The sequence below is a fragment of the Carcharodon carcharias genome, chromosome 8, assembly GCF_017639515.1.
Source record: "Carcharodon carcharias isolate sCarCar2 chromosome 8, sCarCar2.pri, whole genome shotgun sequence".
NCBI classification, from domain to species: Eukaryota; Metazoa; Chordata; class Chondrichthyes; order Lamniformes; family Lamnidae; genus Carcharodon; species Carcharodon carcharias.
Window position 1 is genome coordinate 53,642,114 of NC_054474.1, and position 128,876 is coordinate 53,770,989.

The 128,876-nt window shown below is 42.2% G+C and overlaps 1 protein-coding gene and 1 long non-coding RNA gene across 3 annotated transcripts; one reads left to right on the forward strand and one right to left on the reverse strand.

Annotated features, from left to right (window-relative positions):
- Window positions 1-37,307: 37,307 nt before the first annotated feature.
- On the reverse strand, window positions 37,308-79,147 carry ube2d2 (ubiquitin-conjugating enzyme E2D 2 (UBC4/5 homolog, yeast)). 2 transcript variants are annotated; one of them, XM_041193094.1, is made up of 7 exons: window positions 78,935-79,147; window positions 51,136-51,199; window positions 50,998-51,051; window positions 50,824-50,901; window positions 50,632-50,737; window positions 41,676-41,769; window positions 37,308-40,888 (listed from the first exon to the last, which is right to left on the reverse strand). In XM_041193094.1, the coding sequence occupies exons 2-7, from the start codon at window positions 51,190-51,192 to the stop codon at window positions 40,843-40,845; spliced, it is 435 nt and encodes a 144-aa protein (XP_041049028.1). In that variant the 5' UTR covers window positions 51,193-51,199; window positions 78,935-79,147; the 3' UTR covers window positions 37,308-40,842. The 2 variants fall into 2 exon arrangements, with proteins under 2 accessions (XP_041049028.1, XP_041049027.1); XM_041193093.1 differs by having other exon boundaries at window positions 40,043-40,888; window positions 50,998-51,029; window positions 78,935-79,143.
- A 357-nt stretch (window positions 79,148-79,504) lies between these two features.
- LOC121280760 lies at window positions 79,505-82,402 on the forward strand. Its single transcript, XR_005943704.1, has 2 exons — window positions 79,505-79,539; window positions 81,914-82,402. It is a non-coding gene; the product is annotated as an uncharacterized LOC121280760 (long non-coding RNA).
- Window positions 82,403-128,876: the final 46,474 nt, after the last annotated feature.

The window sequence follows — 128,876 nt, forward strand, 5'->3', positions numbered from 1 at the left end:
CCTCAATGGACCATTGGCAGGTCGGCGGGTGCACAGCTGATTCTGCTAAGCCCCCGCTGACCTGAAAATTGAAATGAGGTGGGGTGATGTCGGAAGTTCCGCCTGACGTCATCCCATGTCATTTTACGTGTCACGAGCAGGCCCCGGCTTGCCAAATGGGAAATCCTGGCCAATATCCTAAAGGTAGCAATGCTAATAATAATGAACAAGACAGAGGCACACTTATGGATTTCTATGCAACACTTTTTACTGATGCTCATTAACATACTGGCAGAGAAGAGCGTTTTGTGCAATATCAGCATCACATAATTCATCACAAACAATGCAGAAGCCAAGAGCTGAATTTATATCCTCAATCTGGTGTTTGGTGCTATCTGCGGCCATGTTTATTGTTCTGTCCCTAGTGGTATTTACAGATAAAAGAACATGCCATCAATTTTTTTGAATAATTTAGTTTTTTTAAAATCACTGTATTCTGCTCTGATAATTGTCAACTGACAATTGATAACTGACAATTGTACATAATTACAATCGTTTGAACATCTTTCTTTGTTTCACAATCCCTCGAGCTGCCAAAGAACTAGCAGTAGTTGAACAAATTGATTTCAGCCATTCATCGAATGTGTTTCTAGATTTTTCAGCCTTGTTCTTCAGCTCTTCCACAGAATTCTTTCCGGCATTTCCAATAGATACTTTTCAGTAAAGATAGTGTGCCTTTTCATAAAACACCTCTCAAGATTTGACATTTTGTTGCTGGCGAATTTTTCATTGCAAATAAGACACGGTGGTGGCCAGCTGAATTTGGGATGAATAGAAATAAATCAGCCCATTCATTTTGAACTTCTTGCTTTTAATCTTTGATTTTTCTCTTCTTTGTAGCCATTTCAAACCCCCTAATTATGCCAATTCTTCTCAGATTAAATTCAAACACTAAAGTTTTACAAAATATCTGTCAACCTTAATATTCCATCTAAATATCACAAACTTCTATTTCCTTTAATCACAGAATCACAGAAAAACAGCCTCAAAACAAGGGTCACAGTTAGTTCCTTTATTGAGGTATATGGCGAGTGACTTGATCAGCAAGCAGGCAATACGCAAGCCATTAACGTGATGATACATTACATCATTTTGCTTGGCAAAACAGTGCAAATTTAACTTTTGATCCTAACAAGTTTGATAGTATTTCACATTTGTAATTAAACATCCCACAAGTTCTAACTGTTATCTTTTGAAAAGTATCTCCTTGGCAATTGCTATTTTAACATATTTGATATTCTTTTTAAATTTAAAATACATTTAGATAACTATTTTCTAAAAAAAAAATTGATAGAGAAAAAATGGTTTGATTGATTAATTTTGGAAGCTACATGTGGTTCAATAAAGACACATGTGGCTCATGAGCCCCTTGTCTACCCCTCTCCCTTTTTAAACAATAATACAATGCTAGCTCTTCTCCAACACTGCACTTGTAGCCAGAGGGGGTCTGGAAATGATGGTCAAAGGCTCCACATTTCCTCCCTTGCTTTTCAACAGCTTGGGATTCATTTCATCCAAGCCTGATCATTTATCAGCTCTCAAATATGTTAAACCCTTAATAATTCCTCTCACTACATTTATGCCATCCAATATTTCACTTTCTCAACTGCAGCATTTGCATCAACCAACCCCTCTTTTGTGAAGACAAAAGTATTCATTAAGTATCATGTCCATCTTCCATCTCCACGCAGGGGTTGCTTTTTCGGTCTCTAATGGACCCTACTCTTTCCTTTGGTTTTATCCATAAAGAGCAAGAGGATACCTATCGAGATTTTCCTTACCAATTTTTTTTTAATCCTCTTTGCTTTTTTAATTACCTTTTTAATTTCCCTGCACTTTCTATATTCCTCTAGGCTTTCTGCAGTATTGAGCTGTCAGTATCTGATATAAGCTTCCATTTTATGCCTCATCACACCCTATATGTTCAGTCACATTCAAGGGACTCTTGATTTGGAAGTTCCACCCTTTTCCTTTGTGGGAACACTTTTTTTTTTAAATGAACCCTCCTTGAATGTCTCCTACTGCTGTGACACCTAGTTACCTTCAAGTAGCTGCTTCTAGTCCACCATTTTTAAATTTGCTTAGTAAAAATGGCCTTTTCTTAATTGAGAACTTTTAATCTTGATCTATCTTTGTCCTTTTCTATAAAAAAGCTAAATCTGAATTATGATCACAACCACCAAAAAAGTCTCCCATTGATGCCTTTTTGACTTGCCCAGCTTCATTTCCTAAAGGTCTAGAGGTATAGGTTGATAGCTAGCCCCCTCATGATTTTGAATATCTCTAAGAAAAAACTGTTCCCATTGGTGGAAGGATCAAGAATAAAAGAGCACAGGCTTGGATCTGGAATGCACTGGCTGAAAGTGTGGTGGAGGCAGGTTCAATCGAGGCATTCAAGAAGGAAATGGATTATTATCTGAAAAGAAAGTATGTGCAGGGTTACAGGGACAAGGTGGAGTAATGGTACTAGGTACATTGCACTTCGGAAAGCTGGCACCGACGCGACAGGCCAAATGGCCACCTTCTGTATCGAAAAAATTCTGTGAACCACCCCAACTCTTGTTGGGCTTACTATATACTGGATAAAAAAAAATTCTCCTGAGTGCATTTTAAGACTTCTGTGTTCCCTATACCTTTTACATCAATGCTATCCCATTCAGGGTAGCAAAATCCTCTTTTGTTGCCCTATTGCTTTTGCAATTCAGAAATTTGCCCACATCTTGGTGCTCTTCCTGGGGGGTTAACCCATATGGCCTTATTTGATGATCCTTCTAGCATATCATTCTTCCATAGAAGGTAATTGTTTCTTTAATGAATATTGTGACTCTCCCTTTTTTTTTATATATAGTCCTTTTTCTCAACTGAAAAGCCTTTTGTTGAGCTGACATTTTTTAAGCCACGTTTCAGTCATAGCTGTATCAGGCTTATAAGTGTCTATCTGTGCCTGCAGCATTGCTTTATTCATTGTACTTCTTGCACCGAAGTATACATCATTAAACGCTGCCAAACTCCTTTGTCATCAACTTTCTAACCTTTGTTTCCTTTGCCTTTCACACTCGCTTGCTAACTTTCTGCATTCCATTTCCAAATTTGCTTCTCTTCTTTTTGAATCTACACTCATACTCACTACTGTTAAACGAGTGTAAACCCTCCCCCACGGTATTGGTCTTACCCCTGTTGAGGTTAACCTATCCAGCTTGCACAGGCCCCACCTCCCCCAGGACCAAATCCAATGCCCTCGGAATCTAAAGCCCTCCCTCTTTCACCATCTTTCCAGCAACACAGCTGCTCTATCCTGTTTCTACTCCTGGTGCTAAGCACAGGTATAATCTGCAGACAACTACCTTTGAAGTCCCACTCAGTAATTAATTTCCTGGTTCTCAATATCTTATCCCTCTTTCTGCTTGTCATTGGCATTGAAATGGACCATTTCTGGCTGTTCAAACTCCCACCTGAATGTTCTGCAGCCACTTAGAGACATTCTTGACCTGGCACTAGGAAAGCAATGTACCATCTTGGATTCATGTCTGTACCTACAGAAACACCCACCAAACCCCCTTTAGTTATTGCTTTTATGACATTTCTCCTCCACCTGTAAAGTTAGCCACCCAGGGTACCGAGGACTTGGCTGTATTCCCCAGAATGATCACCCTCATCAGTATTCTGGTTAGAGAGCAAGATATACTCAGGAGACTCGTCTACTACCTGCCTGGACCCCCATGTCTGGAGATCATCTTTTCCCCCTCTGCCCTGCACATTAAGTTGCAAGGTGACTGCCTCCTGAACTGTACTATCTACATAGAGCTCAGCCTTGCAAATGTACTGCAATGATGCCAGTTGCCACTAAAGCTCCAAAACCTGGAACCTGAGCTCCTTCAGCCAACGACATTCCTTGCACATGTGGTTATCCAGGACATAAGCAGCATACTGGATTTTCTATCTGGCACATTCTATGTGCATCATTGGGACTGAAGTGCCCTGCCATGTATATTTTTAGAAAAGTCTATTAAACTTGCATTGTAACTTTTTCCGCTGACTGGAAAGATGTCAGGAACAGTTGCATAGGCGCACCCAGCCCACGCTGCAGACACCAGCACATGCACAGATTTTCCCACCAAGATGGTGGGTATATTGTGTTTTTCTCCCAGGAATGTTTAATACTGCAGAAAGGCCAGTTTAACACTGCAACTTTAACCACTAAACCAGGACTTGTCCAAACTTTTCACTTGGGGGACCACATTTGCATATTTTTCTCACTCAAGAGGCCAATGAGCAAATTTCAGAAAGAAAATGTTTAGTACAACAATATACTGAATTTCAAAATAAAAGTTGCGATTTTAAGGAAAGAAACAATTGCTGAGTAAAAGTACAGAAATGTCATAGCAATAAATTAAGTTAAAAATGAGTAATTAATAAAAATGTCCAGAGTGAGAGATAGTCAGTGCGTGTGCATCTGGCTCTCTCCCTGTGGTAGAGTATCATGTACCTTTAAGAGAATGCACATGGAGTAACCATGTGACAGTACCAGTTATCTAAGTCTGGAGCTGGAGGTGGTTGTGGGAGCATACAAGCTTTTAGTGCTCTGCCTTCTGTTGCAATAAACAATCACAGTTTGTTCTTATGTCGGTCTCTCTCCATTATTGATAGTGAGCATCAACTAACAAGTCTACATGAAGGCGTGCAATTCGAGTTTACTTGACTGGTGAACTCAAACTCAAGACAAAACTCTGTCTCACTCACTCACCCTCAGTGTGTGTGTGTGTGTGTGTGTGTGTGTGTGTGTGTGTGTGTGTGTGTGTGTGTCTGTGTATGTGTGTGTGTGTGTGTAAGTGTAATTCTCACATACTCAGCATGGCAACTTCTCTTCCCCAGGCCTGATGCGACTTCAACTCCCTGGGTCTGACCCATGTTCGCCCTCTCCGGGCCCCATGTACCTGGCTCCCCATCTCCAGCCCCTCTATTGCTGGGCTCCAACCCCGCCATTGCTTGGCTCCCCGGGCTCCAGCGCCACCATATCTTCACTTCCCTTAGCCCGGCAGCCCTCAGCGCACTCATCAATGCTGGTGTTTGCTGTTCTTCCAATCAGCGACTGTCCCTCTCCCTCATTTGCTACTGCTAGGCTCAGTGAGCCTATGGAGGGAGAGAAACGGCCTGTGACTGGAGGAGCAGCTCCATGCAGAATCTTCCATTGAAACAACTGTTTGACTGGAATTTTGAGAACTGGCTCTGGGGCCGAATGGAAGGGCTTTGCGCCACGGGCTGTACGTTGGACAAGCCTGCACTAAACAATAGTTCTTTTATTTAATGGTACAAATTAAACAAGTGAAAAATTTGGAAAGCTTTGTGCAGTGAATTGCTACACAGCCCAGTTACTGAATAATAGGACTCTATATGCCAGAGTCATGGATTCAAGCCCCACAGTGGGTGATAATTTTTTTTAAAAACTTAAATATTTTATTCAAAATATGTTTTTGATTTTTTAACCAATGGTGAAACTTCATGGTTAAGAGCATATCATTTTGGTTTCCAAGGTTGGTTCTCACCCAAACTAATTGGTTGTTGGGGTGAAAAAAAAAATCTATATTTATCATTAGAATAAGTTGATTGTTAAAATAGTTGTTCTGAGTAGTTGCAATTTTTCTTTCCCACATAACTGTCTCCTTTACAACAAAATCAGTTAAAGACATCAGCTTACAAAAAGAGCAAAATTCGAGGCAGAAAGCAAAGCTGCAGTTAAAAGCGTCTCAGTTTAAACAGCCTGACACTGTGCACACGCAAGAAGTATTCCCCTAGTGTTGTGGCACAAATAAATCAAACTTATTGGAAATAAATAAACCCAAACAAAAAAAAACCTCCCTAGTCACCCTGCTCCATTGCATCTGGGTTCTACAATCGAGGCTTACTCTCAAGACCTCGCTACTTAGAACTCTTGTGTCACATTGCTGCTCTTGCCTTCAGGCTCTCTGATTGAAGACTGCTTGTGTTAAAGGAATAAATGACTTGTGTTTATTCATCCTCATAGTTCTTCCTCCTTACTTGCTGTGATCACTATCAGAACTCTGAAAATGTTCTGTTGTTTGTGTTAGACTATGGGCAGAACTTTATGTTCCGTGTGCTGGCGCGCCCCCGACCTGAATGGGTGTAAAATCGCGTAAGATGACATTGGGTGAGCATCCTGATGTCATCACACACTCGAGGTATTTCACTCTATAGGCGCAATTGCCTGCAATTTTTCGTGGCCCTTCCAACATTACGGCTGGTGGACGGGCAAATCGGCCAAGCGGCATCTACATTTTTGATGAAACCTCTTCCAGGGGCAGGGTGAAATCTCCATTAGGAAATAAAATAAAGCGAAATGTCTGGGGGCAACATTTTTATGAAGTATACTTTCAGCTATTAGACCGTGATGCATGGACATTTTTTCTGTGCTTTGTTTTATTATTTGCAGGTCTGCAGCTCCCTGAGGCAGCTGTCTGTCTTCAGGGAGCTCTCTCAAAGAGCTCACCTGCACCCACGTCATCGGCCGCCCCCACCTCAGCAGCAGAGCTTTTCAGTGTGCGTTTTACGCTGGCTGCCAGTTAACAGTCAGCTAGCATGAAATCGTGGTCGGGTGCCGATTGCAGTTGGGGGCCCGTTTCCCAACTGCTCCGGGGCCTACCAATCATGTGCACCCAACAAGGGAACAATTCAGGCCTATGCCTCCCTGGCTGCTCTGTTCTTATTAGTGATTCTCAGTCCTGCTCCTATTTAGATACAGTCGATTCTTCCCTCTTTGCGCCACGTCGACTGATTTAAAGAGGTGGCACAAAGGGCAAGCAAGCAATCTGTTTCCTGGAGGTGGTTTGACCAATATTTTAATGAAGCTGTTAGCCTAAGATTGGTTAAACAGTGGCCGGCTGAGTTTCCCAGGCTTCGAGAAACCTTGCTGAAGGGAGGCAAGGACAACTTAAGGGAGAAGGCTTTTATAGCACTGCTTGTGGATGAGGAGGAGTTTTTCTCTTTCCCCAGCCTCCACCAAGCTCCTTCCCATCAGATACCCCTACCCCATACAAATCTGCTCCAGAATCCTCATTTGACTGGAAGCCAAACCTGTCAAATAGACTGAATTCTGGGCATGAGACCAGTCAAGAAGCCACATGTTGTGGAATTAAAACTCTATAGCATGCAGGGACCCATCCAAAATTCCACCCCACACAAACTTTGTGAAGTTTCAAGAACAGCCTCTGGTTGCATCACCTTTATTGGCATGCATTATCGGCTCTCTATCATCATCCAGGGGCGTAAATATCACACTTTGCTGTTGATTTGTCTGAAGATCATGGTGAACATACTGCCAACATAAAAGTGGGATTTTTTTTACAATTGGTTTTTGCTCTTTTGCCTCTCTGAAAATGTCTGTTTCAACCAAAGTGAATTGTGCACATATTTTTCACATCATTGGATGTGACTAATCTGGCTCGATTAGCTTATCAAACTAGTTTGAAAGACAATAACAAAGTAGTATCAACCTAGATAAACTAGCATGTGTGACATTTTAAATGTTACTTTACCATATTTTAACCACAATAGGGGAAGATTCTGTCTTGTGCGAGGTATAGCAAAACCACTAACTATGGAGGTTGGATTTGGGATTCTGCTGCACCTGGCACAGAGGAATCTATTGCCCAATATTTTAAAGTTTTCTACACAAGGAATACTTGCAGATCTTTTCTTGACAAAGATTGGAACACACCATGTCTGCTGTATCACTATGATTTCATTATTTAGACTTCTCTAAATGACAATAAGGATGCTGTGAATGGTACAGAATATAATTTGCGCCACAAGATGGCCTCAGACTACTTAGCAAAATAAAACACTGCAGTACATATTCTATACTTAGTGCTAATCTGGGATGATTTCGCACTAAGCGTGGTAGCGGACAGAAGAAATGATGTTTTACCCACTGGCTGCCTTGGCGGCTTCTCATGCCATATCGTCCCAATCCTGCCTCATTAATCATGCATTCCCTGGAGACATACCGTTTCGATGGCAGGCAGACTGTCATTCGCCTGCCATGCCATCACCTTGCTGCTTCATCACGCCGGGTGCCATATTTAAAAGTGTAGCCGCATGCACACCTATCAGTGCTTCCAGCCCAGGACTGCTGCACAGAGGACATGGTCCCAAAAGGCAAGAAGACAGCAGACCACAATTCAGTGAAGCGTTCCTCAAGCACCTTTTAGACACTATTTAGATGTCCTCTACTCCAGCTCTGGCCGCAAGAGGGCCAGCAACATCACCGATCCGGCTTGGGAAGCGGTGACAGTGGAGGTCAGTGTCAACACCGTGTAAAAGAGGACAACCACACTGTGCCGCAAGATGAAGAATGATTTTCACCAGGGTGAGTCACTTTTCTCATCACTTCCAACTCTCAATCACAAACCCATCACATATCCACAGGGATCTCACTCACTGCCAGTTCAAAGGACATCACCATTTAACCTGTCACACACCTTCATTGCCCTCATCCCATCCTTGGGACCACTCACCACCCATATATACCAGGCATCCTTATCATCTGGACTGGCAGGCATCCCACTTACATTCTCTCCATTTCTATTTGTGCAGGACAAGCTGGCACACAAGACCGGTGGAGGAATGCCTGAAATCAAGGTCCACAAGGGTTTTGAAAATAGAGTCATCCAGCTGGCTGGCGAGGGTCTGGACTGGTCCTCCTGACAGTGAGGTCAGCGGTGCTCCACCAAGTGAGGATCCAGCAGTGCAACATCCATTAAACAACCATGCTGTGAGTCACTTCCTCTGTCCCACAGTCCTGTGCCATGCACTAATTATCTCCCCTTGCTTCTGCAGGCTCATCTGGGAACAGCCGGCGGAGTCCGCGACCCAGGGCCTCCAATCAAGCCCCAAAGAAATCTCTGAAGTGGAAACTGAAGGAACCTTCACTGAAGGCCCATCACATCCTCTACCAGCACAGTGACACACACCTCAGTGGGAGCTAGCGTTACAGTAGCCTCAGGATCACATCGCACTGTCTGATACACAACGGGTGGTTTCAAGGATTTCCCAGGTCCCCGGCACCTGGACCACTGCTGGACACCAGAAATCTGCTGAGTCTGAGTCAGATGATGAGCCTCTGGACTTGGTCATACCTCATTTGCGAGAGCTGCAGAGGCAAGCCCGGGAACATCAAGAAGAGATGTCCGCTGCGCTCTTCAGATTGCAAGGCACGATGGAGGAGTCCATCCGCCTTCAGGGTGAGGTAATAGCGCTGGCATGCCAATGCATCGAGGTCAGCACTTATAGGGTGGCAGCCGCCATAGAGACCTTGGTCCAGGACGTCAGTCCAGCATTGCTGTGCAGGCTAAATTCATTGCTGACGCCATAGTTGGCCCCCAGTGTTTACACGAGAGGGGTGCAGGACAGTTCGATCTCACTCCACCTTCCCTTTCTCCTCGAGTCAGCCAGGGGCCGTCAAGCACCCACAGGGAGTAGCAGCAGCAGCTCGATACCCTGGGACCATCCAGTTCACTCCAGGAGTGTCCGGCCCATCTGAATCCCCTCTTCCTGTTACCCCAGCAACTCTGGCTCCACAGGCCAAGGAGGGTGCCACTGCCACATAGCAGGACCCCGAAAGCAGGCCGGGTCTCGGCCCTCCAGAGGATTCCCACCAAGGTCATCGCAGACAGGGCGTAGCAGTCAACAGGCTGCCTCCAGCTCTGCTGTAGATGTTGGGGGAGCACCAAGACATACCAACAGGGTAAGGAAAATTATGATGTAGCTCTTTTAAAGCCAACCTAATAAACTAAATTAACAAAATGAGGGATAAAATAAACAGCCCCTAAGTTAGGTTAGCTGTAAAACCAAAGACAAAGTTTAAAGAAAACTTACAAACATCAAATCAAAATGTGATTAAGAGGGTCGATAAAGCACCCCAGACCCTGTGGTGCCCACCGGGCACTGAAGGCCTCGACAGTGCCAGCAGACACCGCGTGCTCCATCTCCAGGGACACCTGCTGCGAACATAGCCGTGGAAGAGGGGCAGTTAGGTGGGATAACCCCCTCGATCACCCGCTGCCTGGACCTGTTAATGGCCAACTTGGCCAAGCCCAGGAGCAGGTTCATGAGGAGGTCCTCTGCCTTCCCAACCCCCTCCTCACCGGGCACCCATAGATCAGGAGCATGGGACTGAAGTGCAAACAAAACAGCAATAAAAAGGTTTTTTAAATAACCAAAAAGGGAGTGCAGCCTACAACAATTAACTTAGACATGGTCCACGGACTCCACAAGACCACAAAAAGGACAGGTACCTTGGGAGTCCGTGAACCGACACATTCTACGATTGTAGGGGACTGCTGCGTGCAACACCCTCCACCCCAGGTCCCCGATGGAAAGTGGGAGGACACCTCCACAGAGGGCTCCCAATGGGGACCTCTGCCGCTGGATGGCAACAAGGCTTACCAGGGCGTGTCTGGGTAGCAGGCGAGGGCAAGGAAGGATGTGCCGCAGCAGTCTGTACAGGAAATCCCTCTGCGCCGTGTTAAAGGACAGAGGGCAATTCTGAGAGGCTGCTCATATTTTTGCGGGACACTGGCTCCCAAGGGGACGATGTAACTCTTTTGGAGTTAAAACAATTAAACTAACAAAATAAGGGATAAATCAAGCACAGCCCCTAAGTTAGATCAGCTGTAAAACTAAGTACAAAGTTTAAAGGAAACTTACAAAAATTAAACCAAAATGTGATTAAAGGGGTCAATAAAACACCCCAGTCCCCACGGTGCCCACCGAGCATGGAAGGCCTCGAGAGTGCCAGCAGACTCCGCGTGCTCCCTCTCCAGGGACAGCCGGCCGCGAATGTAGCCGGGGAAGAGGGACAAACAATCAGGCGGGACTCCCCCCTCGATCGCCCGCTGCCTGGACCTGTTAATGGCCAACTTGGCCAGGCCCAGGAGCAGATTCACGAGGAGGTCCTCCTCCTTCCTGACCCCCTTCCACACCGGGTGTCCGTAGATCAGGAGCGTCGGGCTGAAGTGCAAACAAAACATTAATGAAAGGTTTTTTAAATAACTGAAAAGGGAGTGCAGCATACCACACGCTATATAAGCATGGTCCATGGACTCCACAAGATCACAAAAAGGGCAGGTGTCCTGGGAGTCCGCGAACCTACACATTCTACGATTGTAGGGGACTGCTGCATGCAACACCCTCCACCCCAGGTCCCCGATGGAAAGTGGGAGGACACCTCCGCAGAGGGCCTCCCATCAGGGACCTCTGCCGCCGTATGGCAACAAGGCTCACCAGGGCGTGTCCGGGTGGCGGGCGAGGGCAAGGAAGTGAAGGGTGTGCAGCAGCAGTCTGTACAGGAAATCCCTCCGCGCCGTGCTAAAGGACAGAGGGCAATTCTGTGAGGCGGCTCATATTTTTGCGGGGCACCGGCTCCCAAGGGGATGATGTAACTCTTTTTGGAGTTGCTCAGCCTGGGCAAGGGTGTTAATCACTTGTACATAATGTTCACTATTGTAAATAAACTCCCAAGAACGGTCTCCCTGCCTATGGCTCCTTGTTCTGATGAGCATTTGTGTCATTCAGATGTGAAACCTTGGTTCCTACAGAAGATAAAGGCAGGTGTCTCAGTCCAAGGCCTCTTCCCTGTGCTTTATGCAACCTTCAGACCAAAGTGATGGTCCGGACTGTCACTCACTGGACACATAACTGATGCCTGCAATTCGATGGTGCTCATCATTGCTTTTAGGATGTCGTGGGCAGGCATCACAGAGTTCCGTCATTCTCTGTGTGCTCTCAGCCCTTTTAAGGTGGGGCTGGCCCTCATCTCATCAGCATCTGTGACCAGTGATGCTGCGCTCCTGAAGGGGTCAGGTGCTGAAAGCTGAGAAAGGATCAGGTGCTTTTTAAAGTTTCATGGCTGCGTCTCAACGATATGACCCTGATCAGAAAGCACAAACGAGCTGCCCTTAGCCAAATGAGAGTCAGGCATTTAGAGGCTATGTGGCGATCTATGGAGTGTCCCTCACTATGTCATCATCAACCTCCTGGAATCAAGTGACCATTAGGGCCTCCACTGCATCTCCATGAAAGGAGCCTTATCGCAGAGAGTATGTGCGTTGTTGTCAGCCAGACTGGAGTCAAACATTCACAGATGCAATGTGAGGATCTATGGTTTTTCCTCACTGCATGTTGTCATCATCCACCACAAATCTAGCAACTATGAGGGCTTCCCAAGTACAGCTGCCTCGTTTGGCCAGTGTGATAGCCTCCTCGTCTTCATCGTTGCCTTCGAGGACCTCCTCACCCTCATCCCTGTTGACCTCATTAGAAATGTCCAGCTCCTCTATCGCCTCCTCAGCCAGCTCCTCTCCCGGTTGCAACACTAGGTCATAAACAGTATAGGTGATGGCGGTGTGCGACACCCTCTGCGAACTATATTGCAGGGCTTCACCAGACTGGACCAGGCACCAGAACCTCATTTTCAGCATCCTGATGGTTTATTCCACCAAGTTGCCATTTGCAGCATGAGCCTCATTATACCTGCACTTGGCTGGTGTCTGCGGCCACCTCATGTGCGTCGTCAGCCATATCCTCTGCAGGTAGCCCTTGTTCCCAAAGAGCCAACCCTGTAGCCTCTGTGGACCCTGGTAAATCTCAGGGATCAGAGATCTGCTAAGGATATAGGAGTTATGGACATTCCTGGGAACCATGTGCACACCTGCAGGGGGTGTTTGTGTTTGTCGCACACCAGCTGAACATTCAGCAAGGGGAGTCCTTGATTGACACAGTTGACCGCTTGTTGCAACAGAGATTTGAGTACCACGTGAGTGCAGTTGATCGCATCCTGCACCTGTGGAAAGCTTGAGATCAGGGCAAATCCAAATCGCTCGTGTCCTGGCTTTCCTGGTCCTGGGTGAAATACACAAAAGTTGTGTGCCTTTGCAAAGATGGCATCCGTGACCTCATGAATGCATTTGTGGGTGGAGGTTTGCAATATCCCACAGGTCACGTATGGAGCACTGAAAAGAGCCACTGTAGTGAAAATTGAGCACCATGGTCACTTTCACAGCCACTGGTAGTGGATGCTCTCCAGGTCCCCAGGGCGCCAAATCCTGCAGCAGCTGGCAGATGTGACAGTCGAGTTTCCTAGACATGCAGAGTCTTTGGCAACACGGGTTGTCGGCCATCTGCAGGAATGAATGGCGGCATCTATAGATCCTGGGTCTAGTTGGGCGCTGACCAACAACAGCTCACTGTGGCTCTTCTGCACACACTGGAGCCCCAGCTACCCCTTCTTCCTGAGAGTGTTGCTCCTCCCTCTGCCCAGCCAGGCGCCTCCATCACTCTCTTCTCCTTCGTCTCTGCTTTCAATGCCACGAGGCATACAGCTAGGTCACCAGGCTCCATGCTCTGATGTACTCCTGCAGAATGAAAGGGAGGGTTATCATGTGTGGGTTAGCATGGATGCACTAAGAACTTCTCTTGGTTAAGTCTGAAGACCCCTTAACGCATGCCAGAGAGCTGTGGCCACCACTCGGATGGCCAGAGTTTAGTGCACTGCATGGCTGCCGAAAACCCCACCCACATCCGCCCCACTCCACTTGACCAACTGGTGACAGCTTCGCCCACTGGACTGCATGCTGTGCTCTCAGTTCAGGCATCCTCCTAACCCGCACTGCAAGGCTACACTCTTCACTTGAACCAAGGCAGAGACTGGTCCAAACCTGAATGGTGACATTGCAAGGGCCTGTGAATACCTCCACTAGTGACTGCTCCACTACCAGCTTTAGCAAGGAGATTGTACAATGTGCCCAGTCATCCAACTGTCCTGCAGTCCACTAAAAGGCTCATTATTTTGTGGTCTGTGCACACAGGGTGAAAAGTTCAGGAGCATTTGTTGGCACTTACATGCCTCTCCGTTGCTTAAGCCAGACCCGACTCCAAGCATGTCAATGTGGTTGCATCTGAACTGTCTCAGCTGTGGAGGAAAGGTCACTTTATACAAGCTTTCCCTAACGTGTGGCCTCTTCCCTCTCCGCCACCCAGCATGTGCTTGTGCACTATCAACTGCAGCGCTGCCCTTGACCCCACCCCCCAACTTGCCTCAACCACAGTGCAGCCCTTGCCCCCCCATCTCACCTCATGTCTCGACTGGAGTGCAGCCCTTAACGCCCCCTCCCAAGTCTCCTCAACCTTGAACTCCAACAGGCGACCCTGACAAGTGCTGTGCAACCTTACTGTGCACTCACATCTGAGTTCCCCTCGAAGTGCACACCTTATATATGCTGTCCTATCCCCAATTTCTGCAGTTGCATGGCTGATCTGTGACTTAACTTCATATAAACACCTTTGCCTCGTATCACTTAATACTTTTGGATAACAAAAATCAAACTCACATTTAAAATTTATAGCTCATCTAGCATTAATTACCAGTTGTGGAATAGTTCCAAACTTCTACCATCCTTTGTGCGTAGATTTTTTTTTAAGTCCCTAGTCCTAGGCTCCCAAACTAGCAGAAAGTTTCTATCCATCTGTTCCCTTAATAGCCTAGATTTTCCTCTCAGCAGCAAAGTGCTACTGTCTGCACAAAAAAAATACTACTAATCTTGTCCTTAGGCTGCTGTGGCAACTTGCTCTCCAGGCTGCATCACGGTTCCAGCATCGAACTCATGTCTGAGGTCTAGTTGCATAGAGTATTCTCGGTAAGCCCCACCACCCTAAATAATGTCATTCAGGTGCACCGCAACTTCTGGTATTTCAGCATAAGTAAGCTCGCCAGAAGTTGCAGTGCCATAGCGTCCCTCCATATCAGTGAGCTTCTTATCATTTACCGCTATTGAGAAAGGAAGATCCAGGCAATTAACTTCAAATTACCCCTTGACTTTCTAAATCCCATGGAAAACAGCCCGACTGTGTATAATCTCTCCTGGTCATTTTACCCTTGGAACACAGGTATAATTTTGGTAAATCTATGCTGCACTCCCTCCAAGGCCAATTTCCCTGTGCTGTAGTGCCCAAAACTGCTCAGGGTAATCCAGGTGTGTCTAATAGAGTTTTGTATAGCTGAAGAATGACTTCTACACCTTGCCCTTTGTATCCAGAGGACTAGAAGACAACGATCTATTAGCCTTTTTGATTATTTTCCGAGCCTAGTTATGCCATTTTAATATAACTGGACCCTCAAGTCTCTTTGGGCTTCCAGTTTCTAAATTTACGCAATTTAGAAAGTACCCTGATCTAAGCTTTTTAGGTTCAAAGTAGATGACCTCCCATTTGCTTACATTCAAGTACATATGTCAATTCACAATCTATAACTTATTCTTTGTAAGTGTTGCTCTTCCATCTACATTGCTCATATTGCCGTCTATCTGTGTTATTGGCAAATTTTGCTATGTCGCTTTTTATCCCCATCATCTAAATTAATAAATCTGGTGAGTAGTAGAGACCTGAACACAGCTTCTAGGACACCACACCCTGCCATCCTTCATTAAAAACTTCTCCACAATCATTCTCCTAAGATGCTCCATAAAACCCACCCATTAAAATCAAGCTTTTGATTACGTTACACATTGGACTCTACACCCATTTTTATCCAATTACACCTTTGGAAAATTCCTTTGGTTTTCTACCTTAAGGAACACAAGGCGACAAGAAATACGAGCAGGAATAGATCACATAGCTCATCGAGCCTGTTCTGCCATTCAATACAATTATGGCTGATCTTGGGCTTCAGCTCCGCTTTCCTGTCTATTCCCCATAGCCCTTGATTCCCTGAGGCAGCAAAATCTGTCTATCCAAGATTTAAATGTATTCAACGATGGAGCATCCACAATGCTCTGAGGTAGAGAATTTCAAAGATTCACAACTTTTTGAAGGAAGAAATTTCTCATCTCAATCCTGAAGGATTGGCTCCTTATCCTGAGATTATGCCCATGTTTTAGATTCCCCTACCAGCGGAAACAATCTCTCAGTGTCCACCCTATCAAGCCCCTTCAGAATTTTGTAGGTTTCAATGAGATTGCCTCTCATTCTAACTCCAGAGAATAAAAGCCCAATTTCCTCAGCCTCAATCATAGGACAACCCCCTCATCCCAGAGATCAATTTAGTGAAACTTCACTGTACTGCCTCCAGTGGAAGGATATTGCTTCTTAAATGTGGAGATCAAAACTGCACACAGTATTCCAAATGTGGTCTCACCAAAGCCAGGTACAATTGTAGGACTTCTTTATTCTAGTACTCCAATGCCCTTTCTCTAAAGGCCAACATGTCATTTGCCTTCCTAATTGCTTGCTGCACCTGCATGCTAACTTTGAATTCCTTATAAGAGCACACCCAAGTATCTTTGAATAACATTATAACATTTACATGTTTCACATCTTTTAAAAATATTCGGCTTTTAAATTCTTACAACGAAAGTGAACCTACATTATATTACTTCTGCCATCTTGTTGCCCACTCACTTAACCTGTCTGTATCTCTTTGCCATCTTGGTGTCCTCTTCACGGATTAAGTTTCCAATCACCTTGGTATCATCAGCTTAGATGCATTGCTCTCTGTCTCTTCATCTGTCGTTAATACAGATTGTAAGCAGCTAATGTCCCAGCACTGATCCTTGCAGCACTCCACTATTCATTGCCTGCAGTCTTGAAAAAGCCCCATTTATGACCACTCTTTCTACCCATGAATTAATGCTCTAATCATGCTAAAATATAACCTCCAACTCCATGAGCCCTTGGGCAGGATTTTCCACATCCACCCGTTGCTGGCATCTTCCAGTCCTGCCACAAATCAATGGACTTCTGGCTGGGGCGACACATCGCCCTTGACGGGTCCTGCTCACGATGGGTCCGGAAAATCCTGGCCTTTATCTTACCCGTTAACCTTTTGTGGGGCACCTTATCGAATGCCTTTTGGAAATCCAGGTATACATCATTTACTGGCTCCCTTTTTATCTACCTGACTAGTTTCATCCTTGAAAACTCTAATAAATTGGTCAAACAGAATTTCCTTTTAGTAAAACCAAGTTGAATTGTTCTAATCATACTATGCTTTAAGTGCATTGTTAAGATTTCCATGATAGCTTCACATCAGTTGTTGGGAAAATACTGGAATCTAACTGTCCTGTGGTTCCTTATTTTCTCTTTCCTCCTTTCTTGAAAAGCAGTGTAATGTTTGCCAACTTCCAACCTGATGGGATAATTCCTGAATATATGGAATTTTGGAAAATCATAACTAGCACATCCATTATCTTTGCAGCTATCCCCTTTAGAATCCTAGGTTATAGGCCACCAGGTCCTGAGGATTTGTCGCATTTTAGTCCCATAAGTTTCTCCAATACTTTTTCTCTGCTGATATTAACTTCCTCACTCTTTTTAGCCCTAACTTACCATCTTCTTCTGGTAAGAAACTAGGATCTTCTACTGTGAAGAAAGACAAAATATTTGCTTAATGCCTTTGCCACTTCTTTATCCCCCATGATCATTTTGCCTGTATCTGTTTCTGAAGGACCAATGTTTACTTTAGCAACTCTTAACCTTTTTAATATGCTTAAAAAGCTCTTACAATTGTCATGAAGAGATTGTCAATAATATTATTGGAAATAATTCTCTTAAAATGGTGTCTAGTCGTGTGTCTGTGCGTCTTAATTGAATTAATGCCAGCTAGTCTAGGTGCTTTGATGTATAGTTTTGGGATGTTAATTAGGTAAACAGTAAGGAAGTAAAAAGGTTAAGTGTGCATTTGTTGAATAAAACATTCAAGAGTGGGAGTAAAATTTTGCACCTAGCAGGGAGATCCCAAGCATTACATTACTAATAAAATTAGTGGGATGAAAATGTCACTGTTAGAAGATGTGACGTTAAAAACCCAGTGATACAATGGAAAATTTACATTCAAAGGAAAAGCTAGGTATAAGCAAAGGAGTTTGTGTGTGTAAGATAGAGACATTTAAGGTCTAATATCAGCCTGTACGCCTGCAACTGTGCCTGCAAGGAACCTCATTTTGAATTCTTACGGTCAAATGTGCTTGGCCTGGAGTCTTTTTAAATCTATGAGTTTTGCTGTTGCCTTAATGGGGGTGTAACTGAGTCAGATTAATTACGGGATTTTTGTAGTTATTATAGTACTAATTTTATAGACACATGGATGTGCTTACAATTTTTCTTGTATTAATGAATGTTTTAATTTAGTTTTATAAAAAACCTCTGACTTGGTGGTCTTATTACTGCAGATCTCAATCCATTTTTGCAATTTGTATGTTTCATGACAGTTGTTTCAAGTTTCCCTCTGGGATTTGAACAACTCAGCCCTTACCTTCAGCTGTGTCATAATACAACTTGTTTACATTTCTGGCTAGTTTATTCTCATTCTTTTTTTCCCCTTTTATCAGCTTTTTAGTTGCCCTTTGAAGCTGTTTTAGCCAATACATACGATATTTCACACAAACAGTTAAGTGTGGGAAAATGGTCATATGGAAATCAGCAGGGAAGTTGGAGATTTAGAAAACCTAGTGATTAGTAATAAGGATCAAGCTGAAGGATACCAGTCTATTAAAGATAGAAAGGTGGAAAGTAGAGTTGAAGGAAGGAAACTGATATGTTACCATTGTAATAAAGCTGGACACCGGGGATCAAGTTGTTGGATGTCAAATGGGAAACCAATTGTGGTAATTGGAATTCACAAAAGTTCTGGAAATAAGAGTACTGTAGGCTCTGAGATCCAGAGGCAAGAAATCCAGTGGTTTTTGTACAGGTGGAGCAGGAAGAATCAGTGCTAGCTAGAGAAGTGGGAAGGTGTTTACATCTTAATCAAGGGAGTTCTGGAGGGCAAAGGTCTTTAAAAATTTTATATGCAAAGGAAAAATATATCCATGTGTACGGGGAAAAGCAGGAAAATAGGTTAAAATTTTAAGGGATACTGGGGCTAGTCAGTCTTTAATGTTATGGGATAGTGCTCCGTTGTCCAGAGGGTAATTGTAAGATAAAGTATTAATTAAATGGAATCCATGGTGAAGTCAAACCAATTTTATTGTGTAAGGTAAATTTAAAAAGTGATTTGAAAACAGGAGGGGTCATCCTTGGGGTAGTAGAGAAATGCCCATTGCAGGGGTTCAGTTTATTCTTGGGAATGATATAGTTGGATCACAGATATAGACAATGCCTACTGTAGTAGAGCAGCCTGTTGAGACATAAGCAACAGAGGTGTTACAGAAAGAGCATGCTGGATTGCTTCCAGATTGTGTGGTAACAAGATCACAAACACACAAGTTTAATCAGGAAGAGGAAGAAGCTAAGACAGGGGGAGGATACTGAAATTCAGTTGGCCGAATCAATCTTTGAAAAGATTATTCAGAAGTGTAAAGAGGATGAAGTTGAGGCGTTTAGTTTAGTGAAGTTACAGCAGCAGGATTTAGATTTAAAGAAATTATATCAGACAGCTTATTCTGAAACAGAATGCATTCCAGAGCGTTACTACATTAAGAACAATGTGTTAATGAGGAAATGGAGAGCACCTCGTATTTTGGCAGGTGAGAAGTGGGCAGTTGTGCACCAAGTAGTGATACCATCTGGGTATCGGAATGAAATTTTGAGGGTGGCTTATGAAATTCCAATGGCTGGACATTTGGTAATTAGGAAAACTCAAGCTAAGATACAAAAACATAGTCCATGGCTTGGACTACATAAAGATTCTGTCAAACACGTTACACATGCCAGGTAATAAGAAAACCTCTGGCAGTGATTAAGTCTCCACCTTGAATTCCAATTCCAGCATTTGAGGAACCTTTGAACAGGCCCTGCCTAAGACCAAAAGCAGAAATCAGTTCTTACTGACAATTATGGATGTGTGCACAAAATTTCCAGAAGCAATGCCTTTAAGAAAAATTACAGCAAAGGTGATTGTAAAGGAGTTAACCAAATTCTTCACAAGGTATTGATTATGACCAAGATATACGGCTGGATCAGGATCGAATTTCATGTCACAGCTATTGAAAGTAGTAAATGAACAGCCTAGGAATAAAGCAATTTATGTTGTCAGCCTATCATCTTGAATCACAAGATGCCTTAGAAAGGTGGCATCAGACTTTAAAGACTATGATTAGGGCATATAGTCAAGACTATCCACATGATTGGGATCGAGCAATTCCATTCTTCTTGTTTGCTATTAGGGACGCCTTCATGAGCCAACAGGGTTCAGTCCTTTTGAGTTAATTTATGGTCACGAAATGAGGGGATCATTCAAACTGATTGAGAAATTAGTGAATCAAAGTTCTGAAACAGTTCTTCAGGAATTTGTGACGGAATTCAGAGAGAGATTAAGTAAGGCATGCGAATTAGCTAGAAAACATTTAAAGATATCTCAACAGGTGATGAAGGAAAAAGCAGACAAGAGGGCAAAGGCTTAATAGGTTTGTGGCTGGGGGAAAAGTGTTAACACTGTTGCCAGTGTCAGGCTAACCGTTGAAAGTGTTGTGGGGAATTTTCAGTCAGGGAACATGGTTCCTTGGCTGTGTGGTGGTCCCCCCCGACATAAGCTAGACGAAAAGGTATGTAGGGACAACTCAACTCCTTGGTGCCAGTGTTCGGACCCCTGCTGCTCATGAGCCAACCTGGGTCAGATGAGTTCAAAGGTAATAGGCTGAGCTAGTTAATAATGTAAATCTGTGTAAGATAGGGACTGACGTTGATGTGGGTAGTATGTGTATTTTGTGTTTGAAATAATCAGAATCGTCTGGACATTGTGAACACCCATAACCTTGTTACGGGACAGCAGTTAAAGAGAGATGGATGTCTGTAAGTGGACAATAACTATCAATATTCATCGGAGTTCACCTCCAATCGTTAACAGGCTATCAATGCTTATCAGAGTTTACCTCCCGCTGCATTGTAACATGCACTTGACTGTACAATTGTTAATATGAAATGGGAAGCAATCTCCACGCATTGTTTACTATCTCTGCTATATTGTTAGCCATAGCAATGAATGAAACTGTTCTACCATAAAAACTGGATACATGCTTGTACTCGTTAGATGTGAATCTGGTGTAGTCCACATCTCTCGTTGCAACGATAATAAAATCAACTGTGTCGTCACCTCCAGCCGGGGTCTCGTGGCTTGCTCATTTTCTCTAGGCCACACTAATTCAACAGGAATCCCTCAGCAAATTAATATACCCCAAGAAGTGTAATTGAGAAATCCCCCAACAAAGGCAAGGTTTAGCGGACCTTACTAGATTGAAAAGAGACTGAGTGAAGTAAACTACATAGTAAGTGCCCCAGAAAGAAGGAAGAGTCAGCAAGTGTGTCATGTAAATATGCTCAAAAAGTACTTCAACTGAGAGAATAGGTGGTGGTGCTGGTATTTGTAGGCAAAGAAAGAGGTAAGAATTATGAATTCTGAAACTGATCTTCTCTGATTAAATTGGACAACGAGGGGGTGCTTAAGAATCTAGATGGGTTACCTTCCAGAAAAGTATTGGAGTGATTTAAAAGAGCTATTGCAGTAACACAGAGCAATTTATAAATATTTCCAATTTGTGGAAACAAACCGGGAAAAACAGTTTTAGCTGTACATGTTGATGTGGGGAATTCACAGTCATTAAGGCAACACCCATATAGATCAAATCCAGTAAAATTAGCTCAAAGTGCAAAAAATAAATTGAATTTATGCTTCAAAATGACACCATTGAGCACAGTCACAGTAATTGGAGTTCACCCATTGTAATGGTGCCAAAACCAGATGGATCACAAAGACTTTGCATTGATTACCAAAACGTGAATGCAGAAACAAAAGCAGATTCATACAATCCTCCAATCGTGGAGTAGGGTATCAAGAAAGTGGGACAATTAATGTTTATCACAAAAATCAACCTGTGAGGATATTGACAATTACCCTTATCAGAAAGGGCAAAAGCGATATCAGCTTTTGCAAAACTAGATGGTCTATATCAATGCAAAGTAATGCCTTTTGGTATGAAAACACACCAGCAATATTTCAGAGACCAATAAACAAAGTGACTGAGCGACTGAACAAATGTGCTGTTTATATTGATGGCTTAATAGTATTCAGTCAAGTGTGGGAAGAACAGTTACAACATTTAAAAATGAACTATTTGATTGACTGCAGGAAGTCAATTTGGTTGTGAATGTGGCTAAAAATGAATTTGCGAAGGTGCAAGTTACATATTTAGGCCACACTGTTGGACATAGTCAGGTGGCCTCATGAGATGCAAAAGTAAAAGCTATTGTGGAATTCCCAGTACTTGAAACAAAATGGGAAGTTTTGAGGTTTCTAAGCAGGAGTAGATTTTATCAGAAATTCATGCCAAACTTCAGTAGTGCAGTTGGTCCACTGTCTTAATTACTTAAAAACAGAAAATTCCAATGGACACAGGAATGACAGAATGCATTTGACAGCTTGCAAGCTGTACTAACAACTACACCTGTTCTATCAGCACCAGATTATACAAAGCAGTTTAAGTTGGCTATTGACGCCAGTGATGTTGGCATTGGTGCTGGATTACAACAAGATGACGACCTAGGAATTGAGAGGCCGGTAGGATATTACTCTTGAAAGTTGAATGTACACCAGAAAAAATATTCAACGATAGAAAAAGAGGTCCTAAGTTTGGTGTTAGCTTTGCAGCATTTTGAAGTGTATGTTGCAAACAACCCTTCATAGACAAGTCATATATACTAACTACAAATCATTTGAAGTTTCTGGAAAAGTTGCGGAACAGAAATGCAAGATTGTTTTGGTAGAGCTTATTGCAACCATTCAAGTTTACAAATTATACATGTGGCTGGATGACAAAATTTGATTGCAGATGCGTTGTCAAGAGTTTAAAATTCATAAGAACTGGGATATTGGCAAATGGAAAATGAACTCTATTTTAACAAAAGATTTGTGCATATATTGTCATGGTTAATGCATGTACACTATAGTGTAATAGTTTTGTTTGTATAGTTAGATGTAGTAAGGAATAAGAAATGAGCTAAAGTAAAACCATCTTTTTAGAATTATGATGGATTTTTGTTAAGGAGGGAGATGTGAGAATGGATGTTTTTTTGAATATTTTGGGGAATATTGTGTTCTTCTGTGAGGAAAGCTGGGTATCTGTGCCTGTGTGCTTTAATTAAGATGTGCAGACTTTGATAGGAGTCAGGTTGTCTGAGAGTTTGGAAACATGAAAAATGATAGAGGTGTTAAGTTGAGGTACAAGTAAATAGGTTAGATCTAAAATTTGCATTTTAAGTAAGTTGAGAGTTTGTTTGAATATCAAAGGGGAGTCAGGTGACAAGGAAAATGTTTGCATCTTGCAGGGATTCATAGGTAAAGAAATAGTGGGGATGATATTTTATTGGCCCAAAAGCAAAGACAAGATAGCAACATGAAAGATCTTATATTTGGAAGGGTTTGAATTTCAAAAGGGGTATGAGAATAGGGATGAGATGAAAGGGTAAAAGGTATATTAGAATTAATATACCACCAGTTGTGGATAGCTGGTTTTAGCTGTTGAGCTGGAGGGAGAGCTAGAGATGGCTGGAGCTGTTGAGATAGCTGGAGCACTGGACTGGAGGGAGGAAGATGCAGTTTGAATCACCCATCCAGTCAAGCCAGAAAAGTCCTGGGCTTCAGCAAACAGTTTTATTCTGAAATGAATTCCATTGCAGAGTGGAAGAGAGTGATGGTCATGTGGTACACCTTTATTGAAACTACAGCAGTTTGCCTTGTGTAATATTCATGGCTAACTTCTATAAAGGAAGTGTTGCCTGGAAGGTGTTTACTGACAAACTGACAACCAGTTTGGGTTCTGCCAGGGCCACTCAGCTCCTAACCTCATTACAGCCTTGGTTCAAACATGAACAAAAGAGCTGAACTCCCGAGGTGAGGCGAGAGTGACTGCCCTCAACATCAAGGCCGCATTTGACCGAGTGTGGCATCAAGAAGCCTTAGCAAAACTGGAGTCATTGGGAATCAGGGGGAAAACTCTCCACTGGTTGAAGTCATATCTAGCACAAAGGAAGATGGTTGTGGCTGTTGGACATCAATCATCTCAGCTCCAGGACAACACTGCAGGGATTCCTCAGGGTAGTTTCCTCAGCCCAACCATCTTCAGCTGCTTCATCAATGACCTTCCTTCCATCACAAGATCAGAAGTGAGGATGTTCACTGATGATTGCACAATGTTCAGAACCATTTGCGGCTCCTCAGATACTGATGCAGTCCATGGACAATATCCAGGTTGGGGCTGACAAGTGGCAAGTAACATTCGTGCCACACAAGTATCAGGCAATGACCATCTTCAACAAAAGAGAATCTAACCATCACTCCGATGTTCAATGGCATTACCATCACTGACTCCCTCACTAACAACATCCAAGGGGTTACCATTGACCAGAAACCAAACTGGACTAGCCGTATCAATATTGTGGCTACAAAAGCAGGTCAGAGGCTAGGAATCCTGCAACGGGTAAAGCACCTCCTGACTCCCCAAAGCCTGTACACTGTCTACAAAGGCACAAGTCAGGAGTGTGATGGAATACTCCTCACTTGCCTGGAAGAGTGCAGCTCCTACAACACTGAAGCAGCTTGACACAATCTAGGACAAAGCAGCCCACCTGAATGTCACCACATCCACAAAAACATTCACTCCCTCCACCACCGATGCACAGGAGCAGCAGTGTACACCATCTACAAGATGCACTGCAGGAATTCACCAAGACTGCTACGAAAGCACCTTCTAAACCCACGACAACTACCATCTAGAAGTTCAAGGGCAGCAGATGGATGGGAACACCACCACCTGGCAGTTCCCCTCCAAATCACTCAGCATCCTGACTTGGAAATATATCACTGTTCCTTCACTGTAACTAGGTCAAAATCCTGGAACTCCCTTCCTAACAGCACTGTGAGTGTACCTACACCACATGGACTGCAGCTTTTCAAGGTGGCAGCTCACCACCACCATCTCCAGGGATCGGCAACAAATGCTCACCCAGCCAGCAAAGCCCACATCCTATGAATGAATTTTAAAGAATGCCTTGGTGGAATGTTTTGTAAGACTAACCTTAGTTGTGTAATTGTAATCTTGTATGCTTATGTTTTCTTTTATTTTTTGTTAATAAAACTTTTAATTTTTAAAATCCTAAGTGTTACTGGACCTCTTACTGCTGAGACTGGTATGCTGCCTTCTCAGTTTCAGAATACAACAAAAAAAGGTAGTGGCCCATAACCCAAGTTTCCCACCTCATGAGTGAGCCACGGATGGGACATTCTTGCTGAGTTTTTGTTTTTTTTTTAAATGGGATGCATTTTTGCTGAACCTTTTGAATTGTTTCTTTCAATGTTTCTCTATTCATTTACCTCCATACCTTTTAGTCTATTTACCCAATTAACCTTAGCCACTTATCTGCAAAGAGATACAGACAGGTTAAAAGTGAGTGGGCAACAAGATGGCAGATGGAGTATAATGTAGGTTCACTTTCATTATAAGAATTTAAAAGCCGAACATTTTTAAAAGATGTGAAACTTGTAAATGTTGATATTCAAAGATTCTTGGGTGTGCTCTTATAAGGAATTCAAAATTAGCATGCAGGTGCAGCAAGCAATTAGGAAGACAGATGGCATGTTGGTCTTTAGAGAAATGAGACTGGAGTACTAGCATATAGAAGTCCTGCTACAATTGTGCAGAATTTTGGTGTGACCACATCTGGAATAGTGTGTGCAATTTTGGTCTCCACATTTAAGAAACAATATACTTGCATTAGAGGCAGTACAGTGAAGGTTCACTAAATTGATCCCTGGGATTAGGGAGTTATCTTATGCTAAGAAGCTGAGTAAACTGGGCTTTTATTCTCTGGGAGTTAGAAGAATGAGAGGCGATCTCATTGAAACCTGTAAAATTCTGAAGGGGCTTGATAGCGTAGATGCTAATTGTTTCCACTGGTAGGGGAATCTAAGACACAGGGGCATAATCTCAGGATAAGGGACAGATCATTTAAGATTGAGATGAGGATAAATTTCTGTTCATACCTACGTAATTGGCTTTTAAGTTTGAGATTCTTGCTTGTGACGGGAATATCTCACTTTCAAACTTAACATGGAATTCAGTGGTATTACTATCACTATGTCCCCGTGGAATTTTTACTATGACTTTAGTAAGGAACCCTGCCTCATTACACAATACTAGATCTTGAGTGTTGCTGAAGAAAGAAACATGTCAAAGTTTTTCATCTTGCACTCATCAGGACACTTCATAAGAATACCAATATAAAAGGGAAAACCACAATTTATGCTGTATGTGAAGAGTGCACTGATTGGTTGGTGAGTGGTCTGATTGGTAGCGGCATTGCCATGGAAAAGGCACCAGTGATGGTGACTGACAGTTAACTGCCAAGCATTGTTTGAAATTTAAACTAGGCAGCTTGACCCTGACTGATCAAGGCATTGCCCTTAGTGAGTGTTAGCGAATGGCTGTAACTTATTTTGTTTAGCTGAATGAAGTGCAATGTGCATACATGTTCTGTCTGCAAAGAACAGGGCTCTGTGTATTAACATATGTAGCTTCCAGTACACACAAACGCATCACACTATGAGCCCGACTGAATATTATATTGAGTTTCAGCATAATTCTTAGCACACTTGAGGATTACTTAGCAAATGTTGTCCAATCAAAGGCAATGCCTTGACCAGAGTCAACCTGCCTGGTTTAAATTTGAAACAATGCTTGGCAGTTAACTGTCAGTCATCATCACTGGTGCATTTGGTGTGGCAACGCCTCTGCCAATCAATCAGCCCTTTCTTCACACACAGTATAAATTGCTGTTTTCCCCTTATATTGGTATTCTTGCAAAGTGTCCTGAGTGCAAGATGAAAAACTTTGACATGTATCCTTTTTCAGCAATATTCAAGTTCTACCAAACGACTATTTTAATATTAGATCTAATATAGCTTTACCCCTAGTTGGATCCACAATGTATTGTTCCAAGAAACTGTCCACTGGAACATTCTATATACTCATCTTTTAGACCACTCTTGTCAATTCGATGGTCTTCATATAGATTGGGACAATTGTTACATTAAATTATAAGCACCAATAATTTGTTTAATGCTTTGTCCAACTGTATAACTACTACTGTTAGGGGCCTGTAATCTACTCCCATGTTTTCTGACTCTTGCTATTCCTAACTTCCACACATTCTGATTCAACTTCCATGATCTTCTGAGGTCAGATCCTTTCTCACTATCAGGACCACCCTTCCTCCTTTGCAATTGTCTATCTTTCCAAAATATTGTATACGCTGGAATATTTATTGCCCAACCTTGACCACCTTGTAACTCTGTCACGGTAATTCAATCTGAATCATTTACCTCTATATGTGCCACTAATTCATCTATCTTATTGCAGATGCTTTATCTTAATGCATGAAGCATCTTTAATTACATTTTGTAATTTCTATTCCCTACAACGACCTTATTCGCTGATATACAAATTGTTAAAACTTTCTCCCTTCTGTCCCACTCTGCTTACCTTTACCAACATCGCTATAATGTTCCGAAGCCTCAAGTGTGTTCTTTGGATTTCTAAACCTCCCTCCACCCAAACCCTCCCCCACTTTCTCCACCACCAACCCCCCCATCCTTTAGTTTAAAGCCCTGTCCACAGCCAGAGTTATACAATTGGCCAGGACACTGACTGTTCTTAAAGCTGTTGCTTATTTGATGAGTTAACCTTATTTGAGACATGGGTTTTCATTTGTGCTGTCTTTGCACTAGCTGCAAGCTGCTGCTTCTCCTGTTCACTTTATTCTGTGCACTGCTCATGCAGTTGAGACAACCCAAGGCCCTACTGGTGTGTAGACGCTAAAGAGTGCGTTCCCCCTTAGGGATGAGATACTTTTGTTTTTCTTAAGAGTTTCCAATAATTCCCATTACACATCAGCACCCTTACCAACTCTTAGCAAAATAAAATTTTTCTGACTGAGAAATCCAGGTTTGGTGCACATAAAAACAATAGTGTTGTCTCAAAGTGTAAAAACAATCAATTTGCAGGCAAAGAAACACCAACCTTCAAGTCGGCCACTTCGACATGGGTTCACAGCAGCATTTAATGTACCAATATAGGGATGATTATTTGGTGTGGAAGTGAGAAAAAGAGAGTTGATAGGTTAGTCATGCCCCTTTGACTTTAATACATTAGAATAAGGTACAAAAAATAGTGAAGGGTATTAAACAGAACTGCCAGCTTTGGGAGGAGAGTAGAGGTGTAGTTTTTCTGTGTCAGCAACTTTTAAGAATGATTTTTTCCCCCCTCCCACAATTTATCACCACAAAAATTGGAGAATCCAGGCCTAGGTTTTCTGTTACCCCTGCTTCAAATTGTGTTTCCATTTGCAGCATTGGGCCCTGTTTAAGTCCTGAATTTTGATTATAAGTACTCTTAAATAGGGGATAAGTGCATATTTTAAAAGCACAAGTTATTTGATTAAAAGCAATTTTGCACAAATAAATATTTTGAAGAGCAAATTATGTTTAGAAGATTATTAGAGAACAAAAGCTCTAAAAAGGCTAGGTAAGACTCATGTCATCTCATCTTAATGTACTCTCTTGAAGAATTACAATAACTTTACACTTAGCAATTATCTAAAGGGAGATGTCACCATGCTCGCAACTAAACAAGTGTTTTGCATTTTGGGTGACTGTATACACTGGGTGAGATGATCTTGCAGCATCTAAAAAGCACAGCTAATGCCCAACAGCCAGTGAAATAGCAAAATGAAATAGCAAAGATTAAAAATATATAGGCTAGCTGGGTGACAAAATGTGTGTATGGCTGAATAAAAAAGTGATACAGGAGTTTGTCTATTAGAGAAACAGCTGACAAAAAGAAACTGAAATTAGCAAGGAAAAGAGAGCACTAGAGAAACTTACTTCTTACTAGATAAGATGTGGCAAAAATACTTCAGCAACATTTGTTTGATCTGAATGCAAGACAATGTTTTTTAAAAAAATGACAGAAATGTTCATAAAATACATACCAGTTTGCGGCGTGAAGTGGACCTGGAGTATAAGCCTACTCCATTTTTTGGTGCCGAAAATCATGATTAGACCTCTACTCAGCCTTATGAAATCTGTACTCACCTCATTGAGAACGGAAGTTAGGAACTTCAACTACTAACAAACCTCCGAGCTTTTGCGCATTTGCAGACCGGGAGTAGGCTGCACTTGCGCAGTTCTTCAATTTTGACATTTAGTCGTTTGGTAGTACAGCACTTGAATATTGCTGAAGAGACGTTTCGAAGCTTCTCAAAGGAGTAATACCTTTGCCCCATAGGCCCTCAGCATGGAAACACCAGTCTTCAGCAGCCTTCTTGGATCTTCAGGACTTCTTCTGAGCCTTCAAGTAAAGTCTGCTACCCACAGCCTTTTTTCCTGTTTGGAGCCTGTTTCTCTGCTTCTCTCCTAACTGAAGTGAGACCTTTTCCTGTCTCAGTTCCCTCTGAGATTCTTCTTTTGGGACCTCTCCCTGTCCCCTGCCTGGTACACCTGCTAGAAATGGCACTCTGCTCCCAGTCACCTTACTCCGGTTTTTGCACCATTTTTCTTCTTGCATAGGTGTGCTGGGCCCAAAGAATGTAAAAACTGAGTATTGCTGAAAAGAAAAAAAAAGACACATGTCGAAGCTTTTAATTTTGCACTCGCCAGAACACTTCGCAAGAATATCATTATAAGGGGAAAACAACAATTTACACTGTTATGTGTGCGTTGATTGGTTGCCAAATGGACTCCAGAGAACGCACCGATGATGGTGACTGACAGTTAATTGCCAAGCATTGTTTGAAATTTAACCCAGGGAGCTTGACCCTGATTGGTTAAGGCAATGCCCTGAGGAAGAGTCAGCGAATGGCTGTCAGTTATTGCGCCTGTTTCAGCTAAACAAAATGTGTACACTTTCTTTCTTCCTGCAAAGAACAGGGCCATGTGTATTCATATATGTAGCTTCCAGCATTTACAAATGTGCCACACTGCTAGCGCTACTGGATCTTAAGTTGGTTGTTAGTGTAATTCTTAACATGCTTAGGATTATTTAGCAAATGTTGTCCAATTGCAGAATTGCCGCTAATGTTGGATGGTGTTTTGAGCTTTGCAAGCATGGGCTGGTTGGGTACAGTCTGTATCTTGCACGTTGTAAATGGCAGCTGGGAAATGCTGTTTGATACGATAGAAGTTGTAACATTTGCTAACTTGTCAAATAACTCTGCTGCAACGAGGGAATTCAGGGTTGGAGAAAAACTGGTGAGACAACGGAAGGAGGAATCATCTGCCTGAAGCTACACAAGATCAACTGCAGCGTGTGAACAGAGACCAGCTATTGGCCTGACCTTGAAAAGCATATATCAGAATGGGTCCTTGAAAATAGTCAGAATGATTACACCATCATCAGAAATGCAATGCTTATGTATGCATTTAAGAGGGCCAAAGATTCTAGATCAACAATTACCTGATGCAGCTGCTTTATGGAACAAAAATATCTAGCAATGCGGCAGAAGACCAATATCGCTTTTGCCAAAATTACCAGTTCTCAGAAATCCATCTGACTGCAGCAAAAACACAAATACCCATTGTCAACCCAGCAACATGGATGAAACGTCCATGAATTTTGGTACACCCAGCAACCAAACTGTGGAGTGGAAAGGTTCAAAAATAGTTCTAGTGAAAAGCATAGGACATGAGAAGATGAGATTCATGGTGGTACAAGCCTGCATTGCCAACAGAACAAAAATTACCTTAGGTTTTAATTTCAAAATTAAAACCATGCTGAAAAACCAAGCTCCTCGCAGAGTTCGGGTGCATGTCTGTGACCACGCTTGGATGGATGAGGATGAAGTTGGGAATCAATAACGTATGAAATAGGCACCCCAGTGGCCTATGCAAACAGAACAGTTTTACCCAATCAAATCAAGAGGCACCTGTGAAGAAATGACACCCACAATGCAGATGTACCAAGGGGTCTAACATCTAAAGTTTGACCTTTGGATGTGTGCCTCACTAAACCAAAGTTCATAATCACGTCAAATAGAACAGCTGGTTGGCTGAGAAAAAAAAACTTTTAAAGGCTGGAAATATGCATGCTGCCCCACTTGATGTTTAGGCGGTTACCATAATCAAATTGTGGGATGCTGTTAATACATAAACCTGTCATCAAGTTGTTCAAAAGATGCGGAATATCCAATTTAATGGATGGAGAGGAAGATGATTGGTTGTGGAGAGATGATTCTGAAAGCAAAAGTGCTACACCTGCTCCCAAGTGGAAACCTTACAATGATGCCATAACCAAAATAACTCAAATTCGATGAACTATTTCCATCAAATGCCAAAGACAAATGAATTTGAGTTTTTAAAATGCTTTTGTGTGATTTAATGTATCCTTGTAAAATTCATTCAATAAAACATGTAATTAAAATTAAATGTGACATGTGCTTTATATTTTGCGCATTTCAAAAATAGTGACCACTGACATCAACATTGGTGGTCACATATTATACTTAGCATGAAAACTGGCCCCCATTTTGGAAGGATTTTGAGGTTTCAAAGGTCAACTTAGACTGCAGCGTTTATGGTAAATGCTTAAAATAGGAGAAACAGGAAAAGAAAGTAAAATGAAGAAAAAGAAATGGAGAATATTTATTGGCTCTGCAGGAACACAAGGTAAAACTACATTGTCATGAAAGTATAATAATTTTCATAATATTTTCCTGGTTTGTGAAGTAGGTTTACGGGGGTAAGCAATTGGGTCTGTCTGTGTGTGATTTAATTACATTTGGAGCCAAGTAGAATGCAAGCTTTAACTCATCAAAAGAAGCTAGGTGCTTGACATACTAATGAGCAAATATGGATGCTGGTTGAGCATTCAAGGTGTGAAGAGGATTTGCATTTTTAGATAAATTATGGAAGATTTGGATTTCAAAAGGGCTCTCAGTCTGTTTACAAATAGCCAGACAAAGCTAGGGAATATATACATTTTTCCCAAAGAGTTACTGACAATACATAGTGACAACATGAAAGTTATGTTATGAGGGATATACAGTTTCAAAGACTTACCAAACAATAGAATCTACATATTAAAAAGAAATATATATATAAAAGGGGAATGAGGCTGTGTCGAGGAAGGCATTGAGAGATCTAACAGAAGTGAGAAATAGCCTTAATGAAGCCTCCAGTATTTGTGGATAAGTCTGCTATCTACCAAAACTGAAACTGGAGAAAGCCATTTGGAATTCCACTGTCCAGGGTAGTGTGTTAGTTTGCTGGATCTGTTTAAAATCTATTTTTGGACCATTGCCTTAAAGGGGGTGTAACTGGGAGTCAGGTTAATTAGGAATTTTAGGAGTTACTATAGTAGTAATTTGTAGTCCAATGTATTTTCTTGAAATCTTTTCTTTGTTAATAAGTATTTTAATTTAGTTTTTAAAAAAATCTCAAAGTCTTGGTGGACTTATTACTTCTGAATTCAGTGCATGCATCTCAAAATAAATACAAATTGCAAAACTGTTGTGATAGCACGATCAAGTTTCCCTTGTGGATTTGGTCCACCTGAAACACATCATCTGCTACATAACAAGATGAATAAACAATAAGTTTATAGAACATAACTAGCAGGGACCATAACCAAAGAAGCAAAAGTGAGTTCAAAATATCAATATGGTTCTCTCTTTTCAATAAGTAATTGTCAACAAGGGTGACACATAATGGAGAGGATACTTGAGAAGGGCTGAAGCAAAAGACAAGCTATGATACAGGATTTGAAAACCATAGGGTATACATCAGTCCTGAGTAATAGCACAAGCCTGATTAATACAAATGCCCAAGACTTCTATATGAGAAATGAGGAGGAACGAGGGGCTAAAAGGTCACCTCTACATAAACAACCATTGAAACTGAATTTTCCATTAGAGATGACATGCGCTAAAAAATAATTTAATTTCCTAGAAAAGCAATAAACACAATGGGGCAGATTTTTCTCATTAACACCTGCTGCAGCAGAGGACCTACCTTTTAAAGGACTGCCCAATTTTAGTTCCACTCATTTAAATAGAGTTCTGCAACAGGCAGATGGCCTGTGTCATGCTACCAGCCTGGTGGTAACAAAAATCAACCTCAATCTCTGAACTTCAGGATTTGGGGTGTTACTGAAGCATTATGGTAGGTTAATTGGTAGATTTGTACAAATTGAGATGGAACCCATTTGCTATGGTTTCTTGACTGATATTTCTTCATGCAGGAACTGGACACTTGGCACCAAGCTCTACAGCAACATTTCAATGGTAATTTAGATACACAAAACCATCCCATCAGTTCAGTCTCTGTAAAAATCAGTTAATCCACAATGATATGCTTCATTTTAAGCTCAAAGACGGTCCATATTTTCGGTTTTGCTTTTGCCAAAAAGCTGAGATGCACTTCAATAAAAAATAAGGGCCCCCTTTCATCTGCAAAATTATGTGGCTGGGGCAGGGAAGCTGGGGGAAAGAGGCATATACATAGGAACAGGAGGAAGCCATTTAGCCAGATGCTGTTCAACTATAATGGTCATAAATAGCAGATCAGTAAACTAACTCAATGCCCACCTTTGCCCCATTTCCCCATATCCCATTGCTTAACTATTTTAAATCAGATTGACAAATAACATTTGATTTAACATCAATTGCCATTTCAGAAGAGAATCCCAAACTTTTACCACCTTGAGAGAGAATTATTTCTTAATTTCACTGCTGAAAGATCTGGTTCTAAGTTTTAGACTTTGCTCCCTAGTACTAGGGCGACCTAACTAGCAAAAATAGCTTCTCCCAATCTGTTTCTAATATTTTGAAAAGTTGTGATCAAATCATCCACACCCTTCTAAATTCCATGGATTCAACCCTAGTTTGCGTAATCTCTCCTGGTATCTTAAACCTTGGAGTTCAGGCATCACTCTCATAAATCTATGCTGCCACTCCAAGACCAATGTATCCTTCAAAGGTGCAGTGACCAGAACGGATTAAAGTACTTCAGGTGCAGTCTAAACCAGGGGGGCAGAGACAGAACAAACTGGATGGCTCCTGCAGCAACATGGACTCAGGTTCGGTGTGGCGATTAGCCAAGAATTAATCATGTTTGCCATCAGATCACACAAATGTGACAGGCATGAAATCCTGGTTTTCAAATATAGGACCTACAAGGTGTACTGGTTCTGCAGCCTCTTGGGAATGGTAGCTGTCCTTCATCACTCCATTAACTCCCTCAAGCTCTGAATCTTACTGTGCAATTTCTCACCCACTACCTTTTCTCTTAAAAATCTGCTACTAAATGGGAACAAGGGCAAATTATACAGGGAGATGGGACGAGAGGAATGGTGGCTGTAAGGTAATGTTTACTGTGTTACGTAGTGCTGCATACCCGTTAAGTCAAACAGCCAATGCTGAGCCTCAGTATTTTTGTATTAAATTCCATGTTTATTTTTTACCTAAAAATCCAGTAGGTTTACTATATGATCCCAAACACAAGTGCTCAATTTACTTAGCATTTTGCTTTATCAAAGGAGTCTTAAAGAGTGATATGACACCAAATTGGAAGTAGGCAGTACAAGGGACATCATCCACTAATATGGATAGGGGGACGAAAGAGAATGGGGACAAAGATTCCACACACTGACAGTAAAGAAAAATACATCACCATCAATAAACCAATGCATTGTTTTAGAAATTAGCAAAATTTCACACTTACTGTTTCCATTGTTCAAATTAGAATATTTAACACAAAGTATTTTGTTTGGTCAGCAATTTTTGCATCATTGGTAGTCAGGGGTTACAAGACAAATCCATGAATTGGCAGCTTCATGATTGTCTAATTTAACCAATATAATTTCATTTAATTCTCATGTTCATTGGTTGTACTCAGGTTTTTAAATCCAAAAAAATTAATTTCTCAAATGCTTATGGTTAGGTTTCCCCACACCAATGCAAGATGGTAGGAATTATTACAGCTAGTGCCAAGAATATGGCAATTCATTCACTAAAAAGGACCTTAGCTAAATTTAGAGCAAAAATAAAAATGTGGTGCTTGCAAGTGTTGACATGGGGATCACTCAGGAGGAACCATTGCACCAAGAGAAAAATCAAAGTCCAACCCAATAATTCAAATTCATCTTGGCGTGACATGTGAAGCACTTGTGACTTGAAAGCCTTGCAGTCATTACTATATGCTTGGAGGTTATGCAAGCAGTTAATACTTGCCCCAAATCCTTCAACAAAATGTACTACAGATCCCTTATTGCTTTCAGTTTAAAGCACAATTTATTTAGTCCTCAGGGTGGAAGGCAATAGGCAGTTTTGGCTTTAGTTTGTAGCCATCCTGATGTTTACAGTGATCTAAGGAATTGAAATTGGCAAGTTAGCACAATGCACTATGTAACAAAAAATTTGGATTGGACAAATGGATTCAACTGTGACTCCATGTTAGCTACGTAACCTACTAATACTAGAGATTAGAACTTTTTCAAAAAGGCTACTGGGAGGAGAAATATTTGATAAAAAAGTAATGCAATTTTCTTTGTTGGTAGCTCATGTTCTTACACACACCATAGGCTTGGAGCTTCACAAATTTTATCCTGGTCCATTATAAATACCATTATAAATAGTGTGCCAGTGTGCTAACCAAAAAGTCTTCAGGGCCTGAAGATTTACTCCTTAATTCTGAAACAACAGCATTCTCCCAAGTACTGTGAGTTACTCTGCTTAAGTGCATTTAAATATAGCATATTCTGTTCTGAACATAATTGGTTATTAGGTCCTCCTAAAGAGAGGAGGGACATTGCAACAGTAGACACCTTTTTATGGGTGATTCATTTCTCCAAGTCTGCTGGGTCTTGTGCCCTCTGTACATACAAATCGACACGATTGGGATTTTATATATATCTTACAGTAGTCAAGAAAAAAATTGGAGCAAGGTAGGTGTAAAGATTAGGGAGAAAGAGAGAACTAGGTGCACCAATATACAATGATTCTAAGCATAAACTGAATTTCGAATTCCAGTCTTCACAATTAACTTTTAATAATCTAAAACAAAACTCAAATACCACCCACCCCTCTCTAATGAGCAAAGATCCTTGTTCCGAAGTTGTACTGAATTTTAGCAAGATGTTGCAGAAAAGCACTTTTCACTGGACTTTGAGTCTAGCTAGTAATGGCTTTTCAGAAATGCAAAAGATTTGTAAATGCTGTAATGGGATAATTTTTGTAATAGCAAAGATTTATTGAAAACATGGCTATAATGCTTGTGCTGACAAATGTTAGAGGAGTTTCTATAAATATTTCTTTCCTCCCACTTCAAATCAGCACACCAAGACCATTTTTACATGTGAACTGAAAATCTGACTTGCATTGTAATGTTAATTTGGGTTGATATTACGCTGAGAATAATCCATGCCTGTACAGCCACCAGACAGTAGATAACTAAGTGTGCGTTGAACATAGGTTTGAGCCATGTGAATAGTTCATATTTGGAAAATTTTAATCATAGAACCATGTGAAAAAGTGCAAAACCAAGGAGATGCACAATTTGCCATCCCAATGCACCTCCAACTGGCCAGCAAACTGTCTAACTACCTCAGGCCCAATCTATACATGCTACTGCTCTTCCCCAACCATGTGAAATTTTTCACAAATATACATAATTATTACACAAGAAAGGCCTGTACACCTAGATGACTTAAAACTGCAGATGATCTGTGCTGATAGTCAAAAAACTAGGCCAAGAACAAACCTACTGTAACTTGAGTGGGAATTTTAGTGATATAAAAGATGTAGCATTTGAACTGTAAACGTCAACTAAAATACTGCAAAATCTAAACTTTTCTTCAAATAAATAAATAAATGCTAGAATAATTTGTTTCTCTTCCAGGAAACTGAAATCAAAAGTAAATTTTAATATTAAAAACAGATTTAAAGATCAAATCTCTAAATCAGCAGCCATTTTAAATACATAAATGAGAACTTTAACTTTGCCAGCCTTTAAACTCAGCCCATTTCTGGCAGAAGGATATTTGTTCAAACATTGACTTCCAACTGACTTGAAGTTGCACAGCTACTGTGGACAATTAAATCACAACTGTATGGGTTGGTGAATTGCAAAATCCAGCAGTTTAACCATGCTAAAGTGCCCTGACAATTACCAATCACCGTTTGGTTATCAGCACTCACTGTTTAGACAGGACAGGAAAATGAAAGAGCATTGACCATGTTCCTTTAATGGTTTGGATTTGATAGCAACACTCTAAAATGCCAGTATGTGTAAAAGTAACTTACAGCCTTACCTACAAGTTACATTTAAAATAAACTTGTATATTTTTGTACACATACACAAAAGGGGTTAGAGATAAACTAAATCAGCATTTGTCTATAAAAATCATAATGATTTCAGCCTGGTTATATGGCAATACCCTCCAAACAGCTGGACATCATACCATATCCTTGTAAAATCTACCATTTCAACGCATTATCCAGTTTTACTCTTAAGGGGTTTTAAATACTTGCAAAATAAACTTCTTCATAAAGCCAACTGGAAGCAAATGTTGGGGCTAGAGCAGGGACCAAAAATAACTCATGAAAAACATGAGCAACCTGGCCAGAAAAGAACTAGACCATTGAATTTTTAAAATAACTATTGAGTCTTCAATCTTGAATAGATGCGTAAGGCCATGGCAAGGCAGGATAGCCTTCTAGTTGATGCAAAATCCTTCAATGCTATAAATCAACAACAGTTAAGTCCAGTAGCTGCAGATGTACCTTCCATAAAAGGGCTCTTCTAGTTGAAAAACATGGCAAGCCTCTAAAAACTGCTTTATATTTGCAGTCACACGGTCCAGATGAGATGCATTCAGTGTAGCAGAATAAAATAAATAAAGGGTGGAGATATCAGAGGCTTTGGCCACAATCTCCCAATCCTCCTTAGAAAAAGCAGTGACGGAGGATTAGAGGATTGAAAATGTTACACTCTGGTTCAAATAAAAAGAATAAATCCAGCAACTACATGCCAATGAGCTGAATGTCTGAGACAAGGAAACTAACAAGCAGAGGGGGAAAAAAATTCTGATGAGGAAATAAAAATTGTGAACGACAGCCACCAAAGTTTGTTAAAGGCAAATTGTGGCTGCTCAACTTAATTTGAGTTTTAATGAAGTTTGTGGTTGTGCGTACAGAGTTTGATAAAGTATCATGTAAGAGACTTATTAGCAAAATTGAAGCTCATTGAATTAAAAAGGGACTCTGGGAATGCGAATATGAAATTAGCCAAGAGGCAGAAAGCAGAGAACTATGAAGAGTAGCTGCTTTTCAGACTAGGGAAAAGTATAGTGTGTGCCTGGTGTTCTCCCCAGGGTTGCTATCAGCATCTGTGTTCTTTTTGATATATTAATGACCTAGATTTGGGTGGACAGGGTGCAAAGTTTGCAGATGACACAGAACTTGGAAACTTAGTAAACAGTGAGGAGTATAGCAACAGACCTCAGGAGGGCTTTTCTACTGCTGAAATGAACGGACACAATTAAACAGAAAAGTGTGAAGTGATCATTTTGATAGGCAGAATGAGTGGCAATATGCATTGAATTTTAAAAGGTGCAAGAATAGAGACACCCAAGCCACATAAACTCAAATCTTTGATGCTGGCTGGGCAGGTTGAGGTGGTCATTAAAGTGTTGGATTCTACACTTTATCAGAACAAATATACAAATGCAAGAAGTGAAGCTGAACTATTACAAAACATTAGTTAGGGCCCAGCTGGAGTATTGTGGTCAATCCTGGGCACCACATCTTTAGGAAGGATGTCATGGCTTGGAGAATGCAGAGAATTTACTAGATTGGCACCAAGGATGTGGAGAGACGAGCAAGGTTAGGGCTATTCACCTTAGAGCAGGAAAGGTTAAAGGGAGATTTAGTAGAAATATTCACAATATTGTAGGGGGTTTTGATAGAGTAAACAAGTGGTAGATGAATTGGTAATCGAAGGACACAGATTTAAAAGATGATTGGTTAAAGATCCAGAGACAAAATTAGTTTTTTGGATAACATGCAGCAGCTTGTGATCTAGAATACACTGCCTGAAAATGATGAATAGTGTTAGCAAATTCAATAAAGGTCAAAGGAGAATGGGATAAATACCTCGAAGGGGAAGGATTTGCAGGGCAATGGTGAAAAAGGCAAAGAAATGGAACTACCTAGATAGCTCCTTCAAATGAGCTGGTACAGGCACACAGGGTTCAATGGGCTCCTATTCTGAATCTATAATATGCAAATTTTACAAAGAAAAATATTAACATTTATTAGGGTGGGTGAAGAAACAATTAAAAGTACCTAACGGCCCTCCCAAAAAAGCAGTCCTCCCTCCAAGAATAAATGGATAGAAAAAAGTTCATAGAATTCAAATTGAAACTTTATCTGGGGGACAGCAACTTCATTGCATCGCAGCTATAGCATATCTAATGCATCATAGGTGAACATGCAGGGTACATATGGCAAGAGTCAATTTCCAAATCCAGATCAAAGTTTTACATAAATCAGAATGAATATTTCATGAATTCATTGTGCAGCTGCAAGATTTATGCAATTATGCACTGTTGCTGCATTATGAAGATCTGAAATGCAACTTCATCAGGTCCAATACAATTTTCTAGGGGGAAAATAAAATGACCTAGTAGGCGAAATGCCCACAAAAAAAAACATGGTTAAGATACAAATTTTTGGCTGTCGAGATACAAATCTCCACCATGTAATTACCAGACTTGAGATAGGAGGACTCTAACAAGTTTGTCACTGGAAACAGAAGTTACCATTAAACACAATTGTGGATTAAGATCTTAGCTGCCACATGCTCATTACTTGAACTTAAGTGCTACCATTCTTAAAATTAGTTACTGAAGATGGCAGCATTCAATTTGTCTTTTATCCTGTTCAGAGAAATACTTAATGACTTTAGTAATCAGTTTATTACACAGATTAATCATTTTGAACATACAAGCTCCAGGAGAGCCTTTGGGTCATTAAATATACACAAGTTCTGTCATGAATTTTTACCCTTACATCCAGATGAGGCTTCTAAGATTAGTTAACAAAAACAAAAAAAAAATTAGAGCTATTAGCTACTCATTCACTGTAAGCCAAATATAAACCCAAAAAGGTATAGGAAAATTGAATGACTGGCTAACTAATAGCTCCAATCCATTAACTGTTGAGGGAGACAATTCAAATGGCTATTCAATTTCATAGGAAAAGTATGCTTTCAACTTTCCATTCCAACGTTTAACTAGAATGTAGATTTGCATTCTTCAGCATAAAAATTGCAAAACATTAAACAAATTAAAGTTCTTCATTCTATTATTCATAACCATTATGAGTTTAAAAGAATTCCAACATACATCTTATAAAAGGAAAAGTTCCCATCCCCGGAAGCACTTAAACCCTGAATTTTTAAACAATCTTGTCACAATGACTAGGAATGCTTTTAGTCTCACAAAAAATGTTATGATCGAAGAACTGGACATTAACACTTGCTTTGTAAGTAGTCAGAATTTCAAACAATTGAGAAAGGGGCATTTCTATCAGCTGTTCCAAATATGTACACAAAACAACGCAGCACTGCTGGATCAGGTGAACATGTGCACAGGGGAAGAGGCGTGGGCTCAAATAAAGCAGTCAAATGGAAACCAAAGAAATTTGTTTTGCAAGTTCCCCCAGCTGTATAAGAGGTTCGTCAACATTTTAATGTAATCACATTGCATACTTCTGAGTCCATTCCCGAGCTATTCTGTTGTACCTAGAAATAAAGAAATAAAAGCACTAAATACACAAAAATGGCTTCAGCAATTTTATTTGAACTTTTAATCATAGAATCACAGCACAGAAGGCAGCCATTTGCCCATCGTGACTGTTCTTTGAAAAAGCTGACCAATTAATTCCACTCCCTTGGCCTTTTCCCCATAAACCTACAAAGTTTTATTTTTCAAGTTTATATCAATTCTATTCTGTAAGTTATTATTTATTATAGTAAATAATAACAAGGGTTTAGCTTGATTTAGAACCGAGTACATTACCCAATTGTGACTAAATTTAGTTCAGTGCTCTAAATCAGAAACATTCAAGTGCAAGTTTGGTACAATAAAGCAAGTGAGATGAAAAGAGGAGTACAAAGATGTCAGAACTCAATTATACGAGTGGTTGGTTGTTGGTAGCCATGGGGGACAATTCAAAAAGAAAAAGTGAAATATTAAGGCAGGGCTTTAACCTACGATCTAAACTGTTCAAAATTTGCCCATTCATTTTTTTAAAATTATGAACTACCACTATGCATTTATCCAATATTCTAAAACGTAAGTAATAGGACATTATACATTAATAGGACAAAAGCAAATGAATAAATCAAGTGAGTTTACAGAAACTCAATGAGCAACTTTCCATTATTTACAAACAATTATATGCTTCTGGTCAGTCTCATTAGATTCCCATGATGCATCTTGCTCAGCAGGCTTTTAAAAGCAGTACTTCCTGTCCTGGACTACACAATTGGTACCTTGGAATTTAACCATGTGAAACATAATACTCACTTTTCTCTATCTGTTTTGTAGATACGTGCGATCTCAGGCACTAGGGGATCATCTGGATTTGGATCACATAACAGTGAACAGATGGACAAAAGAACTGAAAAAAAGTTAAAATTAAGTTGTGATGTGCAATTCCATTGTATGGCTTACCTATACAACTTAGTATAATTTTAAAAGCTTAAATGAATTATGAAAGTTATTGTAGAATGACATTTTAGTCCATCCTGTAAAAAAAAAATTGACTGCAACTGAAGAGGGACAATATCTCAATCTAAAGCATACGGCACCAGGATGGAATTCATTTTCATTTGTACATTATTTTCTATCACTGGAAAGGGCAGAAAGTGAATGGGTCAATGTGGCATTATAAATAAGTTTAGTCTTCATTTCTGTAACCATTGGTAAAATATCAACCCTCTATGAGGAAACCTGAAAATGTAAAAAAACTAAACTGAATGCCACTCCTAAAGATTAATTCCATAACTCAATTTGTGGAATAATAACAAGTCCAAGCGCCCACATGGTTTTGAATTTATATTTGTTACTGGCAGCACTATAAAATTCATTAGCTCCACCACCATAAATAACAGAAGTTGCAGTACAAAGGGACATTTGCTTTATTATGTCTGTGCTAGCTCAGTTGGAACCTTTTAAGTTTCCAATTCCATTTCTCCAACTGCTCATGAGCCATTTTGAAAAAGGGGCCAGTTCCTTTTAACATGTTGTATAGTCTGCCTCAAGCAAGCGTTCAGTGGTCTACTAAGACTGAAAATCCTGACTAGGCCACTTTGCCACCATGAGTAATAACATTACTCTTTACAATTTCAAAATTCTGCATAAAATTTAAAATCCTCCATTACATTTTTTGCTTTAACCTTTCATATTCCAGTTGGATAAACAAGGTAATTATAGCCCCTCATGCTGGATATAATTCTATTGAGCCTACAGTTTAGCCTTTCCATAGCTCCATCTTTCTAGAATGATATCTCTTCCTCACTCAAAGTTGTTAGCCGGTATGCATTTTATTCAATATTTTTCAGCCAATTCTGCCTCAACTGGGATAATTCACTTGTTTCAATGTTCAAAACCGCCATGTACAAAATCCAGTAAATCATTTGAGCCTTACATTTTTGGACACAATTCCTTTCATCTTCAGTGTGCCTCAAAGTCTTGGCAATCAACTGCATTCATTGCTTTCTACTCCACTAATCTTCCTGCAGTTTCTTCAATTTATTTTCCCCAGTTTACTGTTCCAAATTCTGCACAGAAGTTTAATACCATCCACCATATGCACGTCAAAATTATATAAACAAATTCTAAATTAAAAATACTTAACTGGAGCATTAATTGAATTGAGGGGGATCTAGCCTGGGTAAATTGGAGTCAAAGACAGGCAGAAATGTAATGGAGCAATGAATGGCCTTTAAAGGAGCAATTGTTTTGGATACAGTCCAGATGCATTCCCACAAGGGGGAAACGGAAGGACAACCAAAGTCTTGCTGTCTGGGTGATAGAAAGTAGGAAGAAGCAATGTAAAAGGAGTGTATGACATATCAGCTTGATAATACAAAGGAGAATCAGGCTGATTAAAAAAAAAAGTACAGGGGGCATGTGAGAAAGAAACTGGAAAGGGCCTGAGACTAGATTGGATTTCCTTTTATTTTTACTCTCAAAAGGCCTTCTTATAGGCATATGAACAGTGAAGGGGTTACAAGAGGAGCATTAGGGCTGATTAGGGACTAAAGCACAGTTGTATTCAGGAAAGCAGAAGGCACGGCAGCTTCGCACTGGTGCATGCCAAGGAAAAGGCCATCATCAAAGCTTTGGCAACCGAACAGTTGCCCCAGTGGCACTAAGACAACTGGCAGTGCTAAAAGTAGATAAGTCACATCATGTGGATAGGCCAGCAAGGTTGCAGAGAGAAGCAAGAGTAGAAATTGCAGAAATATTGGCCCAAATTTCCAATCTTCTATCGCTACAGGGAAAATGCCAAAGGACTAGAGCATTATAAACATTGCACCCTTGCTCAAAAAAGGGGTGAAGAATTAATCTGGCAATTACAGGCTAGCCAGTTTAATGTCACCAGTAGGCAAGTTTAACAAAAATTTGAAGAAAATCTAAGCCAATTGGACAAGTATGAATTAATAAAGGCGTTCCAGAGCAACTTGTGCTCAACTAACTTGATTGAGTTTCTTGATCCATAGCACTGAAGGCTGCACTGTACATGTGTGTACGGACTTTCAAAAGAATGTCCAAATATTGGACTTGTTAGCCTAATTGATACTGATGGGGCAGTAGCAGCATTGGGTACAAACTGGCTAAGTGCAGGGTGAATCGCTGTTTTTCAGACTGAAAGGGAGGCACAGAGTAACATTCCCCAACATTACATTCTTGGGCCTCTGCTGTTTTTGACATACATTAACTTGTTAGTACATGGCAATTTCAAAGTTAGCAGATGACATGAAGTTCTAGTAAACTTATTTATTTAGTGTGTGCAAAGTCACAGAACTAAGCAATAGCCTTGTCAGTGGCTAGATGAATTTCTTTAAGCCTGCCTTCAAGTTTAGTCAGTGGACACTCCTTAACAATGGAGAATCATTGTGCGGACTGCACCACAGCTGCAGCCTGGATGGTCTTCGCAACCCCAGTGATGTTGGGCTGCTGAAACGGTTTTAAAAAAGGGCCCACTGTTGCCATGGGAGATCAAAGCCAGATGGGCAAGCAGTGAGGTCAACGAGAGGGTGGTTTCTGATGGCTGTTTTCTCCTGCTGTAGGTCCTCAGCTTGGTGTGGTGGGTTTAACCAATGGGGTAGAAGAGGGAGGGGTACTGTTGGTGGGTCAAGGAGATACTTAAATAAGGGTAAACTTGGGTTGAAGTGGATTTCTCCAGCAGTTTGCTTGTTGCAATTACCCTCCAGTTTTTGGGGTGGGCAATGTCGCTTGGGAAGGTTTTGTTTTTTAAAAAATTCATTCATGGGATGTGGGCATCACTGGCTTGGCCAGCATTTACTGCCCATCCCTAATTACCCTTGTTCAGAGTGCATTTAAAAGTCAACCACATTGCTGGAATCACATGTATGCCAGACCAGGTAAGAATTGCAGATTTCCTTCCCTAAAAGATGTTAGTGAACCAGTTGGGTTTTTACGACAACCAACAATGATTTTGTGGTCATCATTAGACTTCTAATTCCAGATTTTTATTGAATTCAAATTTCACCATCTGCCATGATGGGATTCGAACCAGGGTCCCCAGAGTATTAGTACAGTTACAATACCGCAATGCCACCCCTACACTCCCCTTATGGGTGAATTACTCAAAGAATATCAGGGGAAGGTTGCATATTGTTGAGTTGAGTTGTAGATCGATAAACCTGGTATGGGCAGGTTGCGAATCAGTATGGTGCCAGTATACTGCAGTTGGGTATGTTATGGCAAGAAAAGAGGTCCTTAGAGCCTTGGCCTGTGATCCCCATGAGGTACAGTAAACTGTGAAAATGGTATAAACTTCATGAGGACAGATATGCTCACGGAATAGTCAGGCACTTGTTAGTAAAATTCAATCCAGAAATGCAAGGTAATACATTTTGGTAAGAAGAATTCGAGAGACAAAAGACGACTGAGACTTGGGAGTGCTTGCACATAAATCTTTGAAGGTGGAACAATAGGTTAACAAAGCATAAAGTATACTGACCACATTTATAAAGCTCAGTGCACAAAAACAAAGATGTTATGCTAAACCTATATAAAAACATATTGGACCCCTTTGGGAAGGATGTGCACTTTATGAAGGATTGGAAGGCTTTGGAGATGATACAGAAGAGATTTAGTATTGTTCCAGGAATGAGGGGCAACAGTTACGAGGGCAGTTTGGAGAAGATAGGGTTGATCTCCTTAGAATAGAAAAGACCAAGAAGAAATTTGATAGAGGTGTTTAAAACCATAACTGGTTTAGATCGAATAAATGGATAAGCGGTTTCCAATAGCTGAAGGGCTGATAACTAAAAGGCAGGTTTAAAGTGATTGGCAAGAAAAAAAGCCAACATAATTTTTAAAGTGCAATATGATTTGGAATGCACTGCTTGACAAAGATAGTCAATACCGATTCAATAGTAGGTCTTCAAAAGAGAACTGGATAATTACCCAAAAGAATTACCCAGACAATACAAAAATAAGGGGAACAATTCTTAAGGGAGTGCAGAAGAATCAGAGGGACCTGGGTGTATTATGTGCATAGATCATTGTAGGTGGCAGACAGTTAGAGAGAGCAGTTAATAAAGCATACAGTATCCTGGGCTTTATTAACAGGGGCTTGGAGTACAAGTGCAAGCAAGTTATGATGAGCTTATATAAAATACACTAGTTAGACCTCAGCTGGAGTACGGTGTACAGCTCTGGGCACCACACTGTAGGAAGGATGTGAACACACTGGAGTGTGCAGAGGAGGTTTACTAGAATGAAGTTTCTCACCCCTGGAACCAGTTATGAAACTAGATTGGAGAGGTTGAGACTGTTCTCCTTGGAGAGAAGGCCAAGGGGAGATTTGAGAGAGGTGTTCAAAACCTTGAGGGGGCTGGATCAAGTAAGGAAGAAAGAAACTGTTCCCACTCATAAAAGGATCAAGAACGAGTGGACGAGAGGGCACAGATTTAAAGCAATTTGTAAAAGAAGCAAATGTGATGTGAGGAAAAACATGATCATACAGCAAACAGTTTGGTCTGGAATGCATTGCCAGGAAGTGGTGGAGGCAGGTTCAATCGAGACATTCAAGAGGGCATTAGATGATTATTCGAGGAGGAACATGATGCAAGGATACAGGGAAAAGGCAGGAGAATGGCACTAAGTCATAATGCTCATTTAGAGCTGGTGCAGACATGGGCCGAATGGCCTCCTTCTACGTTGTAACAATTCTGTGATTCTAAGTTCATTTTATTCCTCAAGTGCCTGTCTTATTTCCTATATGTCTGCCCTCACTCCTCCCTTCCAGAACCATGATATGGCCTCACTCGATCTACCGAGTGCCCCAACAGATCATCTTGCACTACCTCTAGCATGCTGCCACCGCAAAACAAAAATTATGGGAAGAGATGCGAAGGAACGATTCTTTCCATGACACTGCGAACAACTTTATCATCCCAATTACCTGTTCCCTTTCCTGAGCAAGTGCAGGAGAGGAAAGACCAACCTGATTTACTCACTCTTTAGGGCCCTCAAACACTGACCAGGCAAAACAGTGGTTTACTTGTAGCTTTTCCATCTTTGTATCCTGTATTCACTGCTCATGATGCAGTCTCCTCTACAACAAGGAGATCAAATGCACTTTTTGGTGCGACTGAGCTCCTGGTCACCTGCCATTTTAGTTCTCCACATCAGTCCCTCTCACCTCTCCATCCTTGGCCTCTTGCACTATTTCACTGTATCGCAAGGAACAGCACCTCAGCTATCAATTTGGCACTTCATAATCTTTCAGGGTCAACATTAAGTTCAACAACTTTAGAACATAGCCACTTCCCTCCTCCCCATCCTGCAGCCATCACATCCAACAGCAGGTGGTTATAGTTCTGCTGTTATCACTTACAGCTCTTCTAGATCCATCCTTGTTTTTTCACTTGTCCCATTATCCTTGCACCATCAACCCTTTGGTCATTTATTCACTCTTCACAATGCTTACAACACTATCACCTAACTTCTCTTTTGTTCTTTCCTTTCATTCTTTACCTGACCCTCTTGCCTGCTGTTCCCCAGTTCTCTACACACTTATAAAACTGTAAAATCTCAATATTTTCCAGTTCTGAACGAATTGTCATCAACCTAAACCGGTAACTACGTTTCTGTTTCTACAGATACTGCTGACCAGGGTACTTTCAACATTTTCTGTTTTTATTTCAAGGCTAACTTCTTGCTTGTCCGGCAAGTGGTCAATCTAGTCAAAAGAGATTACAGGAAGAAATTGTTTGTACGTAATACCTATTATTAGATGAAAGCTGTCAACATGCCAGGGGATAGATCCAATGACTGCAGACATTTGTTCGTCAAATTCTAGATATGATTAGCATTTATGACTTTTTAACAAACATTGAATTTTTGTTCCTGATTAACTGCAAATGGAGTCAGAAAGCACAAGTCAAGAGAGGCTAGCTGCATGTTCTTCAGTGCTTCTGAGCCCAGAGATGGGACATGTAAGACTCAATGAAATCTCACATTTAGGGTTAACACCACTCCAGTTTGTCCTGGAATCTCCAGGAATTGAAAGTTAATCTTCCAGACACTGCAGCAAATAACCTGGGAGGAAATTCATTGTGGCATTAAAAATTTGCATCATTTTCTTTAATAACTTCAGTTATAAATTATTTTTAAAGTAAGTGCCTGGCCTTTGCCTTTGAAGGGGAGATATCACAATTAAACCTCCAGGAATACATCCAGATTTGGCAACCTGATGCGTTGTTTGGATGGTTCATATCTATTCCTAGGATTTATAAAGGGTCACTTTTTTATAATGAATGTGTAGGTAAAGTTTTACAAGTACTGTAAATTGCATATTAAGCAACAAGGTAACAAAGACAAAGCATTCTGCAGTACACAACCCATGTCTTGCTGTTTTTGCTAATTTCTGAATCAATTATGCTATATCCATTCAGCTAAAAAAAATGTTGCTCAACTGCTAGATAACAAATGCCAGACATTAAGCATACAGTTACATTCTGCTTTACATAGAGCAAATATTCACTTGCAATAATTATTCTGGACTCAGCATCACAATTATAAGTAAAAAGAAACATGAACATACACTACAATTAACAGAACTTAGAATTAAAGTGCATGCCTTAATAATTTGGACCATAGCTCTTAAAAAGCAAAGATTTTTCCCAATTCTTAACAACCACCCAGAATTCCAAACCACTGACTATATATGTTGCAGTTGGTGCAGCATTTGCTTCCTTTCAATTGCATATTAGTAATTAAATAACTATGCATCTTTTTATGTTGGAAGCTGTAAAGGATGTAGAATTTAATTAGCACAACTTACTATATTCAAAAAAGCCACTTTGTTTCAAAGGATATACAGAAGTAGCAAGTGATTAAGGAGTTACAGAATTATAAACAAAACGTAATTGTTAAATTACAACAAAATAGGTTCTGCAAAATAATAAAAGAAATCCTACTATGGTAGTTAAAGTGTACATCATTCCCTTCTCAGCTTGAATCACAATTGTCTATGGCAAGAAATGGTTCACCAGTTTAAAAAAAAACTTGCAAAGTACCATAAAATGTAACACTTTTAACGAATTCAGAACCTTTAAAAAGATACTTGCACCACTCCGGTTTCTCTTAGAAGGCCAGAGTGTGCCAACTTTTATGAAGAGCAATCCAGTTAGTCCAAGTTACCTACTCTTTCTCCAAGTCGCTGCATTTTTTTGTTGTTGCTAATTTCCCTTTAAAAGCCACTACTGAATCTGTGTCCACTCCAAACCAGAATCATTTGTTGCATTAAAAGTGTTTCTTAATGTTGCCTTTGGTTCTTTTGTCAATCACCTTGCTTTTACTTGACGGAAATTAAGAGGAAATACGCAGGCAGACACCACTGATATGTTATTGTCAGCAGATGGAAGGGAGGCTCTCCTTGGGCAAGACTCCTTGTTCTGTGGTACATCAGTATACTTAGCTCTGCCTGATGCCACAGAAAGGAAAAACATAGCTTCATGACTCAATGTCTCAATGTACTAAGTAAACAGGTAATCTTTGGCATGGTATTAAGCAGCATTTCAGTAAAAACTGGCTTGTGATCCCTAACACCATTAGTAACCTCAATCCCACATACTAAAATTTAATTTACTCAGTTTTTGCAAGCCTTCAGCAAGGCAACTTTCAAGTAGTCCTCTTACCTTTAAAAGATTACTAGTACTTAACTAGGTTTTAATCTTAAAACCACAGAATGCAGAGCACCAATTCTAAATTGAGAAATTGTGCAGATTTCTAGATCATAAGAATTTGGTTCCATACTGTAAAGGCAATACACTCTGGAGTACCAATTCAAGCAACTTGCCACAATTAAACCAACAAATTGACAAATTAAGCAATTCAAATGGACGGGAAAGAGTGGTGCGATATGATCCAATCTCAATAGTCTTAAACAGAATAACTGTAGATATGCTGGTTAATTATTGAGCAGGCAAAGATAAATCCTTTGAAGGTTTGTAACATGTAAATGCACCATGCTATGAAAACAACTACAAACAAAATCTGAATTTCTGGCTGACAATATGTCCATGTACTGTAATGACAATGTTCTGCAGTACCAATTCAAACATAACTTGACATCAGATTAACAACTGACCATAGCCTTTGGCTTAAAACATACCAAATTTAAATCGGCACTCTCCCAGGAAATGCAATTTCTGAACAAGAACCCAACTCTTTTTGAAAGCTAATTTGGGCAAGTAATGTCTATCGGTCAGCATTGATTAAAAAATGCAATGAGACCGATTAGGCTTATAGACTTAATTTTATACACCACAGGTTCAGTCCACAACATAGTTCTTGGTAATAAGTCTGAATTAGCTCAAGTTCAAAACATTTCTATTCTAATTCAGCCAAAGGATTGGCTTACAGCTCTAAAGATAAACAAAGATGGGCTTCATGTTACAGCATCAGTAATAAATAGGAGTATTTCTCAAGTTGCAGTTTTAGGAAGAAATTCAGAATTAAAATGTAAGGCAAAGCAATAAACTCCTTCAAATAACATTTTTATTCTATGAATCGTTTCATCAGCTCTGGGCATTTGTTGCAACAACAAATTGTGCACTTTACTGTGAAATTAATATAAGATTTGAGAGAACACTTAATATTTTACAGTATTTATAGCTAGATACAATATTAAACAGATCACTTGTGACCAGGAGGTCAGTACTTGACAAAGATTTTAAGGTTATTACCAGTTTTTAGCTAAAAAAGATCCAAATACCTTTTGAAATAGTTAATGCTGGGGACCACTGCGACCGTAGAATATCAAGACAGATGCTGCCATTACTGTTAATATTTGGATGATAAATTCTTGTTGTAAATGCAACCTAGAAAGATATATAAATATAAAAGTTACTCAACACCAAGCCAAAGTCACATTGTTAAGATACTTAATGCAAACAAGCATACTTGCCTTAGGTGGTTTAAAGGGGTAATCTGTGGGGAAGTGAATGGTCAAGAAAAATACACCACCCTGATAAGGACTGTCATTCTGTTGAAAAAGAAAAGGTTTCAGAATGAATCCAGTGATGGTTGCTTTAAGTTCTCACCTCAGTCTTTATGGTCAACAGTAGTAATATCAACTCACCGGTCCCATTATTGTGGCCTGCCAGTGGAACACTGCAGAAAGAATTTTAAAAATCTTAAGTCATATATTAGTGTTGCTGTAGAAAGAATCAAGATTTGTTTAACAATTTTTTTTGACCAACTTAGAAAATGTACTTACTGTCATCACCAACTGGACCTGCTGAACACTGTGCTGGTGGATCGCGGGCCAAATCATTCAACTCCTAAAGGAACAATTGAATAAAACTTCAATATATTCATTCCATAATTAGTGGTGCAGGAGTTCCACATATATGCTAAGGATCTATTCCTCCTGCATAGGCCTACACAATTAGACTGACATTCAAGGTTACTGATCTACAAAAAACCTAATCACATCCCCAGCACTAACCAGTTAATATTCTTCAAATACTTTTATTACAAAGCTAATAAGATACCAGGATCAAAGTATGATGATGGGATTATGAAATGTTGTAATTTCTAAATGAACTGTGAAATCTAATATAATCTAATAAAATCTAATATACACATTGTCCTTTCAACTCAACAACATGCCAGGCAATGCAGTACTCCCTCAGTCCTGCACTGAAGCATTAGCACAGATCAGGTGTTAGTGGGGCTTGAATGCACAACTTCAACTCTGGCATGAGCACAGAATCTAGGCTCAACACTCATGTAGTACTGAGGGAGAGCTGCAGAATTGGAGTTGCTACCTTTTGGATGAGATATTAAACTGAAGCTCCCACCTGCTTTCAGGTACAAGAGATTCCATAATATTATTTTGAATATGAGCAGGGGTATTGTCCCTGGTGTCCTGGCCAATAATTTATCCTCAACCAAAAAGGAAGACAGTAACATTGTTTGTGGAGCTTGATGTGTGCAAATTGGCTACAACAGTGACAACACAAGATGTCCTACAGTCATGAAAGATGCTATATAAATGCAAGTTTTTTTTCCTGAAGTCATTGTGAAATTCAGATGTATATGCAGATACAGCACTTGATATTCCAATGTTATTTCTGCACATGGAAATGCTCAATACAAACTTTTTCCCTCCTAGTTTTTTCACGAAGGCAACTGGTGTAGTACAAAAGGTAGATTCCTCTTGCTTATTTAAAGAAACATTACGATGCATCTCCATTTAAAGTTTGACTTTCCATTGCCCAGGATCAGGAGAGTAAGTGATTTGAGAAAAATGCAAGCACCAAGATGATCAAATAATCCATGATACAATAATTTCTCTGCTGCTTGAGGACAGGAGTGGGGAACTGGAATCATCTGCGAAGGGGAATCACATCAGGATTTGAATGTGAAAATGTAGGTTTCTGGAGGTTTGTCCGATTCCCCTTCATGATCAGAGGATAATATTTATACTGAAATGTAATTCAATGATTACAATAGGATTAACTGTACACAATGTGAAAGTAGCTGTTTCTTTTGGTTGAAGTCCTTTCATTTCAAAATTACACTATTTAGAAAAGGTTGCATTATAGACTTAAAGGGCTGACTTTAGGGTAAGTTTAAATATCAAATAAACAGTAAGTCATTCAAAGTAGGGAATTTTAAACATAGGTATTACATAGGAAATAGAGAACCATTGCCAAACATTTCAGCTATTACATGCACAAATTTCAATAGCTGCAGGTGTAAACCATTCTGACCTGCAATCAAAAACCATTGATTCATAAAATTTCATTTCAAAAGGCAAAGTTTTAACAAGTCAAAATAGAGTAACTGGCATAAGTGCAGTTTATCAAGTAGCTTTCTAGCATGTCTTTCCCATTTCAGTAATGTCCAATGTCCCATCTTTCCAGGGGATGGTGTTACAATTCGGTTAGGAGCCACTAACATTTGAAAAGAAATCAATACCAATAGAATAATAATTTTAACTAATAGAATAATAAACCAAAAGATTTTACTTTTTAGAAAAAACAAACTTTATGATATATAAAAAAGACAAATAAAACAAGCGCTGTTAACAATATGGTTTATAACTATGTATGTTAAGCACTCAGGTTTACTTTCTACTTTCCCCAAGAATTCTCTTATAAGACAACCTGAAAGTTATTAATCTGTTTGGGACCACCCATAAGAATGCCACAGTCCTATGAAGAATTTTCCTCAACTCCAGCTATTCTTAGGAGGTACAACTTTCATTTGCTGTCTCTTGACTGCGAAGGCCTCAGACCCTTGTTCTAGTTATATTTCTAATACTTCCAAACTAAACGGTTGATTATTTTCTTTTCAAATAAAACACTGAGGCTCACTGTAGATTTGCCCACTAGCTTCACACTAGGCAATCCTCCAGCTTCTGTTTCCCACAAAATTCAAACTAAGATTAAGCCTTGCCTGACTTCCACATGGTCAAAGAAGTAGTTAATGTTGTATTCTGCTTACAGTGCGATGGTGTAGTGGTATTGTCGCTGGACTAGTAACCCAGAGAACCAGGGTAATGCTCTGGGCACCCGGTTTCGAGTACCGCCACTGTAGATGGGGGAATTTGAATTCAATAAAAATTTGGAATTAAGAAGTCCAATGATGACCATGAAACCACATCTGGTTCAGTAATGTCCTGGCCGACATGCTGACTCTTAAGTGCTCTTAAAACAAGCCACTCAGTTGTAACAAACCGCTACGCAAAAAGACACACAAAAGAAAATGGAAACGACAATGGCAATCGTTGCCCTATCCTCCTTACTTACAGTGGCAAACTTCTAGTGCCAAAATTCGGAGAGCTGTCTCAGACTAGTCAAGCAACAGCCTGACATTTATCCTTATGGAATCGTACCTTACAGATAATATACCAGTCTCAATCGTTACCATCCCTGGGTCCCACCAGCAGGGCAGACCCAACAGAGGTAGCGGCACAGTGGTATACAGTTGCAAGGGCGTTGCCCTGGGAGTCCTCAGCATCGACTGTGGATCATGACATCAGGTCATGGGCAAGGAAACCTCTTGCTGATGACCACATACCTACCCTCCCTCAGCTGATGAATCAGTGCTCCTCCATGTTGAACATGATGAAGCACTGAGGGTGGCAAGGGCGCAGAATGTTCTCTGGGTGGGGAACTTGAATGTCCAGCACCAAGAGTGGCTCGGTAGCACCGCTACTGACCGAGTCCTAAAGTTCATAGCTGCTAGACTGGGTCTGCAGCAGGTGGTGAGGGAACCATACTTGACCTCATCCTCACCAACCTGCCTGCTGCAGATGCATCTATCGGTAGGAGTGACCACCAGAGACAATCATTGTGGAAACTAAATCCCGCCTTCACATTGGGGATACCATCCAACATGTTGTGTGGCACTACCACCGCGCTAAATGGGATAGATTTGGAACAGATCTAGCAACTCAAGACTGGGCATCCATGAGGCGCTGTGGGCCATCAGCAACAGCAGAATTGTACTCGAACACATATCCCCCACTTTAACATTACCATCAAGCCAGGGGATCAACCCTGTTTCAATGAAGGGTGCAGGAGGGCATGCCAGCAGCAGCACCAGGCATACCTGAAAATGTGTAAATCTGGTGAAGCTATAAAACAGGACTACTTGCATGCCAAACAGCTAAGCAGCAAGCGATAGAAAGAACTAAGAGATCCCTCAACCAACGAATGAGATCTAAGTTCTGCAGTCCTGCCACATCCAGTCGTGAATGGTGGTGGACAATTAAACAACTCACTGGAGGAGGTGGATCCACAAATATCCCCATCCTCAATGATGGAGGAGTCCAGCACAGCAGTGCAAAAGATAAGGCTGAAGCATTCGCAACAACCTTCAGCCATAAGTGCCAAGTGGGTGATCCACCTCGGTCTCCTCCAGAGGTCCCCACCATCTCAGATGCCAGTCTTCAGCCAATTCGATTCACTCCACGTGATATCAAGAAACAACTGAAGGCACTGAATACTGCAATGGCTATGGGTCCTCACAACATTCCAGCAGTAATACTGAAGACCTGTGCTCCAGAATTTGCAGTGCCCCTAGCCAAGCTGTTCCAGTACAGCTACAACACTGGCATCAACCCAGCTATGTGGAAAATTGCCAAGGTATGTCCGGTAGACAAAAAGGACAAATCCAACCCGACCAGTTACCGCCCCATCAGTCTACTCTCCATCATCAGTAAAGTAATGGAAGGGGTCATCAACAGTGCTATCAAGCGGCACTTGCTTAGCAACAACCTGCTCACTGATGCCCAGTTTGGTTCCGCCAGGGCCACTCAGCTCCTGACCTCGTTGCAGCCTTGGTTCAAACATGGACAAAAGAGCTGAACTCCCGAGGTGAGGTGAGAATGACTGCCCTTGATATCAAGGCAGCATTTGACTGAGTGTTGCATCAAGGAGCCCTAGCAAAACTGGAGTTAATGGGAATCGGGGGGAAAACTCTCCGCTGGTTGGAGTCTTACCTAGCACAAAAGGAAGATGGTTGTGGTTGTTGGAGGTCAGTCATCTCAGCTCCAGGACATCACTGCAAGAGTTCTTCAGGGCAGTGTCCCTAGCCTAACCATCATCAGCTGCTTCATCAATGAGTTCCGTTCCAACATAAGGTCAGAAGTGGGGATGTGCGCTAATGATTGCACAATGTCCAACACCATTCGTGACTCTTCAGATACTGAAGCAGTCCATGTCCAAATGCAGCAAGACCTTGACAATATCCAGGCTTGGGCTGAAAAGTGGCAATTAACATTCACACCACACAAGTGTCAGGCAAAGGCCATCTTCAACAAGAGAGAATCCACCCATCGCCCCTTGATGTTCAACAGCATTACCATCACTGAATCCCCCACTATCAAGATCCTGGGGGTTACCACTGACCAGAAATTGGACTGGAGTTGCCATATAAATACAAGGGCAGGTCAGAGGCTAGGAATCGTGTTGCGAGTAACTCACGTCCTGACTCCCCAAAGCCTGTCCACCATCTACAAGTCAGGAGTGGGATGGAATACTCCCCACTTGCCTGGATGTGTGCAGCTCCTACAACACAGAAGAAGCTGGACACCGTACAGGACAAGGCAGTCTGCTTGATTGGCACCACATCCACAAACATTCACTCCCTCCATCACCGACGTACAGTGGCAGTGTGTACCATTTACAAGGTGCACTGCAGGAATTCACCAAGGTTCCTCAGACAGCACCTTCCAAACCCATAACCACTAGCCACCTAGAAGGACAAGGACAGCAGATAGATGGGGACACTACCACCTGGGAGTTCCCCTCCAAGTCACTCACCATCCTGACTTCGAAATATATCACCGTTCCTTTACTGTCACTGGGTCAAAATCCTGAAACTCCCCACTGTGGGTGTACCTTTATCACATGGACTGCAGCTGTTCAAGAAGGTAGCGCACCACCGCCTTCACAAGGGCAACTAGGGATGGGCAATAAATGCTGGCCCAGCCAGTGAAGCCCACATCCCTTGAATGAATAAAAAAAACAGTGCATGACTGTCATTTATTTTGGCTAACTTCTGAGCTGCAAATCACACAAGGTCAAAACTGCAACTAAAAACCTCTACCAGCAAACACCCAGATAAATTGGAATCAGAGTACCTTCCTAAGCTCCACGCATCTCCAAGACAACAGCCTGCTCTGGGCTATCCTCAAACTGACCTTGAAGCTAATTACCCCTCATTTACAATTTCTCCAGTCAAGTAAGCTCACCTGTTGTTTTATAATTGTCTCTCTTCTACACTGACTCTATTAAAGAAACATGGGTAACCTTCTGAACAGAATTCTTTTGCATTTTCTGTCATCACTAAAGCCTAGCATCTTAAAATCACAAAAATAATCTTCCCACAGCTAAACATTACCTTAAAATGTTAACATGAACCATGAACTGGGCATTCACAACAATTGCATTTTAGTTATTTGACAATGGTTATTTGCCTATTAGTTGCCAATGGAAGGGAAAAAGGAAACAGTCTTGACACACACTTTGTAACTGCATGGATTAAAGAGAGTGAACAAACAAAAAAGGGAGTAAATTGCAATCCCTTGGACTGCTCAGCCACTTGAGGTGGTTATGGCTGCTTTTCTAACCAAGCTTAGTTTTCCTGCGCTATCCCTTGATTCCTTTAGGACCCAAGAAATCTATCAATCTCTGCCCAAAATATACTAAGCACCTGAGCCTTCTGAGGTAGAGAATTTCAAAGCTTCTTATTCCTGAGTGAAGGTGGTATCAGCTCTGAACAGTCAACCCCCTTATCTGAGACTGTTTCCTAGGATCTGGAATTTCATGCTAGGAAAAATAACCTCTTCGCACAATTATGTCAAGCCTCCCAATTTTTTAATTATTTTTTTTTTTACACATTTAACTGAGAGCTCCTCTCATTCTTCTAATCTCCAGGAGGATGGCTGTCCTCATCCCAGGGATTGAGTGAATCTTAGGTGCACCGCCTCCAAGGCAAGTATAATCTTACTTGGGTACAGAAGCCAAAATTGTACATAGTACTGCGGGAATGGTCTCACCAAAGCCCTAGTGCAGGAAGACTTCAACTTTCCTACAGAAAGCCATTGCAATAAAAGCCAACATACCATTTTCTTGTTTGAACTCATTTTAACTGTTATTTGTGTACAAAGATAACCAAATCCTTCTGAATATTTACCACTTACTTTTTAAGAGATTTAGTAAAAGGCAAAATGTGAATAAAGGATTCCACAAATTCTCATGATAAAACATTGTGTAGGCTCAAACAGCCAACCATGTATCAAATATGAGATTGACTCATCTAAACATTAAAGAAATGCTATACAGTAAAGTCTTGCCTTTCGCAACTTTGTTGTATATGTATTCACTTACCTTTGTATACCAGATCATCAATTGCGTGAGTAACTGTTCACTTATCCACGTTTTCTTCCCCCCCCCCCCCCCATTAAAGAGATTTTGTTCTAAATGAAATTTATTCCATTTTATTAATTCTGCTCTGGACAGATGTAGCCATGGGCAGTAGATGAAGTTGAAGAAACGGCAGCTATGATGGAGCAGAGACCTTGGCATGTTTTAAAACAAGGAGATGGTGTCAAAGTCTCGAAGTGGATCCCTTCCTTAAGTCCTGGCCATGGACATTTAATTATTATTATTTTTAAAAACACCTTTCAACAGGGGTGAGAAGCAGTGCTGGAATGGCTGCAGCTGAAGTGCGGCCCGAACTGAGATTAACCTGGAAATGCCCGAACCCTTTTGTCCAGAGCGGCAATAACAGCTTTGTTCAATTTTTAAATTTCACTAATTTTGTCTGTTTATGTAAATGCGCCAACATCAGATTCAATAAAACCTGGGAGGGGGATAATGCACAACAGCCAAAGAGAATGTTACTTTGCCATTTTTAAAATGAAAATATTTTGCAATTATCTGTTTTTAAGTTTTACACCTGGCTGCAAGTTTTGAGGTGATTCATGTTTTTTTTTAAAATGAAGATTCTCTCTTTTAACATCGAAGGCATGTATTGAAAATTTTAAAGACAGATGAGTCTGTAGTTGGATTATTTTGTTGCAAACATTGAGCTCAGAGGCTCACCCTGTCTGTTGCATACTACAACTTGATATACACTAACTTATCAAACCAATGCTGCCCCTCGCATTGCTGGAACCTATCTAATTAGCTCCCATTGTAAAACATGTTCGTCATTTGTGATTTCACCATTATGCAACTCCTGCAAATGGTGGAACTTCATAGTAAACAGATAGGATCTTACAACACAGAAGGAGACCATTCAGCCCATTGTACTTGTGCCAAATCTTTGAAAAAGAATTCTTATTTGTCCATCACAGCTTACACCAAACCACCCCATAATGGCGCAAATTAGCTCTCAAATACTTGTTCAATTGTCTTCTTGAAGTTCCAATGGAATCTAATTTCATCCTGGCAGATAACGCATTCCAGACCTCAACAACCCTTAAAAGAAATTCTCACCTCCTACCCACCCAACACCCCCCACCCCCCATACCCCTTACTAGCTTCTTTTGCTAATTATTTTAAATTCATTATCTCTGAACATTGATCAATTTGCCAGGTGAAAACACTTCTTCCCTGCTTGCTCAATCCAAACCCCTTGATTTTGACTACTTCTATCAGGCCTTCACTTAACTTTCTGCATTAAGAATGGAAATACCAAGTTGACAAGCTTACCCAATGAATCTATTACTGCTTTACAACTCAGTTTCACTGCTCATATTTTGTATGTCTAGTATTAAAACAAAAGCTGCAGGAGACAACAGACTAGACAACATGCAAGATAGAAGAGTAGGTGCACATTTTGAGCTTTTAACAAGGACCATAAGACATAGGAGCAGAAATTAGGCCATTCGGCCCATCGAGTCTGCTCCGCCATTCAATCATGGCTGATAAGTTTCTCAACCCCATTCTCCCACCTTCTCCCCGTAACCTTTGAACCCCATACCAATCAAGAACTTGTCTATCTCGGTCTTAAATACACTCAATGACCTGGTCTCCACAGGTCATTGCCTTCTGTGGCAACGAATTCCATAGATTCACTACTCTCTGCTAAAGAAGTTTCTCCTCATCTCTGTTCTAAAAAGTATTCCCTTTACTCTGAGGCTGTGCCCTCAGGTCCTAGTCTCTCCTACTAATGGAAACATCTTCCCCATGTCCATTCTATCCAGGCCTTTCAGTATTCTGTAAGTTTCAATCAGATTCCCCCTCATCCTTCTAAACTCCATCGAGGATAGACCCAGAGTCCTCAAATGTTCCTCATATGTTAAGCCTTTCATTCCTGGGATCATTCTCGTGAACCTCCACTGGACCCTCTCCAGGGCTAGCACATCCTTCCTGAGCTATGGGGCCCAAAATTGCTCACAATATTCTAAATGTGGTCTGACCAGAGCCTTATAAAGCCTCAACAGCACATCCCTGCTTTTATATTCCAATCCTCTCGAAATAAATGCCAACATTGCATTTGCCTTCCTAACTACCAACTCAACCTGCAAATTAACCTTAAGAGAATCCTGGACTAGGACTCCCAAGTCCCTTTGCACTCCAGATTTCTGAATTATCTCCCCATTTAGAAAATAGTCTATGCCTCTATTCTTCCTACCAAAGTGCATGACTTCACACTTACCCACGTTGTATTCCATCTGCCACTTCTTCGCCCATTCTCCTAACCTGTACAAATCCTTCTGCAGGCTCCCCACCTCAATACTACCTGTCCCTCCACCTATCTTTGTATCATCTGCAAACTTAGCCAGGATGCCCTCAGTTCCTTCATCTAGATCATTAATGTATAAAGTGAAAAGTTGTGGTCCCAACACTGACCCCTGCAGAACTCCACTAGTCACCAGCCGCCATCCTGAGAAGGACCCCCTTGTCCCCACTCTCTGCCTCCTATCAGACAGCCAATCTTCTATCCATGCTAGTACCTTGACTCTAACACCACGGGCTCTTATCTTACTGAGCAGCCTCCTGTGTAGCACCTTGTCAAAGGCCTTCTGCAAGTCCAAGTAGATAACATACATTGGTTCTCCTTTGTCTAACCTACTCGTTCCCTCCTCAAAGAATTCTAACAGATTTGTCAGGCATGACCTCCCCTTGATGAAACCATGCTGACTTTGCCCTATTTCACCATGCACTTCCAAGTATTCTGAAATCTCATCCTTACTAATGGACTCTAAAATCTTACCAACGACTGAAGACAGGCTAATCGGCCTGTGATTTCCGATCGTTTGCCTCACTCCCTTCTTAAACAGGGGGGTTAAATTAGTGATTTTCCAGTCCCCTGGGACCCTCCCTGACTCCAGTGATTCCTGAAAGATCGCCACTAACGCCTCCACTATCTCTTCAGCTATCTCCTTCAGAACTCTGGGGTGTAAACCATCTGGTCCAGGTGATTTATCCACCTTCAGACCTTTCAGTTTTCCTAGCACTTTCTCCTTGGTAATGGCCACCAGACTCACCTCTGCCCCCCGACTCTCTTGAACTTTGGGGATGTCACTCATGTCTTCCACCGTGAAGAATGACGCAAAGTACCTATTCAGTTCCGCCACCATTTCTTTGTTCCCCACTACTACTTCTCCAGCGTCATTTTCCAGCGACCCAATGTCAACTTTTGCCTCTCTCTTACCCTTTATATGTCTAAAAACTCTTGCAATCATCTTTTATGTTACTGACTAGTTTAAAGGAAACATTTTAATTTTAAGGAAACAAATTAAAGATTCATAATGGAAATTCTGTAGATAAAGAATCATTATTAAACAGGTCTACTGTACAAATTAAAGCTGTTATTCTTCATTTCACACCAAGGAAGCGGAATGAGCCTTTGGTTTGTGATAATATTCCTGTCATCCAGTCAGGAGATGCAGGGTTCAAATCCCACTTAAAACCCTCTAACTGTATAGGATTAACCACAGCATCAGCTGTTTTAAAGATGGCTGTGGCTATGGAAGGTGATGAAAATTTAACATACTTAATGGCTTACTGGGCAGATTAAGTGAAAACCAGGGCAAAAATATATTAAAAAAGTTCAGATAGACCAAGTAAAATTGCAAAATAAAATAAATAGTAACGAAGTATGCAGAAACTGAAAGCGAAAGTAGTCGTTTGCTTTATTGACAGCTTTACTGGTAAATCAGTGAGGTGCAGTAGAACAATACTACGTTGGTATTCAGTCCATTTATGCTTGGAGGAAGGCTGGCCTACCAAACAACGGTGGTCACTGTAAGTTTGGGCTGGTCAAAGAACTTCAAATGAAATACAAAGGAGTTTTGATTCGTCATTCAGTACATTTACTGGGAATTCATGCTGTGCAGGCCAGGTTAAAGTATTGGTTTTCCAAAATGTCCAAATGGATCAATGGCCTCCCTCTGTGCTAATAAAATTCTATGACAATGGATGGATATTTTTATGTTGTACCAGAGAAGGTTGGCTATTGAGGGAAGTACAAGGGCCTTGTTCAGTATGGCAGTTGCCTGACCACATGGGATTACATTATTTTCAAATGGCAATCTGTTGTTAAGAGCTAACATGGGGTAGCTAGTTCATCAAGTGCTGTGATCAACTGATTGATTGACAATCACGCTGATCTTCCCTTACATATGATTATGGTCTAGTCTCCATAATGGAGAAGAACTGAGTGCTGTTCATTCCAAACTTTGCATACAAGGGCAGAAACAGGTGCAGCAAATCCAGTGATTAGTAGCAGGAAAGGGAGCTATAGGCTGACTCATTAAAAATTTGCCAGGATTTTACACACGTTGTTAGACTTCTGATAACAAAAAACTGCGGATGCTGGAAATCCAAAACAAAAACAGAATTACCTAGAAAAACTCAGCAGGTCTGGCAGCATTGGTGGAGAAGAAAAGAGTTGACGTTTCAAGTCCTCATGACCCTTCAACAGAACATCAAACATTTGTTCTGTTGAAGGGTCACGAGGACTCGAATCGTCAACTCTTTTCTTCTCCACCGATGCTGCCAGACCTGCTGAGTTTTTCCAGGTAATTCTGTTTTTGTTTTGTTAGACTTCTGTATCAGTTCACAGATGGCAGCCCCCAAAACTCCTGCAGAAATTCTGATGTTAAACAAATCTCTGCCTGTTCAAACCAACGTACCCACTGAACTAGCTGGGATGGAATGGGCAATAGAAAATAGAGAATGCCAAGAACTGAATGGATACAGGAGTATGAGAAGTATTTTTGCTCAAGCTGAACCATTGTTATTGAAAGCCTTTGAAGTATGGTGTACTAGGATGGCAAATTCTTCAATAGATGTAGTGTTAATTCAATGTTGACAAAGGGGAGGATGCCACCAATTACTGCAAGATATGCCTAGCAATGCTGTTAAGCATCAACTGTAAAATAGTGAAGGTACAATATAACATAGGACATGGAAACCAAATGATGCCACATGATAGACAACGTTCAGAAAGGATGTGTAAGAAGTCATCATTCCTTACTGAAGGAATAGAAATTGCATTTTCAGATTGTTAAATATTGAAACATGATATTTTAGATTGTAGCGATGACAATTAGAATGAAGATAACCCATTCTAAATCCCATGGCTAATTGTTTATCAGTTTTACAATTGGATTTAGAAATACAGGGGAGTGGGTTAGTCCAGAGGGCTTTTTATTAAGTGCCAAGTAAATAGTGAAATCATAGATCGCCACCATACCTGGTCACTTAAACAACGATCTCGACTTAAACCATTGTCTTAATAAAAAGGGAATTTGGCCAAGTTATTAGTTGAGCAGAGGTAGAACTTTATCCACCAAAGTTACACACGATGGGCTGGAGGCTAAGTTTTTTTTTAAATCATTCCTTCATGGGATGTGACAAGGTCAGCATTTATTGCCCATTCATAACCGCCCTTGAAAAGATGGTAGTGAACTGCCTACTTGAACCACTGCAGTTTATGAAGTGCAGATACACCCAGAGTGCTTCTAGGATTGTGATCAGTGACAATGAAGGAACGGTGATTTATTTCAAAGTCGGTATGGTGTGTGACTTGGATCATATGAAGTATGAGTAGATAGTCAGTTCCTCAAGCCTGCTCTGCCATTCAATATATAGTGACTGATCTGATTATGGCCTTAATGCCACTTTCCTGTCTGCCCCCCCACCAACTCCAATCCTTGCCAAACAAAAACCTGTCTAACTCAGCCTTGAATTATTCAATGACCCTGCCTCCACTGCTCTCTGGGGCAGTAAATGCCACAGAATAACTATCAAAAAAATTCTCAACTCCATCTTAAATGAGAACCCCATTATTTTTAACCTGTGCCCACTATTTTTAGATTCACCACAAGATCCTCCCAGCATCCACCCTGTCATGTCCCGCAGAATTTTTATATTTCAATAAGATCACCCATCACTCTTCTAAACTTTACTAAGTATAGGCCTAACCTGCTCAATCTTTCCTCTTGGAGGGGAACTTGCAGATGGTGGCGTTTCCATGCATCTGCTGCTCTCGTCCTTCTAGCTAGTAGAGGTTGCAGATTTGCGAGATGCTGTCAAAGCAGGAAGGTTGCTGCAGTGTATCTTGCATATGGTACATACTGCTGCAAACGTGCACCAGTGGTGGAGGAAATGAATGTTTAAGGTTGTGGATGGAGCGTTCAAGCAGGCTGCTTTGTCCTAATGGTGTTGAACTTCTTCAGTGTTTTGGAGCTGTACTCATCCAGGCAAGTGGAGAGTACTCCAGATTGTGGATAGGTTTGGGGAGTTAGTTACCCTGGAATTCCCTGCTTCAGACCTGCTCTTGCAGCCACGATATTTATCTGGCTAGTCCAGTTAAGTTTCTGATCCATTACAATCCCCAGGATGCTGATGGTGGGGGACTCAGTGGCAGTAACGGCTAGAACATCAAGGAGAAATGATTACATGCTCTCTTGTTGGAGATGGTCATTTCCTAACACTCGTGATAATGTTACATTCCAATTAATCAGCCCAAACCTGAATGTTGTCCAGGTCTTGCTGCAAGCAGGCACAAATGCTTCAGTATCTCAATTGTATGGAACACTGCGCAATATTCAGCAAACATTCCCACTTCTGACCTTGTGGGGAGAAAAGATCATTGACAAAGCAGCTGAAGATGGTCAAGACTCAGATACTACTGAGGAACACCTGCAGTTAAGCTTTGGAATGGAGGTGAATGGCCTATCACCTCAACATACAAGGTTACATACCTGAAACATTAACTCTCCCTCTCCACAGATACTGTCAGAATGCTGAGTGTTTCTAGCATTTTGTTTTTATTTCAGATTTTCAGCACCTACAGTATTTGCTTTTGTTGAGCCAAGATGAGAAATGGACAGGGTCCAAATTCAAAATCACATGACTGGGCATTCACATAAGTTGCTTCAGGTAAAGGAAAAGGCTCAGCCAGAGCTGGAGGAGTGCACTTACCTCAAGTTACATCTCAAATGTAACTTAATGCTTCAACCAAAAAATGTAAATTCCCAAATTATATACCACACAATATCTTATTGTTGCTTTAAGACTGACTTTTCAATTTCTGTGAAAGAAACTTTAAAGTTGGAAATCTTGTATAATTGCAATCTGATTATCTTCTACAATTGAGAAAGCAGGAAATCACCTGGGAGAAACGTAATGTTATTCCAAAGGATGAGTCAGTAATGTACACTTTCCTGCAAGAAATTTCAAATCCTTGCAACCCACAAAGGGTTGGAAGGACTTCCAGAAGGGTAGGCTTCCAATCACTTGCAGCTTAAATACCAGTCAGGCAAAAAACAATTTACACATTGGAAACTGAAATTATTGAATTTCACCACAATCTTGTTGGATGTTGACAGAACTTTTAAAACAAAAGTTGTAAAAAGGGATTTGGGCCTGATATTGGCAGTTCAGTCTACTGTAAGAAATAACTATATAAAATACTCAGAAATTTGTTGATAATGAGAATAGCTCTCTTATAAAGTGAGAACCCATAGCAGCTTCCTGGACTGAAACAAGGCAGCAAAGGCCATTATCTCCATCAAGGACATCTCTAGCGCAACCGCCGAAACGAGACATTACTAATGGGGGTGGGGGGTGGGGGGGTGGGGGTGTGTGTGTGTGTGTGTGTGTGTGGGGGGGGGGGGGGGGGGGTAAGGTGACCTCATGACCCATTTGTAAACCAATTCTCTTATGGTTAAGTAGCGCATTCTGGCAAGTGATAGTCACTTCATGGGCTTCCAATAGAAACAGGAGGGATTGCTTGGAATATTTTTTTTATCACTTATTCATGGGATGTGGATGGTGCTGGCTGGGCCAGCATTTATTGCCCATCCCTAATTGCCCTTGAGAAGGTGGTGGTGAGCTGCCTTCGTGAACTGCTACAATCCAGTGGTTAGGTACACCCAGTGTTGTTAGGGAGGGAGTTCCAGGATTTTGACCCAGCAGTGAAAGAACAGCAATGTATTTCCAAGTCAGGACAGTGAGTGGCTTGGAGGGGCTCTTCCAGATGGTGGTGTTCCCATGTGTCTGCTGCCCTTGTTCTTCTAGGTGGTAGCAGTCATGGGTTTGAAAGGTGCTAAGGAGCCTTGGTGAGTTCCTGGAGTGCATCCTATAGATAATACACACTGCTGCCACTGTGTCGGTGAAGGAGTGAATGTTTGTGGAGGGGATGACGTCAAGCTTCTTGAGTGTTGTTGGAGCTGCATTCATCTAGGCAAGTGGAGAGTATTCTCCTGTGCCATGTAGATGCTGGTCAGGCTTTGGGGAGTCTGGTGACACATTACTTGCTGCAGAATTCTGGGCCTCTGACCTGCTCTTGTAGCCACAGTATTTATATGGCTAGTCCGGTTCTGTTTCTAGTCAATGGTAACCCCCAGGATGTTGTTCGTGGGGGGATTCAGCAATAGTGATGCCAATGAATATCATGGGGCAATGGTTACATTCATTCTTGTTGGAGATGGTCATTGCCTGGCATTTGCATAGCATGAATGTTACTTGCCACTTGCCAGCCCAAGCCTGGATATTGTCCAGGTCCTGCTGCATTGGGACATGGGCTGCGTCAGTATCTGAGGAGTCTCGAATGGCGCTGAGCATTGTGCAATCATTAGCCAACATCCCCACTTCTGACCTTATGAAGGTCTCCTCTTCCAAAGGAAGGAGAGGCATTGGTGAAGCAGCTGAAGATGGTTGGGCCTTGGCGCACTATCTTAAGGAACTCCTGTAGTGATACCCTGGAACTGAGATGATGTGTCCTGTGCCACAGGGCAGCTGAACAAATGATAGGCATAAGCCTCCCAGAAATAAAAGGTATATAAACACTCATGATAGGGAAAAATCACTTCGAATGGAAGAGATATTAGAAGTGGACCCATGTTGGCTCCTGCCCAACACTTTGGTTAGCTTAAGAAAAGACAACTTTGGAAGAGGAGAGCTTTTCGAAGTGATTCATTCTGGCTTCAACCTAACATTTTTCCTCCGTCTTCTTGCGCTAGCAAAACAGAAGGAACTGCCATTTCCAGCTATGGAGGTCAGCTTCATTCATCCTTTTGTCTGATCCAGGACCAGTGAACTGTCTGAGAAGACTGCCACCATCAGCCATGGAGATAAGCATCCCCCAGATTTCCCAATCCATTTTCCGATCTGGGACCAGTAAACCATTCTCACTTGTTATGGTAGTATATCTTTTCTGCCTATTTAGATTAAGTATATGTGAACTGTTATTTCTTAGTAAACTACTAAATGGGATACAGGAGCAGAGAGCCCTGGGTGTATATGTCACAAGTCACTGAAGATGGTAGGGCAGGTTTAAAAAGCAGTTAACAAAGCATACAGCATCCTAAGCTTTAACAGGGACTGAGAGTACAAGAGCAAGGAGGCTATATTAAACATATATAAAACACTGGTTCAGCTTCAACTGGAGTCTGTGTCCAGGTCCAGATGCCACACTAGGAAAAATGTGAAGTACTGGAGACAGTGCAAGAAAAAAATCATGAGAATGGTTCCAGGGATGAGGAACTTCAGTTACAAAAATAGACTGAAGAAGTTGGGGCTGTTTTCCTTGGAGAAAAGAGCGTCAGGAGGTGATTTGATAGAGGTATTCAAAACCTGGAGGGGCCTGGACACTGTAGGTAGGGAGAAACTGTTCCATTGGTGGAAGGATCAAAAACAAGATCACAGATTTAAAGTAATTGGGAAAAGTAGCTGCAGAGACGTAAGGAGTCACAATAATGGCAAGGAAGAGTCTGAGGCTTAACTGACAATAACCAGAAATCAGGGGCTCCAATTGCCAAAACAACTGGATAGCCCTAGTCTAACACATTCAGCATCCAACAGTGCATGGCTGACAATCCTTCACAGACTATTATACTCATCATGAACGGGTTAAATTAAGCGAGTGCAGATGTTACTTCCATCAACAATGCATTCTTTTCCTATTGTGGCAGGTCTGAAAATTTCTCCTTTTGCTTGGTGTGGGGGGGTGGGGGTGGGAAATGTGTGTGTGTAAAGAGCAGGGAAGAGGAGTTAAGCAGAACAATATTTCCAATATTTAACTGGAAGGAATTTTCAGTCTAATAATTCAGTGATAGTGGAGTCGTCAGGGGGTAGTGGTGAGATAAGCTGACAACATCTATCTCTACAAGTGAAAACCGACATGCTTTTTGGATGTCAGATGTGCCGCTTGTAGATGAGAAGTAGGTGGCCAAGGACAGATCCTTGGTGGAGCATCAGAAGCAGTGATGTGCAGAACAGAAGACATTGCAAATGATACTCTGGCTATGATTAGACAGATAAGAATGGAATCATGCAGGTGCAGTCCCAACTAACTGGGTGACAGTGGAGGTGTGTTCAAGGGGGATGGTGTAGTTAACCACGTCAAAGGCTGCAGACAGCTCAAGAACGATGAGGGGGGATAGTTTACCTTTTTCACAGTTAGATAGGATATCATCTGTGATTTTGATGAAAGCAATTTTAGTACATGGGAGGGGCAGAAATTACATTGAAGGGATTCAAACATGGAGTTTGAGCATGATGGACATGGATTTGGCAGGCGACATGTTCAAGGAATTGAGAGGAAAAGGGAAGTTGGAAATTAGGTTGTAATTTGTAAGAATGGTAGGGTCAAGTGAGGATGATGGCAGATTTAAAGAGGGAGGAGCCATTAGCATTATCAGCCAGCACTGGGACCAGGAAGAGAAGTTAGTGGTCAGCAGTTTAGTGGGAATAGGATCAAGGCAATAGGAAGTGGATCTCTAGATAAATAGAGTAGCTTGGAGAAGGCATGAAGGGATAACAGGAGACACACTAGAGAAATCTCTAGTTCAGGGCTAGGGCAGCAACTATTGCTGTTAGCAGAGATTCAATCTTGCATGAAAGCTACTAATGACTAATCAGTAAATGCAGTCCGAAAACAAAATAGGAAAGATGACACTTTGTAGTCCAAGGTAAATAGAAGAATATCATCTAATCAAAGGGAATGAGGGAAGAAAGGATTAACATGTAGTGTCTTTTGCGCGGGGGGTGGGGTGAGGAAGAGGGGGAGAGAGAGAGAGAGAAAGAGAGAAAAGAAAACTTGAACAGGATACACTGCCAGCCACGCAAATATGACAAAATATGCTAGTGTGTCCTGTGATGGGGCCATACCCCCAAATTTTTACTTCTTTGTTTTCCACCATCTTTTCCATTTGATATGCATGGGCACAAATGAGTTCAAGGGAGCATTTAGTAAAATCTCAAATCATTAACTATGATCATGAGCAACAATAAAATCACAAAATAATTCTGGATACATGTCTGGGACAAACTTTTATTTCTGGACCGGGTTAACTTTAATCCCAAATTGAGGAATGAAAGTTGTCTCAGTCTACTTGCTGCAAGGATCACATGTGAAATGAATTAATCTAATTTGTAATGGGAATGCCCTACAGCACAAAACCATCCATAATTTAGCAGTGACTGGAATTCTCGAGGAAATCCCTGAACAGCTAATGCAGGAAGTGATGAAAAATGCAACTTTGGTGCAGAGGGCAATCAACTCCCAATCTGGTTGCAATACCTGGGAGTGATCATTATGAATGTGAAATAGGAAGGGCTGCATTCCCAAGGATTAAACTCAAAACAAGTAGTAATTTACAAGATTTAGATTCAGCAGTCAGATAATGGTCATCTGCTCAGCAAACTGAACTTGATTCAGTTATAATTGATTAACAACTCATCTGACAAACAACTAGGCATTTGCCCTGGTATGATTCTTGCCACCATTGGGTGAGAATCAAAAAAGTGGTTTCAGTGCTCAACCATACAAGGGAATAGTGTTTTTTTTTCCAGGGCTAAGAACTGGAATTCACCATCAATTCCATGACTTGTGTTAATTATACATAGCAATACTGTTGGTTGGCGTGCCAACCTTCCTCATTGTATCATAGAGCAGAAGGACAGTTTTGCCAATCATGGCTGTGTCAGTTCTTAGAAAGAACTATCTAATTGGTCCCATTCTCTTGCTCTTTCCCCATTGCCTTGCACTTTTTCCCCCTTAAGTACATATCCAATTGTCCTCAAACCTATATTAAGCTGCTTCCTTAACACACTCAGGCAGCTCATTCCAGATTATAACCTGCTGTATAGACAGAACACTCATCTTCCGACCACCCTCCACCCTGACTCACTTGCTAATTACCTTAACTCTGTATCACCTGCTTACCACACCATTTCACCCCATCAAAACCCTCAATTTTTAACACCTCTATTAGATCTTCCTTCGAGCTTCTGAAGAACAATTCTCCAGTCTGTCTACATAAATGACATCATGAACTTATGGTCATACATTTATCCAATCAAATCATAGCATTTCTATCTTCACCACATGCTTAACTATTGGAGAAAATGAATTTGATTAAGCTTTCAACAGCAAGTACAAACTTTCATTTCAGTAGCTTAACCTCTGCATATTGACCGGGTAAAAACGCAGCTTAAAAATATTTTAGAGTTGGCTCAGTTTAAATTGCACAACTTGGGGGACAACATTTCTACCCTAATTAGCTTATTAGCCTATATCTATTACTGCGGAATTAGTTCGAACCCATCCCATAATAGATGAACATGAATTACATTTTTTAAAGTTTGGTTATTAGTGGGGAAATTGCAGAGCTATGCACTGATGCATGTTCAAATCGAGCATTATACTCTAGGCCAGGTTGCTATTGCTCTGCGCAAATGAATGGGAAGATTTCAAAGCACATGGTCATAAGCAATAGCCCAGAAACAACTTAAATATCAGTGCTAAATGGCTTGGGGCATGCATCTCTCTAAATTATAATCTTTGATGCCAATTGCATCATTTTGCAACAAAGGAGAGCAAGGCTAGCACATTTTCTCATGGGTTTTTTTTTTAAATTGTTTTCTTCTCCCTCCACAACAACTTGCACAGCTCACTGTAAAGACGCCAATAAAAAGAAATAGTATGCTTTTGCAGAAATTTTATATGGCCCTTTGACTCCTAGGCAGTTTTTTCAGCACAATATAAAAGGTGAAATGGAACTGGCTTTATTTAAGATTATGCCATTAATGGTTACCTTACCCTGCTTCTTCCAAATATGTCCTAACTGAGCCCTTAAACAAAGAGTACCACAGCTAGATAACTGTTCAGCTGAAACCCAAGGACACTGAAGAACCTCTACCTCAAGATGCATCGAGTTCAAATCCACCTGTCTGAGTGAAAGAGGTTATCAGTAACTGAAGCAAGTTAACGCTTAGGGCTTTGAGGCATTTGTATGAGATAGCACACAACAGCTGCCAACTTGCATACCAAATAGATCATGTGCTACTGCACCCATGACATGCAAAGAGCATCTATTCAGTCTTTGAATTCTTCAGCCCTACACCCATAATTGCTTCCTTGAACACATCACTAAGATCATTACAACATACACTTACATCATGACTTATTATAAAAGGTCTCAAAGTGCTTCACTGGAGCATAAAACAAAATAAGACACCAAAAGCACATAAGGAGATTAGGAGATCAGGTGACCAAAAGCTAGGGAAATGAAATAGAGGTAGAGAAAGGGAATTCCAGAGCTTAGGGCCTAGGCACCTAAGGACACAGGCACCACTGGTGGAACAGTTAAAAACTGGATGTTCAGGAGGTCAGAGCTCAATGACAACAGATATCTGAGGGTTGTAGGTCTAGAGGAGTCTACAGAAACAGGGAAGGGGAAGGTCATGGGAGAGAATTGAAAAAGATGAGAATTTAAAATCAAGGCATTGCTTGACTAGAAATCATTTAATACTTAATGTGGCATATACAAGGAATTCTATACTAATAATCTGGTACACAGTTACATGATAAAGTTCTATAAGCAATTGCTGGGTAATGTATACATTCCAGAAAGCCCAAATATGGAAATATTAAAGACAATCACAGCACTGATTCACCATGATGCCAGACATGGAAAATTAGAATTATTTCCATTTTAGCAGAAAAGGCCAAATGGAAATCTAATGGATTTTTGAAGTTACAAAAGGTTTTGATATAACGCATGTTGTCTACCCCAATCAGAGCAATAGTCAGAGGGTATTCAAAATTGTTAAATATAAGAGAGATTAAGCGAAATATCTTGTTCGGAGAGTTATTAAAACATGAAATGCTTTAGCAAGGAGTGGTTGAGCCAAAAACTATTACTTTTTTAAAATGGAAAGTTGGATAATGATTTGATGCAGAGGAAGACAAGCTTTAGAGAAATTGGACTAGTTTTGGATTGTGTTAGCCAGCACAGACAAGGGGCCAAGTGGTGCTTTGAGCATATATGATTTAGCTCCATCTCCAAGTCATATTTAACCAGGGGAAAAAATAAAATGCAGATAACAGTTTTAAAGCTTCAGAATGGACCTGCCTTTGCAATTGACAAGTCACAAGTCAGGAAACTACTATAAAAACGGTTCAAAGTTACAGGCAACGTTCCCTCTAAGCTGCGCAACTGCACAGAAACTCAAATGCCCATGCAAGCCGTACAAGTTGGTTCCTTTAAATTACTGCACGTGCACCAAAAAAATTGACGCCATTCATAAAGAAATTACCCAGGCACTCAAATAAATTACAGGAAACAGTTTACAGGTTACATTTCCAGTTTCTTTTCACTGAATAAAGTCAAAGAATGTTTATTGATTTGTGATTAAATTTCACTGCTCTGGAATTCACTGCCTGTGCGCGCTGGGGGCAGGTTCAATTATTGCTTTCAAGAGGGAACTGGATAAGCAACTGACAAGGAAAAGAATTGCTGGGCTACAGGGACAGGGTTGGGAAGTGGGGCTAGCTGGTTTGCTCTTGTAGAGTCCTGGACTGACAAGAAGTTCAATGGCCTCCTGCACTGCAATCATTCTATGATTCAACACTGCAGAAATATTCCCTGCTTATTCTCCTTAGTTTCAGTACATCTTTCCCTGAACTTCCTGAAGCTCTAAAATCATGGAAAATTAAAATTGGGGGAAAACAGCCATTGTGAATCGTTAATCCCACATCTATAAAATCACACCATCTATAAGGTTCTTTGGATGTCAAACTCAAATCAGCAAGGCCAACTTAATGTTTTTCAACAGTGCACTTTACAAAGTATTTTACAGAAATTCAAAACAGAAAGATGAACTGCTGATCAAAGGAGAAAATCGCCCCCAAACCTGCCAATAATCTGCACTCACCTGGAAAGGACTACTATATTCAATTTAACAAAGAGCTTTCACGCACAAGTCAGCTGAGCAAAACAAATTTCTGGTAGCCTGCACTACAATACCACTTCATATTCCACCAGACAGAAAGGCCATTGAGAATCCAATCAACAAAACTAAAATGCACTGGGTGCAGAGGCTATTTTTAGCAAGATCTGAAAGGACCAGAAACAACTCTGATCCTCATCTGTATGCTGTTGCTTGCAAAGTAAAAACTAGCATTAAAACCCTCCTGTAAAGACAAAAGAGGTAACCTACAGCAAAGGTGTAAAACTGGCACAGAATCAGCCACTTTGCATTCGGGAAATTGCGCAGGAAGAACCGCAATCCAATAGCTAGTTTTGTATCAAATTTGAAAATTTCCCCTTATATAATTTTAAGCTATTTGCCAATTGTTTAGTCTAAACAGCAACGTTTATTTAAGTAGCACCTTTAATGTAATAAAACATCCCAAGGTGCTTCACAGGGCCATTATAAAATATACTATACATCAATTACTGCACAACAGCATTTCGGAGATCAAGATAAGCCTCGATAAAGCATGGCTTATGAATTCCACAGTCTGTAGAAAAAGACTACAGACTTGGCCAATTGAAATACATCTTACCCAGTGATTCAGGCAGAATTCTTGTCATTTGCCTTGGGCAACCTGCCTACTGTTAATGTTAATAAATCTATTTCTTGGACCAAGACTTCACACACGGATCCAACTGGTTAAGACAATTCAATTCATCTGGATTTGATGGAGCTTTGATTATTGCAATGAACTCAGTACAATTATGGCAGATTCCAGATCGAGGAGGGTACTGTATCCAAAGAGGCAGACCCTCATTGGACTGTACAATCTAAGATTTCAGGCTTACAGCTTTTGTATTATTTATTTGCATTCCAGGTTCTCTCATACTAACAATACTGTACTTGTTTAGAAGCAGGTAGCATTTAACAATATTAGGACTGAATCAAACTGCAGAGAGTAGGAATTTACCAGAAGCTCCACAACCATTCTGTTTCGGCCAAGGGTGGTACAAAACAGAATCACTGCTCAAATAAATAAATATATTTTGGAAGTTATAATCATTGAAGTTTCCTCAAAGTAACTTCATCTTGTTCATAGATTTGAACAAGGATTGGGTGAAAACAAGTGACTAGGCACAAACTTAACCTGGCCCAGGCACGCAATAAAACACACTTTAACAAACTCTCTTCTTACGTGATACTTCTTTTGATGCTAGTTTGGGAATTTAAGCGAGAAATTCTCTCCGTGATCTTAAGTGTTGCATATTAGAGATTACCCACCCCATCCACCAACACATTCTAAGGAAATCTTTTCAATTTAAAGTATGAACAGAACTGAGAACAAAATGGACCAAATAAGCAGACAGCTGCCATTAAATGCAGCCCCCAAGTTTTTATATTATTACATGTCCCAAGACCCTATTAAAAGAGTGAAATCAGGAGCAAAAATTTGGCTTCAAGTTCAGCTGCATCATCTTTACATGCTGTGTATACTAGCACATTAGGCACCCAGAGAGCCTCCCTTCAGGTCATAGGATCTTCTTTGGGAATTTAAGAGGATAGTACAAGCTTAATTTCCTCCTTAGCTTGCCACAGCCATTTGCAATGGTTAGTGTTGAGGTATAGTGCCACAGGCTCTAGCCCTTGTGCACCTCATTCTTCACACACAGGCTTGAACAGCAAGTATCCAAAAGCTGTGAACTTTGGTTCCAAAGTTAGCATTGATTCTGCCCTTCCCAACATCTACAAATTTCATAACGTTAATTAGGATTAGGAACCCTGATCAATTTACCCTGCCTACCCAGGAAGGGCAAAGTCAATCAAAATTCCAGTAATCTTAGATTTCAAAAAATGATCAAAATAGAAATGCAATTTGTTCTTTCACAAACAATACATGAAATAATCTCTTCAAAATGCTCTGGTCGATAACTATAAGGGAAAGAACAGATTATCAGGAGTCCATAAGAAACTAGGAAGTCTTTTGATGGGTATGATTTAATGAGATGTTGAGGTGGTCAGAAATTTTAAAATAATTACAAACAGGAATTAAAAAGCAAAGTTAGAAAAACTCAGAAGTTGGCTACTATTAACTCATTGTTGAAGCAGAGATTTTAAAATAAATATTGCTCAAAAAAGAAAATTTAAAAACATCTGGAACGTAAGAATAGACTTGTGACAGGTGGAGAATACCAACAGACTTGACAAGCCAAATGGCCAACTTCTTGCTTTAAACAATTTATGATAGGTGGTACTACCAATTCAAATAAAACAGGGCTAGGTACTCAGCTCATTAAATTTTTGCAAGGAAACACCAATTTACACAAGCTACTGTGCTAATCCCTGGAACATATAGCACCAGGTTCCAAGTTAAGAGCTCTGTAATCCACTTATGACAAGGACATAAAACAGTGTTAAGTAGAACCTGTAGTATATCTGAGTGCCCATAACAGATGAAAGGAGCAATCTAAGAATGTGCCATTTCAGACTAAGCACCATAGAAAAATATTTGAAAAAATTAACACAATGTTGTTATACACCATTCCGTAAAACCTACAGATCCAATCCAGTGTTAACTACAATGGAAATAATTTTTAGAATGCTACAAAGACAATTAAATACACTTCATTTGTTAAAAAGCTTCAAAAGTGGCTACTGCATTAACAAGGAGCAGCGTGTATTTGTAAAAGTAGCTTTAATGCTACAAAAGTCCCAAAGTGCTTCATAGAGGTGCAAGACAAAATCTGACACCGAATCACAAGGGGATATTAAGACAGCCAATCAAAAGCTTGGTCAAAGGAGGTAGGTTTTAATGAGCATCTTAAAGGAGAGAGGAAGAGATAGAGGTTTTGTGTGTGTGTTGGGGGGCGGGGAGGAGATTTGAGAGCTTAGGGCCTTGGCAGCTGAAGATCCAGCCATATGGAGTAAAGGAAAGTGAAGACACAAATTAGAAGAGGTTTCTCGGAGGGGTGTCAGACCGAAGGAGGTTTCAGGGATATGGAGGGATGACACAGGAGAATTTTGCTGGGCCAGGAGCCAATGTAGGTCAACAAGCATAGGGTGATGGGAGAATGGGATGTCATGTGAAAAAGAACATCTTCCACTCCAAAATATGTACTCAGTTCCCATAGGTGATGAGTAATGGATACACATCAAGAAATATTAAACAAACCGCTCCTATTTGTCTCAGTGTACAGATCAGAAAAGATCACAAGTTCATTTGATCAGTCTCCATGGCTAGAAAATACATACCATGATATCAGCAAAGCCCCTTTCCAATTTTTCTCCAGATAATTAACCAGCTTTTAACTTTGCTAATATAAATCAGTTTCCTATGGTCCTCTTGCAGTCCATTCCATTCAATTGCCACCCACTGTATAAATTAATTCAATCAAAACTGTTTTCAGCCTCCAAGCCTCCCTCATCCAAGTTTAAAGTTCTGTCTACTTTTCACAGAATCTGTGACTTGGTTAAACATATTGATGGTGGTGTCCATTGTCACGGGATCTTCAGTGCTCAAGACCCCATCAGTACTCCAAGTAAACATTTTCAGCTTCAGAAGCTTCTCCTGGAAAGTCAGGTGTCTAATCACATCTATTAATTTATTTGCCCTTCAGCGCACCCTTTCCAAAGAATACATGCCTTTCTCATGTCTTTCCAGAATTGTACCCAGGATTCCAATTCAGGGAAGACCAACATGTTTTCTTAAAAAGCGAGTGCACAAATTATTTTGACTTCTAAACTAGTTTGCAGCAAAAGATAAAGTAATTTAATATTGCACTTATGATCTTAATGAATAATATGAAGAATCAAAGCAAACAAAATTGTGAAACTTCATGTAGTTATTAGTAAAGCTGACCAATTCTGAAAGCCTCAGTTTATTAGATTAAACTTGCATTTATAAAGCGACTTTAACATAATAAAACATTCCAAGGTGGATGAGAGTACTATCAGACAAAAGCTTGGTCAAAGACTTGTGTTGAGAAACGGAGAGATTGTGGAAGGGAATTCCAAAGATCAGGGCCCAGATGACTGACAACTTGGCTGCCAATGGCAGGATGAAGAAAATCAGGGATTCATAAGAGGCCAGGATGAAAGGAACACAGTTCTCAAAGGATTGCAGGGATAGGGAGAGTTAAGACCATGGAAGAATTTGAATACAAGGATGAAAATTTTAAATTCAAGGTATTGCCTGATAGCACAACAGTTCTTAAAAATTTGGTAAACTAGGTCAACTGATTGTGACCCATGTTCAAGCCAGGTGACAGTCAAAAACTTCCCGGATTTTATTTTAAAGGAATATTCAACCAGTCATAATCAAACGGATCCACAGAACAGGATGCAAAACCAGGATACAATGCCACATTATAATTATGAATTCTCACTGCGGTAATTCTGAATTTGTAGGCCATTTCAACCCCAATTGCTAACAGACAAAACTTATCAAATGAAACAGGTCATGGGTTAAACACTTGCAAGCTAATATTTATTAGGAAAAAATGTGGTTCGTACATGGGTTATGAAAAATAATTTACTAACATAGCTAGTAAGAGACCACAAAGATGTGTTCACAAAAATGATAAATTTCACATTTTAAAGTTAGAAACAAATAAGTGCAGATTTTCACATCAACTACAGAATTCAAAATATTCAACTCTTATCAATAATGTTTGGTTCAAGTAAAAAACGAACCAGAAACTTTCAGCAACTCTATGCTCTACATCTGTGTTATCGAAAATGGAGGTAGCGACAGGGACACATCAACTGCAGATTATGTAGCTAAACTTGTTACAGGGACACATCAGCTGTAGATTATAGAGCTAAACTCTTAAATTTACTTGATTCGTTTTAGTTTTCCTTTAGCAGAATCTAAAGATTAAACACGCGGCTTTACTCACTAAAACTTGCAACTTCAAGGCCATTTGGTCAGCTTTCCCCAACCAACAGAAACAGTATTTTTTTCAACTCTACAATCACATCAAAAACCTTACTCATTAAAAAGTTACATTTATTTCCTCCAGTTCCTACTTGTCAATTAAGACAGGAAGAATGGAAATCGATTTTGATTTTTTTTGGGGGGGTGGGGGGAGAGGGAGAGAGGAGGAGAGAAAACTGACAGATCGGAGAAGAGAAAATAAGCAGCGCACATGGAAACAGGATGCAGGGGCCAACTTCCAGAGTGAGCATTAAAGAAATGGGCGCCCGGGGCCTTATGTCCTCAACCATCGCCCTCAGCCTGTTTGGCAAGGCCCGAGCCTCCTGCGTTTCGACAATCGGGCCTTAGGCGAGTGCGAATCCGTGCAATCCCCCTGCACCAAGGCCTAGGTCAAGGGCTGTCACAGTGACATTTTCTAACAGCGCGGCCCTTCCCTTCCCCCACACGCCCTCCCCTCCCCAGGGCCCCCCGATGGAAACCGCAGACCGAGCCGCCACCGCCGTCCCGTCTCTCCGCCACTTCCTCCTTCTACCTGGGCGGGGGGGGGGGGTGGTGGAAGCAGTTCCGCCGAGGCTTCGGGAGGCTTCCTATTCCCCACCCCAATCAGCTCATAATGGCCCATTTACCCCCCCGCCCTCCAATAAAAAAACCCCGTGTCCCGTTTCCTCCTCCCACCCCCATCAAACACAAACCGGGCTGGGATTGGGCCTGGACTCCGGGGCCTTCTCCAAGCCTCACAGCAAATGGCGGCCGAGCCAAGCCGAGCCGAGCCGGGGCGGAAACAATCGGGAGACGGAACGGCCGGACCCGGGGAAAAAGGAGTCTTAATAAAAACACAGAGAGAGAGAGCGAGAGAGACAATAAACGGCTGGTGTGGGCGCCGCTTCCCCCATTACCTTGTGGATTCTTTTGAGAGCCATGTTAGGTGTGCCGGGCGGTTTAGGTGTGTTTAGCGGACTGGGCTGGGCTGGGCTGTGTTGCTGTACTGCTCTCTCTCTGTCTCTATCTCTCTCTGCTGATAATAACCGGGTTTAAAGGCGAACCCGGAAAAGCCGCCGAGTCCGCTCGGAGAAACCGAGAAAATGGAAGGAAGGGACCGGCCGCTTTAAAGTAGTTCCAGTGTATCCCTCCGCCAGCTGCAGGGAAGGTGGAAAAAAACACATTCATTCCAAACACCCTCTAACTCGCTTCCTTTATTAATCTCCTGCCTCGCCGGTTCCCGCTTTGTACTTCTGTTTCTGCATTGAGTTTGTATATGTATATGTTATATATATATATGTCGTATTTTTTACGCATCCCCCCACCCCCCACCGTTCCCGGTTTTAAACAGTAACCAACCCCCCTCCCCCTGGAAAAGGAAGTGAGCGGCGGACCACTACAGGAGCGGTGATTCGGTTCGATTGTCTCCCAGCTCTCGCGCGATGTGAAGGAAGGCCGAGCGCGCAGGCGCAGGGAAGGCGGGCAACCGGAGCTGCGCCGGCGTCAGAAAGGGGGCGGGGGGGTGAGTTTGGAGCTGGAGTATTATTCGGAGTGAGTTTGCTTCACTCCGGGGAGAGAGAGTCCGCAGCTGGAGCTTTGTTCCGAGTGACTCTGCCTCACTCCGGGGAGGGAGAGTCCGCAGCTGGAGCATTGTTCCGAGTGACTCTGCCTCACTCCAGGGAGGGAGAGTCCGCAGCTGGAGTATCATTCAGAGTGGTTCTGTCTCACACTCGGGAAGCAGAGTCAGCAGCTTGAGTATTATTTAGAGTGGCTCTCACTCTGGGGAGGGAGAGTCCGCAGCTGGAGTATTATTCAGAGTGGCCCTGTCTCACCCTGGGTAGGGACAGTCTGCATTAGGAGTACCACTCTTTGTGGCTCTCTTTCACCCCGAGGAGTCGTATTGCTCAGCCTGGCTCTGTCTCACTCCGGGGAGCTGTATTGTTCGGTATAACTCTTGTCTCAGCCTGGGCAGTGAAGGACAGCTGCAGCGTCGCTCAGTGTGGCTTTGCCTCACGCCACGACCATCCCAATCTTCCTCTTCGCATTTAAGTTTTTGCAAGGAATGCAAAACCTGGCTAAGCATTATGAAGTTTTTCTTTTTAAGACTGATGTGTCAAATGGATTGAATTTTCAGGCCTGAAAATAAAATTTTGGTATCTAGTAATGCTTGGCAGTTCTGCATAATAGATATTTGCTACCACATTAGAAATCTGGTAAAATTAATAGCTGACCTTGGTCAGACTTCAGGAATGCATCACTTGCTATTGTAAGCACAGTTTTAACTATAAGTGTAAATAAATATGCAACCAGTGCAGTTTGTATCAATTTATGAATGTCAGAGCTAATTTTTGCACAAATTATTTTTATAAAAAGGCTCTTGATTTCATAAAGTGATACTGTTTGCTTATTTTGTACCAATCCAGGATCAAGCTGTTTATTGGAATTGTTTTATATTATAATTTTTTTGCTTTACAGAGAGCATTTTGTAGCAGGCGACAAGTGTGAAATCTCCACTTTCTTAAAACCTGAAAGGCACACGCAGTCATGTAATACCCAAATGTAACCATTTGCCAATCAATGTACAATGTGGTTCCTACAGAAAGAAATATTCCTTATGCTGGCTCTTTTTTCTACATTAATCACTGCACCAACACCACTGGTTGGAGTCATACTGAGCACAAAGGAAGATGGTTAGAGGCCAATCATCTCAGCCCAAGCACTTTGCTGCTGGAGCTCCTCAGGGTAGTGTCCTAGGCCCAGTCATCTTCAGCAGCTTCATCAATGTCCTTCCCTCCAGGGTAAGGTCAGGAGTGGGGTTGTTCCCTGATGATTGCACAGTGTTCACTACCATTTGCAACTCCTCAGATACTGACACAGTCCATGCCTGTGTGTAGCAAGACCCGAACAACATTCAGACTTGGGCCAATGTGTGATGAAAATGATCACACATTGATCAGAGGCTGGGAATTCTGCAACATGTAACTCACCACCTGACTCCCTAAAGCCTGTCCACCATCTACAAGGCACAAGTCATAAGTGTGATGGAATACTCTCCACTTGCCTAGATGAGTGCAGCTCCAACAACATTCATGCTCGACCTCCTCCAGGACAAAGCAGCCCACCTCATCTGCACCACATTTAGCACCTTAAACATTCAATCCCCCCACCACTGTTGCAAAGTGGCAGCAGTGTGTACCATCTACAAGATGCACTGCAGCAGTTCGCTAAGCCTCCTTCGACAGCACCTTTCAAAATCAGTGACTTCTACTCCCTAGTGAGGCAAGGGCAGCAGACCCATGGGAACACTGCCAACTCAAGTTCCCCTCCAAGCCACACACCATCCCGACTTTAAAATATGTTACCATACCATCACTGTAGCTAGTTATAAACTTGGCTCTCCCTTCCAAACAGCACTGTGGATTTACCTATACCATATGAATGAGTCACCACCTTTTCAAGAATAATTAGGGATGGGCATTAAATGTCAGACTTGCCAGCTATGCTGACATCCTATGAATGAATAAATAAAATTATGTGCCTTAGGCTGGCAATCTACCTGAACCAGGTGTCTGGCTATTACTTGTAACCCTTAATTCACCTCAGCAAATTGCACATTCAGTCGTAAAAGCTAAGAACTGCAGATGCTGGAAATCCAAAACAGAAACAGAAATACCTAGAAAAACTCAGCAGCTCTGGCAGCATCGGTGGAGAAGAGCACAGTTGACGTTTCGAGTCCTCATGACCCTTCACCAGAACTAAGTAAAAATAGGAAAGGGGTGAAATATAAGCTGGTTTCAGTCAGCTTGACAATTTCAAGCTGCATTCTGAAGGCTATCAACAGCTAATGTCCAATATGTCAATACTGTGCTAACTGTTTCTCTCTCAATTCTTCTCAGTCCTTGGACATTGCAGAATTTAATTCAAAAGAGGACGTTCTTCTTGAAGATGCACCATCATAGATTCTGCCCACACAAGCACCAGCAAAAGAATTGGCATTCCAGATGAATTAGAGAGTGGTGCACATGGAGGATCATCTAGCGTGTTGGCAAAACTAGGTAGTGGTGATCGGAATAGCCCAAGAGATGGCTTGCCAGAGAATGAGGTTGTCATCTAGCTCTCTTGAGCTGGATGGAATACGGACATCATGGATACAGCCTTGAAAGGAACACTGCTTGAGGCACAAAAGCAATTTTACAAGGTAGTGGGGGGCTTGCCATAGAGATGCCACATCATGCTCGAAGAATGAGAGAATCCAATTCCAGTTAGTTTGCTGTCACCTTGCAAGGCATCGGCAGGTTGCAGTCTACCAGGGAGCTTGTGGCCACTTCCAAGAATACTGTAGTTGAGTCCTTACAATAAAAGTTTGTGTTACTTTTCTGCTTTAATGGAAAATCATATGGTTTCTTCCCGGATTCGGGTTCCTAATTCCTAATTGATAGGGTCTTTCAAGGCATCACTTATTTCCTCAATTTTGCTCTCCTGCAAATAGTAGAAGTTGATGAGCTGCAGTTCCATGGGAATTGCTATGTTGCTATTAGAATAGCACATGCTTCTGTCTGCCAGGATGTTAGATCATGGGCTCCTTCACTATTTCATCAGTCAATAAGTACCCTCATGTCAGCTGGGTCAAATTGCCTTGGCAACAGTCTAGGGTTAACAATCTATAGCCAGGCCTTCACAGATTCAAGCGCCAAAGTTTGCTAGCCAACACTAGCCTTCCACTAATTTTGCTGAGCCCATGGGAGGATCACCTTTTGGATTTATGAATCTTTTAATAAAGTTGTGACTTGGGTGAGAAAAGAATTCAAGGCAATTGTCATGCTTGCCATTAAATTAATCACCTATATCGCATTGGCACTTCAGCATGCAGTGTGGTTTCATAGCAGTTTTGAGTATGTATTGTCAATATATCATCGATATAGGAGCAGGCTGAATAGTTTCAATGTTCTTTACTGCAGTGTTAAGGGCATGGTGAATGGTATAACAAGGACTGTTAATACGGAGGGTCTTTCTGTAAGTTTTCAGGTTAGATGAATGAAGTGATCATTGGAATCACTGGGCAGTTTATATTTCTTGCTGCAAGGTGCTGAGTAGTCCATCTGTTTCTTCTGATTCCTCACCTTCACCCTGGCTGAATTCATCCAATGAAGACTGCTACTGTTGCTGTATCTCCTCCGAATGCAAGCTTTTCTGTGTGTCAAGGCTGTGTGTGATGTAGCATGCTACTATGATGCAAGAAATTTTTTTAAAACTATAGTGTGTTCTGGTGGTCTCATGCCTGTATTGTGCACGTGTGATGTGGTTCCAAAAAGGTTTTAGGTTATGGATTTGTAGGGGCTATGTCTTGTTTCCCCCCCACCCAGAGGCTAGGGAGCAGCGATCAGAATATCATTGAATCTTACATTCAGATTGAGAGAGAGAAGAGTGGGTCCAGGACCAGTATTTTAAATGTAATAACTGCAATTATGAGGGCACAAAAGCAGAACTCACTAAAGTGAACTGGCAAATGAGGTTAGGTCCATAGAGATGTTGTGGTAGACTTTTAAAGGGATATTTCAGAATGCACATACATTCCAATGAGAGAGAAGACTTCCAAGGGAAGAACACACCATCTGTGTTTAACTAAAAAGTGAAAGACAGTATCAAATTGAAACAAAAAGCCTATAATTGCACAAAGATGGGTGGCAGGTCAGAAGATTGGAAGAATAAAAACAGCAAAGAATGACAAAAAACTAATGAGGGAAAAATCAGAGAAAGCTAGCTGGAAATATAAAGATGGATAGTAAGAGTTTCTATAGATACTCAAATAAGAAAAGAGTTAATAAAGTTAAGTTTTGATTCTATAGAAAGTGGGTCTGGGGAATTAATAATGGTAAGTAAGGAGATGGCAGATGAATTTGCATCAGTTTTCTCTATAGAGGATACGAGTAACATCTCAAAAATAGCTGTAAAGCAGGAAATGAAAAGGAGGGAGGAACTCATGAAAATTACAATCACCAGAGAAGTGGTATTAAGCAAATTGTTGGAGCTACGGACTGGCAAATCCCTAGGTCCTGATGGACTTCATCCTAGGGTTTTGAAAGAAGTGGCTAGTGAAATAATTGATGCGTTGGTTTAAATTTCCAAACTTCCTTAAATTTGGGGAAGGTTCCATTAGATTGCAAAGTAACAAATGTAACTCCTTTATTCAAAAAGGGGTGGGGGGGAGATAGAAAGCAGGAAACTACAGGCCAGTTAGCTTAACATCTGTCATAGGGAAAATGTTAGATGCTATTATTAAAGATACTATAGCAGGGCACTTAGAAAAGTTTAAGGTAATCAGACAGTCAACATGGTTTTGTGAAAGGGAAGTCATGTTTAAACAATTTATTGGAGTTCTTTGAAGGAGTCATATGTGCTGTGGATAAAGGGAAACTGGTAGATGTACTGTGCTTAGATTTCCAGAAGGCATTTGATAAGGTGCCACATCAAAGGTTATTGCAGAAAATAAAAGATCATGCTGCAGGGGGTAACATATTGGCATGGATATAAGATTGGCCAGCCAACAGTAAACAGAGGGTAGCCATAAATGGGTCTTTTTCTGATGTAACGAGTAATGTGCCACAGAGATTAGTGCTGGGGCCTCAACTTTTTACAGTTTATATAAATGACTTGGATGAAGGGACAGTTATGGTATGGTTGCTAAATTTGCTGACAACACAAAGATAGCTAGGAAACTAAGTTGCGAAGAGGGCATAGGAGGCTACAAAGTGACATAGATAAGTTAATTGAGTGGGCAAAGACCTGGAAAATGAAGTATAATGTGGACAAATGTGAAATTGTCCATTTTGGCGGGAAGAGTAAATAAGAAGCATATAATCTAAATGGTGAGAAGTTGCAGAGCTCTGAGATTCAGAGGGATCTGGATATCCCAGGACATGAGTCACAAAAGGCTAGTATGCAGGTACAGCAAGTAATTAGGAAAGATAATAGAATGTTATTGCTTATTGTGAGGGGAATTGAATACAAAAATAGGGAGATTATGCTTCAGTTATACAGGGTACTGGTGAGACCACATCTGGAGTACTGTGTACAGCATTGGTCTCCTTATTTAAGGAAAGATGTAAATGCATTAGAAGCAGTTCAGAGAAAGTTTACTTGGCTAATACCAGGAATGGGTATGTTGTCTTATGAGGAAAGGTTGGCAATGTTAGGCTTGTATCCACTGGAGTTTAGAATAGTGAGAGGTGACTTGATCGAAACTTTTATAATCCTGAAGGATCTTGACAGAGTGGATGTGGAGAGGATGTTTCCTCTTGTGGGAGAATCTAGAATTAGGGGTGATGGTTTAAAAATAAGAGGTCGCTCATTTAAGACAGAGATGAGGAGAATGTTTTTCCCTCAGGGTTGTGAGTCTATAGAACTCCCTTCCTCAAAAGGCAGTGAAAGCAGGGACTTTGAATATTTTTAAGGCAGAGTTTGATAGATTCTTGATTAACAAGGTGGTGAAAAGTTATTGGGAGTAGGCAGAAGGTTACAATCAGATCAGCCATGATCTTATTGAATGATGGAGCAGGCTTGAATGGATGAATGGTCTACAGGCAGAACAGCTCCTAGCCAGCAAAGAGGGAAGACCTTAAACTTCTCTCTCCTGTGTTTGTAAGATTCCAGCAATTCTGCCATAATATCCAGCTGGCTATCCTTCTGAAAACACCTGTCAAGAAGAAAAGGGGAAAATCATCCGAGACACTGAAAAGCAAGTTTTTCAACCAGTGAGCAACAGACTGAAAGTGCTGGGAGACCACCTTGTGTCATCAACAACAAGCTACAAGGAATTTGGAAGACATTAATCAAAATCAACCCATCTAACCCTGTACTACAGATTAGTGCAATCGAACTGTTTTGTCTCACCCTTAAAATTCATGTTTTGTGTATCTTTGTATGTTTGTATATAGGGGTTTTAGAAGGGATAAAGTTTAAGATATTGAATTAGAAGTTAGCAGTTCATATTTCTTTTACTAGTAGTTAAAGACAATGTCTCCAATAAATAGTTATTTACTTATTAAGTTTACAAACCTGGTGCTCATATTCTGTTAACCTAAATTAAACTGTTAGGTAGAATTGGGGCAATCTGGTGGTTTGGTCAAACTTTTCACATTTGTCGCAGCTCAGGGAATAGTGGGGCTTAATATAGCGCACTATCCCCAGTGAGTCGTGACAGCTAAAACATCACATTCCTGGACAGATTAAATATTGGGGGACAATTGAGTATCAAAGGACAAACGTGGTATGACATTTGCTTGGGAAACTTACATAACTTTGCAGGATCCTGTTTCTGTGATCAGATGTGAGCTTTGCATGATTCTCGAGGTTCCTTTCCCATTTATGAAGGCAGCTGGCTGGTCTTCTGTAGTGTTCCCCATTTCTCAGTTGGTTGCACTGTTGCTGAGTCAGAGATTCGAGTGCAAAAATCTAGGCTGACACTACGGCACAGTATGGAGGGAGTACAACATCAACGTGCTGCCTTTTATGTGAGATGTTAAACCAAGGCTCCATCTGTTCCCTCAGATGGATTTAAAAGAACCTATGACACTATTTTGAAGAAGCGCATGGAAGTTATCCCTAGTGTCTCAGCTAATACTAATCCCTCAGTCAACATCACACTAGGCCAATTACCGCCCCATCAGTCTACTCTTGATCATCAGTAAAGTGATGGAAGGGGCCATCAACAGTGCTATCAATAACCTGCTTAGTGATGCTCAGTTTGGGTTCTGTCAGGGTCCCTCAGCTCCTGACCTCATTACAACCTTGGTTTAAACATAGCCAAATGGCTAAACTCCAGAGGTGAGATGAGAGTGACTTTCCTTGACATCAAGGCAGTATTTGACTGAGTGTTGCATCAGGGAGCCCTAGCAAAACTGGAGTCAATGGGAATCCAGGGGAAAACTCTCTGCTGGTTGGAGTCATACCTAGTACAAAAGAAGATGGTTGTGGTTCTTGGATCAATCATCTAAGGTCCAGGACATCGCTGCAGTGGCTCCCCAGGATAGTGTCCTAGGCCCAACCATCTTCAGCTGCTTCATCAATGACCTCCTCCCATCATAAGGTCAGAAGTGGAGCTGTTCACTGATGATTGCACAGTATTCAGCATCATTCACGACTCCTCTGATACTGAAGCAGTTCATGTCCAAAATGCAGCAAGACCTGGACAATATCCAGGCTTGAGCTGACAATGGCAAGGAACATTTGCATCACATAAGTGCCAGGCAATGACCATCTCCAACGAGAGAGAATCTAATCATTGCCCCATGACATTCAATGGTGTTACGATCGTTGAATCCCCCAGTATCAACATCCTGGGGGTTACCATTGACCAGAAACTGAACTGGACAAAGCACATAAATACTGTGGCTACAAGAGCAGGTCAGAGGCTAGGAACCCTGTGACAAGTAGCTCACCTCCTGACTCCCCAAAGCCTGTCCACCATCTACACTAGTCAGGAGTGTGATGGAATACTCTCCACTTGCTTGGGTGAGTGCAGCTCCAACAACAAGCTTGACACCATCCTGGACAAAGCAGCCCACTTAATTAGCATCCCTACCATAAACATCCACTCCCTCCAACCCCGACACATGGTGGTAGCAGTGTGTACCATGCACTGCAGGAACTCATCAAGGCTCCTCAGATAGCACCTTTCAAACCCACTACCATCTAGAAGGACAATGGCAGCAGACACTTGAGATCACCACCACCTGGAAGTTCCTATCCAGATGATACAATATCCTGATTTGGAAATATATTGTTGTTCCTTCACTGTTGCTGAGTCAAAATCCTGGAGCTCCCTTCCTAACTGCACAGTGGGTGTACCTACACCACAAGGACTTCAGTTGTTCAAGAAAGCAGCTCACCACCACCATCTTCTCAAGGGCAGTTAGCGATTTGCAATATGTGGTGAATGAAAAATAAATCACATTGCTGTTTGTGGGAGGTTGCTGCACACAAATTGGCTGCTGCATGTTCTACAACAATTACAACAGTGACTTTCAAAATTATTTCATCGGCTGTAATACAGTTTGGGACATCCTGAAAGGTGCTATATAAAGCAAGCCTTTTGTTTCTTTTTATCATGCCCTGGACACAAGGAAGCCAGCCACTATTCCAAATTCCTGACCATTACAATCAAAGTACAGTGCATTTGCTGACCTTGGCAAACCAATGACCTGCTTAATTAAGTGTGTACTGGCGACTGCATACAGGAGATTGTATTATTGTTATGATCCCAGCTAACATTACTGTTGGACAAGCCAGATCCAAGGGTGGAACCCGGCTTGATGGATCCTAACTTTTATTTTTTGTTTAGAAACGAGGAGGGCGGCTATTGAACAGAGTCACAGGAGTCAGGTGATGAACTTTTAACAAAAGAATAAAACACTTATTAAAGAAGAAAAGGTTAACTATATTACAATATTCTTTCACCTACAACTGTACCTTTGCAGATATATACAGATTCGTAAGGATAACACAAGTTACAAAAGCTACCTTATACTCCTATGTTCACCGTAAGTACACAATTCATGTAAACCAATAGGTGACCTGTGGTCAGGCACCCCACACTCTGAAACTAAGTGACAGATTCCACCCCAAACAGATGCTATGGATCGCCCATCAGCTCCCCCCGATACTTGTCACACTGTGAGCCAACTGGTCTCCCTGAACTTCGTCTTTCACACGAGTGTTTCCAATCTTCAGTCTCGAAGAACCCGCTTTAGAGTCTTCATTCAAACGATGCTTTCTCTCAGACACCTTCCACAAGGGTCCACCTCCAGGGTTTTGAACTCTTCTTCCATTGCTCCTCTCCCCTGGATCACCACGTGCATTCAAGCTTCAATTTCCATACACTCTCTTCAGAAACTCAGTCATGCCAACAGAACACTACTGATCCACATGCCCATAGTGAAGAGTTACAGATCTTCGGCTGTCTCTTTGGATCCTTTGACTTCTCAAAAGCTTATTTCGCTTTAAGTCTGCGTCCTGCAGCTTTGTCCCTTTAAGCTTGGAGCCTTCTTCTGCTCCTCACTCTTAACTTCACTTAACATGATCTTGTCCAGATTCCTGTTCTTTTCCTTTGTCTAGAAGGTCTTCTTGGGACTTCTTTTTCACCATCTGGCTTCTGGGACCTTCTCCTGTTCTAATGGAAAATCTGCTTTCTGCAGTTTCCTGTCCTGTCTAGCTCCTCCTGGCTTCAACTGAACTAAAGACCACTTTTCTGTTTTTCTCTGTCTCTGTAGGTCCCTTTCTCTGGACCAATTGATAGGCAACTTAAACTTAAAGATGTACCTTATTCCTACCACCCGCAAATACACATAGTTCCTAACAGTATTAAGGTGGTCAGGTCTGTAAAGGTTAATATGGGACTGGGGAAACAGTACCACCCACAATATGATGTAGAGAGTCACACGGGAGTAGTAGAGTGTAGTGGTGAGTCTGCAGAAGTTGGCATGAAGATAGAACCTAGTCAAGACTGTATCCTCTATATATGAATATAGTTATGTCTTATTAATAAAGTTATTGTTCAACCAGACAAGCCTCCAGACCTCTTCATGAGACAACATACAACCTTACAACAGAAATGTTCCTGTAGTCTCCCAGAATGAGCTTGTAGCAAAAGTTTAAGGGCTGTGATGACTTTGACAGTTACTGCCAAAAATATGGCCACCTGGTACAGCAGGCAGCAGATCTTGTTGCAGAAAATCAGAATTAGGCAGCTTTGGGCTGTTGGCTGCCTATGGGAGCTCCTCACTGTGGATGTCCTCACTGTGCATGTCTATTCTTGATCTTCCATTGCCTTCCTTTACCCTTTCTCCCTTTAACTCCTGTTGAAGTTCCCTTGGCTCTAACAGTCAGTGCATTTTTGCCCAGATGTCAAGTGAACTAGTTTTAATGGCCTCTGTCTGTTAGTTTAAATCTCCAACTCCTGATCTTGCCAGCCCTTTGTTAGTTAATTCAGGAAAAGATTTGGATCAGATTTTATTTCAAACTTTCATTCAAATTCCTGTATATCTGGACATCAAGACAAAAATTTTGCATTGGATTACATGGGCAGTAAGACTCAGCTTCTGCCTCTGATTTGCTGCCTATTGCTCTATTTTAAAGTAACTTTGATCTGTCAAAGGCCCTTCCCCCACTGCTGCTGTGACTGAAGGACTTTTATCTGCTGCAATTGCTGTGACTGACCTCTGGTTATACTGGTTTTACAGCTTCAGCCTGTTCATGGGCATAAACTAGCTTGGGTTGATGTACAAACCTCTGCTGCTTTTGGATTTTATGGTGCCTTCCAACTTCACCATCAACTTCTGCTCACCAAATGATTCTGTACACCCCCTGGATCTCCTTTCCCAGGAAAATAAACCCATCACCACATCCAACAATACTCTAAATTCTGCTAGTGGATCAGCTCTCATTGCTCCTCTGGGCATCTCCTTCCAGAATGTCTGTTTACTTGTGAGCATGGATTTATTGCAGATGATTGCATCATGGCCTTGAGGGAAACCTGGCTGACAGGTGATGGCACCTTTGCCCTAAATGAAGCTATACCTTCCATCACTAGCCCTGCCAAGACAGTACAATGGTGATGTGGTTCTAATCTCACTATTGCTAAGGCCACCCATTTCCACCTCTGTAACATTGCCCATTTGTGTCCCTGTCTCAGCTTGTCTGCTGCTGAAACACACATCCATGTCTTTAGTGCATCTAGACTTAACTATTTCAAGACATTACTGGCCGGCTTTGCACATTCTATCCTCCATAAGCATGAGGTCATCCAAAGTTCCGCTGCTCTTGTCCTTACTTGTGTCAAGTCCCGTACACCATCATCATTTTTGTGCCCGCAGGTCTACATTGGCTCCAAGTTAAACAATGCCTCGATTTTAAAATTTTCATCCTTGTTTTCAAGTTCCTTCATGGCCTTGCCCTCCCTATCTCTGTAATCTCCTCAAGACCACAACTATTTGAGACAGATGCACTCAACTAATTCTGACATCTTGCCATTCCTGATTTCATTTGCACCACCATTTGTGGTTGTACCATCAGCTGCATCAGCCTGAAGCTCTGGAATTCCCTCCCTAAACCTCACCTCCGCTCAACTTCTCTTTCCTCCTTTAAGATTCTTCTTAAAACCTACCATTTACCAAACTTTTGGCCACCTATCTTTCTACATAGAAAAGTTATGGTGCAGAATGGTACATTCTTATGGAGCTCAGTGTCATACTTTGCTTTAAAATGCTCCTGTGAAGCACCATGGGACATTTTGTTACAGTAAAATTGTTGCAGTTGGTCAGGTTCAAGAAGCTAAAATCACATTCCTAGAGAAACACAGCTTCCTAATGCATACATTCTGCAACAACTCTTTAAGGCTCCTTCGACAGCACCTTCCAAACTCATGACCACTACCACCTAAAAAGACAAGAACACCACCACCTGTAAAGTCTCCTCCAAGCCACACACCATCTTGACTGAAACTATATCGCCATTCCTTCACTGTCACTGGGTCAAAATCTTGGAACTTCCTCCCTATCAGCACTGTGGGTGTACCTGCACCATGAATTGCAGCAGTTCAAGAAAGCAGCTCACCATCACCTTCTTAAGGACAGTTAGGGATGGGCAACAAATGTTGGCCAAACCAGCAACACCTACACCTTGAAAGAATGTGAAAAAGTGGCTCTCAAGATAGATCCAGACACGACATTGGAGCCTAATGGTCAGAGTTTGGACTCTTACAAGCAGCCCATCTCACCTGCAATTTCCTATAATAGCCTCAGTTGAGCCTATTGCACTTGCCACTCATTTCCTCCATTCAAAGCAAAGTGGCTATAATGACCATGATAAGCAGTGAGAACTTAATTAGGTTAAGTAAGGCAAAAAATCTTAGAAGCAATCTGGAAGTTGGAAATTTTCACATCAATCCAGATAGCACAATAATGCAGAGATTTCTATGATTATACATTGTTCACCACATCCTCTTCCTCTAACACTTCACTTCTACTGTTCAGCTGATTGGGAATGCCCTTGTCTTTATTTTATTCATTTCTGGGATGTGGGCATCGCTGCTAGGCCATCATTTATTGCCCATCCATAATTGCTCTTGAGAAGGTGGTGGTGAGCTGCCTTCTTGAACAGTCCATGTGGTGTAGGTATACCCACAATGCTGTTAGAAAGTGAGTTCCAGGATTTTGACCCAGCGACAGTAAAGGAATGGTGATATACTTCCATCAGGATGGTGAGTGGCTTGGAGGAGAACTTGCAGGTGGTGGCGTTCCCAGGTGTCTGCTGCCCTTGTCCTTCTAGATGGTAGTGGCCATGGGTTTGGAAGGTGCTGTCTAAGAAGCCTTAATGAATTCCTGCAGTGCATCTTGTAGACGGTACACACAGCTGCCACTGTGCATAGGTAGTGGAGGGACTGAATGTTTGTGGATGGGGTGCCAATCATGCTGGTTTCTTTGTCAAGGATGGTGTCAAGCTTCCTGAGTGTCTGGTTCCATTCCTTTCTATCCAGTTGTAGCTAGAGGATCCCCTGCAATATCTTCTCTTCCAGCAACTTTAACATCCATTGTTACCTCTGGAGGTCCCAAAATCTATCCTTAGCCCCTTCCTATTTGCCAATACATGAACTGTTTGGTGCCAGCATGCAAAAACACATTGTCAGATTTCACATGTATGCTAGTGACAGCCAGTTCTACTTTACCACCATTTTTCTCGACCCTCTACTGCCTCTTACGCTATTTGTCTGACATCCTGTATTGGGTGAGCTGAAAGTTCCTCAAATTAAATATTGATAAGACCTCCGAGGGAGGTCTTGAGGTACAGTGTGTGCCATCTCTGCCTTTGAGCCAGAAGTTCCAGGTTCAAAACCCACTACAGGACCTGATGACCCAGGAGGGTGTGTTCATAACGTGACCAAGCACGTTGAGTATCAACTTGCAAATCCTTCCAATGGCAAGTGGCAAGAGCTGGAGAGATCCCTGGTCAGCCATGTGATGGTAAGAAATCGGAGCCTCTACCATCACTATCCATGGCTCCAGGCAACAACATGTATATAAAGTATACGTTGCCATAGACCATCTGTCTACTTCTCCTTCTTTAAGATGCTGCTTAAAATCTACCTGTGGTAATATCTCCTTTCATAGCTTGGTGTCAAATTTTATTTAATAACGTTCCTGTGTCGTGTCTTGGTGGTTTTACTCTGTTAAAGATGCTATATAAATGCAAATTATTGTTGATCCAATTGCCTGCAGGTGAGTGCACTTTTAAATAGTGCTTTCTGTAGCCCTGACAATCAAATCCTGCTAGCTTTTGCTAGTAGGTTGGGTGTATTTTGATCTTCCAGAATTTTGCATTAAAACCACCCAAGGTCCTAATCTCTTATAGGAGCCCAATTTACAATTGTCCATGGGGCTCAAACCCTTTTCTGGCTGGTGATTCCACCACCTAATAAAGTGAAAGGTTAACATGGCAGCTGACAGGAAAACAGTGGGAACAAAATGATATTTCTCCTGGAGCAATTTTAACTGCATGACGGTTCCATTGTGGCCAGTAGGTTAAGTTCCCCTCCTACACCGTATTCACAGTTTATCTACACAATGGGCAGAATTTTCCGGCTGACATGCGGGTGGTGGAACCCGCACCCCAACGCTTAAAATGTTGCGTGAGCGTCCCAAGGTCAGAATGCTGCATCGCGATATTTCGGTCAGCGGGCGCGCTCAGCAGCGGGACACTCGCCCGCCGTGAATTGAAGGCCTCTTTAAGACCCTTAACTTGCCAATTGTCCAGGATTTTGAGGGGCCTGTGTGAACTTCAGGTCGGCGTACAGGCCCAACAGGCAGGCGGGTAGGAGATTTTTTAATAAAACTCATGCACTGGTAGGATTTGTGGACTCAGAGGGGTTGCTCATGTTTTCCATGAAGTTTTAATTGCAGAAAGTGTTTTAAAGTTGCCTGTTTGGTTGTTAGCAGTTCTCATCGATTTTCAAGAGCTTTTTGTGTACTTTGAAACCAGTCTGCAGACAGTAATCTTTCTCGGGCCTGCAGCTTTCCGGAGGCCTCCATTTAGCCTGGGTATGGGTTCTGACATCTCCATTGGAGGCAGCTCATCTGAGGAGGAAGGAAGGGATAGAATAAGGAGGAGGCCAGGACTGGACAATCAGCCTCTTTGGGAGCCACCTTTGAGAGGCCAGGCGCAGGCTCAAGGGGCACAGGGAAAAGAGGTTGTCCAAGGTGCAAGGGGCCATAGAAGATGCCACTATCCTGCTGCCAGGGTATACAGGTGGCGAAGCAGCTACCTCAATAAGGCTGAGGTGTAGTGCTGAAGGAGGCTCCGACTGTCAAGGGAGACAGTCAACTATATCTGTCAGATGATTGGCCCTGAGATCTCCCCTAACTGTGTGGATGGACACCCCATGCCAGTGGCTCTGAAGCTCACAGTTGCACTCCACTTCTGGCTCCTTCCAGGGCTCGGTGGATGATCTTTGCAGTGTCTCCCAATCAGCTGTCCATACTTGTGTCAAGCAGGTTACAGATGCTCTGTTCAGATGGGTATTGACCTTCATCCACTTCTGCTGTGACCAGGCAAGTCAAGCACAGCGACCCAGAGGCTTCGTGGCCATTGCTGGCTTCCCCTGCGTCCAGGGTGCTATAGACTGCACACATGTGGCCATCAAGGCGCCAGCAGGTGAACCCGGTGCCTTTGTCAACAGGAAGGGCTTCCCTCCATGAATTTGCGGATAGTGTGTGATCACAGGATGCTGATTCTGCAAGTTTGTGCAAGATACCCAGGCAGCTCCCATGAAGCCTACATCCTCAGACGCTCCCAGGTGCCGGGGCTCTTCAGTGCTCTGGCTCAGCTGGATGATTAGCTGCTGGGTGACAAGGGCTATCCCCTCAGAAGGTGGCTCATGACGCCACTTCGCCATACAAGAACAGAAGCTGAGTAGTGCTACAATAGGAGCCAGGGCACCACAAAGGCTGTGGTGGAGAGAGCCATCAGTCTTCTCAAGATGTGCTTCCGTTGCCTGGACCGCTCAGTGGGCACACTCCAGTACCCCCCAGATCGTGTTTCTCTGATAGTGGTAGCATGCTGCGCTCTGCACAATCTTGCGCTGGAAAGGGGGGATGCAGTTGACGATGAAGACCTTGATGCCCTGGACAAGGCTGCACATGATGAATCCAGCAGTGCCTCAGAGGATGAGGAAGCACATGGCGATGATGAGGGGCAGCACGCTGACACGCTACTACACCAAGGAGGCAGGGACACCCGGGACACTATAATCCAAAGAACCTTCAGCCACCTCCACAAGCATGGATCAGCAGGACCAACATTGCCTGGCGCTTCCACACGTGGCACTTAGGTGCTACATCTTCCACCTTATCAGCTGCAACTAAGGGCTTAGTACAGAATCATCAATATCCACTCAAACACTCATGATATGTCTGTGAAAAAGAAAAATGCACCACAAAGGAAATACCCTCAGCCATGGTCAGAAAAGTGGACTTTATTATGTCCAAAAAAAACATAGACTTCTCCATTGCAATAAGGAGAATTTTGTTCCCTTTTCTAAGGCAAACACAAAATCACCAGTGACATACCCGTTGAGTGCCTAACATGCCTTATGCTTACCTTTGCAGGTGCTGTGTCTAGGTGCCGCCCCATTGCTCGGAGTGGCTTGTGAGACAGTCTGCTGACTCTGCTGTTCTGTTGGCGTCGATGACCTTGGCGCCGTCCTCTGGTCCATGGAGCCTGTGATGACCCCACCTGGGAGGGAGTGGCCAGTTCCAGAACTGGCACCTCCCCAGCTGTTGCAGCCTCAGCTGACTGGCAGAGGGGCAGTAGAGCTGCTGCCCTCATCCAGAGCACCCTGAGAGGAGCTCGCAGCCAAGACAGGCAGCTGCTGCGCCGACATGAGGTCCCTTTCCACCTCCCTGCTCACTGCAGATGCAGGGGCACTGAGCGCCGACGCTTGGTGCCCACAACATCTCCCACATTGGGAATGACCACCTATGGCCAGTACCGCTGTGAGTGTTTGCAGGTCAGAGCGTAACCCAATCAGAAGATTTTCCATCTGATTGAACCCCCCTCCATGAGAGTCACCAATCTCTCAGTGGAGGAAGCTTGGAGCTCTGCCCTGAGGTTCATGCCTTCATGTGCACTCTGCCTGGACTCCTCCATCACAGAGACCAACTGAATCATACCTTCATGCAACCCTGCCAGATGCAAATGCACTTCCTGCCACTTGTCCTGCAGCTGCTGCATTGGTGACAACTCCAGAGGCACGTCATCAGTGCCGGACTCAGCATGTGCCTGGTCCCCTGCAGCCCTCCAGCTGCTGATGCCATTGGCACTCTCTGTTCCTACCATCTCCTCTAGCGATTGTGAAGTGCCCTCTCCACTGTGACCTGGGGCACTAGACGACGGTAAAGACCCTACCGAGGTGTGTGTGTCTGCGCTCGTGCCTGGCTGGCTGAAATGATGTGCTGCAAGTTGCACATGTTGGGCCTCAGGTATGGAGGGGGGTCTGCGGGGTCTATGGGCGGGGCGATCTGGTGGTGATGCTGAAATTAACAACAATGACAGTGCACCAGTTAGCGTACAGTCAGTTCAACCTTTCATCCATTTCCCCCCCCAGCCTCATAAGTCGAACGCCCTTCAAGACCCTAAGGAGATGAACATTGGTGGGGTGGAAAAGAATCAAGAGGAGCCCCAACCATTAGATGCGCATGCAGACAGGCTAGTCAGATGGCCTCAGGAATGCCACATGCATGTTATGTACCATTGGAGTGGGGAGAGTGCAGAGGTACCTGACCTGGATGCATTGTGGCCTGGATAGTTGCGGGGCTGAGGAAACATCGCAAACATTTGTGACATTTGCCGTGGATCACAGGAGATTGCGAGGTCACATTATTGGCCTTCATTCCGTTAGGAGAGGCATAGACCAGGTGGGCAGAAGGCAACATTGCCCTTTGGTGCAGGGATGAGTAACATGGTGGCATTTATTTAAGCTGAGACCATGATGTTCACAGCTGAGGTGCTGAGGACCTTTTGGACAGAGTAATGTGGGGCGCACTGGCTGAAAGGGTGCTGGAGGCCCCAAATCCCCTAAGATGCTATAAGTCTTTGGTGTGCAGCAGCGATGCCATTGCATGTTAGGCCATGGAGATAGTGGTCACAAATGAAATAGGGTGACTTTGGAAGGTGGTGGAGACGTGAATCCTCAAGGGGACGAGGGACCTTTGTGTATGACCCACACGTCAGAGTGTATCAGCCTGTGAATGAGCAGTGTTGCAGCATTAATGATTGCAGCAACTATCAGTGGTTTGGATGGTGGGCAGACAGAATGGATGGGACTGTGAACCTCAAATACCTGGCTGCTGCACCCCAGCCTCGCCATCCCTGGCCTCCTGCCTCCTCCCCAGCTCCATGGCCTGCTCCTCAAATGTTGTGAGGCACTGGAGCAGGTTGTGCCTAACTCCAGTCCTCTGGCGCTCTCACAGATTGTGTTGATTTTTTGCCTGCAGAACAGAGAAGAGGGTTTATTGGGGCTGATTGCTCATGTACTCTGCACGTGTATGCCGCACCCCATCCACAGTGACCCATCTGAGGCCTCCAGTGGGTCCTGTCCACACTACTGGTGATTAGTTCCCAGTACGGCTGCTCCCAACCCCCTCCCCCAACGGACACCTTGGACACATTCAGCCTCCATCACTTTGAGTAGCACACTAGGTGTGGCACCGAGGCCAGCAGATGTCACTTGGCCACAACACCTTGAGGCACCCCTTGCACCATCTCATTACCATCAATATGACATGTGTTGGAGTTCTGTGTGTCTAGCGGCCTCCCCTGCAGGTTGCCCCCGGACTACTCAAATGCCACAAACACCAACATATGCTGTGGGGAGAACCCATCTTCTCCTCAACCACTAAGGCTCATGTAAGCATGGTCAGTACCTGTTTTGCCCACCCAGCGTGAGCCAAATGCCCAATGCAGAAATGAGAGCAAGACGTTGGGGGGAGGGGTGCTCAAAGGCTAAGGCTCCTTCTGGATCAAGTGGCCAAGGCTGACATGGTGCTCACCCTTCCAGAGCGCAGCAAATCATTGAATCTTTTTCTGCACTGGGTGCCAGTTTGCCGCACATCATCATGGGCGCTCATAGCGTCACCAACCTCCTCCCACAGCTGGCTGATGACAGGGGAGGCCCTTCTCCTCCCATCCTCCGGATACAACACATGCTGACGACTGGAAACCTCTTGGAGGAGGACAGCAAAGCATGCATTGGAGAATCGAGGGGCGCGGTGGCTCCCCGCTGGCCTGTCCTGCAGCCTGCCCCCTCCTCCTGCTCATGCTCCTGTGGAACGATAGCTCCCTCCCTCGCTCCCTGAGTGGCCATGGTGCACTGCCTCAAGCAGGCTGCCTGGCCACTCTTTATACAGGCTGCTGGCTCCCCATTGGAACCGGCAGTCTGAAGCTGCCCGCCCCCGTGACTATTTTTCCCTTTTCCACGGGAGTCGCTTACCCACTGGGCGGGCCTTAATTGGAAAGCAAACTTGTGTTTTAAAAGTTGTGAGCTTATTCTCACATTAAGCCGACACAATAATCTTTTCAACTACCCCAAAGGCTTCTGCAATGCTGTTAGACAGAAAAAATTGAGTTACTAAGTCAATAACATCAAAGCTGTTTGCATATTAGCACATATTTTCCTGGGGTCTTGTGCCATTGAAATGATACATTTACCGTAGAGGAAGCCTTGAACCATCACTTCATCAGACAAGATTCGGAAGAAGTATGGTGGGAATAAAAGTAGTTTATTATGACACTGTTAGCTATTTAATAAAATGTTATTTTCTTTCTTGCAGAATACATGACATGATACACTGTAAACAAGACATTGCCAATCATTTAGGGGGAAAAATTGTTTAAGGGCCAAAAACAGACAGAGGGATCACAGTGCATGGTTAACTCGTGCCACTTCATTCTGATGCAGGCAGCATACAAACTTCACGCTGCCTGCTAGCCCAGCCTAAAAGCGTTGCTTCATTGCTCAGCAGGGGACCCAATTTGCACAAGATTAGCACCACCTAAATCTAACCTGCACTGCTTAAAGGCAGCCTGAACCTCTTAAAGGGGAAGTGCATTCTAGATGGAGCAGGTGCTTGAATTGGTCGCAGAAGATATTCTGAGCAGAAAGAAGAGTAATAAAGGTGCAGCATGGCAGACAGCATGTTCCAAGGTTATCTGGCACAGCATAATGAGGCTATCGTGTAGGAATTGGACAAAAGAAGAGAGCCCTTTACCTACAGGAGTTCAGGAGATGCTTCAGATAGACACTGGGAAGACAATGGAAGCAGTTCACTGTCAATACAAGCAATCTAGCCCTGAGGACCTGGATGCAATTCAAGAAGAATTAAATGACCTCACACGAGTGGTCAGCAGCAATGAATGCATCATTAAATGCATCCTTACAAATAAACCACTGGCCTCAATCTCTCTGTCATGCTGTAGGCAAAGGAGAATCATAACAACAACATCCATGACTGGGAGCAAATGGTCTGAGCAGAACTTTAGAAATCAGAACCAAGGCCTTCAACAAAGGCAACACCACTTCCTGTAGACTTCACCAACTTTAAGCACCAGTAGAAAACTCACACCATTCAGACAGAGCTAGTAGAAACCAATCAGCAACTTACCTGAAAGCAGTTGATCCTTTTAAATAGTGCTGTTGGGTGTTCAGGGTAGTGTCCTTCCTGCTGCTGAAAGCATGTTTAGATGTGTGAGTTCTTTTTTTTCCTCTTTAACTGCAAAGCCAGCATTTGTTGCCCATCCCTAATTGCCCTTGAACTGAGTGGCTTGTAGGCCATTTCAGAGGGCAGTTAAGAGTCAACCACATTGCTGTGGGTCTGGAGTTACATGTAGGCCAGTCCAGGTTAGGATGGCAGATTTCCTTTCCTAAAGGGCATTAGTGAACCAGATGAGTTTTTACAACCATCAATGATAGTTTCATCATCACAATTGCTAAAAATAGCTTTATATCCCAGATTTATTCATTGAATTTAATTTCCATCAGTTGCTGTGGTAGGATTTGAACCCATGTCCCCAGAACATTAACATGGGCTTCTGGTTTATTAGTCCAGTGACATTACTACTACCCCACCATCTCCCCTAAGAGAGTTAAGAGAGTACATTAGCTGGAGTGTTAAGGTTGAAAATGGCACCACTAAGTGTCAAATCAGCATTACACACAGATTGGCGTCATGATCTGCCTACTCTGCATACTTTCTGCACATGCTCATAATATCAACACTAACACCCTCACCAAAAGAAGTGTTCGCTCACAATGCTGATTCTATTTTGATGACAAATTGGCATCCAAAGCGCCAAAACTACAGGTGCGACAGAGCTGATTTTTGCAAACTTTACCCTCTTCAGCCTTTGGGGCTACACATAAGATCAAAATCAATGTTCCAATTAATTTGTTTTTATCTCAAGTTGTTAATACCTACAGATCTTGATATACTAAAACAGGATTTATTCACCAGTGCTAAATACACCTCTTTCCAAACCTCGGACCCACATCCCACATAAATCAAATAGAAAGACACTAGAAATGTAATTTGAAATTGGATTGATTTTTCTGGGCTTGAAAGGCTAGATTATTCACAGATGCAGTTTGAAAACTATATCTGTACATCACTTACTTGCTACATAAAGTTACCCATGGCTTCACAGGATATCAGTGTATGTTTTCAGGTTCTAAACCATCTTAATTTCTTGCATTTCCCTATTTTATCAGTTCTCCTTTTCTTGCTCTTTCCAAGCTCAAAATAAACACCTTATACTCCTCTGTACATAGAATGGGACAGAATGACAGGAGGCCCAGCCCAATTTTTCAAACAGCTATCCAATTAGTCCTACTCTCTCAGCTCTGCCCCCTTGCCCTGCAATATTTTCCCTTCAAGTACTTATTCAATTCACTTTAAAGGTACTATTGAATCAGGCAGTGCATTATAAATCACATCAACTTTGTGTTAAAAAATATCCTCATAGCTGCTAGTTACTTTACCTCACTGTATGGTCATCAAGAATAACTAGAGTGACCCTATTAAATTCTTAGGGCTTCATCAGGTATTTCTCTAGACATTAACATCAATGCTTACTCTTGTAAGTGAGTCCTTGCTCTTAATGAACTGAAATGTGATTTAATACACCAAATACCCTGTAAAATAGCATTGTCCAGCTGATAAACAGTAAACCTAGTTACTGCAATTTGTTTGTCAAATTGACACAAAACACTATTGCATTCCTCTAGTCTTTAGATAGAAAAATTGGCATGGCCTTTGACCCAGAAGCAGTAACACGTTTTCAGTAAGGGGTCGTTCGGTGAATTTGGTCTGTTTGGTTTACGTAACTGCATAGAGATTCTAAAAGAATAAACATTTAGATCAAGTTGACTACATACTATTAATCAGATTTATTAAAAGCACAAAATAAACAGCAAACATCAATCAAACACACAGCCATTCAAACTCCACTTGAAAAAACCTTAATCCAATTAAGTAGTCATAAAACTGTCAAAATTAACAAACCACCATTCAAAAACCACTTAAAAACATTATCTTCTTAGGATTCTTTTGGAAAAGAAATGTCCATGAAAACAAAACTCACAGTCCCCTTGACAGCTATTAGTGGGGTTTAGAACTAAGCCAAGTATTCATAATGAGATTCCCATGTACAATTGTGTCGACAAAACCTCTAATTCTGAATACATTAAAACCTTTTGAAGTAGCCTAAACAGATGGCCATCTGTTCCACTGTTATAAATGCTAAGCAGATGGCTGGGCTGTCATTCAAAGAAGTCAGCCATCCATTTAGCTGTTTCAAATGCTGAGCAGATAGCCAGACTGTCAATCAATGTAAAAATCACAGCATAGGGTCCAACTGGCAAATTAAAATCAGTATCTTAATACTGTTGAATGCAGAAGGGCACTTTACCCACTAGTTAAAGTATTCTAAAGCATCTAAACACTTTCACAACACTAGTCAATATAACAATCATTTAACTTTGAAGAGCAAAACCCAAACATCAATCACTGTATTAAAAACATACTTAAATTATCATCCAGCATCTAATTATGACATGTTGAGTTGGCAACACTTTTAAAACTTATGTATCAAAAGGCTCCCAATCCAGAACAGGAGTACCCCATGGTTCACGTCTCCTCTGACCTGGTGTGAAGCCTTCCAAATCCAGCCTGACACCATGAAAATTGAGGGATTTCTGAGTGTGGGATCATGGCCCAAATCCTTAACCTGTGCACATGAAATTAACAAAGGATTGGAATGGGGCCTGGAATCCCAGAATTGGGTCCACCTGTCTATTTTTTCCCACACCCAACTTTGTTTTGCCCACATTGGGATGGCAAAATTTGGCCCTACATTGTGTTTTGCAACTTAACTGTCTGTTGTAGTAAACAACATTTTAGGTAACCAGCAATGTAAGATTTTAGGGTTTCGAGGTTAAAAACCCTTTTAATTAAGATCTTTAAGTTCCGAATTCTTAACTTCTAACACTAGAGTCTTTAGTTGTGCCTGACCTAACAAGAGATAAAAAGCCAGTATTTCTGAATCAAGTAGAATTTATTAAGCAAGATTTTACGTATTCTTAACAAAAAACAGTGAAGACAACATGGAAGTTCCTTATCCCTCATGTTCATAGGATCCCTTGGGTGTTGCCAGCACAGGCGATGTATTTCTCTTCTTCTATCTCTGAAGTAATGTTGAACAGTTTTCCAGAAGAATCATGCTACAGAAGCTATGGTAACACTGTGCCAGCAAAAATTCCAATTTTCCAACTTCTATCCTCATTCTTCATTATTCCAGAATCCCTTATTTGGAAGTAGTCCAAATTCACCCCATCAATTGGCTTAGGATGCAGGTAATCTGGTGTTACTCCACCTCTGTAACTAGAGTCATGTGGACTAAAGACAAATGTCCATCCCTTCTGCCCTGGGCCCCCAGAGTTCACATTCCATTGTGAACAAATAACACATTTCTTTAAGATAATGAGCCATTAAGAAAACATTGTAAAAACACTTTCTGCCACAATGTCAGAAAAGTTTCCCTCTAATACAGATGTCCTGCCCTACAGATAGTTAATCAATTAAATCGATACATGGGTTTTGTTTAAAGATAGAGTCATCCTAAATTCAAAACAAAAACAGAATTACCTGGAAAAACTCAGCAGGTCTGGCAGCATCGGCGGAGAAGAAAAGAGTTGACGTTTCGAGTCCTCATGACACTTCAACAGAACTAGGTGAATCCAAGGAGAGAGGTGAAATATAAGCTGGTTTAAGGTGGGGGTGGTGGTGGGAGGTTGGGTGGGGGAGAGAAATTCAAGCCACTTTTTAGTCACTTCACAAAATACAGCTGCTCGAACTCAGACTCTCAGGCAACTTAAAAGTCATAGAACCATTAAGTGTTTTGTCTCACAAACAACAGTTGCCATCTTGCCGCCCCAACTGCCATCACTACCCATTGTCTCACTAGCTGACATTCAAACTGAACTATTTAAAAAGTGGTTCAAATAAAATCCATAAATGCTACATCAGATTAACAACGAACCCTAAAAAATAGCAGTATTATCAAACTCCTGCAGCCGCAGCACATAAATATAGATAGTAAAAATATAAGGGATAGTTTTTGCTCCCATCCATTATCAGTGTAAAACAAAAACAAAAACAGAATTAGCTGGAAAAACTCAGCAGGTCTGGCAGCATCAGCGGAGAAGAAAAGAGTTGACGTTTCGAGTCCTCATGACCCTTTGACAGTTCTTGAGTTCAAGTCCAAGAAAGAGTTGAAATATAAGCTGGTTTAAGGTGTGTGTGTGGGGGGGCGGAGAGAGAGAGAGAGAGAGAAGTGGAGTGGGGGTGTGGTTGTAGGGACAAACAAGCAGTGATAGAAGCAGATCATCAAAAGATGTCAATAACAATAGTACAAAAGAACACATAGGTGTTAAAGTTAAAGTTGGTGATATTATCTAAACAAATGTGCTAATTAAGAATGGATGGTAGGGCACTCAAGGTATAGCTCTAATAGGGGTGGGGAGAGCATAAAAGATTTTTAAAAAAATTAAAAAAAAAAAATTTTTTTTTAAATTTATATTTTTTTTAAAATAATGGAAATAGGTGGGAAAAGGAAAATCTTTATAATTTATTGGAAAAAAAAGGAAGGGGGAAACAGAAAGGGGGTGGGGATGGGGGAGGGAGCTTACGACCTAAAGTTGTTGAATTCAATATTCAGTCCGGAAGGCTGTAAAGTGCCTAGTCGGAAGATGAGATGTTGTTCCTCCAGTTTGCGTTGGGCTTCATTGGAACAATGCAGCAAGCCAAGGACAGAAATGTGGGCAAGAGAGCAGGGTGGAGTGTTAAAATGGCAAGCGACAGGGAGGTTTGGGTCATTCTTGCGGACAGACCGCAGGTGTTCTGCAAAGCGGTCGCCCAGTTTACGTTTGGTCTCTCCAATGTAGAGGAGACCACATTGGGAGCAACAAATGCAGTAGACTAAGTTGGAGGAAATGCAAGTGAAATGCTGCTTCACTTGAAAGGAGTGTTTGGGTCCTTGGACGGTGAGGAGAGAGGAAGTGAAGGGGCAGGTGTTGCATCTTTTGCGTGGGCATGGAGTTGTGCCATAGGAGGGGGTTGAGGAGTAGGGGGTGATGGAGGAGTGGACCAGGGTGTCCCGGAGGGAGCGATCCCTACGGAATGCCGATAGTGGGGGTGAAGGGAAGATGTGTTTGGTGGTGGCATCATGCTGGAGTTGGCGGAAATGGCGGAGGATGATCCTTTGAATGCGGAGGCTGGTGGGGTGATAAGTGAGGACAAGGGGGACCCTATCATGTTTCTGGGAGGGGGGAGAAGGCTTGAGGGCGGATGCGCGGGAGATGGGCCGGACACGGTTAAGGGCCCTGTCAACGACCGTGGGTGGAAAACCTCAGTTAAGGAAGAAGGAGGACATGTCAGAGGAACTGTTTTTGAAGGTAGCATCATCGGAACAGATGCGACGGAGGCGAAGGAACTGAGAGAATGGGATGGAGTCCTTACAGGAAGTGGGGTGTGAGGAGCTGTAGTCGAGATGGCTGTGGGAATCGGTGGGTTTGTAATGGATATTGGTGGACAGTCTATCACCAGAGATTGAGACAGAGAGGTCAAGGAAGGGAAGGGAAGTGTCAGAGATGGACCACGTGAAAATGATGGAGGGGTGGAGATTGGAAGCAAAATTAATAAATTTTTCCATTATCAGTGTATCTTTGTGCCAAATACGAAAATGAGAAGAAAATCTGGGGACCAAGATGAAGTGCTCAAAAAGTTCCTGTTGCAATCTATGTTATTCCTGGATGAGGCAGCTTTAAGGGTGAGGGTTTCCCTGCCTGCGTTTTCAGTGTATCACTTCGCTGTGCACAATTTGGCTGCCACATTTCCTTCATTACAACAGTGACTACACTTCAAAGGCACTTCATTAGCTGTGAAGTGCTTTTTGATACCCAAGATATCAAAGCTGTGCTCTGCTATTCTCATCTTAAACTTTTCTGCTTTCTCACCTTGTTTAAAACACATATTAAATTCTACTATTCTGGTTAAATTTTGTGCCACCAGTCCTGCTTATTTCCTGAAATGGCTGAGTATCAAATTTTGTTTTCCAACCCTCCTTGGATGTTTTGCGATATTATATATGCTATATAAATGCAAATTGTTGTTCTGTAAAGGTAAGCCAATCTAGCCAAGTGACTGAAGGACAACATTTTCTTGGAATTGCCTCCTGTGCAGGGATATAGTACCATCTAATGGCCAGAGTGTTACAGGTCAGGCATTATAGGCCAGTGATCAAATTTACATTGGAAGTCCTTTTGCAGCTCTAATCTTTAACTTGGTATGGGCATCCCTGGTGAGGCCACTCTTTATTGCCTATTCTTAATTGCCATTGACAAGATGGTGGTGAGCCCTCTTCTTGAACCACTGTATTCCATGTGGTGTAAGAATACCCATAGTGCTGTTAAGGAGGGAGTTCCAGGATTTTGGCCAATAGGACAGTGAAGGAATGGCAATATAGTTCTAAGTCAGGGTAATATGTGGATCGGAGGGAAACTTGCAGGTGATGGTGTTCTCATGCGTCTGCTTTCCTTGTCCTTCTAGGTGGTAGTGTTCGCAGGTTTGGAAGGTGGCGTCGAAGGAGCCTTGGTGAATTCCTGCAGTAAATTTGTAGATGGTACACACTGCTGCTACTGTGAATCAGCAGTGGAGAGAGTGAATGTTGTTGGATGGGGTGCCAATCAAGTGGCTGCTTTGTCCTGGATGGCGTCGAGCTTCTTGAGTGCTGTTGGAGCTGCACTCATCCAGGCAAGTAGAGAGAGTATTCCATAATCCTAACTGTGCCTTGTAGGTAGTGGGCAGGCTTTGGGGAGTCAGCAGGTGAATTAGTTGCCACAGGATTCTTAGCCTCTGACCAGCTCTTGTAGCCACAGTATTTATATGGCTAGCCCAGGTTCAATTTCTGGTCAATGGTAACCCCCAGGTTGTTGATAATGAGGGATTCCAGTGATGATAATGACATTGAATATATTGAATGTCAAGGAGCGATGGTTAGATTCCTTTTTGTTGGAGATGGTCATTGGCTGACACTTGTGCAGCGCAAATGTTACTTCCCGTTTGTTAGCCCAAGCCTGGTTATCCTCCAGGTCTTGCTGCATGTGTACATGGGCTGCTTCAGTACCTGAGGAGTCGTGAATGGTGTTGAACAGTGTGCAATCATCAGCCAACATCCCTACTTCTGACCTTATGGTAGAAGCAAAATCATTGGTGAAAAAGCTGAAGATGGTTGGGCCGAGGACACTACCCTGAGGAACTCTTCAGTAATGTCCTGGAACTGAGATGACTGACCTCCAGCAACAACAACCATCTTCCTTTGTGCTAGGTATGACTCCAACCAGCAGAGTTTTTCTCCTGATTCCCATTGACTCCAATTTTGCTAGGGCCCCCAGATGCCACACTTGGTCAGATGCGGCCTTGATATCAAGGGCAATGACTCTTATCTCATCTCGGAGTTCAGCTCTTTTATCCATGTTTGACCCAAGGCTGTAATGAGGTCAGGTGCTGAGTGACCCTGGTGGAACCCAAACTGAGCATCAGTGAGCAGGTTATTGCTAAGCAAGTGCTGCTTGATAGTACTGTTGCTGACCCATTCAATCACTTTACTGATGATCGAGAGCAGGCAGATGGGACAGTAATTGGCTGGGTTGGATTAGTCTTGCTTTTTGTGTACAGGACATACTTGGGCAATTTTCTATATTGCCAGGTAGATGCCAGTGTTGCAGTTTGGCTAGGGGCGCAGCAAGTTCTGGAACATGTGTCTTCAGTACTGTTGCCGGAATATTGTCAGGGCCTATAACCATTGCGGTATCCAGTGCTTTTAGCCATTTCTTGCTATCACATGGAGTGAATTGAATTGACTGCATACTGACATCTGTGATGCTGGGGCCTCTGGAGGAGGACAAGATGGATCACCCACTCAGTACTTCAGATTGTTGCAATTGCTTCAGCCTTATTTTTGCACTGGTGTGCTGGGCTCCCCCATCATTGATATTTGTGGAACCGCCTCCTCCAGTGAGCTGTTTAATTGTCCACCACCGTTCACGACTGAATGTGGTAGGACTGCAGAGCTTAGATCTGATACGTTGATTGTGGGATTGCTTAGCTCTGTCTATCACTTGCTGCTTATGCTGTTTGGCATGCAAGCAGTCCTGAGTTGTAGCTTCTCCAGACTGACACCTCATTATTAGGTATGCCTGGTGCTGCTCCTAGCATGCCCTCCTGCACTCTTCATTGAACCAGTGTTGGACCCCTGGCTTGGTGGTAATGGTAGAGTGGGGGATATGCAGGGCCATGAGGCTACAGATTGTGGTTGAGTACCATTCTGCTGCTGCTGATGGCCCACAGCACTACCTGGATGCCCAGTCTTGAGTTGCTAGATCTGTTTGAAATCTATCAGTTTAATGCAGTGGTAGAGCCACACAACACAATGGACGGTATCCTCAATGTGAAGGTGGGACTTCGTCTCCACAAGAACTGTGCGCTGGTCACTCCTACCAATACTGTCATGGACAGATACGGCAGGCAGATTGGTGAGAATGAGGTTAAGTATGGTTTTCCCATTTGTTGGTTTTCTCACCACCTGCAGCAGACCCAGTCTCGCAGCTATGTCCTTTAGGGCTCAGACAGCTCGATTAGTAGCAGTGCTACTGAGCCACTCTTGGTGATAAACATTGAAGTCCCCCATCCAGAGTACATTCTGCACCCTTGCCACGCTCAGTGCTTCCTCTAAGTGGTGTTCAACATGGAGGAGCACTGATTCATTAGCTGAATGGGGGCAGTATGTGGTAATCAGCAGGATTGTTTCATGGTCATCATTAGACTTTTAATTGTAGATTTTTATTGATTGAGTTCAAATTCCACCATCTGCCGTAGTGGGATTCAAACCCGGATCCACAGAGCAATACCCTGGGTCTCTGGATTGCTAGTCCAGTGGCAACACCACTATGCCATCACCTCCCCCATTGAATGTCAAGGGGAGATGGTTAGATTCTCTCGCATTGGAGATGGTCATTGCCTGGCACTTGTGTGGCATGAATGTTACTTGCCCAAACCTGGATATTGTCCAAATCTTGATGCATTTGGACATGGACTGCTTCAGTATCTGAGGAAACGTGAGTGATGTTGAACATTGTGCAATCATCAGTGAACAACCCCCCTTCTGTCCTTATAATGGAAGGAAGGCCATTGATGAAGCAGCTGAAGATGGTTGGGCCTAGAAGACTACCCTGAGGAACTCCTGCAGTGATGTCCTGGAACTGAGATGATTGACCTCCAACAACCACAACCATCTTCCTTTGTGCTAGGTATGATTCCAACCAGTGGAAAGTTTCCCCCCTCATTCCCATTGACTTTACTTTTGCTAGAACTTCTTGTTTCCACACCCGGTCAGATGCTCACAGGCTGAAATTTTTCATCCACTAATGTTAACAAGCAGGAAATTGTATGTTAGGAAAATGCCATTTAATAATATTTGCTTAACTGCATAACATGGAGCAACAGATTGAAAGTCGTATCCCTAAGTAATTTCATCCCATGTTATGAATTGGCATTTTGAACCTATATGACTGCAGTGGAGCTTGGAGTTAAAAAGATTATGCAGCACCACTTTCAGATTAAAATCCTGTCGCATATTCAGCAGGGAAACACTGACCTCTTGGTTAAAATGGTGCCTATGGCACCTGTACAAAATATTTCAGTAGATAAATCTGTTGAAAATATTGTCACAAAGATTACTTTTGAACTTTTATTTTCTTATGAATATTGACAAATAACCATAACTCTAAAGGCGTTGTTGATTTTGGATTGGTCGTTACACTGGGGAAGGATTTTCTCTCTGCCACAATGGAGAAGATTCTCCATTAAAGTGTGATTTCTGTCTGCTCCACGCATGGGCCACTGTCATTGGTCAATTTTTTGGGGTTAGCACAATCTAGATAATTTGGCCACAGTCTGTCAGTGATTTCATTACCAGCAGATCACTCACCTCAGTTATGGCGGAGGGGGATTTCTTGTGTTGCCTGCTGCAATGTGCAGTGGACAGCATCACCACGTAAAGCAATGACATTTCATTTTTAGATATTTTACTTCACATCTCCTGCCTTGCTTGGTGATTGAAACTTGTCCTCATTATTATTATGAGGCTGATAATAGTGTAAAGGCACAGAAACGGCTGCTACCTGTTTATATGTTGATCGCGTGGCCTATCTTATCTTGAATAAGTCAAGTCTGACTCAGGTAGGTTACTTCAAACTGCTTTATCAACACTATATACAAGATAGTCTACAGGGTAGGTACATCTCTTTTGAGTATTGACTGTTCCGTCTGCACGACAGAGTCTCTAGCACATGACTGCTGATGTCACTGTTAAATGCACCCAATAATACGTTGTGCTAATCTTCAACTATAATGCTCATTCATATAAATTTTCAAAGGTTCTGGGAGAGTGCAGTGATTAGAACTAAAATGCCTGGCACTGCCAACCCTAAAAGAGCTGTTGGTTATCCTTAAAGAGAAACTGACTGCAGATTGCAAAATTACAGAAGCTAAAGGCAGAACACAATCTCCCAAGATTCAGCTTTAGAAGCGTTGGCAATGTTATAGAGAAAGCGGTCACTTTGCAGTAGAGAAGAACCCTCTAATTGAGAGCATTGCCAAAGCAGCTTGGACAAAGGCTCCTGAGAAAGTGAATTTTGCTTCAGCAGTGCTTCAATCCTGGTAGCAGGTGAGAAGGTAATTTGCTTGGCCATGATGGTAGTTGAGGCAAGTGTGTTCACACTTGCAAAATTTAACAATATTATGTTACCACTACATTTATGAGTATTACTATGACATGCATCAATACAATACCTTTAATGTAGGAAATGTGCCATGGTACTTTGCAAAGGTGGAAGAAAAAATGGGATTCTGCCAAGGAAGAAAAGGTTAAGGGGTGATTAAAAGATTGGTTGAGGAGATAAGTTTTAAGGACAGTCTTAAAGGAGGTGAGGGAAGTTTTACAAAACCAGCCTAAGCTGCTCTCATTCTGGCTCCCTCATCATGAGGCTGGAGTCTCCCCTTTTCATAAACCTACTTTCATTCACCTCGGAGGCCAACCAGTCAGGTTGCCAGATATTACAGCTGCCAGGAACCAGTAGGTTGCGTAAGGATGCTTGATTACTAACCTCTCTGTTGACCTGATGAAAATTATGTCCATCCCTCAAAATGGACCAGACTGTTGGGGAGCTAACCAGAGAGTTGAGGCTCTCAGCTGCTTAAGGTCCACTCAGGAAGAAAACCTAGCCCTTTGCCTGCCAGACTACACTTCAAAATTACTTTGTTGGCTGTAAAGCACTTTGGGGTATACTGAGGTCATGAAAGGCACTATAAAATTGAGTCTTTTATTGCACAACCAGCCAGTTTAAATGTACAACTGACCTCAAACACTTCAAAATATGTATCCACTCTCCTGACAACTTTTCTTGCTGTTATAAGTGACTGAGTTGTTGAAAATATTAACAGATTTCAATGTCCTACAAATATGAACCTTCACTTGCTATTTGACACTCATATTTATCCATACTATATTTTTGTGAAATATTTTGAAATGATGGGTTATTTGCACTACCCCAGAATAACAGCAGAGGGCATCCTTCTCCAGCAATAGCAGGAAATATGAATTGGATGCACTTTGTGAAACAATAAAAAACTAAGCAGCTTCATGTAATAATCGCCATACATTATGTCAATCTACTTGATTAGTGTCAGGACCCCAAAGATTTTTTTAAACTTTTGAGTAGGCAGAAGAGCAGTGTAACGTTATTTCCACCCACTGCCTTGGGCAGCTAATGACCTCATCCAAATAGAATCTCTCAGGTGCTCTGGCTTGGATGGTGTCAGTTGGTGGTGGGGGGTGGGGTGGGGGTGGAAGGTAGCAGGTGGAGCAGAGAAACCCTGCTGTAGATAATACCAAAATATCAACATGCAGGTCTCCGTGTTACATACATGTGGCTTCCTTGGATGGTAAGAATCCTTAGGTCGAAATTAACCAAGAATATGAGTGAAAGAACTCTTCAGACTAAAGGCTGAGAGTCCAAAGTATAAATTGCTCCTTAATAGTATGCATGCTGAGCATTGAAAATACTTTAAAACCGAGAAATAAGGATATGAATAAGTGCAACTCATAGATAGAAGATGGTATGATTGGAAAGTCCTGATCTGGTCATAAAATGTCTTCCTGAATGGCATTAAGATTGGTGACTCCTCCTCCCAGTCTTTTCTGCTCATTTTAGGGGCTTACATCCTGTTGGAACATCTGGGCTCTGGAGCTTATCCCTCATTGGATGCTTAGGTATTCTGTCAGTAAAATAGTAATACTCATTGGCTATACTACATAAAAGAATCAGGAAAAAAAAATTATATGTCAAGACAGTGCATGCATTATTTAACATACTATTGTAAAAACAGTTAAAAAACATATGGGGAAGAATTTTATGGTGAGTGAGCAAGTGACGTGGGGCAGAAGCACAAGTCCACTCCCGCCTAATCTTGCTCTGCAGCAATTTAATTTCCTTCAGGGTCTTGAGTGCCAAGTGGGTGAGACTTCCACCCCATTTGGGAAGGAAGCATCACGAATGAGATCCTCTGGTCAATCAAATGGCCGGCAGCTCTCTGGTCCCAGCCACACCACCCAGAGCAGGACTCTAAAATTCTGCCCGTGGAAATATTAAAATATCGTAACAACATTTCGAATGAATGAATTTGTTCACTTTTGGAACATTAGTATTGTCTACAGGGACTGAGCATCACTTCGCATTAGTTTAGAGCATGTGTAAGCTGGGGTTTCCATGGTGATCAAGTGCTACTGGATCATTGCCAGTCTTCAGCAGTGTTTGCACTCCATCTACTCGCCTGGCGATTAAAGCTACATCAGAACATGTCTGTAAATGAACATGACACTTAAAAGATAAAGTTCAAATATCAAACTAATTTTCTGCTGAAACTTAGATCTCAGTGATAATTTCAGTGATATAACAAACAGCTATAAGTGTAAATTTCATGCAATGAATCGAACAACTGAATTTCTATTCTATTTTTTAGAATAAGTGCATAATTTTTCTGAACAGTTATTATCTTTGATAGAGGAAGATGAACGGTCATCAAACTGAAATCTTAACTCTGTTTCCCTCCCTGCAGAAGCGGCCTGACCTGCTGAGTTCCAGATTTCCTGAATTTTCTGTTTTTATTTCATATTTCCAGCACCTGCAATATTTTGCTTTTGTTCAAATAAATCCATGATGGTTGAGTTAAACCTCCCATTAAACAAATGAATAATTCGTTAAGTTTTGTTTGCTGTTGGAACTAGTGGCTAGAATTTTTAGCTTGGCGTGTAGGCCCGGGCCCGACACGCCCGAGCGTGAAATAAAACATGTTGACATTGGCCGAGCTGCCTACGTCAACACGCACTCTCGCGATATTTCAGTAGCCGGGCGCAGGATGAATACGGAGGTGCACCCACCATTAATTAAGTGGCCAGTTAAGGCCCTTTAGACACCAATTCTCTCGGACTTTACGTAGCCCGTGCGATTTTCAGGCTGTCGCATGGGCTAAATGGGCAGGTGGGCAGGCCACAATTTCAAAATCCTCGTCCATGGGCAAGATAAGAGGGGTCAAGGGGCTTGTAAATGCGAGTAGTTTGAAGATTTGGATATTACTTGCTGCTGGTTGCTTGTGTGAACAGGACAACTTCATTTCACTTCAGAACTGCATTGACAGAAATAAGAGGCTTCAGTTCAGGACTCAGTCTTATTTTCCATGCCCCCAGAGAATTCATACCACTTGGGGCCTTCCAGTTATCAGAAAGCCTTCCCTTACCCTGGTAATGGGGATTATGGTCTCCACTAGAGGCACCTCCTCTGAGGAGGAAGAGAGGGCCAGAAGGGGGAGGAGACCGGGTGTCTCTTTTCAGCCTCCAGGCAAATGACCTGCAGGAGGGGAGGCGCAGGCACAAGAGGCGCAGGGCCAACAGGAAGTCCAAGGCGGAAGGGGCCACAGAAGATGCCATTATCCTGCTGACAGGGTTTACAGGCAGTGATGCAGCTACCTCAATATGCCAATGGAGGCTCCGCCTCTCAAGACAGACAGTGACCTCTGTTTGTCAGAGGATCAGCCCTGAGATCAGCTCTGACTATGTGGTGAACACCCCATGCAAGTGGTGCTGAAGGTCACAGTGTCCCTCAACTTCTGTGCCTCCAGCTCCTTCCAGGGCTCAATGGGGGATCTGTGTGGAGTCTTCCAATCAGATATCCAGTTATGTCAAGCTGGGGACAGACGCTCTGTTCAGGCGTGTATTGACTTTCATCCAATACTGCTAGGATGATGCCAGTCAGACACAGCGAGCCAGAGGCTTCGTGGCCATTGCTGGCTTCCCCCGCATCCAAGGTGCAATCGACTGCACAAATGTGGCCATCAAAGCACCAGCAGATGAGCTGGGTGCCTTTGTCAACAGAAAGGGCTTCCACTCAATGAACGTGCAGATAGTGTGTGATCACAGGATGCTGATTCTGCAAGTCCTTGCAAGGTACCCAGGCAGCTCCCATGATGCTTACATCCTGAGATGCTCCCAGGTACCAAGGTTCTTCAGTGCTCCAGCCCAACTGGATGGATGGCTGCTGGGTGACAAGGGCTATCCCCTCAAAAGGTGGCTCATGATACCTCTCTGCCACCCAAGAATGGAGGCCAAGCAGCGGTACAATAGGAGCCATGCCTCCACAAGGGTTGTAGTAGAGAGAGTCATAGGTCTTCTCAAGATGCGCTTCCGATGCCTGGACTGTTCAGGGGGCACAGGAGGCGCACTGCAATACCACCCAGATCGTGTGTCACTGATAGTGGTTACACGCTGCGTTCTTCACAATCTGGCAATGGAAAGGGGGAAAACAGTGGAGGAAGAAGATCTTGACACAATTGCACAGGCAATAGATGATGAGTCCAGTAGTGAGTCCGAGGAGGAGGATGATCAGGAGAACGTTAAGGGGATAGACGCTGACCTGGGCAACCTCTAGGGAGGCAGTGACAGCCGGGACTCTTTGATCCAACTCTCCTTCAGCTGACAGGACCAGTTCCTTGGTCAACAATACACACTATGTGCCATTTCAATAAAGCTTAAGGAGAAACATGTCCATCGTAACATCATAGATTACCCTGCACCTGCAGAACAAATGAAGCATCCAGAATTTTGCACAAAAACACATTTAATTATCTGGTGCCTGACAAACATTCTACAAATGAACATTAACCGTGTTTTCCATCACACCAATCAACACTGAATGGTAAAATGGGGGATACAAATATTATCCCTGATCAGGCTTTGTTGTGATTAAGGTGTTTTAAGTTTTCACTTATGGGTGCTACATCTAGGTGAACCCCCTTGCTGGCACTGGCATTGGAGACAGCCTGCTCACTCTACTGTCCTGTTGGCCTTGCTGGGCGTCCTCTGGCCTGTAGAGCCTGTGCTGGCCCCACTTGGGAGGGAGTGGCCAGTGCCACGGCTGGCATCTCCCCAGTCACTGCAGCCTCATCGGATGCCATGGTCACTGGCAGAGCGGCGGAGGAGCTACTGCCATCATCCGGAGCGCCCTGAGAGGACAGGCAGCCCTTGCGCCAATGTGAGGTCGCTCTGGACCTCCCTGCTCACTATTGATGGATGCGCACATAACTGGGATACTGGGTGCTCAATCCATCTCCCACACTGACACTGACCGCCTGAGGTCATTGCCAGTGTGAGGGCTTGCAGGTCTGAGCACATCCTCAGAACACCTAATTCAGTTCCTGGAGGAGCCTCTCCATGAGGTTTGCCACTGTCTCCATGGAGGGGACATTGTGCTTGACCATGAGGGTCAACGCATTGCTCATGCTCCGCAAGGACTCCTCCACAATGGAGACCATGGCACGCATTCTCTCATGTATCTCCGTCAGATCCTCCTGCACACCCTGCCGGATGTCCAGCATCTGCTGCCTCATGGATGACTCCAGAGGCACATCATCAGCCATGGATTTTGCATTGTCCTGGATCCAGCCATCCTCTGGCTGCTGGCGCCCTGGGCACTCTCTGCCTCCGCCTGCACCTCAAGTGAGTGTGAAGTGCGCTCACCAATGTGCACCGAGATAGTAGCCAGCATTATCTAATGCCTACTGAGGTGCTGGTATCTGCATGGGTGCCTACTTGAGAGAGTGGGTATGACGCAGGTGCGTTCTGATCAGTGTGGTCCTCAGGGGTCAGGGGTGGGCCTTCAGGCTCCTCATCCCGAAGGGCTGGTGAGCCTAAAGGGAAGAACAAGGACATGTCATCAGTTAAAGTCATCACACTGTTACTGTGCATGCCTGTCAGCCTCATGAGACAGAGATATGCATCAGGGGATGCATCTTTCCATTATCAATGGGGATTCCAGGTTCGAGACTCATATCAGTATAGAGACTACAGTGGAATGGTTGCAATTACCGAAATTCTCACCTCAGTGCTCTGCACTCTTGCCTCCCTGTGGCACCCCAACCTCACTGCAGCTGCTTGACCTAGGCGCATGGCGCCTCTTCAGCTCCAGGGCCTCCTGCTCATAAGGAGTGAGGATTAGTAGGTGCGGGGGTCCCCCACCAGTACGCGACCTCTCTGCATTGTTATGGGATGTTTTCTCCTGAAAGGATAGAGGAGTATTGATTAGTCCACTCTCTACCTGCAGCGCCATTGCAGCCTGGCCAATCCCACCTGATGAAGACCACGCAGGGCTCAGCCAATTCGTGACTCTGGAACCCCAGGACACTCAGTCCAAGCAGACTCGGCTCACAAGGGGGCCCAGATGCTGCCTTATTGACATTCGCCACTCACACTCCAACACCTCTGAGGTCCACGTTGGGATGGGCAGCTCTTAACGGCTCTAACAACACGGTATTCACCCTCCCCGATCGCAGCAGATCGTTGAAGCGCTTCCGGCACTGCACCCATGTGCGCCTCACCATGTCGTGGCTGCTGACCCTGGATGCCCCCTCTTCCCAGGCCTTTTTGGTGAGGTGGGCAGGCCTCCTCCACCCATCCCTGGGGACAAGCGTTTCTCTGCTAGCTGCCACCTCCTCCAGGAGGGCACTCATTGGAGAAACATGGGGCTGAATGCCCTGCCGACCAGCCCTCCCACCTGCCATGTCCACCCGCAACGCTGTCCATTACAGCTTCCACGTCCTTCGGTGGCAGCCTTTCAAGGGCTGCCAAGGCTGCATTTGAATCGGCCGCCGGGCCATTATTAGCGGACGTTGAGCACCCGCCCCTGCCCGCCACTTTGCGCTCATTCCACAGCCGCGTCTTATGCTGGGCGTAATTGCAGGCGGCAGTTGGCTCCCCCACTGCCCCTCACTCACCCCTGCTGATCCTGCATGCCAAGGGCAAAATTTTGCCCAGTGAGTGTAATTTTAACCTAACCTGCCCAACATGAAGTTGACACAATCAGATGGGATGTGCATCTTACATGCAGCAGGATTTTTATTTCAATTGAAGTCAATGACCATCTTTTTTGATTATCAAAGCGGAGATGCTTGCAAGCCACTAAATCAAAAAGATCCAAATAATTTTACAAATTCCATTTCTGTGTCAGAGAACCAGGCCGCAGAATAACAACAAAATGATTAAATAACAGCCTAGATTTCACTGCCAAAAGAACAGTGAGTTTAATGTTGCTCACTGTTATTAAATGTGTAAATTGTCCATTAACTTGTGTCAGAGATATCCTGTAAATTACCAATCTCCCAAAGTTGTTGTATGATCTGCGTCACTCCCCCATTAGCCTTGCGAGTGGGAACTCATATTTAATTTATACTCAACCTTGCTGTGAGCTTCATGAAATTGCTGCATTTGCACGTTAATTGCCTAATAAACAGGTCACTGTTGGTAATTAACAGTGTTAATAAGGAGATTTATGTTTCTGCACTGCCGATCAATTCAAGAATTGATCAGCTGCTCAGAAAGGAAACAGGTACACTGTGAAATCTCATTCTTACAGTAAATTGTTGTTGAAGAGTTCTAAAATTTAACATTTAAGAAGAAACTTACTTTTCCTTTCAGTCTCTTTATTCTGCTCTTCAATCAATCTTTCTTCCTTTCTCTTTGTTTCTATTTCCTCAATAGATTTGACTCCAATTCATTCTATTTACTTCTCAGTCATGTCTCTCTTGATCCTTAAATTTCATTGGTTAATGATCCCGTCATTCATTAAGGTCTCAGGTGCCCTGTTACCCTTGCAAAAATAAGGTGAACTGTGAGGGAAAAGCTCTAACAAGACACACCATGAGATGCCCTCCTTCAACAAAATCCGCACCAAAATTATTGATAAATAATTGATCATTTAATTATGGACATAACAGCTCACACTGAAAATGATTTCATACCTTTACTGCATTTTTTGAATTTAGGCTAATTAATTTTTAGTCCTCACATTGATTTGTGTTTTCTTTTATTTAGCACCACCCAGTTAGTCTGAAAGGCCTGTTTTGTGCTGTACCTTTGTCCTTATATGTAACAATCAGTTGCCCTGCATTTTTCAGATAACTTAGCAACTTTGGGCAGAAGATTTCTCCTGCTTGCTATTCGCAGCAAAATCTTCAATGCACATGTAAAGAGAGAACACGTTCCCAATACACCGGAATTATGATTTTGATGGGCATATTATTTTTTTTTTGTTCACAGGATGTGGGCATTGCATGCTAGGCCAGCATTTATTGCCCTTCCCTAATTGCACTTGAGAAGATGGTGGTGAGCCGCTTTCTTGAACCGCTGCAGTCCATGTGGTGTTGGTACACCCACAGTGCTTAGGGAGGGAGTTCATTCCTTTTTGACCCTATCACAGTTTGGAACAACTGAGTGGCTTATTAGGCCATTTCACAGAGCAGATAAGCGTCAATCACATTGCTGAGGGTTTGGAGTCGCATGTAGGCCACACTAGGTAATGATGGCATTAGTGAATGAGATAGGTTCTCACAATTATCAACATGGTTTCATGGTCACTTTTCATTCCAGATTTTTATTAATTGAAATTAAATTCCACCAGGATCACTTAGCTCTATCACATGCTGCTTCTGCTGTTTGGCAAGCAAGTAGTCCTGTGTTGGAGCTTCACCTTGTTGACACCTAATTTTTAGGTATACCTGGTGCTACTCCTGGCATGCCCTCCCACACACTTCATTGAACCAGGGTTGATCCCCGGGCTTGATGGTACATATGAACAAGAAGCAGGAGTAGGCCATTCAGCCCCTCAATTTTGCTCCTCCATTTAATAAGATCATGGCTGATCTGGAGGTAACCTCAAATTAGCATCCCACCTACCCCTGATAACCTATCACCTCCTTGCTTACCAAGAATCTATCCACCTCTGCCTTAAAAATATTTAAAGACTCTGCTTCCACCACCTTTTCAGGAAGAGAGTTCCAAAGACTCACAACCCTCTGAGGGAAAAAAAATTGCCTTATCTCCATTTTAAATGGGTGACCCCTTATTTTTAAACAGTGACCCTAATTCTAGATTCTCCCACAAGAGGAAACATCCTCTCCACATTCACCCTGTTAAGACCCCTCAGGATCTTCTATGTTTCAATCAAGTCGCCTCTTACTCTCCTAAACTCCAGCGGATACAAGCCTAGTTTGTCCAACCTTTCCTTATAAGACAACCCACCTATTCCAGGTATTAGTCTGGTAAACCACCTCTGAACTACTTCCAATGCATTTACATCCTTCCTTAAATAAGGTGTCCAATACTGTACACAGTACTCCAGATGTGGTCTCACTAGTGCTATGTATAATTAAAACATAACAACCCTACTTTTGTATTCAATTTCCCTCACAATAAATGATAACATTCTATTAGCTTTCCTAACTACTTGGTGTAATGGTAATGGTAGAGTGGGAGATATGCTGGGACATGAGGTTACAGATTGTGGTTGAATACAACTCTGCTGCTGCTGATGGCCCACAGCAACTCATGGATGCTCAGTTTTGAATTGCTGAATATGTTTGAAATCTATCTCAGTTTGCATGGTGGTAATGCCATACGGTTGAACTCTGTGGCATAGGGAGGGGAGAAGGGGAATGGAAGATTTAATGGAGTATTGGGATCAGTAAGGGCAAGTCAGCAGTGAGGCGTTGGCATGGGGGGGGGGGGGGTGTTGGCGGTTGGTGGTTGGGGTTTTCGGCAGGGCATGGAGGCTGGAAGAGGGTCCCTAGGGATGATAGTAGGTAGGGTTGGGGCATGGCAGACTGAAAGGGCTCAGAGGGAGGACAGCAGATGAGGTCACGGTATGGAGGACTGGAAGAGGCCTCTGAGGGAGGATTACAGATGGGGTTGGGCTATGGAAATGTGCAGTGGGAAGAGCCTGGTTTGTGGTCAAGGGCAGGGGACAGGCAGCGAAGATTAAAGAAAAGGGTGAGGTTAGTACTATCCACATTTGTGTCCTGTGGTTCAAACTCAGGGTGTTGGCTGGCAGAGGGAACATTTACAGACACAGGGAGGTTTCGATTTGTTAGGGGGCAGGACCATTCTACATTAGCTGTCACAAAGTAGATGTCGGAGAAGAAATTCAAATGAATTTCGCCCCCATAGTTACTGTTGACTATGAAGAGCAAGTTTCTGAACTCTCTCTCCCAATTCCATTACCTTCTTAGTTGTAAAGTTACATGCATCAATTTCATGGGAAATAAAATCTGTGAGAAATAAATATTTTCATTAATACTGTGTAACCAATTTAATTATGTGGAAAAGTTTACATATATATAGATATTTACTAAAGCAATTTCTAGAATATCATACTTGTTCTGGTTGGGAGTTTGTGTTTATTTTGATAGGTGTGTAATATATTTCATTATATATTTTAATTAATTAATTTCAAGTCCACAATCATGTATTTATCTACTAATACGAGACAAGCTCATGGGAGTGGGAGGGATTACAAGCAATCACTGCACAACAGCATTTGTAGAATTTTTTCACTTAACTGATGTTCAGGAAGGCTCATATAGCAACCTTATGCAGTTAGGACAAAACATTATTTCCTTTAAAATGGGTCCTCTATCCCTATGCCCTCCCATGTCAATGCAAACATTCTACCCTTACAGGGCCTTTGTCCCACTCATCCACTTTCCCCTTATCTCCTCACAATTCACCCTTCTCATGAACTCTTCCCTAATCTTCAATTTGCCACCAATCATAGCTCCATCGTTACCCCTACACTCCCCTCTCCTATTCTTTGCTCTACTTTTCAGCTTTATGATAACTAAGAGCTTCTTTACTAGTTTTAGTTATAATATCACTTGAGGAGTTAATACCATTTTCAGACATTATCTGTACATCCTGTTAAGGTGCGTGTGCAATTTCCCAAATTAACAGACATGCTCCATTAGTTGTGCAGGGTAATAAATAGACATTCCTTCATGGAATCAAGCTACCCAGCCATAAGTTGTACTTATGTGGCATAGTTCCTGGTCCTGGCTACCTGGGAGCTTTGGCTTCCCAGAATTGGGAACCATTAATTCTGGTTGGATCCTTCAGCAGAAGAATAATCTTTTTTTAGCTGCAGTGCAGTTCTTGCAACTTCTGATTTTATCCATAATATTTCTCTTAATTTATTCTGTTGGGGTTTCATTATTTCAGATCAGGACCAATGAGAGAAATCACAAGCCCTGGGTGCTTCTCCTTTTCCTAGACTCTTTATTGCCACCCACCCTTTCACCTTCTCCCTCAATAATGCATGATTTGTTTCCCCTTTCAAGATTCACCAAACAATCCACCAAACAATCACAGAAAAGTCCAAGTAAAATGATAACACCCATTATTGGCATCTGGTTATAAATATCATCTGATATATATGCAGCATGAGTAATTAAAATTAAGAGCAGCAATGATATAATGTGGTGTTAATTTGTGAGGACCCTCTAGGTGATCCTTAAATGTAGATTTTGTCTTTCTTCCATTACAGCCAAATGCAGAAGACAGATTGATTGTATCAATGGTGAAATTGGAGGTCCAAAGTTGATTTTCTAAGGATAATTAATCACAGAACAATCAACTGATTTTAGGAAAGTAACTGAAAATAAATACTATATTTACAAAACAATTCAACTCTGTAGCTAATAAAACCTTAGCATTCTGACTTCTCTGGTACCAATGCATAATATACCATAAATGACACCTGCCATGAGAATGACACTATTTGTCAGTCAGACATCTACAGCGGCTCAGGAAAAATATAGATTAAATCATTGATCTGAATTTTTCAGAGAAGAATAACACATGGTATGAAAATTCAGTACGGCCTCAATCAAGAACTGGATTGTTTCCCCTTCTCCAGAAGCTGTCATATAAATTGTGTTGCACACTGTGAATTTGCAGCCTATTGCCACAGGTTCCATATAATGTTGCATTACATTTGTACTAAATAAATAGTATATATATTTTTAACTCTAGTTGTTGTTTGAGGTGTTGTTGAGAGAAACAGGCAAATCAAGTGGAAAAATATAATTAATAAATAAGAAACTCCAAAAGCAAAAAAAGTGTGAGAGCAATATCCTGAGCGAAATCATTTCTAGAAGCACTTGAGTCAAAGGATTTGATTTTTATAAGGGTAAAAGTCCTTTATGCTGTTTCTCTGGGATTTGAATGGGGTTATTTTGCCAACGTAACAATGGATGGTCAGAAATCCTCTCCCCAGATAAATTTTAATCCCACAGTGTGACCACCTTCTGCTAGATTTTAAACAGGATTGTGCAGAATGGGATGAACTTCGGATGGAGTAGAGATTTGTAAAACCTTGTAAAATTCACGACAAATAGGGATTTCATTCCCAGACTTTGCAAGAGCAATAAAACAGGAGATAGTTGGTCAATACCCTGTTTAGCATCACTCCCAATTTTAGTTTCTTATGTTTATTTTGTTGAGGCCTAACCTTCTTAAGTCTCTGATATATCAACACAGCATGTCATCAGAATTGTGTTTACCTTAGGGCATAATGAAGGTAAAGACTGCTATTTATATGCTGGTTTAAATTCAAAAGAGAATTTTGAGAAGTGTGGCGGTTTAATTTAGTTTTTGCGTTCCGAAACTTTAAAAGTACCCCACCCCCCAGCATCCAATTGGCCCTAAAACGATCCTAGGGATTTTGCTTACCATTTTTCAACCAGATTTTCAACCAAGGGCACTCTTGTGACAGTTGCTGTGAATAGGAACTGCTGCTGCTGACCTTCAGCTAGCTTTATGGTTTTCTGGTGGGCTTTTCAAAAAAAAACATTCAGAACAACAAAGCTGCCCAAAGGCTGAAAGCAGCAGTGAACAGTGAAACTAACTTCACTGTTCTGATTTGTTTTAGAGCTGGTCTTCCATGTCTGAAAGCTCTGGCTGCTCAATCTGGATGATGAGAACTCCATTTGCAACACCGATCCGCCTGGGCCCCCTAGCACCTGGGGCCCATGTTTTGCACTGTGTACACCCTCTTCTCCCGGGTCCTGTTTCAGATCATAAATATTGCACATGGTCAATCTATTTTCATCTTCAAATGTTCACAATGGTTCCACTTTATTACAGGAATATTTAGCACAATTACCTCCCCACATTTGTTCACTGGGAAAGTTAAGGAGATGTTAATCATGCATTTCAAATTTTCAAAATCTCTCCCCCTATTTTTGGTTGCTAGAAATTAGTGTATCCAAATTATTGGGTGATTGAGAATTGGCCATTCAGATGGGAATGTGAGGTTCCTGGAGAGTGAGGGAAATGAGTGTAACTAGCAAGTGTGTGGTCCTGAGGAGTGCTGTGCAGGAAATGGTGAGAAAGTTGGAGTGGGGGCTTGGCTCTTGCAAGTGTTATACCACTCACCCGTCAGGCCCTCCTGAAATCCTGGATCCTCTTGGCACTCTGCCACCAGGTTGGAGGGAGCATACATCTGCTTCTGATTTCCTTGATCACTTTCACACAGGCATAGTTTGTAAGAGAGGTTATTGTCTTCATCCCATTCTTGAAAAAGACCACTCCACTGCAGTCCCACAGATCAAAAACAGGACCTCCAGATAAGAGTGACAGAGCTAGAAAGCAGTCTTCCCAGGTCTCCTCTGCACTTCTGTGGTTGCTGCAGCCTCAAAAATCCATGCGCAAGTCAACCATTGTAACCCCTGCTGGGGTTCCTTTAATTAGAAGTCCTTCCTTTGACAGAATCGATGTGGCATCCCACGCAATCTGATTGGTCAGTGAACCCAGAAGCAGGACATTAGTGCCATGGCTCAGTTAAAGAAGCGTGGCAAAGCAAAAACTGAGCTCCTATCCCACTAATGTTCCAGCCATTTGGCCAGGGACTATCAGTTTAAAATTCTGCCTCATGGTTAGATAGATCACTCCTGTGCTTGATGGCTTCACAGGGCTGTATTCACCTCTGTTAATAAAATCCAAGCCAGTGGGTGAAGTCAAAACCAAGACACAGAGCGTTTCTTTACTGAGGGAGTTTATTGACTTTGCTCAGTCTCATACCTCTCCACAAACACCAGATGTGTCCCAGATGACCTCTATTTATAGCCTTTTTAAAATAAACCAATAATCAAATATAAACTAACAAGAGGGGTTGACAGCCCTTGATGGGGCATTGTAACAAAAAAATCAAAATTCCTAAAGGAAACTTACAAAAGCAAATCAAAATATCATTTCTGGGGGTGATGACATGTCCCAGCCCCATGGCTCCCACCGGTCACGGAAGGCCTCGAGCGTACCAGTGGACACTTAGTGCTCTCTCTCCAGGGCCACCCAGCCATGAACATAGCCAGGGTAAAGGGGCAGACAGTCGGGTTGGACGACCCCCCTCAACTGCACACTGCCTGAGCCTATTAATGGCCACCCTGGCCAGGCCCAGGAGTGAAGAATAGGAACAGGCTTATGAGGAGGTCACCGGGTGACCAAAGATTAGAAGCATGGGGCTGAAGTGCATCCAAGTATTGAGGAGCAGCTCCTTCAAATAACTAAAGAGGGGCTGCAACCTTGGGAAATCTTAATAAACGTGGAACACACACTCCACTAGGCTACAAAAGACATCTGTATCCAGGAGTCCATAAACCACCTTAATTTACAATTGCTGTATGCAACACCCTTCATGCCAGGTACCCAATGGAAAAAGGGAGAACTCCCACCTAGAGAGACCTCCTCTGTGGACTTCCCCTACCGCCAGACAGCAGGACTGAACTCAAAGCATGTCCTGATGGTGGAGGAAGGCAAGGAAGTGAAGGGTGTGTAGCAGCGGACCTTACAGGAAACCCCTCCACACCAAATGGAAAGGCACAGAGAGAATTTCTGTGAGATGGCGGCTCCTGAGGGAGGTGTCATGACGCAGAGCCATGCAGGTGCAGCAAGCAGTTAAGAAGGCAAATGGTGTGTTGGCCTTCATTGCGAGGAGACTTGCGTACAGGAGCAGAGATGTCTTACTGCAGCTATACAGGGCCTTAGTGAGAACATACCTGGAGTATTGTGTGCAGTTTTGGTCTCCTTACCTAAGAAGGGATACAATTGGCATTGACGGAGTGCAGTGAAAGTTCACTGGACTGATTCCTGGGATGGCAGGATTGTCGTATGAAGAGAGATTGGGTCGACTCGGCCTGTGTTCACTGGGGTTTAGAAGAATGAGAGGGGATCTCATTGAAACGTATAGAATTCTGACAAGGCTGGACAGACTGGATGCAGGGATGATGTCTCCTCTGGCTGGAGGGTCTAGAACAAGGGGTCAAAGTCTTAGGATACAGGGTAGGCCATTTGGAACTGAGATGAGGAGAAAACTCTTCACTCAGAGGGTGGTGAACCCGTGGAATTCTCTACCACAGAAGGCTGTGGAGGCCAAGTCACTGAATATACTTAAGAAGGAAATAGATTGCTAGATTCTAAATGCATCAAGGGGTATGGGGGAGGAGAGTGGGGGTATGGCGTTGAGAGAGAGGATCAGTCATGATCATATTGAATGGTGATGAAGGCTTGAAGGGCTGAATGACTTACTTCTGCATTCTGTGTTTCTGTGAAGTTACATCTGAATGGGGTCAGTTCAGATGGAAGTCCATCACGCGCTTTAGCCGCCTCGATGCCATGGAGTGCCGTTGGGTCCGAGCTCCACTGTTGTTAGACTGTGCATGGCTTTGGTCATGAGCTGGACATTAACAGACGCATGTCCTATTTTTATGTGCCCAAAGTACTTAAGTAAACAATGCTCTTTGCCTATGTATTCTAACAATATAATTAACATACCATTAACTTTTTCCCTCTCTTTAAACAATAACTTTATGACACACTAAAATAATTTCAAAACAGATCAAAGAGAAAAAAATGATTTTCTATATTTCTTTTAACCCATCATAATACAAGATGTCCTTCTTCTGGGACTTCCATCAATTTCTTCAAGCAAGCATGTGATTTTGTAAAACAGTCCAATAATTGTTGACTTGCATCGACCTCATTTTATCTTAGTGATCTCTTTTCTCTCTAACATTTATTTTATGCTAGCAAGTTCAATCATTAACCTTTCTTCACAGTCTTTGTTGAATGTACATTATCCCATAGAGAATGGTCATCCACATAACATTTGATGGGCAAACATTTCCCTGAATGCCCCTTCTACAGGATTTCCCTCAAAATACTTGATAAGTAAAATCCCATAACTATCACTTCATACAGAGCCAGTATTTCTAGCCAGTAAAGTGTTTTTAACTACCCTTTTTATTTTCTTCACTTCCCAGGCCAATGGAAAACATTTGTTATTCTTTCCCACTAAGAATATGATAAACCCTGCTGTACTGGAATATCCATATGGAAGACTGGCATGTGAAGCATCACTAAAAATGACTAACTTCAAATCTTCTCAATCACCCAAGGCTGGAAACTTCTGTGCACCTTTCTCTGAATGTAATTTCTTTAATGTTTTGTTTGCTCTCACAACTTCCTTAACCGTAGCATGTTTCATCACAGTACTCAGTTCCAATATATCATAACTAGCATCAGGTCTAGTCTGAGTGCACAACCAGTTCAACTGTGCATTCAAATTTCTTAACTGGCCAGATTATTTAGGTGGTTTCAAAAACGCTTGCCTTTGAAATTTTTCATCCTGCAAAAATGTAGCTTTTATATCAATCGATTTACATTTCCAAGAATGTGTTGCTAAAAGAGCTAAGAAAATCTTCAAGCTCACTTTTCCTGCAGTGAGGTAGTCCTTCTGACATCTTGATCACCAAGTCTCTGTTCAAAACCCCAAGTCTGGCTTTAGCCTTCTATGTGTCATCAGGAAGTACCTTTTCTGTGTATATCCACCTGTGTGATAAGGCTGGCTGTCCCCCGTCTGGTATTTCAGTGCATATACCAAATTCTTTCCAACTCTATTTTTTTTGGCATCCTTTATCAACTTATTTTCTAATTTGTTCATTGCCACCAAAACCTCTCAATCATAAGGGTTTCTTCTTCTCCTGGCATTCCTAGTCTGTTCTTTGGTCCTTGTTCTTGTCAAAGTATGACCTCTACTCGCTCTTCTATGTCTTTCTGGTCTACTGCCACACAATCTCTCCCTCCTACGATTGGAGCTCCTTTTACAAGTCCATGATCTTTTCCTAGGGCCGCGATCACTTCCCGGTCCACTTTCAGAACTCACACTGCGTTTTTTGGCCTTACACATCTTTACTTCATTTTGCCAATCAATGGGTCTTACTTCCTGTCCCTTACCTTGTACATTCATCCAATGTTTGCATTTGCTGGTGGTTTTTCCTACTCTCCCTGTTATAGTGACATCCCTCCATTCACTGGTCCCTACAGGCATATATGTTACTCTAGTGCCAACTTTGGGTAGTTGTCCTTTGGGATAAAAAGCCTTATCCTTCACTTCAGTATCACTTTGTTCATATTCAGTCAGCCCTTTATCTGCCATAATCTGCTCCCTGTACTCATCCAACATATGCATCTGTGAAGTGCATGGTGCCTCTTCACTTTCTATTACCTGTCCAGATTCTGTGTATAATCAATGTCAATTAGCCTCGAAGAATGTACTCTAACATTTTGATTGCCACGTTGTAAAATTATTACCCAGGCCTTTCCACTCTTACTGCCCTTCTCTTTTGCAATATACCATGTCCCCTGGATTAAAATTTATTTTGATGGCCTTATGCAGTGCCATAAAGTTCAACAAATTTTCTGAAACCTCAGCCTTGATAAATGCCCTTCTCCCTGATGCAGGGCATTCAAGTGCTCAGAAAAAAATTGAACTAATTGTAGGCCCTTCCAAGGCCAGCGGATGATCCCACATCATTGAAGGCATTTTTGGATTTCTTCCATAAACTAACTGATAAGGACTGTAGCCCTCCAACCATTTGAAGTGAATTCTTTGCATGGACTGCCCACACCAGGGCAGATGTCAGTATACAACTTGGTTGATCAGCTAAGATTTTTGTAAAGCATCTCATCAATTATTGCATGATTTTTTTTACAAACTCCATTACTAAAGGGGCTTTCTGCTGCTGCATTCATTACTATGCTGTTCATATTTTCACTTTTAAATTCATCGTTAGCAAACTCCACCCCCACCCCATTGTCAGTTAGGAATTTAGCCAGTGCTCCCAGTCCAGTTCCTATCCATTTTTTCCATTATCTTGTCCACAATTCCCCTTTTGTCTTTACGATACTTACTGTTGACAGACTGAATCTAATTTCCATATCTATGAATTGTAAGAGAAAAATCCTTATTCCATATCTTCAAGTCCATTGCTACAATGTCTTTAAAGTCTCTTGCAAACAGGAGACTCCACTATGGGCCATGATGGTGCCCTCATTTATTTATTGCATATATTGCATTTCTCAATTGTCTTTTCTATTTGTTTAGTGTATTCATCATCCATTACCCCTGCATTCTTTAGTAGGATTTTTAAATTGGTCAAGATGGATGGAAAAACTACTGATGTGGCTTTAAAACAATTTGCCTTTTTTCCTTTAAACTCCTACCCCCGATATCAACAATATTTCTTTACCATTGTGATTTGAAATATTAGGCCTTGTTAAGGGGAATACAATAATGTCCTGAATGTGTAAACCGTAAATCTATCGATTTTCCAAAAACCATTGCCTTATTGTTTTCCATATCTAATTTAGTTTAAGACTTTTTCATAGAACAGCTTCCTCAACAGTCAGTATATTTCACTGGATACTACA

Bases quoted from the DNA above. Each gene is read 5' to 3' on its own strand.
- ube2d2 (XM_041193093.1), bottom strand. From the start codon at position 78,958: ATGGCTCTCAAAAGAATCCACAAG. The intron at 51,200-78,934 runs GTAATGGGGGAA...TTGTTCCTTTAG, and splicing joins CTCTCAAAAGAATCCACAAG to GAGTTGAATGATTTGGCCCG. The intron at 41,770-50,631 runs GTATTTGGATCT...ACTTTTTTTCAG, and splicing joins AGCATTAACTATTTCAAAAG to TTCTTTTGTCCATCTGTTCA.